At 42.0% G+C, this 144,179-nt stretch overlaps 4 protein-coding genes across 4 annotated transcripts in view; all 4 read right to left on the reverse strand.

Moving 5' to 3' along the window:
* The window catches only part of LOC145404502 (tubulin beta-4B chain-like), a 21,582-nt gene extending 6,482 nt beyond the window's left edge, over positions 1-15,100 (reverse strand). The window contains exons 1-5 of the mRNA XM_080276073.1: positions 14,915-15,100; positions 5,992-6,115; positions 3,671-3,796; positions 1,914-2,143; positions 1,330-1,497 (exon numbers count right to left, since the gene is read on the reverse strand). Of these exons, the coding sequence (XP_080132199.1) occupies positions 1,330-1,497; positions 1,914-2,143; positions 3,671-3,796; positions 5,992-6,115; positions 14,915-14,971 (705 nt within the window). The 5' untranslated portion in view covers positions 14,972-15,100. The remainder of the gene's footprint in view (positions 1-1,329; positions 1,498-1,913; positions 2,144-3,670; positions 3,797-5,991; positions 6,116-14,914) is intronic.
* Positions 15,101-26,036: 10,936 nt separating this feature from the next.
* LOC145404450 (uncharacterized) lies at positions 26,037-44,616 on the reverse strand. The gene is made up of 4 exons (XM_080275968.1): positions 44,507-44,616; positions 37,071-37,122; positions 27,943-28,095; positions 26,037-26,497 (listed from the first exon to the last, which is right to left on the reverse strand). Exons 1-4 carry the CDS (start codon positions 44,579-44,581, stop codon positions 26,037-26,039), a joined length of 741 nt encoding a protein of 246 aa, XP_080132094.1. The 5' UTR covers positions 44,582-44,616.
* Positions 44,617-59,613: 14,997 nt separating this feature from the next.
* On the reverse strand, positions 59,614-91,735 carry LOC145404358 (ataxin-10). Its single transcript, XM_080275881.1, has 10 exons — positions 91,656-91,735; positions 80,981-81,127; positions 75,050-75,224; positions 72,383-72,687; positions 69,950-70,048; positions 66,247-66,505; positions 65,492-65,551; positions 64,285-64,384; positions 62,001-62,191; positions 59,614-59,915 (listed from the first exon to the last, which is right to left on the reverse strand). Exons 1-10 carry the CDS (start codon positions 91,685-91,687, stop codon positions 59,646-59,648), a joined length of 1,638 nt encoding a protein of 545 aa, XP_080132007.1. The 5' UTR covers positions 91,688-91,735; the 3' UTR covers positions 59,614-59,645.
* Positions 91,736-104,799: 13,064 nt separating this feature from the next.
* Positions 104,800-141,441, reverse strand: LOC145404357 (uncharacterized). Its single transcript, XM_080275878.1, has 13 exons — positions 141,048-141,441; positions 126,715-126,828; positions 125,504-125,698; positions 123,101-124,451; positions 121,241-121,510; positions 120,306-120,583; positions 116,927-117,137; positions 115,860-115,976; positions 114,522-114,770; positions 113,162-113,224; positions 112,441-112,718; positions 106,247-106,380; positions 104,800-105,076 (listed from the first exon to the last, which is right to left on the reverse strand). The coding sequence occupies exons 1-13, from the start codon at positions 141,439-141,441 to the stop codon at positions 104,807-104,809; spliced, it is 3,924 nt and encodes a 1,307-aa protein (XP_080132004.1). The 3' UTR covers positions 104,800-104,806.
* Positions 141,442-144,179: the final 2,738 nt, after the last annotated feature.

Raw genomic sequence — 144,179 nt, forward strand, 5'->3', positions numbered from 1 at the left:
GTGGAGTCTCATGGAGGACAGACTGACAAATGAGGAAGTGAAGGAGCGATGTGGTGTGGATGTGGATGTGATACGAAGCGTTAGGAGAAACACACTGAGGTGGTTTGGGCATGTGGAGAGGATGAAGTGAGAGACTGACGAGGAGAGTGTATGTGAGTGAGAAGGAGGGGGAGGCCAAGGATGAGATGGAGGGATGGAATGGAGAGGTATATGAGAGAGGGGTGTGTGAGCTGGGAGCAGGGCAGGGAAATGGCGGGGGCCGGGGCAACATGAAGGCAATTTGTTTGTGGCCACCCCTTGTGGGATTAAGAAGCCTGGCGATTGATAGATATGACAAGGTGGACAGACAAGGAATATGGAAAATATTAAGAATATATGGTGTAAATGGGAAGTTGTTGTGTTCAGTGAGGAATATGTGTGAGGGTGCTCAGGCTGCAATGCATGTTGATAGTGAACTAGGCTAAGTGAATTTTTCTGCCTGAATGTTCGATTGAAACAGGGATGTGTCATGTCTCCATGGTTGTTCAGTCTGTATATGGATGGGGTTATAAAAGAGATACAAGGTAGGGCAGTGAATGTTGGAGCAGGCCTAATAAGAGAGGGCAGTTTGTGGAAACTTCCTGTAATGTTGTTTGCAGATGATACTGTATTGTTAAATTACGAAGAAGGGGAACTGCAAGGCTTGGTGAATGAGTCTGGGAGTGTATGTAAGAAACAGAATGTAAAGGTGAATGTAGGGAAAAGCAAAGTTATGGTCTTAAAGAGAAATGAAGTCACTGAATGTACAGTGAGGTTTGATAATGAGGAAATGGAAAATGTGAGTGCCTTTAAGTACTTGATGATTGAGGATGGAAGTTTGGAGGATGAAGTGCTTGAAAGGATACAATACGGAAGAAAGGTTGCTGGTTCTTTGAAAGCAGTGATAACGGAAGTGAGCATGGAAGTAAAAAAGTCACAACATGATAGTACTGTGATACCAACTCTAACGCATGGATGTGAAACTTAGACGTTGTTAGAAGGACACACGTAAGGAGCGAGAGAAATGGAAATGAATTACAGTACATGAGATGAGAGTGTGGAGTTACATGGAGAGAGGGATGCAGTGGAGAGGTAAATGAGAGGGTGTGTGTGAACTGGGAGCAGGAAAGTGAAATGGCGGGAGACAGGGTGACGTGGAGGCAATTTGTTTGTGGCCATCCCTTATGGCATTAAGGCATCTGGCAAAAGAGAGATAGTATTTAAAATTTCAGGTCTAAATCTGGCCTGGTACACTAAGAGGGTAACTGATAACTGTGGCCTATGGTAATGTAAACATCATTAATCACTTACTGAAACAAGATGGTTGAGGTCACCATATGAGGGTGAAGTGAGCTTTAGGGTTCTGAAGCAGATGTCATAAAGTGCCTCATTGTCGATGCAGAAGGTTTCATCTGTGTTCTCCACCAACTGATGCACTGACAGTGTTGCATTATATGGCTCCACTACTGTATCTGACACCTATTAAAAAATAAAATAAAAATATTAATAAGGGGCGGGGGTTATACTTGATTATTATCATCTTGAAATATTTTTAAAATGTAGCTAGTATAGCAAACATAAAAAAACATACAACTTAATTGTACACAAAGTTATTAATACTGATATGTTCCTTACCCTTGCATAATTAGACTTTGAAGATACAAAGACTGGTACCTGGTATACATGCAAGGAAAATCAGGCTTTGTTGTACTGTACACAGGGATTACACCTGTTTGGTAATAATACTTACAATATAAATGGTCACCTATCATCACATACCAGGCAGATTTTAGTTATTTGGTAATTGCTTGACTTTCTCATGGTAACTGTATGACTTCCAAACAAATTCTGGAACACCAACATACTGGCAAGAGTTGAGCAAGCAATGTACTTACTTTTGGGCTTGGAATGACAGAAAATGTGTTCATAATTCGGTCGGGGTATTCCTCACGTATCTTGGAGATGAGCAATGTGCCCATGCCAGAGCCAGTGCCACCCCCAAGAGAATGTGTCAGCTGAAAACCTTGCAGGCAGTCACAGTTCTCCGCTTCCTTCCTCATTACATCCATTACAGAGTCCACCAGCTCGGCACCCTCAGTGTAGTGCCCTTTGGCCCAGTTGTTGCCTGCAGAACATCGCAATCAGTACATTAACTAAACTGAATTTCAATACCAAATGGCAACACATATTCAGCAGTTACATGGACTCAGTACACTGTAGACATGATACTCTCTGATTTAAGTTCCAGCATCAAAGCACAGCATAGCACATTATTACTGACATCTACTGCCAATAGTATAAAAGGACACTCGGTTTTTGCTATCACGGGTTTATACAAATTATTACCTTCATTAAAGTGTTCTCTCCATCTGCTCACTTTTTCTCCCTTCTCCACTAGTAATCTACCATTTTTATCTTTCACTCCCCTACTAACTTCACTGCCACCCTGTCTTACTCTCTTCGCCTCTTTCCAGAACATTTTCTTACAGTCCCTCCGCTTTACACTCAAATTCCTTCCAAATTCCTCATCCACTCTCTTCTTACTCTCTCTTACTAATCTTTTCACCTCTCTCTTCCTTTCTGAGGGAAAAGTTACAAAATAGTACTGGTACACTCGGAATACAGTACTCATTATTGTCCTGCCTATTTTCTCACCTGAAGGTGGAGTGAGGTACGTTAAAGAACGGCAAGAAAAGGAAAGTACAGTATAAGACAGAGGCATAACTACCATAATCAACATCAAGCCCAGTGAAATAGACCACACGCCTTTCATTCACCATTCAGTTTCCCAGAATCCTTGCTTCATCTGATAAATAGATTTGTCCACATGCAGCTTCAGAATTACCTACTAGACAATATGAAGAACAACTACCTACGAGATAATAGGAATAACTTACTATTAAGACGAAATCCGGTATATGAAAGGTAAGGCATGCAAAAAGAAATACAGTGCAGTATGAAAAACTAGATTTTCAATTTATGTTTTTACAAACAAACAAGTGTGCACGGCATCCTCAAAGATGGCTTCAAAATGAAACTATGCCAAAACTTAGTTAGTTAGCTGTATTATACTATCATGACCAATAACAAATCCATTCATCCATCGTCCAATCTTACTTGGCCCCACGAGGAACGTAGAAGCCCGGGGATAGGCAAGTTGGTCCTGACATTTAAGATGAGTGACCAGCCTCATTCATCCCTGAGTGGCATTACGTGAGCAGTGACCCCAATCACCCCTTGGATATAAACCTTCACCGGTTCAATCCGACTGGAGCGCCACAATTACCCACTAAACCACCAGGCGCCATAATTTGGTTATATGGTTACCATCCAGCATAGTATATGGTTTCCTGGTGTACAGGAAACCATTCCGCTTGTCACTCAGTGCAGAGTCACTCACAGGCAGAAGGAACGGGAAAGAATGAGAAGAAAGAAAGACAAAAGAGGGAGCGTGAAGTCACCCGTGGGCAGAAGGATGAGGAAAGAATGAAGTAAAGAAAGACAGAAGAGGAAGGAAGGAAAGGAGGGTGGGGAGGAAAAGGCAGACACCCGAGAGCAGCACTACACTGAGTGAGTGGATGGTGAGCGCCCCCACCTGCCAAAAAATAACATAAAAATACGAGTAAATAAAATTAAAATACAGCTAACTTACCAGCACCACTCTGGCCAAAGACAAAGTTGTCCGGCCTGAAGATCTTGCCAATTGGTCCAGATCTGACTGCCTCCATTGTGCCTGGTTCCAGGTCAACCAGTACAGCACGGGGCACATATCTCCCACCTGCAACACAAGTAGGTCGTCAAAATGCTCTTTGTTGGCAGCTTTAAGCACAAGATAACTCAAATTAGTGGCCATTTCTGAGACAGTTTAAGCCTTAGATATGGCATCTGCCAGATCATGGACAATAATTTGTACCGTACAGAGTCTAATTAACAGTTTTCTCCTTCCCCAGAAAATCTATATTGCATGTGTCTTCCCTAAAAACCTTTACTGCATAAGATATTACTATGCATACACCTCAACACCTGGTAACTTCCCATTCTTCAATCCCTCTCAAAATAATCTTCGCTTTTGTCAATGTCATATTCTCAGGCACACCACATTCCTACTCTGTGTACCATCAGTATCAATCATATTTACAAGTGCTCCCATCATTCCTATTCAAAAGCCCTTCAAAATATTCTTCTCTTTTGCTGCTTTCTTTGTTTCCATGTTTCAGTATTCCATTACTCTCATTCCTCACATTTTTACACTTTTTTTCCTGAACTAATTTCTATTTTTTGCACCTCTTTCCAAAACAATTTCCTATTTTCAGAGCAACCAACATTCATTCTTCTTCCTTAATCATCAATTCGCTATCTCGTTCTTTCTCCATAATGACCCCTTTACGTGTTTCTTATGCCCTTTCTTTTTTCTCTTTAATAATCTCTTCATGTGTTTTGAAAGTCACAGCATTATTCCTTTTTTTTTTTTCCCCTCCGTTCAATCCCCTTTCTTACATCCACCCTTGCCACTTACTGTTTCTCTCTTCTTTCACCACTCTTTCAACCTATGTTTATCTCACCAAACTATATTTTTCTTACCGGGTACTAGTAGCTACCGCAGCAACACCACACCTAGCTTTAGTATGCCTATCCATGCACCCAGTATGCAAACGACAAGCTTTCCAAATCCATTTGCCCCCTATTTACTGACCTTTACTACTCCACTCCTCAAAACTCATTATCGTCTGCATCTGCGTTTTTATCAGCTACTGCACTTTCATTCTGATGATGACTCAGAAAAAACTGAGGGAAGAATAGAGGTACATGGGATTCCTAATCCCTAGCACCCTCTCCCTTTTCAATAACAAGCACACAGGGATAAGAGCGGCAATATTCTTTCCATCCTACCTCAAAGACTGGTTAAGGTTACCAGCAATGTCATGAATGATTTCCCAAAGACCATTTGGTTTGCCACTCAGTGCAGCATTACCTGCAGGTAGACTACATATAATCGGAGCTGGGCACCTCTGCAATCACCTCCGCAATCCACAATTTCTGCAATAGCGGACAGTACGTTTTCAGTTGCGGAACTGCGATTGCAGCAAACTCGTCCGAAACTTGCGGTATTGCGTTGCGGAAGTAGTTCCGCAATCACAATCCTGTCCGCAATTTCCCACGTGGCGGTCGGTGTCGGTTAGAACAGGCTACAGCATGACTCACGCATATCAAGCTTGAACAGGATTCCCGGCCAGCAGCGGCGGCGGATGAGGCGTCGCCGCGTCAGTTAGCAGTAAGCTGGGCAATACCGGGAGAAATGATTTGATACGATACGATACGATATACTATAAGCCAGCATGACAGTAAATTTTGTGGCACGCATAGCTAGTCATGCACAGTTGTGACGTGTCGGTGTGAAGAACTGTCAAGTGTCACAAATGTGAACTTCTGAACTTGAACTTCTGAGTCAGACAGGACTCTGAGAAGTGGTCTAAGTTATGAATGGAGTTACTAGTGAGTAGTGAGGGTCACAGTGACTGTCACTGTGGGAAATTCGTCATAATTATAAATACAGTAATTCACTACATTACCAATCGATTTACCCCCCTGTTTGTGCACTTTGTACTGAAAACTGTGAAGCTCAACTGAGGCTGCGGTATTGAGGTAGCGGAACTGCACATTCCGATTTTTTGCGGAACTGCGACTGTGGAGTTGAATTTTAGATTGTGGTGTCCAGCTCTCCATATAATAATATAATAGAGTTCGTGTATATCAGAAGCAGCATTACATTTATAGGCTATACTGCACCACAAAAATAACTTTTCAAAATTGAAATTTATGCCAAATACTTCTGTACCATAATAACCTATACAATTCTAGTGGTAATTATATCTTAAAGTTCCCCGTATAATAAAGGTAATGGAAAATACACCTGAGTGAGTGGAACTTATTATAAACATATAAATAGACAAAATGTCTTATACACCAACATACCAGTAGCTTCATTATAGTAGACATTAATCCTTTCCAGTTGGAGTGAAGTAACGAACTCATCCTCTTCCTTGTTAAACTGTCCCACAGGGTCAATACCATGTTCGTCACTGATTACTTCCCAGAACTGGAATGAAAGCACATTATAAATACCTACTGCATTCAAATCAAACAATGCAGTACCTGTCACAATAAAAGCACTGGAACAAAATCAGCGACATTCAAAGGACACTAAATATGAATACCAGTGACACTCTAAGCACACTATATATGGATAGAATGACACTCAACACACATTATGAATACTGTACCATAATGCTCAAGGCTAACTACTGGTATGTAAACTACTAGTGACACTCAAACTACATTATGTATAATATGAACACCAATGGTAGTCAAAGTACACTGTGCTGCTATGAACATCTGTGACATTAGATTAAAGGATAAATTTCATGAGTAACTAAGGAGACTCATTCTAACCTCATTGCAAAGGCTCATCAAATTGCAGGCAACCACGAATAGTACTCAAGTTTTTGGAGTGGCCAACTTTCGTCAGAAAAAAAAAAAAAAAGTATGAACACCAATGGCACTCCATGCATAACACTGTACCAAAACCAACAACACCCAATGCTGACTATGAATACCAATAACACTTTGATAGCTGGAAGGCACTGAACCATACTGTAATTAACATAAACGTTTTAATATAAACCAGTTCAGGCTAATTCGGCTAAACAGAGTAGGCAGAAAAATACTTTGGCTAACATAACCAAGCCTTTCAATGGATGAAGCATCCAGACAGTTTAACCTGGCCCACGTCACACAGAACACATCCCAATGTCAAAGTTAATTTAATAATACGGCGGCAGTAGGTATCTTACCATTACAATACGGTCCTATCCACTCTGAATGACCATTTGTGAACTGTGCACTAAACGGATTTTGTTCGAGCATACCTTTACATTCTCTTAATCAGATTTACAGCCTTCACGTGCTCACTGTAGTGCTAAAATAAGAGGATGATAAGGATAATGTGGATTAAAATAGCATGTGAGCATGTGTATAGTGGTGGGGGAGTGAGTGAACCTGCCTCTGCACGTCAGACGGCCCACCAGGAATAGACATCCTCCTCCCAGCGGTGTGCCAGCCAGTCATCCCCCTAACTCTTCTGCCGTCCTCACAGCTGCTTCCTCCCATCACATCACTGTATTTAACCCCTTCACCACGATAAGGGCGTTTGCATTTTATTCTGCTAACTCCTTTAGCACAATAACTTGTATTTTTTACTCTTACTGTCACTAAAAAGATATACTGTACTGTATCCTGTTTGACCGATTTCCCTCGTAACAAAGGTGTGAAAGCTCAGCCAATGAATGTTAATGAAAATATCTAGTGGGTGTTGCAGAACGGTTCTGGTGTAAGCTGACACACATATATACAATAATGTCTGTCCTTCCAAGCCTATCAGTTATCACCATTATACAAGCTAGCAGTACATATTTGCAAATGGCCAACATTATCGAGAGGCATAACCGTTCAAAAGACTGATCTTCCAAGCTCTCTGAGTACCATTACAGGACGTCCTTTCTATGCTGAAGAAAATCGTCTGGAGGTACGGTGGAAATAAATGGATATCGTTATCATGGTGATGAGTTACGCGAATCCATTTTGAGGGACCTTCTTATCTAGTAAAGAAACGCTAAAGGCAGTCAAAATATATAAAAATTTTCACCAGTGAAGGCCTAATACATGTAAATGGATGTGTTTTACATAATTACTCATTCCTAATGTGAATAAGCTGCTAAAACAACACTTCTAAGAATATGTTGAAGGCAAAAGAGCAGCCACCACAAGTCAAGGCCATGAAGCCATTTGAAAATACTATCATTCTCCACTTTGTACTCAAAAGTAACGATTCATATTGCTTGATCTTTTACTACAAATTATACATCGTGGAATGATACCCAAACAATGCACGCATGGTGTCACGTTAATGTAAAAATGAACCCAAACTTCCGTGTACTTCAACCAAAATAAATACCCAACTGCTCCAACCAAAGAAATTCCCGTGTTCAAGCCTCTAATCCCCCTTGGGACGCTAAGCTTGGCAGACTTAAAGCACTCCACATTCCCAGCTCTCAAAAAAGAAGGAATGAAGTGATGCGTGGAGTGTTCTGTGGCTACGGCTTGCTGCTGCTATTTCTGGCTTGTCGTCAGCAAATAAGAAGTTACGCCTTGTTAACCCCACTGGCTTGAATACATATTACAAATTTTATTCCTATTACCTTAACTACCAAGGGAGGTTACCTTAAGCTGAATATACACATATCGTCCAGCAGCACCAACAATAAAGTACAAATAACGTCTTTGGTCGGACACGGAGAGCACACACTTCCGGGTCAGACATCATTTTGAACTACTGGGGTTAGATCATTATCGACAACATATCCCTGTACAAGTGTTACGGGACTCACTAGTACAAAAAAGCATAAAAATTTAGTAAAAAAAACAAATTGTACGTTATAATGTGTGGCAATCTTCATTTTTTTTATTTTTTATTAATCGCATCCACTTAGCGTTAACAGATACGGCACGGTACCAATCGACTGCCGATAACTATTTCCCCTGTCCATATAATCAGATGCCATTGTTATCATCTTGATCTCCCTTCCTCCTAACGAGTTCATTTCCCTTGAGTAACCGATTATGGTCTTCATTAAACCTTTCAGTACCATACGGCTCTCGTATACTGAATAAACTCGTTTGGTTGCAGCAGGAAAAGACTACAGAAATGCCTTCGTCGAGATGTGAACATCCAAATTTAACACGCCTGATTTAACGGCTTTACACACACACACACACACACACACACACACACACACGGCACTGTAAGTATGGGTACAAATTAAGCTAGCGTACTGACAATAGCACTTGGGAGTTGGTAGAGTACAGTATTGTTGCCTGGGAAATGTCTGTCTAGCTTGTGTGTCACATTCTCACGCACACACACAAACACACACTAATTTCCAGTTTTCCACAAAAGTAATACGCTATAAGGAAACGGTATAAGTAGCGTAGCGGCAGCGTGTCTCTGAAAGCACCCCCCCCCCTTTCACTCTCACAGAGGGCAGTGTCTCTGAAAGCACTCCCCCCCTCTCTCTCTCACACACACACACACACACAAAGGGTACACAGCCGCTATCTAACTTATCATTGCTACGATACTATGAGGAAGTGGCATAAACCCAGCCTAGGGTAGAAGCGGCAGTGTCTGGTGAACGTAAGCTATGACCTCACACCCGTCTGGCGGCCACCCATGACTCCCCCCCCCCCTCACTCTTCTCTCCTCACGCCACCAAATCTCCATCTCCCCTCACTCCCTTCCCCTCTCACACCACCAACCACCATCTCTTCTTACTCCCCCACCATGACATTACATCCCTTTACTCTTTCCCTTAGCCTACACCACCACCTCCCTTTACCCTTTCCCTCCACGCCCCCCCACACCACCTCCCCTTACTCTCTCCCCTCTCAGATGCCACTTCCCCTTCGTTTCCCCCTTACACTACTACCTTCCCTTACACTCCCCTCCCACACCACCATCTTCCCTTACTCCCCCCCCCCTTCACATCACCATCTCCCCTATTTCCTCTCCAGCGCCACCACCTCCCCCCTGCTTCCCCCATACTTTAGCTTTCACTCCATCTCCTTCACTCGCACTCTCCCTTACTCTCCCTCCCCAATACCAACATATGCCCTTACTCTCCACATACCATCTCTCACTTTTCACACTTTACTCTCTTCCAGTCTCCTTAAGTCCACATCCACGCCTTCCCTACCCTCCACCAAACCCTTCCCCTTTCTTCAACACCCACCACAATATTTTCCATCCACTCACATTCACCCATTCCCCCCATCTCCCTTCCCTTACCTCACCCTCATCCATTTTCCGTCCATCCCTCACTTACATCCACCCTTGTTCCGTTAATAATCCTCATCCACCCTCGTTCTACTTACGGTACTTCCGTATCTTCCACTCACATCCACGTCCTCACCCCCATGACAAAAAAAAAAAAAAATCGTAAATACCCAAGCAATTATATTTCCATTTACATCCACATCCGCATTCCACTCACATCCACGTATTTTCCACCCTCAACAAGGTCATACCCTTCTCAATTTTCCTTCATACCCGCCATGCCTTTCTAATTCCACTTGCATCCACTTCTTCCCCCAACCCCCTTCCACCTCCTAATCCTTGTTCAATCCCCCATCCACATCCACACCCCATTAATCTCTCTCCCTGGCAGTAATCCCAAGCGACCCTGACCCGCGTGAGTCATACCACTGCCATGCTTGATCTGAGGGACGTCTAGGGAGCAGCAAGGCCGGCACCACTTCTAACACTACAAAATTCTCAGCCTTAATGACCTCCTGCAGTAAATAGGCATAGTTCATTCCAAGCCTTCCCCTACCTGATAATACTACGTTACCTTATTCTTATGGCACGAAGTCTTGTGACTACTTAACAATTTCGAACAAAACTGTCACTTTGCTCTAACCTCAATATCAACATTCCAGTTTTCAAGATCTTCCCATCATTATATTTTTATTCTTGTGACAAGACATAACTTATCGGCATAATGGGGTGAAAATATGGTGTAACTAATTTGCTAGTATAATAAATTTTATCTCCTCATACATTTCAGGAGGCCCTTGATAAACTAATTAAAATCGTCGGAGAGTTGCAAGAAAAAATAAGTTTACTGAAGGGGTTAAGCTGACTGAATGCACAGGGTACAGATGTTTTAGAGTTTACATAAGAAAAAAAAATAAAATAAAATAAAGAAGGTTGAATAAGCATCAACTTTAGAACTCACTCTCACTCGCCAATATCCCTCATGCTCCTCTCTCACTCGCATTAAGGAATACTGTACACCACTTATCACCTTCTATCATTAAAAAAAAAACAAAAAAAAAAAACAAAAAGCCAGCTCACCATCTCCCTCCCTCCGGACTCATCGCTGTTTATATCTCCCCCTCTCCCCATCCCTTACCCAAGGCCCACACGCCGGCCTCCTAAAGGGTATGATAACAAACCCAGCCCGTTCCTTCACTAACTGGTCGGCTACACACCAAACGTAGTCGGAGCTGCATAAAAGGTTGATGAATAAACACCATAATGTATTCGCCTGAAAAATTAATCCATTGTCATTCATAATCATTCTCTCTCTCTCTCTCTCTCTCTCTCTCTCTCACACACACACAACATTATTAATAAACATACCACGTCAAGGAAAGTTACCGGTATTATTTTTTTCTTTGAGAGAGAGAGAGAGAGAGAGAGAGAGAGAGAGAGAGAGAGAGAGAGATTCCCTACCCACCCACCAAACAGCCCGTATACACAGGCGTTTATACTGTTGGCCTTCCATTCACCGGCACTATGAAAAATGACACCAGAATATACCGGGGGAGAAGGGGGCTTTTAAAGGGTCAAATTATATCAACACTTTAGAAGACCACAAATATAAAACAGGCTACTTAATGTCAGCTAAATTTAACCTCTTCCGTACAATGAAGTATTTTCTTATTGTTCCTGCTTGTAGACAATGCTAGCCAGCTTATAGGAGACATCTCATGGTGTTTTTTTTTTTTCTGCTTAATAATCAATTCATCTTCCTACAGATACTGGTACTCTGAAATAAGTTTACCATCAGCCAGTTTTCCGAAATGCATGCTGCTCGATAAACATTTACTTCAGCATATTTTTTTATTTTTTTTATTATCCCCCTATTAGGCTACTTGCATGGGCATACTTGCCAGACGATATTTTACTCTAACGACGATTTTCTCAAAGCCGAAGGAAACAGCATCTGGGCTAATCAACGGGTTATTACTATTGTAAAACTCTCCCACCACACACACACACAACTGCCGTTCAGTTTGTGCCCTCTTGCAAATTTTCCAACGCCATTTCCAGCAGGGCTATTAATAAGCCTTAACATTCCTTTCCTACACACACACACACACACACCGGTAAATATGTAGCAGCGTGTGTGTGTGTGTGTGTGTGTGTGTGTGTGTGTGTGCGTATCATGTTCCCGGTGCGGCCTCATCCTTCCTGTTTCTAACCCTCCTGACGTCATGCCTCGCAGACCTGAGTACTACCACAACCAGTTCCCCTCACACGTTCTCGCCACATTTTCCCTCACTCGCGCTTGCCTGACCCTCATTTCGCTTCCCCTCCTCACATTCCTTCTCTCGCACCACACTTACTCTCCTCGTCTTGTAACTCTCATTCCCTTTCCTATGTTCACTCTCTTTGCATCCTCGTACTCTTAATCCCTCGTCTTGCACTCACTTCAGCTCTTCAGTAGCTCTCCCCTCGCCCTTTCACTCTTCTCGCTTCCCCCTCCACATCTCTACCCTCGCACCACTCTTTTGGTTCGTATTTTTTATGGCACTGGCTTCGTAACACCTCCTCCTTAGCAATTTATTTTACACATTATACCTTAAAATTCTTTTGTGTTAACTACATAGTTTAAACATCGACACAGTTTGCATTAATAACATACAAGAGGATAAGGAGTCGTAATATACACAAAAAATCAACAAAGTGTTACTCCCACTCCCTTCACTTTCGCTAACAGTTATACTCCCCATAATTCCTTCGGCACGAAACCTTCCAAGTTGAATAAAACTCTAAGGCAGTAACAAGTCAGTCTCCTAAAGACGTTTATGGATAGTTCTAACCACCTTAGGCCTAGCTACAGCTATCCACAATATATATATATATATATACCGTTATATATTCCACACGGTGGATGCAAGAAACGGCACCACACTGAAGGGGCTACTTTCTTCTTTGCATCAGTACCATTTTTACTTCACTCTACACACTCCTTCTCTCCCCTAATTTTAATTACTAGCATACTAGCTTTCCTCCCTTATTAACATTTCCTCGCTTTTAAAACCATACCCATCACTGAAGATTCTTCCTTTCCCTCTTTTCCACGATCTCTTTAGTAATTCTCAATCTCTCTTCTGCCTCCCGACTCACTTCTCTTTTCCTACACTTTAACACTGTTTTCTTTCAAATTTTCAAATCAATCGTCTTCACACTCAAATCATTCGTCTTCACACTATACTGTAAATTCTTCTCCAATGACAACCTTTCCCCTAACTCACAATCACTTTATTTATTCATTTATCTTTACTTCCTCAGAATCCTCACTCACTCCCCTCCCCTTGCTAGTTGATCCTTTCTATCATGTTTCCCTCTGTCACTCGTTTCCCCTCACCGTCTGGATTCTTCATCTTTCTATTACTCCTAACTGTGCTCCCCCTCCCCTTTGCCTACACTTATTACTTCCCCTCACCAAGTGCTGCCTCCCCTCATCCTGTGCTCATTTTTTTTTTTTTTTTTTAACTCGGCCTTCACCATGTACTCATGGCCTTCCTTTCCCCTCGCCTTTCTTCACCCTATACTCCTCAGCTTGTCTTCCCTCAGCCAGTACTCAAGGTCTCCCCTCACTCTATTTTAAGCTCACTCTGCTCTCCTCACAGCTTCCCGGTACTCCATCTCCCCTCACAGTACCCCTCACCCTACACCCTCTCTTCCCGTGGTAGTTTATTTTTCTCGGTTTTTCTCCTTTTCCTTCCACTTTTTCTATTAATCATTTTCTCTCATTCTCTACCCTATAAAGTTTTATTTCGCCATTCTCTTCACTTTCATTTAGTCTCCTAATTTCTCAATGGTTTATTCACCTCCATAAGCATGTTCTTCCAGCCATTCTACCTCTCATAACTCCTGTTAAATTTGTTTAATCTTTCTCTTCACTCCAGTTCTTTTGCTACCTCCAGTACTATATTCGTCTTTTCAAATTTCATTTCTCCACTTCCTTCCATTCTAAGCACTTCAACGTAACTGCCTTCTCTCATTCTTTTCTGTCCATTCGTCTACCCTTTCCATTACTATATTAGCCTTCTCACTTGTTACCTTCACTTTTCCTCATCCATTCTCCAAATTAACTCTCCCAGTCTGATACACGTGCCTCCCATTCTCTCACTTATTTTCCATTCTAAATCCTCCCGTGTCGTATTGTTAGCATCCTTTCTTGATTCTTCACTCTTTCATTTTCCTCATAATTCTATTTAATTCTCCTTCTTCAAATATACCATACAGCAAGGTGTTTCATGTTTGCATTAATTAGGTAAATAAACAAATGACACTTGCCGGATTCGAAGGCTTTTGACCACTGACAGCCAATTTATAACCATGTTGATAGCCTGACAAGAATAATTATATGTTTTGTGAGAAAAAATATTACGCTACAGAGGTTACAACTTGCTCCAAGTAATTTATGACTACTCCATGACTCCCTCAGCCTCCATCAGAATTAGAATGTCACGCACTAACTATTCAGGAAAATGGACTCCCTGTGCTAAGCACACAGCCGAAAAAAAAAAAAAAAAAAAAAAAAAAAAAATGGATGCTCGCCAAACCCCACAGAACGTTGCTCCCTCGTCGTTACCGTCCAAATTCTAATTATGGATTCACTTGTGAAAACTAAGTCTGATACCAAAGTTTTGATTGGTACTTACTGTATATGCGAGCTTTCATCAGTGCCTATCAATTAATTCATCTAAGCTATAAGCTTAACAAATGTGGCAAGTTTTTTTTTTTTTTTTTTTAATGACCCCGAACACGTGCTAGCCTGTTTCAAGGAATGACAATGTGCATATCAATTTGTTAGGTAAGTCACCTATCGGAAACACTTCTGAATAACATATCTTGGGAAGGCAAATTTTGCAAAATACTAATAAAAGAAAAATTACATGGGTAGGTTATACGGATACAAATTTCGTCTTCACATACCGGAATGTTCACCGGACAACTTAAAAAATTATAACATTACAAGCTAACCTTGGAGCCGATCTGGTTGCCGCACTGGCCCGCCTGGAGGTGGACTATCTCCCTCATGGCTGACGGTAAAAGCAAAAGTAATTGAAGTTAAGAGAAACTGTGGTAGCGAAGGGACAAACTGACACAAGACTTCCACTCCCAACGGAGGCTCCTGGCGGACTGACGTGAAGTCTGGCAGTGGCACAGTGTGTGGCACCTCTGCGCCGTCTTTTCTAAACCCGGCGTCTCGCAGGTGGCAGCACTCTACTCTATATCGTCCCAAAGGTCCAATAACGTCATAATATAAACACCTCCTTGTATACGGCTTGTAATTTTGTGTGCTCAGTTCCGAAAGCTTTAGTTTTCGGTCCTTAAAGATATGAACGACACGTTTTCCATGGTTGCCTGCCAACCAAACGAAGTGCTGCCCTCACCACGTGAACATGATTAGTACTTCCGAGGGAATTTCCATGATTTATATAAGATATGCGTCACTTCCTGGGTAAAATATATACCAGTATGCAGTGGGGCAGTATATTTACGGCAAAATTAGTGTTTATACAGTATATGAATAATCTCGTGAACCTATCGTGAAAAGCTGCTCTGCTATAGCACACAACGTAGGGGACACACTGTGTCAACACTTCTTGTGATCTACGACAATACTTGGGTATGATATTTGACAAGTTAGCACTTCAGTTTGATCTATGACATGTCAACATTAGTATGGTCTGTAACAAGACAAATTTCCACGATATTTTTTTTTTTTCCCCTTCCGCATGTTACCCTTTTTAAAGTTTCCTGTGATGACCTTCCCTCCTTGCACCTGACTGACCGATATTATCGTAGGGAAGGTAACGTTACAGCTTGTTACATCACACAACATATATAATTTCAAAAAACACGCAAAATAAGCTTTTGAATATACCAGTATTTAAACAAACAAGTGCTCAGTATTCGTGGTGGGGCCCAGTTTCCCCCAAGTTAAAACAAACTGATTAAAGTGAGAGTAATCCATTCCACTGGTGGCACTTCCAGGAAGATATGTTTTCCCATTACTGAACTCCTGCACTTTAGTCTTCATAACGATGACGTATTTAGTATATACTTGTTACCTCCAAATTATCTATCTATTGCCAGACGCCGTAATCCCGTAAGAGGTGGCCTCAAACAAATCGCCTCCATGTCGGTCCCCCGCCATTTCACAGCCCAGCTCCTAGCTCACATCCCTCTCATACACCTCTCCACTCCATCCCTCCATTTCTTCCTTGGCGTCCCCCTTCCTCGCCCCTCCCCTCACTCACACTCTCCTCGTCAGTCTCTCATTCTCCATCCTCTCCACATGGCCAAACCACCTCAATGTGTTTCTCCTAACGCCTCCTATCACATCCACACCACAACTCTCCTTCACTTCCTCATTTGTCAGTCTGTCTCTCTATGTGACTCCACATGCTCCTACCAAAAATACGAACAAGAAGCCTCCAAATTATATTCAAGAAAATTATGTCTACTTGTAGCTGTGAAAGGCTATATCCAATCCTTCCAGCTCTAACTTACCTTTAACAAAATTGTCTTGTATACAGTAATAATAAAATACAAAATACATCACTGGACTGCAGGGTTATTGTTGAAACCGTACCGTTCCTCTGAGACAGCCGAAAGAATGAGAAAGTGGGAGAGACAGAAACGGAGACCGACGTGACAAAGATAGGATACGGAGGATAATGACTGGGGAGGAGGGAGGGACAAGGAGAGAGAGAGAGAGAGAGAGAGAGAGAGAGAGAGAGAGAGAGAGAGAGAGAGAGAGAGAGAGAGAGAGAGAGAGAGAGAGAGAGAGGGAAGGAACAGGGTTAAAAGTTGGAAGAAAAAAAAAATAAAGGAAAGGCAAGGACGGAGAAGGAAAGGAGAGCGATTGGGGAAAGGGAGATGGAGTTAGGAGGCCGGGGAGGGATTAGGGAAGTGGAGGAGGGAGTGGGGAAGGGGAAGAGGAATGGGTGGAGGGAGTGGGGAACGGGAGGAGAGACTGTAGACTGGGAGGAGAGTGTAGGAAGGGGGAGTGAGTGGAGAAGGAAAGAGGGAAATGTGGAAAGGAAGGAGGGAGTGGGAAAGAGAAAGAGGGAGTGCAAAATGGAAGGAGTGAAGAGGAGAAGGGGTGGAAATGAGGAGAGGGCGTGGGAAAGGGGAAGGGGAAGGAATAGAAAAGGGGAGAGAGGGATTGGGAAAGGGAAGGGAGGGTGGGAAAGTGGAGTGAAAAATGGGAAGAGCGAGCGGGTGAGAAGTGACGAAAAGAAAAGCTGTAGAGAATGGGGAAACGGAAGGGGAAGTGATGAATGGAGAGGAGGGGGAGGAAAAGTTATGGAGAGAATTGAGAAAGAGAAGGGGATACAAGGAATGAGGAAGAGAGAGTGGGAAGCGGATATGGTGGGAGGTAGGGATTGAGAGAGGGGAAAGAAAACAGACAAGGAGATAAAGGGCACAGGAAAGGGATGAGGCACCAGGCAGGGGTGTAGTAACCGAAACAAAACTTAACCGATTATATAATTACTGGTCTGATTGAGATTCGATCTCAGGCCCTCGCACTCCATATGCGCGCTTGTTATCACTGAGCCAAGGAGAAATTCACCATTTTATCTCAAGGAAACGCGGACTTTTATAGACCCCATCACATCACCCTTTTCTCCCCTGGGTGATTAATTTGGTAAGTTTTGACCACATGATAGCACAGCATTGGAGACCACCACTGGGGACGCTGCAGACCACACCGAACAGCTCATCGCAGAGATATAACGACAAGGATGCTGTCAGCTAACCAACATCATTGCACCCCATGTCTCGCCTCACAACCCACACCACTGCCAACCAATGTCATAACCGAACTGAAATTGAACAAATTAATCACTCGTTTGACTGAGATTTGATCTCAGTCCCTCGCGCTCCACATGCGCGCACGTTACCACTGATCCAAAGAGAAGATCCCTGCTTTGCCTCTAGGCAACGTGGGTTTTTACAGACCCCATTACATCACTCTTTTCTACCCCTGATGATTAATTTGATGAGTTTCGAACACACAGTGGCGTAGCATCGGAGGCCACCATTGGGGACGCAGCGGACCATACTGAACAGCTCATCCCCAAGACGGAAGGACATGGATACTGCCAGATACCCAACACCAAACTGTCAACCAAGCCTCGCCTCACATCCCACTGGTGCCACCAATGTAATAATCGAAATGAAATTTAACAAATTAATCACTGGTCTGGCCAAGATTCACCACGCTCTACACGTGTGCGTTACCACTTGCCTCTAGGCAACACAGGCTTTTATAGGCCCCATTACAAGAAGAGGGGGGGGGGGGCGAGGAAGGAGTATGGAATGGAAAGAGGGAGGAAAATACAGTACAGTAGAAGAAATAACAGAATATGAGAAAGATGAAGGGGGAGGGGAGGGTAAAGAAGAGCTAGTGGGAAGAACAAGAGGTCATGGATATGTTTGGTGGCAGAGGAAGAAAAGAATAAAGACGAGAAAATAATGGGGAAGGAAAGAAGAGAAGAAAAACAATAAAGGGGAAAAGATAATGAAGGGGAAACAGACAAGGAACGGGAGTAGTAACAGCAGAAAATGGAAGACAGGAAAAGAGGAAGAGTTTGAAGATGAGAACTACAGAGATATGGGCTGGGGAAAAAAAAAATATGGGAAAACAGAAAAATGGAAGGAATGAGAAACGGTGGAAGGGTAGGAAGAGGGCAAGAGAACATGTATAAAGGGAGTATTACAAGGAGAGGAAAAATGAGGAAAACTGTAAAGAAGAGTCATGAGGAATGCGAAGAAAAATGAAGGTTAGGAAAAGGGTTAAGCTTACAGAACATGGGAAAGGAAAAGAATGTACGAAAAATAATGTGAAAAAATGAGGAGGGAAGAAGGAAGCATTGGAGGCAAGTGGAAAAGTAGAAAGGTAAGGGGGAAAGGAATAAAAAGTGAAATAAAGACGAATATGAGAGGAGAAAGAAGTGTCAGGCGAGGATAAAACAAGAAAAGCGGGAAACATGAGAAAGAAAAAGGGGGGATGGTAAAAGGAAAGGCGTTACGAATATGGGAAGAGACATGGGTAGAAGGGCTGAGGCAAATTTAGAAAATGTGAATAGGAGGAGTTTGTTAAAATATACATGGGGAAAAAAAAAATGTATGAAAAGAAAACAAAGGAAATTATGGGGGGAGAATGGATTATAAGGGTTCAGGAGACAAAAAATAATGGGAAAGAAGGGAAAGGATGAAAGGAAGGAAGCAGGTAAAAATGGAAAAGAAATGGGGAATGCAGTATGATTAGAACTAAAACGAAAACTACAAGTGAGAAAAGGGGTGGGAGCGAAGGTACAAACGGCGATAAGGATAGGAAAAAAAAAAAAAAAAGCAAGATAAGTGGAAAATGAAAGAGAGGCACAGTGGAAGCGTAGGAAGAAAGCATGGAAGAAAACTGGAGAATGGAGTGTAAGAAGAGGAAGATGGAGAGGGAAATGAGAGGAAAGGAAGTGAGGATACAGGTGAAAATGGAAGAGGAGAAAAGGTAAAGGCTTAGAGAGAAAGCAACTAGGAAGAAAGAAACAGAGAAAAACATGGAAGGCCACGAGAAAAACGAGGAAACTGAGGAAAGGCAAAGAATTGGAAAATGAAAGAGGAGAGAAGGATGAATGTATTAAGAGAAAAAGTAATGTGAGAGGGCAGTAAAGGCAAGGTGACAGGAAAAAGGGGAAAAAATGGGATGAGAGAAGTGTAAAACTAACGAGGAAGAAAAAAGGGGAGTATGGTATGAGAAAAGAGTGTAGTGAAAGTGCAAAATATGAGGGGGGAAAGGGAATGAGATGCAATGGAGGGAAGCATACGAGTAAACAAAATAAATAAATAATTAATAAAAAAAAAAGGGACATGAAACGAGTAATTTTGGGGGAAAAAATGGGGTGGAAGACGTGTAAAACTGATGAGGAAGAAAAAAGGATAGTATTATATGAAAAATGGAGTGTAAAGAGAATGAAAAATATAAGAGGGAAGGAAGTGTATGAGTAAAAAAAAAAAATTCATAATAATAATAATAAAATGGAAAAATTTTGGGTCCATGAAAGAAATGAAATGGAAGAAAGGGAACAGGCGGAAGTGACGCTAATAAGTTTAGGAAGGGGAAGACTAGCTAAAGTAAATCAATGAAAAGAAGTAGAATGGTAAGAACAAAATAGAAATGAAGTGGAGACATAAGTGAAGACAGTGAAAGGAAGAGAAAGGCAGAAGGTGACTTGGTGAATGAACGGGGATAAAAAAAAATTAAGGGGGAGGCAAGAGAAAAAAGGTTAAATAAAATGGAAGAACACAAGGGAAGATGATGACAAAGGATTGAATATAAGATAAGGAGGTGAATACTGATGAATGATGAATAATGCAATGGTTGAGAAAATGGAAAAGCGATGTGGAAAAGTGAGGAAGAGAACAAAAGGAAGGGATATGAACGAAAATCTAAGAAGGGGGAAAGGAGGAAATTGGGAAAGAAGCTTATTAATGATAAGAACTATGAATAACAGGAAGGAAAGAAGCAGAAATTGTTGAAAGGAAGAAAAGCAAACAAATGGGAACAATGACATGGGGAAGTACGTAATATGGGAAAAGACTGGTAGTCAAAGGAGCTAAAGGAAAACTGAAAGGTGCGACTGATGGCAGGAAACCCAAGTATAACAAAACAAAGAGGCCCAGGAGAGAAATGTGAAGGAAAATGAGAGAGAGGGTTGGGGTAGGAATGACAGGGTAAGGAATGGGAAGAGAAGGAAGTGACTGTAAGAATGGGGGAAAAAGAAAGTGAAATAAAAGAAAGACACGTGAGAAGCTGGGGAAAAATGGAACATGAACATGAGACAATAGGAAATAAACTGGTACAAATGGGAAATAACACTGATGAAACAGGGAAATGAAGTTCAGGAATATATGAGATTAGCCTAACTTTTGGAAAGAAGGAAATAGAGAAAAATGTAAATAGGATGGGAAACTAAGAAACATGGAAATGAACTTCAAAAAAATTGTAAAATGACTTTTCAAAAAAATATGATTGAAGCTGGAGAAAACTGTGGTTGTAAAAATGATAGGAAATGAAGAGGGGAAAAGAAAATACTCTGTATATAAGGCTACGTAAAATGGAAAAAGGGTGGGAAAAAACAAGAAATGAATTTATGTAAGAAGGAGAAATAACACTGGGAAAAATAAGCGAAGTTAAGGAAGAGTGGGGGAATAGGTATAGGACCATACTACAGTAATAACATGGAGGGCAAAGAACGGCAAAGATATGTGCAAGCTACTTGAGATGGTCACTGCTGAAATGCTTGTGACATGTAGTTACCCATAATTCCCCAATAAAGAGCACATTCAGCCACTGACAGGGAGCCTAAATGTGATGGCATCGAGTGGAGCAGCTACAGCGTCCACCAGAGAGCCAAGCATGTTGCTGTGGGAAGGACCCTGACCTGACCCTGAAAAGGAGCCTTCTACAAGTGGATGTTGGTTCCCTACATGGTGTAAATACAGAATCTGTACTCTAGCTATAGGATGGCCCCACAGAATTAACTGCTTACCATAGGTCAACAGGTATGTTCAACCAGACAGACTGGTGTTAAGCAACAACAACAACAACATTCAGCTGCAACACAGGATGAACAAAGGAAATTTTCCCTCACCACGGTTTTCACAAACTCTTTGTTAATTTCAGCTTCCTGGATGACTGAAGTAATTCTGTGCAGTAATGAATGCCTTCTATGATTCCCAGACAAAAATCAGAAACTTCAATAAAAGCAGAGTAAACTGTTACAATAATTGTCCTCTTTCTCCTTAATGTTCAATGAACCTTTCTCTTATACTTGTCCTCTTTTCTAATTTTCCTTAACCCTTCACAACTGTCAACACACAAGTAATGTATTCCAACTACTATCCAACAATTTTCTGTAGCTGTTGGGAAATATATAACAAACAAAGCATAAATACCGCATTTGTCTTTCTTCACTCAATTTCCCATTTCTTTCTCCTTTTTGGTTTTCCTTCACTTTCATACACTTCTGATACTTCTCATTCATTTTCTCACAGCTAAAGTTCCCAGTCTTTCTTCACATCCTTTCAATGTCTTTACTATTCCTCTCTTCCCTTCTTTCCTCTCCTGATTTTTCATCTCTCCTCTGTGTGCATTTCCTCATCTTTCCCTTCAAACTATCCTCCCTATTACATTTTACTTCATTCACCAATCACAATCATCCTCCTTCTTCACCTACTATTTTCTACATCAATGTTGCAGTTGATAGCAGTTTAAGTAACCCTGCAGTCCCAAAACTACCTGCATTCTGAACACAAAAAAATTAGATACTATTTCCAAGAAAAAGTCTCTGATTACATGGTGGAGGATAACATTGGAAAGGAAGACTGAATGTGGTGAGAAAGATGACGAGGAGTGACTTGTAGAGTACGAGCCATCTCCTGCTGACAAGTTCCCATGAAGGAGCAATGCATCAGAGATAATGATGACAGTGATAACAAAACAGTTGCATTCTTTCTTGTCAGTTATTTGAGCAACTCGGCTCATCCATTTGCTTGTGTTATTTGTTGAAAACTGCCAATGTGATGTCATCATGGAACCATTATGGACAGTGAAATGAATACAGTACTGTATATGAAGCTTTCAAACACCTGAACTTTGACTGGAAAATTCTGCATCTCCCTGTACTCAACACAAAGTAAGATCTAAACATGAAAGTAATTTTAATGGGCACTCATGGCTTCAAAAATTATGTCAATTTCTGTACACCAGTATGTGGGGCATACCCTCTTGATTACCATATTTTAACTGGTATTATCAATAGTCAGTATGTGTACAAAGTCAAATACATGATAAACATTTGGCAAATCAACTGTCTTCCTCTAACATGCATATTCTATTATGGTCAGAAAGGAGTAAAAATAAGACATCTGTCTTACAGAAATGCAATTACTGAAAAGAGAATGCATACTCTACACAACAGTTAGTGAAATAATTATCATGATCTGTAATGAATTTCCAAAATCCTACAATAAGCTCAACTTTTCCTATAATCTAAAGCTACTTCTGGATCACTAAATAACTAGTACAAAGACTTTCAATGTACTGTACTTTTATCAACAAACTTTATCATACTACAGTCAACCAATGAAATTACTATACAAAATGGAGTGTTAGAAATCACAGGACGGCACTGCACGGGCAGTTGCTTGCCTGTGGTTGACAGGTGTGCTTGGCCATGCAGACGGGTTTATTAACAATGGATGATGGATGTGCTTGGCCATGCAGACTTTGGGTTTATTAACAACAACAACAACAACAACAACAAGAAAGCATCCCTGAAACACTATCTGTCACTAATGGTTTGTTGATAAAATAGGACAGATAAATCAAACAGCTGTCTCAGAAGGACAGAAAGTCACTATGATTATTATCAATACAGTACATATATTTTCCAGTTTCATGCTATGGAGATAAGCACCATGGCTTTGCGCCTCATGGCATCTGCCCCCACCTTACTTTTATTTTACTTGTGAGAATATATTGGAAAAAAGGAATTAAAGTGAATGACACAAATGTACTAACCACTGCCATTACTGGAAAGAACTGCTAAAAACAGCAAACACCAGAACTCTATCACTTGTGGGAAGAAACTGTTAAAAAAATCAAACACCAGAAGTCTGCCACTAGTGGGAAGAAACTATTAAAATGGAAAACGGCACAACTGTCACCAGTGGGAAGGTATTGATGAAATAACAAACATGGGAGCTCTGTCACCGGTTGCTAGAAACTGTCAAATTACGAAACACAAGAACTGTCACTAGAGCTAAGAAACTGTTAAGTTAGTAAGCACTTCAAAATCAAGTTATTAAAGCAAGAGTTATGCCATGACTGGTTGTGTGCAGCCCAGTCAATAGTTGCCACTGGTTAATGCCAGCATTTTAACCTCTACAATCTGATGATTATTTTGTTTTTAGTCCATATACTGTATACTACTTTGACACATTTTTGTTTCACTTAGGAAAGCCCTCTAGTTTTGAAGAGGTTAACAGAAGCAATATGTTGCCCTTGCAGTCAGAGAATTCTCTCAATAACTAAATCATATTATCTGACGGTAACAATAAAAAAATTAAAAACTTTTCCTCAGACTGAAGTGGTTTAGTAGTTTTCATTGTTATTAAAAATCTTTACCATTCAGTGTAAGCCTCAATACTGTGGTGAATTAAGTTACTGATGGTCAAATACAGTAGGTGATACAGCAAAACCATCCATCCAATTATGTTATCACAGCCCAAACAATGAAGGTATGAGCAAGGAGTAGTTCCTCTATGCCTATGGGGTACATCCACTGAGACAGCTTTAATTCACCAGACCACCAGGAGTCTAATAAAATGTATGAGGACAAAAGGCAAGTGCACTATATTAGCACAAAGCACAAAGGCCCAACCTTGATCCTCCTGTGTACATCACAAAACTTTCCCATAAAGGGGAAAAACTCAAGTGTGACAAGGATACAATGGCAAAATGATAGTTTCCGTCATATCACTCTGCTACTTGGATTACTTCTGACACTGACATACATAACATTGCAGTCCTATTACTTTGTCAACTTGGTGGCATGGTGACACTGGTAAACCATGTGAGTGAGATTTTAGTTTACTTGCAACTACATTACAGCTGAAGAAATATCAGCTCGGTGGTAGTGTACAAACTTACCATTCTGCATCATCATCTGCTTTTCTTAAAATAGCTACAGGCAAGAGCAGGATGGATTAAATAAGTGCTGAGGAATCTCTGTATATGGCATGTGTGAGACGTGTAATGCTGTATGGTTGTGAGACTTGGTCAGTAAAGGAAGAGGATATTCGAAGGTTCAAATGTACAGAAACGACAATGATCAAACAGATGTGTAGCGCACCCTTGAATGAAAGGCCTGAGGGGGCTAGGATTACAACTGAAGAGTTGAGATGAAGGATGGGACTGGAGTGTATTGTATTAATGTTGTGATGAGAAGGTGTAGATAAAGATGGTTTGGGCATGTTGAGAGGATGGAGGGTGACAACAGGGTGCGGAAGGTGAGAAGCGTGAACACCAGGGGTAGGATTGTGAGAGCTAAACCAAAAAAGACCTAGGATGAGGTCACAGAATGCGATCTCAGGGATACAGGATTGAAAAGGGTGGCTGCCTGAGATCAAGCAGTGTGGAGAGCTGCCATTGGGTAACCAAGGTTGATGCACGCAAGCAGGTTGGAGTCTATAAACAATACAAAAAAAGGGAGGAGTATATGAGTTGGATGTGACAGTCCTGACTAGAAATATAGCTTGCAATGACAAAGGCATATTCAAAGAATGCAAAAAGGTTGTGTACCAAAGAAAGTTTTGGAAAGTAAAAGTGAGGGTACTGCTGGAAGAGGGAGACTGTGAGAGGTGGGGTGTTGTCAAGTGGTCAAAGAAGTGATCTGTGGTCTGAATGAGTGAGTTTGATCCAATGCTGGGGCCCCGAGACAGTTTGACAAACTGACTTTCAATCAAATGAACTTTAATGATCTTCCACATGACCCACCATCATGACATAAAAACAGCCTCATTAACAGGTTCACACCAGTTCCACGTGAGACAGTTCTAGCATGTACTTAAAAAAAACAGTGAGCAATTGCACTGAGGAGGCGACACATGAAGATGTGTGGCATGGAAGAGGACTGATGGGCTACAGGGTACAAACTGAGAGTATGGGCTGTCAAGTCTATGCCAAGACCTATAAACACTAAAGTGCAGAAGAATGGTGAGGAACAGTAGAGTGGTGAGATGGGGGGAACAAGAATCACAGAGGATGAGAGGAATATGCAGGGACAAAGTTGCATCCCACTAGGGGGTTCCTGGACAAAAGCACGATGTTGAAAATGATGGTGAAGAATCTCTGTTATGCTATGTATTCCTTCAGGCACTAAATTAATGCAAAGACTTAAGTAACAATGGAATCTGCTGATATGCTGCCATGATTAGATGATTTCAATCAATCAGTCACCATGAATATTGCACAAAGTGCACATGAAACAGAAACTCAAATTACAAATTCACAATTCATCCATCTCCATTACCCTTTATTGCTGTTTTTAGGTTTCTTATGCTTCTCAGGTTCTTCTGTAGACTTCAGCTGACGGGTGAATCTAAGGAAGGCACTTTTGAAAATTGTCCACTTGATCAAAATAAGTACTAAAGCTACACACTGGGCCACTACTGGGACAATCCATATAATCCACTGAAAAGTTGACTCATGATGGTTATATATCTGGGGCACAGAGTAACATATCCAGGACAAAGTGGTGACGACAGTTACGACCTTGCTCTGTGATACTGTCACAGCATACAACAAGGCAATGGGTAAAGGGAATAAGCAATGAGAAAAAAAATATCTGCACTTGGATTTTGCCTCATCTTTTGAGTATGTGGAAAAACACACACAGTAATTAATAAGAAAGGGAGTGGCCAATGCTGCAGCCAGAAGCCACCACTCGTTTGCAGCAGCAACCACAGCCATTAACACAATACGCCCACCTGTAAGTAACATCATCAACATTATCATTCTATCCCTATTTCATCATCATCCCAACCTCTTTTCCGATCCAAGATTGAGGTAAGGTTGGGTCTAGAGAGCATGAAAAAACCTGACAGTGGGAGAACTATCAACAGCATGCTCAATATTCAAGCCCTTGAAATCCTGACTCCAACTCTAAGCATAACCATCTACAAACCCTACTTCTATGTAAATACAAAGAAAGTACAAACACAGATCTATCAACAACAAACTTCTAATGAAGAGGGGCACACAGTTTTTCACAGGGCATTCAACCCATTAAAATCCTAGTTCCATCTCAGGGGGGAAAAAAAAAGTCTGCACATATGTTATGGTTCTTCATTTTGTATGTGCTTCACAAATCTATATGGGGCAGAATCATTCCACTGGCTAAAAAAAGGGAGGGGAGGGGGGGAGAGTGCAACTCATTTTTTTATGTTCATCTCCATACACACAAAACCTAACTCATCCATTCTGATTCTCTATCAATTATTTGCTTCCTCTATTTCCACACCTCACTTAAAAAACATTACTTCACCAAATCCAGCTATCTTCTTGGTCTTCCAAGCTTCCTCACACCTTTAAACTCACTAACACAGAAGCTTTTCATACTCCTACTCACATTCATTCTCTCTACTTGATGACATCATCTAAGCACAAATTCCACACATAGACCAACCAATTTACTTACTCCACATCTTTCATAAAATCACTGTTTCTTATCCTATCCAGTCTATACTACCCATATACACATTCCTTATCATTCCAATTTCAATTGCTTCCACTCTTGATTCTTTTAAATCATACCATACCAAAACCTCATACCCATGCATACATTAAAGTGGACAATTTCACACCTTCATGGAGTCTTCCTGCAGTATCCATACTCAGTTCTTTGTTTGGTATCAATGTCTTCATAGTACCAGCTATTCTTCTTTGAGCCACTCAACTCTTCACTTAGCATTTTTTTTTTTTTTTTTTCCTAAGAGAAAAGCAAAAGCTGGATGCCTGCAAAAATCTGTTCTTTACAGATAAAATTGAAAAGAAAACTAAATAGAGATCTGTTCAAGATACCTAGACACAATATATTTAAAAAGCATGGAGGTCATAGGCAGAGAGGAAAATACTGACTCAGGAAGACAGTTCAAGCATTAATTGCAAAAGGAAAGAGAGTAACGATTACCTCTTGCAATACAGTGTTGGACAAAAAAAAAGGGGTGAATGAACTGCTAAGACATAAGTATGTTTAGGATTAAACCCTGAATGACCTAGTTGTCAAAAACAATATCATTTCTAATTAAGGTAGTCAAGGAGAAACGGTGAACAGTGCATACGGAATGACTGCCTGAATGAAGGCGCTACTATTATATCAACCTCTATGCATAACATGATTAAAAAAAAAACTGAAACGCTCAGTTTAACTCACACATATTGAAGGCGATGGACAAAAAGATGAGGAAGAGGTCAAAAACAGGCAGAGTCTCATGCTCTTCCTCAAAGTGCTCCTTCCAGATGGACCCCACCACACCAACCACAGCATCCAGGGCCAACACAGCTGCTGCCACTCCCAGTACCCAGACTAACAAAAAGGAGAAATATTTCTGCTACAAACAGCATTCATTGTATGGGGTGAGTTCTAAAATATCACAATTTTTTATATACAACTGCTGCTGTAAATATGGGGAACTGGTAAATCAACTTTATAGGCAGCAATTGACCTTTAATGAGTAATTTTTCTTTACTTTACTGGGGACATAACAACATGATAAAAAAGCTATTTATAATGAGCAAAGCCAACATTAAACTTCAATTGAGAAAAGAATCCATAATAACCTGTCCTCTTCATCACAAACAGCATACAAAAGACTTTCATTCTAGACAGTAATGATAGACCCTGTGCTGTATTCTATAATATATATCAAATTTAATACTTTTCAGAGAGTAACCAGACTAATGAACAGCTAAAAATCCTGTGCCGTACAAATACATCATGCAACGAAATGCTATAATGTACACGCACTGTTACATCCTCATCCCAAACTGCCACAGGCTCTAACAGCAATTGTACAGTATAGAATGGATGATGCCCAGTGAGTTGTTCTTCCTATGGACAGCCTTTCGGTGTGCAACAATAGAATCAGCTCAGGTGTGGTAAATAAACACTAGATTCTCAAGTTCGCAGTCATTATTCACCAAATAATTTCACTTAATGCTGGCCAACTACACTTCACTGTTTTCACATGTACCGAAGCTATACAATCCACACTGACACTGAACTGCACTGAAACTAAAGCTGAAACAAAACTGACTCCCCTAAGCTCTTCCACCTCCTATATAGCCTTCCCTACTTCTCCAAGTTCTAGTACATTCTCGAAGGAGCAATAGTTACCACTTGTAGACATTCAAAATACCCGAGTTTTCTTACACTACGCAACACTCTAAATTATTCAGCATACAAACTGAAATGAATTTACATAATTTAACAAACAATCACATAAATAAAACATTATAGGGAAAAAAGCATAAAATTTAATGTACAAACTACCTCTGTTCACAAACAGCAGGCTAACTGGCAACTCTGACTCATTACTGAAAAATACGAGAAGTACTGAGAGCCTTCCAGTACTTTCTACCTAGCAAATTCTGCCTCTCAACACTACCCCCTCCCTAATCCTTTAGTCATCCGATAAAATTACATAGTACTTACAAACATAATCATTAATCATGATGAAACACCTAATTATACACAAAATAATCCCTCAACATATTAGGTCTTCTCCTATGCCGCTTCCTGCTCCTATGACATCCCTGCTCCTCCACACAGTCCACTCCTCCTGGAATGACTTGGTCCTCTTCCTGATTCACTTCTTCCCTCGGGAATCTGTCACCATCCTCTTGTACTTCAGCTCCTTGGTCTTCCTCAACATCCTCGGCTGGGGGTGAGCATGATTTCGCAGAGACATCCAAGCTGTACTGTCCTGGCCCATGGTTCTGCCACAGACAATTCATGTGCACCACCTTTGGCCGAGATTTCCTGCCTCCCCGAATCTGGTATGTTACATCTGAGAGGCAGTCTATCACAGTGTAGGGCCCATCCCATGGGCTCTGCAGCTTCAGTGACTGTCCCTTCCTCCACTGAGGATTGTATAGCCAAACTTCATCACCATCCTTGAAGCTCACCTCACCTGCCTTGGCATCATACTCGTGCTTCATCACTTCTCCAGAAAACTTAAGGGCTCCACGCACTTGATAACATACCTCAGCCAGCCTTTCCTGAAGATGCTTCATATAGCTGGAGGTGTCTGTAGGCAGCTCCTCATCAGGTGGTCTTCCCATTTACAGGTCAACTGGTAAGCATAACTCGTGGCCCAACATCGCAGCTGGAAGACTCATGGGATGCAGACCGATATGACATCAGCAACGCAGGTAATTTCTGGTCCCATTACCTCTGTCCCTCTACAGAGTACTTGGCCAGTTATTGCCCCAGCATCAAGCTGAATTTCTCCATCATCCCATCTGACTGTGGCCTTAGTGGGGTTGTCCTGGTTTTCTTGATCTCCAGGAATCTGCAGCACTCAGGGAACACAGCAGACTCGAAGTTTCTACTCTGGTCTGAATGTAGCTTTTGTGGCATCCCAAACTGACAGAAAAACTGGTCAACCAACAACTGAGCAACAGTCGCAGCCTCTTGATCAGGGATGGCATAGGCTTCTGGTCACTTTGTGAAGTGGTCCATGGTGGAACATATATACCACTTTCCACTTTCAGTGAGTGGCAGAGGTCCAGCAATGTCCACCACGACTCTTTCCATCAATGCCCCCACTAGGTACAGCTGAAAAGGGGTGCAACCATGTTTCTTGGGTCCCTTCTTGGCACAGCATACATCACAGGCCCGACACCACTCTTCAACATCCTGCCACATGCCAGTCCAGCAAAACCTCTGTTGCAACCGACTTCAGAGTTTTCTTCACTCCCAGATGCCCACTAGCGATCTTGTTAAGGGACTCATCCAAGATCTCGGACTTCATTTTCTTCGGAACCACCAGCTGCCAATACTTGCTGAGGCCATTGGGTGTCTCCCACTGACGCTCCAGTAGTCTGCCGTTCAAATGAAGAAGGTCCCACTGACTCCAGTAGCTCTTAGTCGCAGGGTTGAACCTGGAGACCTCTTCCCGAGAAGGATGCACTGTACTCCAATGCAGCCACTCTATCTCTGGTTGTAAACCTGCATCCTCTTCAGGTCTTCTTTAGCTGACACTGGCCCTGTCACTACAGTATGATGGCATTTCTTTCTAAGATTCCCATTTCTATTACACCGCTTGCCATCTGTTCTTCCGTCTTCTCGCACACTATCAATCAAGGTTTTCTTGCATTTCCCCACTGGTGAGGCTTCTTGGAAAAAATTGGCTGATTGTTGCTTCTTGTGACCTGCCTTTACTAATTTACCCTCATCCTTCTTGTCTTCTGCAGCCTTCTTCTTACCGTCCTTCTCATTTGGACAATCACAGCTGAAGTGTCCGACTTCACCACATATCCAACACCTGTTTGTTGCATTCGTGGGTCTTCTTGCACTGTTCCATTCTTTCTCCTTCTTCCATTTGTAACTACAGGTATCTACCTTCTTATGTCTGGGCTTCTCACAGAACCAGCAACTTCCTCTGATCTTCTCCAGTTCCCTCTTCCAACTGTGGCAGTCCTTTTTCCTATGTCCTGGCTTTTCACAGTACCAGCAACTTCCTTCAAATTTTTCCGCTTCAGGTACCTGCCCCTTTCTTGCCTTGAATCCTGCACTATGACCAGTCTGAAAAATGCTCGTACTGGACCTGACGTAGGACTCAAATTCCAGAGCCATGGCTAGTGCTTCTTGCATGCTTCATGGTTGTGCCTGCTTCTCTTGCACTTTCAACTCTGCACTATCAACAGCATCATTGAACTGGTCCCTCAGAAGAATAGCCAACATGTTAGGTGCTGCTCCAGGGTATGCCTTGTGTGCCACAGTCACCAGGGCATGAGCAAGCTGCTGTAGGGATTCCCCTCGAGTCCGCACACAGCTAAATCTTGCTCTATAAACTTCAGTCTGGTACATGGTCCCGCATCTGTGTTATAGTACTTCTACTAAGGACTGATAACCGTTCCTCTCCTCCACTGACATCTGGCCCAGAATCTCCACTGCAGCACCCTTCAGGCTAGTAGCAAGCTGCACTGCCTTCTGCCTATCATCCCAACCATTCTGATCAGTGATTAACTCAAACTGCACACAGTAAGCTTCCTAAGATACTTTGCCATCATATTCCTGAGGTTTCTTTTTAATTGGACCCCCAATATAGCCATGCACTTCACTGGTTTGTGGCCTAAAAACTGGAGCATCATAATAAGTTGTGGACTCAGAACTCCAGCATTCTGACTACTCAACCCTGCAGTGTTATCTTGAGATGCTTGGGTTTCGTCAAGATTCAACATACACTGTACATTCTTTTTTTATATGCTCCTTGTACATTAACCTGAGGCTCAACAGGGCAAAGTTTCTCTACAGCCTCAATTTTCTCACTAATTATCTTCACATGGTCTACTACATGCTTCAACTGGCCATCTACATGCTGTCTGCACTCCATCATTTTTCCCTCACCAATCTTCAACTGGTTTTCTACATGCTGTCTGCACTCCATCACATTATTGTTTACCTCACACTTCTGCTGCTGTAGCTCAGCATGTACTTCCTCCTTCAACTGTTGCTGTTCTTCCTTCATTTCCCTCATGAAAGCATCTAGCTGTCCTTGCATTCTCAGTTGCAGCTCCTTCTATTGCTCCTGTAATGCCTCTTGAAGTCGTTCATATCGTTCTTTCTCTTCTTCTCATTGTGCCACTAGATGTTCACGGTGTGCTAGTAGTTGTTCTCCGAGTTCTTTTGTCCTTCATTCTATGCCTCTAGCTGTTCACTTTGTGTCTCTAGCTGTTGTTTGATTTCATTCTTGAGCTCTTTCTGTCCTTCATTTTGTGCTTGTATTTGTACACTTTGTGCCTGTAATAGCTTCATGACTGCAGCCAGGAACACCTCCTCTTCCTGCCCAGCTCAGCTCCTGTCTGCACATCCCCTTGCTCCATGTTGAAGATCAGACTCACTGTGGCACTTTTCCAATGATCCCACTCCTGACACCACTGTTAAGTCCTCGTCCCATACTGCCACAAGCTCCAACAGCAGTAGTACTGTAAAGGAAGCACGTTGCCCAGTGAGTTGTTCTTCCTACGGTCAGCCTTTTCGTGTGCAACCAGAAGATCAGCTCAAGCATGGTAAATAAACACTGGATTCTCAAGTTTGAGGTCTTTATTCACCAAATAATTATACTTAATGCTTGCCAACTGCACTTCACTGTTTTCACAAGTACCAGAGCTATAGAATCCACACTGACACTGAACTGCACTGAACTGAAAGAAAACTGACTTCCCTAGGCTCTTCCACCTCCTATATAGCCTTCCCTGCTTCTCCAAAGTTCTAGTACATTCTCAAAGGAGCAACAGTTACCACTGGGAGACATTCAAAATACCCCAGAGTTTTCTTTCACTATGTAACACTCTAAATTATTTAGCATACAAAGTGAAATAAAATTACCATAATTTAACAAAAAATCACATAAATAAAACATTATTGAGAAAAACTGCATTAAATTTAATGCATAACTTTACAAACTACCTCCACTCACAAATAGCAGGGTAACTGGTAACTCTGACTTGTAACTGAAATATTCGAGAAGCATTGCGAACCTTCCAGTACTTCCTATCTAGTAAATCCTGCTTCTCAACAGTATGTATATCTCATTCATTTTATCCATAACAGTACTGAGTCAAGGAATAACAATCTGTATTATTTCAACACTACAGTAGGTACACATTACGCGAATCTCATTGTACACGAGGACCTCCCCCCCCCCCCCAAATTTTAGTATATTTTTTAACAGTGACGCGATTTGAACTCATAACAGGCGAGACAGCAGCGAAGAGTGGCCCAAATCCGGGGTTACCCTGTGCTTGTGACATTGCCACCCCAAGAAGCGCCGACGGTTGCCTATGCTGCGTCCACCCTGTGACGTTGATGATGTGCACTCATGATGTGATGTCCAATGCGCCGCTTGGAGGATGGAGAGAGAGATCCAGCAGAGGAAACAGGCGCGCACAGTGGGTACACTTGCTGTTCCAGCTACATTCTCGTCTACTCTGAGGCTATTGTTTTGTGAGCTACAACAGTTCCTGTGATTGCCGTACTACGCCAGGATGTCTGCGCCATCATCCAGAAAGAAGACGTGCATCAGCCATGCCCTGAAGATGGAAGTCATCAAGAGAAAGGAAAAGGGCAAGGGTAACACCACCATTGGGAAGGAACACGACTTGGCGGAATCAACAGTATGGACAATATGGACGAACAGGGAGGCCATAAGGAAGACTGTTAAGACATATGGGACAGCGCACTTGACAGGAGAAGCAGGCTGACCAACCGGGCAATAACTCTCGTGGAGCAGTACCTGGCAACATACATCGTGAGGAAAGAGAAGGAGGGAGTGCCACTGAATGGGCACTACATCAGGGACCAGGCAAAGCTTTTCTACAAAGCTGCAGCTCAGAAGCTTGGTGTCGAGAAACCATTCAGCCTGCGTGGGATGGCTATGCTGGTTCCTGAAAAGGAAGGAGCTATGCCACATTTGCCTCACCGGTGAGCGTGCATCAATGGATGAAATGGCAGCCAAGGACTATCCAGCTATCTTAAAGGGGATAATCGAAGAGGGTGGCTACAGCAGGGACCAAATTTACGATACCGATGAAACTGCCCTATATTACAAGGCTATGCCGAAGTCCACTTATATCAGTAAACATCAATAGCAGGCCTGGGGAAGAAAAATGGACAAGAGCAGGATAACGGTCATGTTCGCCGTGAACTTATCAGGCTCACACAAGATGCAGCCTGTTGTGGTTCATACCGCAGCACACCCCAGATGTTACAAGAATCTTCGCTGCATGGATGATGGTGGGGTGTACTGGTACAGCAACTCCAATGGCTGGATGTTGAGTAGCATCATGTCGGAGTGGCTGCTGCGGCACTTTATCCCTGACGCCAAGGCGAAGTCCTGGGAACTTGGCATCCCCTTCAAGGTGCTCCTTGTCCTCAACAATGCCCCAAGTTATCCAACCTGGCTAGCAGACCTCAGTAGGGACTGCAAGATCGTTTTTTTGCCACCCAGAACAACCTCTCTCATCCAGCCTAATCATACACAAAATAATCCCTCAACTTATCAGGTCTTCTCCTATGCCGCTCCCTGCTCCTATGACATCCTTGCTCCTCCACCTCTGCAGCAAGACCAACAACCCAGAGGAACTGCAGGCAATCCTTGACTTGGACACCGTTGGGAGCGGTGTCATGGACGTCGAGGACGGTTGGGACTCGTCACCCGCTCCCCCTGCTCCACGCGCTCCATGCACAGCACCCGCACCACTGACCGCTTCAACTCCTGATAAGAGTGTAATGGCTTTTGGCAGTCATTCAACCTTAAGGATGCCATCACTTCCTGTTGTCTTCTTGGGCAGATACCACCGATGCAACAACTAACCATGCCTGGCACCTTCTCATCCTGCACCTGTGTGACATCACACTGGCAAGCAGCTTTCATTCCCTGGCCACTGCCGAGGCAGCCACTCTCACAACTGCACAAGCTGTGCCCGGGTTTCAGGGCGTCACGCTGGAGGAAATCAGGAGCTTACATTCAGCAGCAGTGGAGCAGGATCCCCAGGTAGTCATGCAACGAGTGGACGAGGCCAACGCAGAGCTTAATGCAGCAGAACAGCCAGCATCACCAGTGATGGAGAGTGGAGACTTGTCGATGATGGAGATCAGCAGGGTACTGTGTGCCCTAGATAAATTCAAGGAAGAATTCATGGACATCGAACGCTGTCAGTTGTGAGTGGAGGAAGTGATGACTTCACTGGACAGAACCTTCCGCTACTACACAGACAGGCACAACCAGGACCTTAACAGAAGGAAGCAAACCCTCATCACCTGCTACCTGCGGCCTCAAGAAAGTGAGGAATCACTCCCTTCAACATCAGAAGAGCCATATCCTGGGGAGGATCAACAGAATAATGCAATATCTGAGGTGTCAGAAACAGACATTGAAAGGTTTATGAATGAAGTGAGTGCATTAGTTAGCGAAAGCGTCGAAAGTGCTGGTGACGAGAGTGGTGAGGAAGATGGTGTGTCAGGTGGTGTGGCGCGTGGTGCAGGAGGTGCAAACTAGGTGCCTCACTCTGCCTCGGATCCCCTTCTTACCTCCATCAAGCCTGTTGTCCTCTTGGGTTAAGGTGAGCAGCCATATTCTTGTTGGTTTAGTTAAGTCATATCCTTGTTGATTTAGTAAAGACAAAATCTTGTTGGTTTATATCTTAGGTAATAAAGTCTTGGATAGTTTCCCTGTACAGTACAATACATGGGTCTGAAAGGAGTCTCAAAGGTTGCCGATGAAGAGGGGTGGCACCCATATGCAATTTTTCCCATAAGTTTATGTATTCACAGTATGCGAATTCCTAATAAGCGACCTCCTCTGCCGCCCATCAACTCACGTGCTGTGGGTACCTACTGTAATTCAAAAACATAAAGATTACACAGCCAGTTTTATAGGGTGTACTCATTTCGCATATGTGATATCATTCAGCACCAACTTATGATAATCTGTAGCTATACAGTATTATGCTTCACCAAACTTAAAATCATAGTCACCTATGGATACACCATCAACAGAACAGCTGAAATCACTATACAATACTGTATTTGTCAGCTGAAGAGAAGGTTATGCTATCATTTCATTACTATAGTCGTTGCTGTATTATATTAAGACAAATGTGGATATAAAGGAGCATTGTGATGTGGATGTGGATGTGATACGAAGCATTAGGAGGAACGCAATGAGGTGGTTTGGCCATGTGGAGAGGATGGAGGATGAGAGACTGACAAGGAGTGTGTATGTGAGTGAGGTGGAGGGGGGGAGAGGGAAGGGGAGGCCGAGGGTAAGATGGAGGGATGGAGTGGAGAGGTATATGAGAGAGAGAGGTGTGAGTTGGGAGAAGGGCGGTGAAATGGCGGGGGACAGGGCGACGTGGAGGCGATTTGTTTGTGGCCACCTCGTATGAGATTGAGGCGTCTGGCAATAGATAGATACAGACAATAAGCTAATACAACTTTCATGTCAGTACTCTTGCCCTCCAAAGTTGTGTTCCTCCTCCTGTCCTTTTGCAACTCATTAAGTATATTACCTGTAGTTAAGGTAATAAAACTACAGTAATAATTGATTAATACTTTTTTAATAAGCCAAAAATACTGTAGTGACTTTATGCAACTTCACCCAAACCATTATTGTATAATGAGTTCCTGCACAGTATGAGGAGAAATGGAGCTTTGAGAGACAATGGTACATAGTCTGAAATCAACAAATTACAAGACTGTTGCTACTCTAATTTTCTGGAAGAATAATCAAAAGTTCATGGTATTATTCTAATACAAATTTTTTCTATACTTACATAAATCAGCATCAACATCAATATCCCACCATAAATGGATGATCAAGTATGTCTGAAAAAAATAATAATAATAATTTAATAATAATAATTTAAAAATAATAATTTAATCTTTCCACTTATCATCTATTACAGTACAGGGTTAGCCTTAAATTAAGGTAAGGTTTGGTCCACATTACTTTACCATAAATAAAAAAATAAATAAGTGCTTTGATGGTATGGTCGTGTGGAAAGAACGAGTATGAGTGTTGAATACAGTACAGGTCTCCCTTGTTTTACGACTGGTATGCATTTTTAGACAAGGCAATAGTAAACTGAAATATCGTAAAGCGAAATTAAGGTTTAATGGGAAAAATAGCGATGCATTCCTGGACTCGTGTATAAGGAACTGAAGACCCATACAAGTGATCTAATATGCAATAATAATGATGATGGTTTATGTATTTTAGTGCATCTGAGTTACATATGTATGTACATTTGCTAACATAAAGACATGAAATAGCAAAAACATGAAATACAGCTGTACTGTACTGTACTGTTATGTACCCTCCTACTGTACTGTAGCTCCGTCCATCCTTAGTCGGTCCCCCCCTGAGGCTGGAGGACGTAATGCCTTAATGTCTCCTCCAAGGCTAGGAGACATCCTGGGCCAAAGCCCATCACTCATCAACACAAGAGGTGGAGAGGGAGGAAGCAGGGGTGGTGGAGATTTGGATGGCAGGGATGGATGACTCAGGAGAATGAGAGGTGGTGGAGGTTTGGGTGGCAGGGCTGGATGACTCAGTGATAGCAGAGGCAGATGGACTAGCAGTGGGTTTGAAGAAGCTGGAAATTGTTGTTTGCTTTGCCAGCCTCCTCACAGCTCTTAGCTGATCTGCCTGTGAGCGCGGGATTTCCACATGCCCAATCGTAACTGCAAGGTAGCTTAATCGTAAAATGAACACTTGGTACTAAAAAAGAACGATCGTAAATGGGAAATATCGTAAAACGATACAGAGTAAAACGAGGGAGACCTGTATATCAGAGTGAGAATGAAGAACAAAAGAGGCATGATTGGCTATGAAGGTGGACAGATATGGTAAATGAGTGTGTGAGAAAGTGAAGTATAGAAGGTGACAAGGCTAGGGAGCTGACAGTGAATCAAGCCAGCTGAAAGAGATTTGTACATGGATGACCGTATGACATGGGTTTGGCACTTTCGTTCTCTCCTGGTATGTGAATGCTGTTGAACTAACCCTAGCTGATATGTGGAAAGATGCAGGAAAATGTGGATGTCTTATGTGGTGTGGAGTCTGGATCCGCGACTTCAATGGTGAATGAAAGAGAGTAACCCATTTAATTGGGCAGACTTTTGGTCGGTTTCTCCTTCTATTAGTTCCCCCCTCCTCATTCTGGGCCTACCTCATCCCTAGGAGAAGAATACATGCGCAAGCTTTGCCGAGTTAGCCTATTTGCCGAGTTGTAGGGATGAACTTTAAGTTCCCCCCAGCACACACACATACAAAAAAAGGAAAAATGGAAAAAAAGGGACAAAAATTAAATTTTTTTACAATAAACAGTAAAAGCTGCCTTACCATGATTCCATGCACTTGTAGGGTGTATTCCAGGCATGGAGGAGGACTTTTGGTAGTTTTTGGAGGTGTTAGGGGGGCTCAAGATCAGTTTTGGGCACACCTTTACTGTACTGTACTTGTCACTGTACACTATGTAAAGCACAATTAACACTATAAAGGCCATTACTGTAATGTATTTATCATTTGTACTATACTAGAGAACTAATCACTAAACACTTAAACATTACCGTACAACTCGACATCTTACTGAGTTGGGGGGATTTTTGCTGACTCTCTTCCTCACATGTGTGCATTTTTTGGAATTTCTGAATTTTGATTTTTTTAATAAATATTTTGGAGCCTTCCCGAGTTGTAGAGGTTTCCGACATGAGGGATGCCGAATTGTAGAGGTTTTACTGTAGTTATGATCATAATACTCCTTCTTCTACCAACGATGACAATGATGATGATGACGACGACAGTGACAATGATGATGACAATGATGATGATTAAAAGTATAGCAATGCACTGTATTAGCAACAGTAACAAAACTCATACAGATACTGCATTATTATACAGTCATGGCTTAGTATGCAGTGGCTGAGTATGTGACCAATCGACTGAAAGATCAATGAAAATTTTAGTTTCAGGTTAATGACAGTGAAAACTGCTTATACAACTTTTTCGATGGCTAAGAATGATGATCCCATGTGGACATGTGCCACCAACACAACCCAACAGTCATATGTCTTAGCCAAGATGGCTGCCTAGTGTTTACATGCACATCAAAACACTACTGCTATTGCAAAATAACAAAGTAAGTGCATGACAAACAGAGCAGTGTGTGATATTAAGTGGAAAGATAGTTTTTGTGTCTGTAATACTGAAACTTACGAATTGGTAAACAGCATCACCACCCCAGCTTCTGGGGGAACCTTAGTGATGATTCAAACTGTCCTAGGACGTACTTCAAGAGGGTGCCAGATTTTTATTTATTTATTTATTTATTTATTTTTTTTGCATGGTATCTGATCCCCTCCCTATCCCCACTGAACCCATGCTAGTTCAACCTCAGTACTGTATGTGATTTCTCAGTATGTGATATATTCTCACTTACCCCATCCCATACCAATGCATGACTGGATCATAATACAAACTTAATAAGATAGCCTACTAAGGTAGAACTATTTGGTCTCTGCATGTGCTAGGCAGGCACGGACAGAATTTGCAATAATACAGGTGGGTAGTAGGTGGATAATTACTACTGACGTTTCGTACATTTTAATTATTAAAGGCTCCAACGTGCTTGAATGCATTGGCCTTGGTCACCTAATGGCAGCTCTCCATGCTGCTCGATCTCTAGCAGCTTCCATATTCAGTCCCTTATCTCTGAAGTCATGCTCAATGACCTCATCCTAGGTCTTTTTTGGTCTATCTCTCACAACCCTACCCGTAATGTAAACATTTCTCACTTTCTGCACCCAACAGTCATCCCCCATCCTCTCCACCTGCCCAAACGATCTCATCTACCCCTCCTCATCACAACACCAATACACTCCAGTCCCATCCTACCTCTTTAACTCTTCCATTGTAAACCTGACCCCCCTGGGCCTTGCACTCAAGGACGCAATGCACATCCACCTAGTCATTGTCACTGCTGTATGTTTGAGCCTGCAAATACCCTCTTCCTTCACTGACCAGGCCTCACTCCCAACACATGCTGCATACAAAGATTCTTTGGCATGGAGAGAGAACCCTCTCAGTGTCCGGAGAGGCAAAAGGTCCCTGAACTTTTTCCAACCACTTCTCACTCTAGGCACAGAGCTACCTCCAGCCCCACCTCCAGCACATACCATGTCTCCCAGATAAAAAAAACTCTTCCACACACTCAAGAGACTCACCAGCAAGATCAATCTTTTCACGCCTGACAATCCCCACATGTTCTCCCCAACACACTGCACACATGAAATTAGCATTGTCTCGCAGTCTACCCTAATACCACAACATCTCTTAGGCACCCACTTATCACAAACACTGCACAAAATGGAATTACTTCCAATGCCCCTGTGGCAAATCACACATGGCCACTCCCCCTCTTCTGACAGTACTGCCACCAGTCCTAGATATGATCACCTTTGTTTTCTCTGCATTTACACTCAAGCCCTGGTGTCCCATACCATCTCTCCACTTTCTAAACCTTTCCTCCGCCTCCCTTTCATTCTCTGTAAACAACACCAAAACATTGGCATACAACATCTTCCAAGGGAGTTCACTGCTGAAGTCACACGAGAGGGCTTCAAGAACCATGATAAACAACAAGGGGCTCAAGATTGACCCCCGACACACACCAACATTCACTGAAACCTCATCACTCAAATCTCATTCATTCATTCATTGCCAGATGCCATGTATCCCAAACAGGGTGGCCAAGGGCTTAAGAGTTAATTGTTTTACAGGGAGGGGGCACTAATCCTCCACCAACCCCACTTGACATGTAGGGAGAACGTCCATTCACTCTTATCTGGGTGTGAGCACCCACATACATAGCCATAACCACCCTAACCAGCCACTCCCCGATCTCAAGCTTTCTCACTGCCCACTTGACCACCTCCCTGGCGACTCTGTCAAAGGCTTTCTCCAGGTCAACATAAACAAAGTACAGATCCCTTTTCATTTCTATATAGTTTTCCTGAAGCTGTCAAACAATGAATATAGCATCAGTGGTCCATTTGTCTGGCACAAACCCAAACTGCATCTCATCAATGTTCACTCTTTCTCTGATCATACTTTCTAGGACTCTCTCCATTACATTCATTATCTGGTCCAAAAACTTTCATGTCTCTATAATTTCCTCTTTCCACGGCTTCAACCTTCCCCTTATGCACATTTACATTCGCATTTTTCAGCCAACCATCTGGGACAACACATTCACATATAATCGTATATATCGTCAGTAACTAACTCCACTCCTATATTTCCTGCGACCTTCAGCATTTCAGCAATCAACCCAGACACATCTGCTGCCTTCCCCACCAGCAACCCCTGTCCTGGGAGGTATAACCATGGAAGTGATGTGGGACCAAAGCCCGAGGCTGGCCTTGCACAATATTACCAGGTAGGGAACTCTAGTAATAATAATAATAATAATAATAATAATAATAATAATAATAATAATAACAATAATAATAATAAATTATTATTTTTATTATTATCTATCTATTTATCTACTGCCAGATGCCATAATCCCGTAAGGGGTGGCCATTAGACTTTGAGTGATTTGTTTTATGGGGAGGGGCACTAACCCTCCACCAACCCATTTGCTGACACGTAGGGAGCACGTATGGTTCGGTTATATGGTTACCACCCAGCATTGTAAATGGTTTCTTGGCTTACAGGGAACCATTTGGCTTGTCAGTCAATGTAAGACCACCTGTAAAGGAATGAAAAGCAGTAAGATGTGACGGGAAAGATGGGTGAAATAAGAAGAGAGGAGGGCAAGCACAAAAAAAGAATGATAAAAGATAAGGAAGAAGTATCCACTCACTTGATGTAGTGCTGCCTACTACTCATAGATACTCCTACACTGTACACAAATGATCCTCCTGGGGGCTTTGCCTCCTCCATTTTTCCTGCATTTTGCCTTGTGGAAGGTGTCTGTTCCGACCCATGCAGGGCACTGTCTGCTATAGAAAGGCAGCTACTTACTTGTGGGGAATGGGTCTGCTTGGCCAGACAGACCAGGGTAGAGCAACAACAGCAACAACTGTTTATCTTGCTTACTGGAAGGTACTTAATGGTGTAAGGTATCATATATTCAAATCAGGTGGGGAAGCCCTATCTGGCCAACACATAAGGTATTACTGGAGCATATTGAACCCCAGTGGTCCACACCAACTACCCATACATCAATGCATATTTTTGTGAAATCAGCATGCAGTATGTGTCCATAGAAGGATGGTGATGCCCGGGGCTTCTTAATAAATACAAGTACAGAATGTGCATATTCTCATGTAAAAAGGAAGTCAAGACAGAGAGAGGGGAGAAAACAACGTCTGGAGTCTTTATTTCAGATCTCTAAATGAAGGGATTAAACTCCATCAACTCTTTGGATAATGATTTTTCTATTGTACTCTTCATAAGCCAGATGATTTAACTTAGTTCAAGATGGACCTTGTGAAGTGGAGGGGTTAAGAAGAGTGTGTGCTGTTAGACACAATACCAAAAGAGGCATTATATACACATGCAGTATAACCTCGCTAAAATGGACTAATTGGGGCCCAAGCCATTCCGAAAAAAGCGAAATTCTGATAAAAGCGACATCTGGACTTCCTCCTGCTAACCTGGACTTTTTCCGATATATCAGACGTTAGTCCAGATCGAACCAACAGTTTTTTAACTGCTTTCACTATCACTGCAGTACTGTAATGTATTATACATCCACTACAATAACTGAATGGTTTAATATATATAATAATACTGTACTGTACACTGATAAACATGTCTTTTATTTACACTATGGTGGTGAACATAGCTGAAGTGGTCAGGCAGTCCAGACTGCTTCTGGCTTTATCGGACTTCTTCCACTATACGAGATAAGAATTTAGTCTGGCAGCTTCATGGTTGTTCAATCTATATATGGATGGGGTTGTAAAAGAAATACAAGGTAGGGCAGTGGATGCTGAAGTGGCCCTAGTGAGAGAGGCAGTGTTTGGAAACTCCCAGTACTGTTGTTTGCAGATGATACTGTGTTGTTAAGTGAAGACGAAGGGGAGCTGCAAGGCTTGATGGATGAGTCTGGAAGAGTGTGTAAGAAATGGAATCTAAAGGTGAATGTTGGGAAGAGTAAAGTATGGTCTTCGAGAAAAGTGAAGTCAATGAATGTACTGTGAGGTTGGATGAGAAGGAAATGGAAAATGTGAGTGCATTAAGTACCTGGATAGTGTGATGAGTAAGGCTGGAAGTTTAGAGGGTGAACTGTTTGAAAGAGTTCAACAAAGAAGAAAGGTTGCTGGTTCCTTGAAAGCAGTGATAAGAAACAAGGAAGTTAGCATGGAAATGAAAAAGTTACATGACAATATTGTGACTCCAACTCTAACGTATGGAAGTGAAGCTTAGACTTTGTTGGAGAAACAAAAATCAAGAGTGAGAGCAGTGGAAATGAGTTACTTGAGAGAAGCATGTGAAATCACATGGAGAGACTGACAAATGAGGAAGTGAAGGAGCATTGTGGTGTGGGTGTGGATGTGATAGGAAGCATTAGGAGAAACACACTGAGGAGGTTTGGCCATGTGGAGAGGATGGAGAGTGAGAGACTGACGAAGAGGGTGTACATGAGTGAGGTGGAGGCAAGGAGAGGGAGGGGGAGGCCAAGGATGAGATGGAGGGATGAGGTGGAGAGGTATATGAGAGAGAGGGGTGTAAGCTGGGAGCAGGGCAATGAAATGGCCAGGGAGAGGGCAACATGGAGGTGATTTGTTTGTGGCCACCTCTTATGGGATTAAGGCATCTGGCAACAGATAGATAGATAGCTCCTTGATTCCACTAAAAGCGAATTCTGGTCTACTGAAAATCGTTATATTGAGGTTTTACTGTATGTAAATGCTGCTTAATGGGAAGACAACAGTTTCAGCCTGACTTGAACCACTGTGGGCCCTAGAATGTCCAGGCTGGACTGAAACTGTTGGAACTTCCCAATAAAATTTATTTACTACATGGGTATAAAATAAACATTACATCCTTATGTAGGTATAATACTTCCATCTGAACATTTCACAGTACTGTGGGATTAAAACACACTTTTAGTATGTACAGTAATACTTATAAAACACATTAACATCTGTAGATTTACATAATCATCATCATCATCATCATCAGTACACAACTAACCTGGAGGAAGGCCTGTGTGAGTGATCCAGTAGTGGTGTAGAAGAGCCTTAGTGTCCATACCCAATAGTTGTCCATCCAGCTCTTAGGGTTACACAACCATTTCCACAGCCTGGCAAAAGTTACTTCTGTGTTCTGTTACTTCTAAGACATGGGGTCAACCTTACACAAATTAGCATGCTGTAGATAAATGGAACACCCATAATAAACCAGTATACTGTAGATCTCGATATATTTACCTTTGTACTTGCTGGTACACTGCAGTTTATAAGAAGAAATTCTGTCAGATACCCTTTCCTAATGGATTATCAAATACTGAAGAGGACAAACTCCTAAACTGAAGCATCCAATTTCCATCAACCACCACAATCCAAAATATTTTTTCTGGTTATAGGGTTGTGTTAATACCACGTGTTCTCACAATCAACGCATATTGGAAGACAAAGTTCTTTTGTAGACATGTCTGTGGGCGATGATGAATTGCTAGGTCATGATACTAGAGACTGTTCATTAAATGGTTTTCCCATAGTTACAATACTCTAGACTATTTACTGTACGATTTTCCCATAGTTATCATTATGATTCCATGTTCCAAAATATTCCATTTGGCATTAAAAGTTTGAAACCAAGCATTTCCCATCTCAGAGTTAGTACTGTACTAGTGATTCATCAAAAATATAGCTGCTTTTATAAACAGCTTCAAATAATCTAGGTATCATCTACAGTATGCATAAATTCTAGTCTCAAACTACAACTTGTATGTTTTTATGAAACAGCCAAGTGGCTTAAGTGGCTTACAGCAATATGACATAAAGGCACCTACCAGGAAATAAGGGACAGGCCAGGAATTATGATTAGAGCAAATGTCAGCAACTTCTTCCCTGTTGATCGCTGTTTCATTCGATGTCGCTCATATCTGTTGTTGGATAAAGTAATCAAATGCAAGAGTGAGAGTTAATGCATGAATGTTATGCTATAAGGAAGTGAGACCTGGGCAGTAAAGGAAGAGGATATTCACAGGATCAAACATATAGAAATGACAATGACGTGGATGTGCAATGTGTCCTTGAATGTGAGGCCTAGTGGGGCTTGGTTTACAATGGAAGAGTTGCGAGGAAGGATGGGACTGGAGTGTATTGGAGCTGTGATGAGAGGTAGATTGAGATGGTCTGGGCATGTGGAGAGCATGGGGGATGACAAATGGATGAAGAAAGTGATTTTTTTTTTTTTCTTTAAGCAAGAAAGAAGGAACTAAAGACCAGGAGCCCACAAACCATTCCATCTAAGAAAAAAACAAAAAACAAAAACAAAAGAGAGCCAAATTCAAGATCCATTCATATTGACATGCCTGGAGACACTGCATTTGAAAGACTGGAGATCAGAGGAAGTAGGAAATACAGACAGAGGGAGACAGTTCCAGAGTTGACCTGCTGCATAAATGAAAAACTGGGAGTAACGGTTAACTCTTGCATGAGACAGTTGGACAGAAAAGGGATGTGAGTTTGTTGCTAGGCGGGTGCTACGCGCCCGTCATAGAGGTGGAGGGATGCAAGCAGACAGTTCAGAGGAGCAGTGACCACTGAAGTTGCTACAGGAAAGAGATAATGATGCAACAGTGCAGCGAAGAGCCAGAGGTTGAAGGAAGCCAGTAAGAGGAGGAGAGTTAATGAGATGCAAAGCCTTTGACTCCACCCTATTGAGAAGAGCTGTATGAGGGGAGCCTCCCCACACATATGAGTTGTACTCTACACAGGAGCGAGTAAAACCCGAGTATAAAGTCAACAACTGTGCAGGGGCATAGAAGATACGGAGTTGGCTTAGCACACCTAATCGCTTGGAAGCAGATTTTACAAGAGATGTAATATGACCTTTGCAAGATAAGTCCCGAGAGAATGAAACCCCAAGATGTTCAAGGATGATGCAGGATTAAGCTGGATATTATTAAACATTGGTGAGTACTCCTGTGGAAGATTTTGTTGGGTTGATTGGTGTAAGAATTGAGCCTTTGATGCATTAAAAACAACAAGTTTATTTTTAACCCCAGTGAGAGATACAAGCCAAGTCAGACACCAGGTGTGACATAGTCTCATCCCTTATTTGTTGAAGTAACTGCTGAGATGGACATTGCACGAACCGAATGGAAAGGTGAAGGGTGGAACAATCAGCAAATGAGTGGATATGGTTAGATGTACAGCTTAGAAGGTCACTGATGAATAAAAAGGAAGAGCACTGGTAATAGGACAGAGCAATGAGGAACACCACTGTTGATAGATATAGAAAAACAATGGTGGCCGTCTACAACAGCAGCTATAGAACGACCAGAGGGGAAGCTATAGATGAAGGCACTGACAGAAGGACAGAAACACTAAGAGGGAAGTTTGGATATTAAAAGATTTATGCCAGACTCAATCAAAGGCCTTTGAGATGTCAAGTGGAATGGCAAAGCTTTCGCCAAAGTCCCGAAAGGAGGATGACCAGGAGTCCGAATGGTAGGTGAGAAGATCGCCAGTGGAGCGTCCCTGACAGAACCCATACTGACGATCAGAAAGAAGTTGTGACAGAAAAGATGCTTTAAAATTTTTCTGTTAAGAATGGACTCGAAAACTTTTGAGACATAGGATGTTAAAGCAATTGGACGATAGTTAGAGGGTTGAGAATGGTCACCCTTCTTTGGGACTGGCTGAATGATAGCAAACTTCCAGCAAGAAGGAAAGGTACAAGTTGATAGACAAAGGCGAAAGAGTTTACCTAGGCAGGGTGTAAACACAGAAGCACAGTTCTTGAGGACAACAGAAGGAACCCCATCAGGCACATAAGCCTTGTTAGTATTGAGGCCAGTGATGGCAGAAAACACATCAGCTGAAGAAATTTTAATGTCAGCCATGAGGAAATCAGAGGGGGGAAGTAATGGAGGAACAGCACCAGAATCGTCTAAGGTGGAATTGGAGGAGAAAGTCTGAGCAAAGAGATCTGCTTTATCAGTTGAAGAAATAGCTACAGAACCATCAGAGTAGAAAAGAGGCAGGACAGATGATGAGGTAAAGTTGTTAGAAAAGTTTTTGGCAAGGTGCCAAAAGGAGCCAGATGAATTTGAGTTGGAGAGTTGAGAGCACTTAGTACAGATGAAATTATCTTTAGAAGAGTGAAGAACAGACTTAGCACGATTCTGGTCAGAAACATAAAAAAGATGTGATTCAGGGGTGGTTGGCTCCGGTACCTTTTACAGGCCCTCTCCTTGTTGTGGACAGCACTAGAACATGCATGATTAAACTACGGCTTTCTTGCATTAGTCAAAGAATATGAAAGAGGAATGTATGCTTTCATGCCTGAGAGAATAACCTAAGTAATGCGCAAGGCACACTCACATGGCTCACAGCCATGAAAGCAATAATCATTCCAGGGAAAATCAAAGAAGTACTGCCTAAGGGCCTCCCAATTGGCAGCTCCACAGTGCCACAACCGACATTTCTTTGGAGGGTCCACAGGCTGTACTGGAGCGATAGGACAGGTTGGGGTAATAAGGTTGTGATCGGAGGAGCCCAACGGAAAGGAAAGATTAACAGTGTAAGCAGAAGGATTAATTGTAAGGAAGAGGGCAAGTATGTTGGAACACTCTCCAAGGCAGTCAAGGATATAGGTAGGGTGCTGTAAAAGCGGCTCTAGGTCATTAAGGATAGAAAAGATGTAGGCTTGTTCGCCACGTGGATCTGTGAAAGGAGAGGAGAGGCAAAGGTGATGGTGAACACTGAAATCTCCTAGAATGGAGATTTCAGAGAAAGGAGAAATGAATAGGATGTGTTCTTTAGAAGTAAGATAGAAGAATTTTTCATAGTCCGTAGAATTAGGGGATAAGTAAACAGCACAGATATAGTTAGTCACAGAATGACAAGAAAGCCGAAGCCAGAGAGTAGAGAATTCCGAAGAATTAAGTTCAGGAACATGAGAGCAAAGTAAGTCGTTGCGAACATATACACAACAACCACCTTTGGCTTTGAAATGAGTATAGAGAAAGTAGGAGGAACAGAATAGGGTCTGCTATCAGTTGCCTCAGAGAAGGTGAGGTTTAGAGGAGGAGAGGTAGTGTTCAACAGAGAAAAAGTTAGAGGAAAGGCCGCAAATGTTGCAGAAATGAAGAAGTGTCAGACAGTGGTTCCAGGAAGCTAGCTGAATAATGACCAAGAGAGGGGCGGATGGTGGGGGCATTTATGGTCCCCCCTCCCCCCCCGGGACTCTGAGGCTATATTACCGTATTAGATGCCATTTTTTCTAAAATTTTGAAAAGGAAGTGTAATGTGCACATAGTCTGGTGCTGAAAGTTAGAGAAACTTGTACTGGAGAGCATGCTGGCCTGCTCTCTGTGTTACTGAAACAGTGAAAAAGTTCAGCAAAGGGGAATGGTCAAGAACTAGGCCCAAGGGCTGATAAAACGGGAGCTCCAGCTCTCCTGTCATCAGCTTTCCATCCACCTTGGGAGTATTGCCCAGCTTGACTGGTGCTACAGTCTACAGGTGCAAGAGAAAGACCTAAAAAGACCCAGGACGAGGTCACAGAGTGTTACCTCAGGATTAAGGGGCTGAATAGGGATGCTACCAGAGCTCGAGCAGCATGGAGAGTCGCCATTAGGTGACCAAGGCCAATGTATGCAAACATGTGTGAGCCCTTGTAATGAATATGAAACTACAGACACTAGTTTTTCCCTAAGCTTCACACTACGGGTTAAAAAGGTAAATTTACGTCATGCTACTTCATAGTTTGTCATTTTTTCTTTTTTTTTGGAGGGGGAGGGAGTATAAAATCTGTACAACAACTTTGATAATAATAATAATACAAAAAGTACTGCATAAAGCTTTTAATCCCTGCCATGTTAATTTTTCTGTAAGGCAGTTTACCTCCTGGGTAACTGTTTTATAACCAATGTAAATTGTACCTCATATGTAGCTTACAGCTTGGCTCACATACCTTCTTTGTGCCTCATATGAGGCCTGCAGCTTGGCAGGGGTTAACAACCCTCCATCTTCTCTAATAATATACATAACCTGGATCGTTAAACGTCTGTTACTCATACTTCATACAGTATATATTGCACATTCTTCATATGGCTTTGCTTAAAATATCACACGTCATGTTTACTAAACCCCACTACAGTAAACACAATGATAAAAAATTTTAAAAATCAGAAGAGGACTTACTGCATAAATGAATGAAGTACAGTAATAAAACTGAGGTAAGTCAACCTGATATACTTATTAGGGAAATCAGGGGCACAATGAAGGGCCAGCACAAGATCAGAGATGGCACTTACTGTATATTCATTAATACACATTCTTTCAAGATACTGTATTGACAAAATCCAAACCTACAAACCTGTAGTAGTTGTACCAGTTTGTAATCAACCCTCCTAAAAGAAAGATGACTAGGCTGAGTCCGCCAAACAGGATAAAATCACTTCTAAAGTGGACCACCACACATGCCACCACAACACAAGCATCCGCAAGGAAGAGAAGTGACAGTAGCAATGGCTGAATGATGTCCCACATGGTGTTGCAGCACAATGAGATATTTTGCTAATATAAATATTTTGTATGCTCTCTTGTCTTTTCCAGTCACTGTAGGTATAGTTCCTGTATTTGAAGCAGCAGACAGCGATTATCCAACTATTAAAAATAAAGCTGTTATTAGATCACTGGTGCTACAAAAACACTGTCAGGACCTTGGCTAGATCTTGTAAAGCACTGAAAATATTCTGTATGTCATTAATTATCCTCTGGTCCTTGAGTCTTATTTCTCTTGCCTCTGTTCTGAGGTTTCTTTTTTGCTATCTGTACAGTTCATTATACTGTACCTGAATCTGTATTTCCTCCTTTTGAATATCAGTGTGCATTTCCTTCATTATTTTTGTCCTGCTTAAACTTCTAATTTAAATAGAAGCTAATCTTGTACTTCCTGGGTAGTTCTTTCCTGTCTCATTCAAGTAAATGGGATTACGTATGTAAGCTGCTCCACCATCATCATCTTGATAATTCTGAGATCTGCAAAACAACAGAATCAATATGAACTCATAAAGTATTGATGCATATCTATATCTATCTATCTAAATATCAATTTATAATCTATATACTGTACTATGTATGTATGTCTCTATCTACATAGTATATGTATATGTACAGTAACCTCTCAAATAACGCGAGGGTTAGGTTCCTGGAGAGGTCGTGTTAGTTAAAAACGTGTTATTTAAACTTAATTTTCTCATAAGAAACAATGGTAATATTGGGGGTTATGTTCCTGGACTCTGGGAAAGTCTACCCATCTGTGGAGTTATGCTACTCTAAAGTTAAAGGCAACAATATTAATTTGAAAGAAAACCCACATAAAAAACAAAAACAGTATAATTGGGGAGAAACAAACAACATTTGAGCCCTAGTTGGGCCGAAGCGTTGTTTACTGCTCCCCAAATACATACTGTTTTTGCTTTTTACGAGGATTTTCTTTCAATTCTGCTTCATTCGTGGCATTGTGAAAGTTCCTCAACGTTATTAATGCATTAGTAGGTCATAAAAACATCACAGTAGAAGCAACATTTTCATTACAGTGAGTAGGTAACAAACAATAACAACACACATCCTCACTTCATCTATGCATCACTCGTCGTCTACTGCTGTCCCTCCTCACCCCGCTCCCCCACCTCCTGCCATTCCCCATCCTAAATTTGTTGTCCCTCCTCGCTCTGCTGTCCTTCCTCCTCCTCTTCCTCTGACTCCCATGCTACTGGTGATGAAGATAACTCCCTTACGTTTTCTGTCTTCTTCATAAAGAACTGCTCTATCTTGGTCTGAGTGGTTTTCTTCTTTCTGTTCTGCAGCATCAAGTTGTAACAATTTAGATCTGCCATCATTTTCCTGGCCAAATTTTGTCCAAAAATGAGCCAAATTGCTCAGAACGGGGCCAAACTTCATTTTCGAATCTTATAGTTTGAATAAAACCAGTTTAAGCAACAGGCAAATAAAAAATTGTATTTATGCATAACCTGCCACACACGGTCTATCAGCTCGGGACTGTCCAAGGCACGGGCAGCTAATTTGAAACCATCACGTACGTGTAAAGTCGCGTTAAATCGAGAAACCTTTCTTAGTTAAACATATCTCCTTAAATATTTGCTATTGTTAAAATGAAAACGCGTTTTTTAAACTCGTGTTAGTTGAGAGGTTACAGTATATATGTATATATATCCATCCATCCATCATCCAATCCTATGTTGCCCCATGAGGAGTGTGGGAGCCCGGGGCTAGGCATGTTAGTCCTGACATTTAAGATGACAGTGACCAACCTCACTCATCCCTGAGTGGCATTACATGAGCAATCATCCCCAACCACCCCTTGGACATAAACCTTTACCAGCTCAATCCGATTGGAGCGCAATAATTACCCACTAAACCACCAGGCACCAAAATTTGGTTATATGGTTGCCACCCAGCGTAGTAAATGGTTTCCTGGTGTACAGGAAACCATTTGGGTTGTCACTCAGTGTAGAGTCACCCACAGGCAGAAAGAAAAGGAAAGAATGAAGGAAAGAAAGACAGAAGAGGAAGTGTAAAGTTACCCGTAGGCAGAAGGACAAGGAAAGAATGAAGGAAAGCAAGGCAGAAGAGGATGGAAGGAGAGAAGGATGGAGGAGAGAAGAGGGCAGACACCCGACAGCAGCACTACATTGAGTGAGTGGACGGTGAGTGCCCCCACCTACATCACACACACACATGTATATATATATATAGTTGTGTGTATATATATATATATATATATATATATGTATCTCTTGATTTACACGAGTTTAAATTGTACATTTTGAAATAACAATGTGTAAAAATTCTGTCTTTTTGTTTACAATTTAAGTTTTTCTTAAAATAACATGATTTAAGTAAAAGCAAAACTCGCACCATGGGGCATTTCATTTTGTGGCCACCAGAGGTCTCACACTGTCAGTCAGAGCAGGAGACTGATTCACACGAGTTATTGTAACGTCAGCTGCCTTTGTCTCTCCTCTCTATCTGTACAGTGTGTGCACATACCAAATTCAGGTGTAATTAAAGGTATGGAATTATTGTATAATTATTTTATTTACCACATAGTACTCTAGAAAGTTCACAGAACCTAACTCCTTCACTTAACATGTATTCTTGTGGGAAAATTATGTTCAAATTATACGAAATTCAAATTACTGTACATGACTTCTTCTGGAACACAATACTCATGTAAATCGAGAGGTACCTGTGTGTGTGTGTGTATATATATATATATATATATAGATAGATAGACAGACAGACATACAGTAAGCCCTTAGGTTTCGAGTCTAAGTGGTAACACATGGTTGGCGCGAAACCAGAATTTCGTGAACCGAAAAGTATTACTTCAATGGTAAAAACTCTAATTGGATCTACAGCCCCTCCCAAAGTCATTCTCTTCCTCACTTTTGAGATATAACTCTCATAAAACAGGATACTAGAATAACTGACAACCATATGAATTTGATAAAAATGTTAAGAAACATTAAATAAATGGATCGCCATCCAGAAAAATCTTTGTCTTATCCTCAACTAAATACTCTTTCTTCTTCACACCAATGCCATACTCATGACGTTCTTTTCTCTTCTTGCCTCCACCCATTGAACTTCCCAATATTTCACTGTCACCACTATTACACAGTCCTCCAATGAATGAAGCAGAAGCCATAATACAGTACAGGCAGACCAAATGAGAACAATAGCTGAACGAAGGGAAAGACAAAAAAAAAAAAGTGACTGCAGTTGCCATCACTACCAGAGCATCATACACACAGTCTCACAGCTGATGAGAACTGTGGAAACATGGCGGACAACAGCTGACGATCGCCTTGCCCACCGGCACTCCATATACTGACGCAAAAGGTGAATTCTTGATAGTGAGAGATAAGTTCTTGGAAATTTTGGTCTTTCCTGCGAAAGGTAAATTTGCGAACCCACATCGCGCAAAACATTAAGGGCTCACTGTATATAGATATATACATAGATAGATAGATACATAAATACATACATACATAGATATCATTCATCATCATCCAATCCTACATTGCCCCATGAGGAGCGTAGGAGCCTGGGGCTGGGCAGTTGGTCCCAACATTCAAGATAAGAGTGACCAGCCTCACTCATCCCTAAGTGGCATTACATGAGCAATCAACCCCAACCACCCCTTGGATATAAACCTTCACCGGCTCAATCTGATGGAGAGCAATAATTACCCACTAAACCACCAGGTGCCAAAATTTGGTTATATGGTTACCACCCAGCATAGTAAATGGTTTCCTGGTGCACAGGAAACCATTTGGCTTTTCACTCAGTGTAGAGTCACCCACAGCCTGAAGGAAGTGGAAAGACTGAAGGTAAGACAGAAGAGGGAGTGTAAAGTCACCCGTAGGCAGAAGGACAAGGAATGAATGAAGGAATGAAAGACAGAAGAGAATGGAAGGAAAGAAGGATGGAGAGGAAAGGGCAGACACCCGAGAGCAGCACTACATCGAGTGAGTGGATGGTGAGCCCCCCCACCTACCACAAACATACATAGATAGATATAGATATATATATTAAAATCATCACAAGCCAATTGGTTTCCTGTACACCAGGAAACCATTTACTACGCTGGGTGGTAACCATATAATCAAATCATGGCACCTGGTGGTTTAGTGGCTAATTAAGGCACTCCAATTGGATTGAGCCAGTCTATCTATCTATCTATCTATAGCCCGACGCCCTAATCCCGCAAAGGGTGGCCGCAGACAAAACGCCTCCAAGTCACTCTGAGCCAGTGCATGCATATATTCAAGGGGTGGTTGGGGTTTACTGCTCATGTAATGCCACTCAGGGATGAGTGAGGCTGGTCACCCTTATCTTAAATGTCAGGATCAACTTGCCTAGCCCTGGGTTACTACTCTCCTCATGAGGCAACACAGGATTAGATAATGATGATGATGACAATCACCATCATCATCTAGTAAGGGGGGGGAAAAAAAAAAAATCAATGGTGTCAAGTGAAATGGGTCATACATCCATTCACTTGTCATTCATATCTCTAAATTTCTTGGCTCCATCTCATTAAGCATAAACCATGCACCCACACACAGGCAGGCAAGCACATGCACATGCATGTATGAGCACACACACACACACACACACACCCATCAGTAAGCTGGAGAAAGTACAAAACACAGCCATAAAGATGATTCCTGAAATGAAATAGCTTTCCTATGAAGAAAGACTAGGCAAGCTAAAATTACCCACATTATGGTAATGGCGGCACAGGGGATACTTGACTATGGTGTACAAAGGTGTAAGAGGTCTAAAATGATTGAACAGAGACGATCTTTTTTAAATAGATGATGGAAGAGCAAGAGGGTTGAACAGAAATTGAGGAAAAGCAGGTGTCTCAATGATGCAGAAAAATTAAGTTCCCAAATGGAAATAGTCAGCTCTCACTTAATGCACAATCTGAGTGTGCGAACCTCACATAACATGGAAGGCAATTTTTGAGGCCAGGAAATGGTCAAAATGCAAAAATGACAGATATAATGAAGGTGAAAAAACCTGCCCATTTTTTTGAAAACCGTACTATGCTGCGACGATAGGGATTACGTGGCCTGAGGCCACAAATTACGGTTTAAATGGTCATCGTGCGAAAAAATTGGTCATAAGGTGGTGGGAATAGACATAATGCGGGTTGTATCAGCCAATGACGTATGACTGTCACGTGTCTGCACAGGTTGTTGTCACAGTCTAGTGAGCATTCTTGCCCCACTTGAGAATACCCTCTCCCCATGCTCTGGCTCCACACGTGCTGTGTGTTATCTTTGCTTTTTTGGGGGGCCACTTGGGGACCAGTAGAAGTCCTGCCCTGCCTCAGAATCTCACTCCCCCTCCCCCAAGGAAGCCCACACCCTCTTCAATTCAAGTTGAGGAATCATCCAGTGTTTGTATGTAATGAAGTCATTATTAGGTAGGTAAGTGTCCTGAGAAAAATCCCTGAAAACTGCCCCAAAATGCGAACTTGGGGCTGGCTTGAGTACCATGAAACCCTTTAACGTGTAAACATGTGGCCCTACAATGCGAAAATCTCACAAAGTTGGACCTTGTACGTCAATATTCGCGTGATATGTGAGAGCTTGCTGTATAGATATCGGAAATGGAAGCAAGGCGGTGGTAATGCAAGCTAAGGGCATCCATGTTTAAAACGAGACTGGATAAAGTAGGTATGGAGACAGGAAATACAATCTTAGCTCAAATCCTTTATACTACAACTAGATAAATACACACACACACACACACACACACACACACACACACACACACACACACACATCACATTAACAAGACTGTTGGGGAGACATATATGCTCCTGACAAACAAAAGAGTGGCACTTCAATACATTGACGAGGAAATGATGAAAAAATTTATAGTGGCTATGATCCACCCTAGATTGGAATATGCACCAGTGGTCTGGTCCCCACATCAAAAGAAAGATATAAACAAGATCGAGAGAATACAAAGAACAGCAACCAAGATGGTTGTACAAGGAAAGACTAGTAAAGCTGGGTCTGCCTTCCTAAGAAGAAGAGATAGGGGTGACATGATTGTAGTGTTCAGGACTGTGATGGAAGTACACAAAATTGACAGGAAGATCTGTTTGTATGGAATGAGAGAGTAACAAGAGGACATGGAGAGAAATTGAAAAAGCCAAGTTGCCTGAAGGATATCAAGAACTACAGCTTTCCATATAGATGCACTGACCTGCACAACAGCCTGGACAGAGATCATCCAATCCAAAAACTAAACAAATTCAAAGCAGTTTGACTTGTTGAGACACTGAGACGGGACCCCACAAGCGTAGCTCGTTTCCCATATATCACAACTTGAAAAAGCCAAGTTGCCTGAAGGATATCAAGAAATACAGCTTTCCATATAGATGCACTGACCTGCACAACAGCCTGGACAGAGATCATCCAATCCAAAAACTTAAGAGTTCAAAGCAGTTTGACTTGAAACACGGAGATGGGACCCCACAAGCATAGCTCATTTCCTGTATATTACAACTAGGTAAAAACACACACACACACACAATTTCTCTCTTTTAATGTCATTCAACCTTCACGTGCCTCTACACAGTGACAAGCCAAATGGTTTTATGTAACCTAGAAAACCATTTGCTACTCTGGATGGTAACCATATTACCAATGGTCAACTGGTGACCTTAATGACCAACTGTTCTACATATCAACCAGACTATCATTTAACTATAGTGCCAGTAATGAAAAAATGGTAGAGGCATCTCATATCCACTAACTTAATGCAATGCAACTTTCGGGTGAATCTACACTGATGACATAATTTTTTGTTTATTTTACTTAAGGAAACATTGACTAACATGAATAGTAACTACTGTATATAAACAAATGAACACCTGGTGGTTTAGTGAGTTAAGATAATCCACCAGGAAATGGCCTTTACGTGATTAAATCTGAGGGGTGATTTGGGTTTCCACTCACACAACACCACTCGAGCAAGCACAACTGGTTTCTCTCACCTTAAAAGTCTGGATTAAGCAGCTTAGTCCTAGATCCCTACACTCCAGATGGTGCAATAAAGGATGGGTAACATGAAAAATTAATCAATTCTCTGTGGACTGTGTGTGTGTGTGTGTGTGTGTGTGTGTGTGTGTGTGTGTGTGTGTGTGTGGTTCAACCCAATCTGTCTGAGCAGACTGATCAACCACAGGCAAGCAATGGACAAGCAATCACCAGTGTACTGAACCAACGATTCCTTGTGGCACACAGTGCCTTGTCACAGTAAGGAGCAGGGACTAATGTAGAGGTTTGATTCCTGGATGGAAGGCACATTTGTTTGTCTAACTAGTTAACCCATACCACGCTGGGGGGGAGGGGGGAACTAGGCCGGACAAATTTGGATTTTTTATTTTTTTTCTGACCAAATGGACTTAATATATCAATATAAGATCCCTGGCACTAATAAAATTAGTCACCAAAGCCAGAAGGTTGGTTGAATTGAGTCAGGTTGGTGCCACTCAACCTCTGAAATCTTTGAGGTTACTGCGACAGCAAAGCAGCCGTGAACCTGTGAAGACTGTTGGCCGCCTCCTGCACTCCTAAATCAGTGTTGTAAGCGTAGTGGAGAAATGTCTGAAGGTAGCGACATACGTTATTACCTTTCATTTTGCTTCGGTTGCATGCAATGATGTCTCAATGCTGCACGACATAGAGCTACTTCACTGGCATTTTAGAAGAGAACATATGTCGACGTCCTTAGCACACTACAGGTTAACTGAGGCACCACAGTTGGCTCCATATTATCCCATTACTTGGTTATATGGTTACCACCCTGCACTGTAAATGCTTTCCTGAGTAACAGGAAACCATTTGGCTTGACACTCAGTGCAAAGCCACCTAAAGTGGAAGGAAGAGTATTACAGTTACAGGAAGAATGGGAAAAAATAGGAAGAGACGAGCGTAAACACAGCAAAAGAATGACAGATATGAGGAAAGAAACAGGCTGCACTTCATCAAGTAAGTAGATGATGGGCACCTCCACCTACCACCATCTAGTGTGTGAATTTTGTTTACAACCACATCCTTATTGTGACTTTTCACTTCAAAAGCATTACACAGACTAAGGGAATGTTATCCTTAATCACTGGTGATAGACAGTTAAAGCCTGATAACTTATCAGCTTATCTCTTTTACAGGAGAGAGGGGGAAGAAAACATTGGTGAACACAGGTGAGTTTATTCGTGTCTAGTTTTGGTTATCATTTCTTATGAAGTTCCCCTGAAAAAGCAATATAAAAAATTTTTCTGGAAAAACTCAACTGTATTCACCAATTTTTTTTCCACCTCCTTCTCACATCTAGCAAAATGTCTACACTTATCTCTCTTGTCAATGAAAAAGAAGGATAATCATCAACAATTACTTAGGGATAGTAAGTGAAAATAAAAATATTATCACCTTCACCATAATCCAGTTTTCCAAGTCTACATGGAGTGAACAGAACTACACCAAGGCTCTCTGATTTCTCAGGGACCATGAATCAAAACAATAAAGAAGTCCCACGTAAAACCTCTACCTTCGTATCCCAGGGAAGGCCCACAAAGCTGTGCCCTCAACAAACTTGTCTTATACTACAATTGCCACATCTCTATGCAAATCGCAAGATGGAGGTTTCCAGCTCCTCATTTCCTTCCTCCTTGTAATGGTACCATAGCAAGCCTTCTTTAATTCTGAACCTCAATATATCAAGTTTTGGTTTTAATGAATTCTCTGTGCCAACCAAACACTCTCCTCAAAAATAATAAATCCATCCATCATCCAATCCTACATTGCCCCATGAGGGGCGTAGGAGCCTGGGACTAAGCAGTTGGTCCCGACATTTAAGATGAGAGTGACCAGCCTCACTCATCCCTGAGTGGCATTACATGAGCAATCAACCCCAACCACCCCTTGGATATAAACCTTCACCGGGTCAATCCGACTGGAGCGCCGTACTTACCCACTAAACAACCAGGCACCAAAATTTGGTTATATGGGTATCACCCAGCATAGTAAATGGCTTCCTGGTGTACAGGAAACCATTTGGCTTGTCACTCAGTGCAGAGTCACCCACAGGCAGAAGGATGAGGAAACAACAAAGGAAAGAAAGACAGAAGAGGGAATGTTAAGTCACCCATAGGAAGAAGGACGAGGAAAGAATGAAGGAAAGAAAGACAGAAGAGGATGGAAGGAAAGAAGGATGGAGGAAAGGAGAGGGAAGACACCTGAAAGCAGCATTACATCAAGTGGGTGGATGGTGAAAGCCCCCACCTACAACATCCTTGTTTCCCTAAGGCTAGGCTACTCAATCCTGTTCTTTATGGCAAGTATGACCACCAGCTCACTCCACAGTCACATGACATGAGCAGCAAACGCCAATCGCTCTTTAGAGATAAGTCATGTACAAGTCACAATCAGCTGAAGCACCCAAACTCACTACACCACTGGGGTACTTGGTATCTGGGTAAATCCATAAAACATACCTACTATTAACAGCAACTGGGAATGTTATAGACATGATGAATATTACAAATCCTCTTGTCTTTCTGTTATGACTGGAGTCCTTTGTATTAGCTTGACCTTCCCCTCCTCCATCACTGCCTCCATGCCCAGCTCCCTGAGGCTTGGGTTATCTCCTACACCCTGCAGTGTGAGGCTCTTGATCAATTCTTGGTTCTCTGTATTGCCTTCTAAGAGGTTACGTAGAGCAAATATGGAGGCCTCTTTTATGAGAATGTTGCGGGCATCAAACTGAGAGCTTTCCAGTAACAGTAAGACTCCATCAATGTCCCGGACCTAGGAAACAGAATGGAGTTAAATTAGACACTCAGTGAAACAAGGCAAAATACAGCAAAATGAAGAAGTTAACACCTTTGTGCACGATGACCCAAAACGAGTCAAAACGGTGTTACTCTGAAGAGGAACCTATGATGCACTTGTCAGTGCTGGTCTGAAGGGATGCCAATTAGACGATTCTGGACAAAAGTATTCACCAAAAATTATGTTTTATCATGAAATGCATCAATATTTGGTGAGTCATAGGGGAAGGTGTCTATTTCCAGGCCAACACTCTCAAATAGTCGGCATTCTCTCGGTTTTCGGTTCAGGAGGGGGAGGGGGCACGAGCGCGATTTTTGGCAATTTACTCAAAAACTATTGGTCATATCAAAATCCCGACAGCACCAAGTGAAAGCTCATGAAATTCTGCATTTAGACATATGTTTAGCTCTTGCATTATACGGGCAAAATTTTTTGCTAGAGTGTAGGGGAGTAATTTTCACTGTTGAACAACAATATTCTCACCTCATTTTGGTACTTTCATAGTACTTTTACTCAATAATTTTGTGTGTTTTTATTAGCTTATCATACAGTATAAACATCAGAGAAGATGACGGTATACAAATTATATCATTATAACCAATTTCCGGGACAAATAAAATACATGGGAATGTTTTCCTTTGCGCCGGAGTCCAGCCTGCCCTCGTGGCATTTTCTCTGATCATGTCACACACACTTACAGAAAATTTACGGTGCGTGAGTGGGTTAACATTTGGTACAATGAAGAAAAATCAGCAATACAGTATAACACATGACAAAATATATTCTCTCTCTCTCTCCCCCTCAACTATCTATCTATCCATTCACAGGTACAACACCAATTTTCTGACACCCTTGGTTCCAGAGCCTTGCCGAATGAACTGTTTTGCTGGATGAACCAAGACCATGTATGTCACATGTAATAACTCATGAGGCTTTGATTCATGTTGGGTGGAACCACCGATGGCATGTGCCCCACTTGTAGAACAAGCTCACACCACAAACATAATAGGGCAATGCACAACACAAGCCACTCTAAGATGTAGACACAACATGAATGATATACAGGATCTGTTCTGTGGGAAACTCCACAGGGACAGCTGCTTACCTACAACTGGGGGGTCTGCTCAGCCAGACAGACTGGGTTTAAGAAACTACAACAACAAAAACAACAACGCAGTTAAGTAATCACTTGGTGACGACAGTACTGTATGTAAAGTGGCATGTATTTACTGTACTTCCCACCATATTATGCACATTATCCCCCCGAAAATTTTGCTTCTAAACTCACCTTGTGCATTAATACCACAAAGGTCATGATTTGGGGTTAGCTTACAGGTTGAGGTGGTTGGTACCCACAAATCCCAGTTCGCCAGAATGGTGCAAATAAAGATGAAACATGAGAGCAAAGGTCACAACAGACTGAATCAAATCATCAAATCACCCGCTGGCCTTACTAAATATTACTATTTTAATAATGCAGGCAGATGAGTGTGCATTAGCATAACTGCATCACAAATAAACAGTAATCTATGCATTCTGTTGGTTAGATATGCAAACATATGGAGGATGGGATGACTGCACCACACTAGGCACATCAGCAGACTGCAAACAAAGGTCAGCTGATCGCTCGCTGGTGAATGCAAGGCAGTGCTGAAAGATTTGAATATTTGTGTATTTCCACATAAAATAAACAATTTAATGCAAAATTATTTTCCCTCACAACTTACTGGCGGATGCTGAATAGGAGTAATTAGTAAATTAAACTGGCAATTTTTTTCCCTAAATATCCCCTGCCAAATCATGGGTGAGCAGTATATGCCGGTGCACATTATAAAGGCAGGGAAAAAAAAAAAAAAAATACATGAGACTTGAGACAAACACACCATAATTGTGCTAAAACACTTGGAACACTTCTATCCCACCCTAAAAATGTACAGTGGATAAAGATATGCAGTAATGAAAGCTTCTATACCACTGAATGGACAGTGGAAATAATGAAAGTAAAATTGCAATCCATCTTAAACAGACCTTATGTAATGCTGGAATTAACAAAAACCATACCTTGTCTTGATTGGGTCTGTGCCTGTAGACTAGACTTGCAATGAGCCGGATGAGGTCACATTTGAAACCAAAAGTGGGGTGGCTGGCTGCACTGACCATCTGCTCCTCATCATGCAGATCCGAAAGTCGACTGAGAGGGGTGAATGCATTGTCACCCTCTTTCCCTATGTCAGCCATACAACGCAAGAGGTCTGTAAACAGACACAGAGTAAATTTATATACTGAACATGATAACAAACCTGCGAGTTACAATACCATGACTAAAGATGATACTGTATGGCTTGCAGCTTCTATTAAAGTATGGCATATCCATCACAGTTAACATTTCTCTCATTTGTGGAAAGTCTGATATTGTACTAAATCTTCTCCTTAGAAAAACCAGTAAGAAAGATTTGATCAAACAGTTAGAAATAAAAATAATATATATATATATATATATATATATATCCATCCATCATCCAATCCTACATTGCCCCATGAGGAGCGTAGGAGCCCGGGGCTAGGCAGTTGGTCCCGTCATTTAAGATGACTGACCAGCCTCACTCATCCCTGAGTGGCATTACATGTGCAATCAACCCCAACCACCCCTTGGATATAAACCTTCACCGGCTCAATCCGATTGGAGCACAATAATTACCCACTAAACCACCAGGGGCCAAAATTTGGTTATATGGTTACCACCCAGTGTAGTAAAAGGTTTCCTGATGTACAGGAAACCATCTGGCTTGTCACTCAGTGAAGAGTCACCCACAGGCAGAAGGAAGGGGAAAGAATGAAGGAAAGAAAGACAGAAAAGGGAGTGTACAGTTACCCATAGGCAGAAAGACAAGGAAAGAATAAAGGAAAGGTAAACAGAAGATGATGGACTGAAAGAAGGATGGAGAGAAAAGGGCAGACACCCAACAGCAGCACTACATCGAGTGAGTGGATAGCGAGCACCCCCACCTATATATATATATATATATATATATATATATATATGTAGATGGAAATTTAATTATGTGATGAGACAACTTGAATAGGTGAAGATTGAAAGACTGACAGAGATGGCAGAGAAGTGATGTGGGGGAAAAAAAAAAAAAAAAGATCAAAAGTAGTGAGGAAAAAAATGGAGTGAAAAGTCATCTGCTGGGGACATCATAAAAGTGGGAGTGATGAGTGATCACAGAAAGACTTGGGGACACTTGTGTTGTGGCAAACTTGTATAAAATCCAGGACTGGTCATCAATAAGGGCCACACTGCTGTGGCAATGAACTCTGGGACTGGAGATCTAGTAGTAACAAATAATGGGTATTTCTGTTACAGACAATTTGTAAACTCTGGGACTGGGCATCAAGCAATAACAACTAATGTGCATTTTTGATGCAGCAAACATTTGTATGATCTCTAGGACTGGGCATCAAATACTGTAATCTTCCTCTGAGCTATGGTTATACTGCAAATCTTTACTAATACCTTCCTTCTGCCTAGCACATTTACCTTCTATGAGCACTAAGAGTACATCCCATATACTCCCCTGTCTACTGAACTGAACAATCTATTGAGAAAATTTACATCATCTTAATAAAGAACCTTCAGAATGCCAAATAATGAAAACCAGGTAAGGAAATCGTATCAGCACTACACCAGCCGTTTCAGTTCAAGGAATCTTCCACGTGCTGAAGGGAAAAAGTGTTACCATACAGACAGGGTTAATGGCGATTATTTCTAGCTTTTTCATTATAGGGCTGTTTCAACTAAGCTGTATAAAAATATCAAGGAGTAGCAAGAATATAATACAAAGGTTAGCAATATTTGATATTCTTGGTATGTAGGGGCACCCACCATCCACTCACCTAATGTAATGCTGTTTTCAAGTGACTCGAGTGACAAGTCAACTGGTTCCCTTAACCCAGGAAATCATTTTCTATCCTGGATGGTAACCATTTAACTAACTGGTCTAGTGGATCAAAGCACTCCTTCTGAATGTGGCCAACTAGGGATGCTTACATACTGTTGCTCAGGATAAAAGCAGCTGGTCACTCTTGTCTCAAATGTCTGGACTAAGTACCCTAGCCCTGGGAACCTGCAGTCCAAATAAGTAAATAAAAAATGGATGCTGAATGGATGGTTGGATGAGTGTCAGCATACTGAATGAGTCAAATCTAAAGCAAAGCCAAACTCCAGATCTATATATATTGTAATACGAGGACACACTGTATTTAAAAGACTAAGGGTTAAAGGCAGAGGGAAATGCAGACTGAAAATGGCATTTCCAACTATTTTAAAATTTATATTACTGACACACAGAGGTGACAAGAAGGCTGGTGTCATCCTGAAGCTGTGGACGCCAAGTGTCGGCAGCAGCAGCACTGCACACGAAGCTCAACACTCGGGCTAGAACCTTGATCAAAAGAAATCAGTCTTGTTTACAACAAAGTACAGATTATGAGTCTAAGAATAGAAATGCTTGAAGGGAATGGGAAAGGTAAAAACAATGATAAAGATATCAGGTTTCTTTTACAGTATTACCAAAACATAATAACAAAGTACCCTGTACACCTACATCACTCCAAACATGTAAAAGCCTGTGGGTGGAACCAAAACAGTGATACTGAAATCTGTCTTGCATTTACTGTATAGTCTACCCTCATAATTTGTAGGGGTTCCCCAGGACATACAAAAATACCAATACCCAAGCATACTCTCCAAATGTAAATTTACTCTGGAATTTACTAATAATTATATATAAGCCATCTACAACACACAAAACAACAACTTAATGATCTTTTCCTTCCCTGAAACACCATAAACAGATCCTAGAACATGTATAAATGTATGCCGTACAGTAATGTGCATAATGAATGGTACAGTTATAAGAAGTACAGTCAGTCTTCCATATTTGTGAGTTCACCATCTCAACATATGCTTGTTTAAAGAGTATTCTGTGAGGGCTAAGCAGTAGGTCCACCCTGGATCTTCCTGCATGCATCTCATAACATTCTAAGAAGGGGGAAGGTACAAGAGCGCGACGGGGTGATACTATATAATAAAATCATATCAAGTAAAATGAGCTCCACAAGCCAACTGAGGATCTATCTCGATAACTGGAGAGGTCATCCCCAATACAACACATGATTTCTTCACTGTAACATGTTCACTAAATCAGAATTCTTGCAGCTGAATTGGGAATCTGCATATTGACATTTTCTGCATGATGAATGTGGCTTTGTTAATGCAATATGTTACTGTATGTTGAGGATCTACTGTGTTATCACTGATACTGTAGTAGCATGACATGATATTGATGCCAAAATTGACCTAACAACATATTAGGGCTTGAAAGATGAAGGATCTTTGCACTTTTGGTAGGAATAAGTTTGCATGCAAATACAGTACCATATTAGTATTATACTGCTTAACTTATCCAGAACTAGCATAATATAATCTATTTCTGCTAATATACTAAAACTCTGCAACGCTATTGTACAGATAAATTTGGTTTACCTACCTGAGAACTTTCTTGATTAAGCTGACCAGCATGAGTGCACAGGATCTTGTCTGCTTCACTCTGGAAAAAAAAAAAAAAAAAAAAAAAATACAGTATTCCATTATCATACAGAAACAGCTTACAGCCATTAAAACTTTTTACACTAGATTAAAGCTGTCACTTATGAGTACTGTATACAAATATCACACACATTGGGAAATGGGAAGCCAAGTCTGAAAGATGTCCATTATTTGTGACCTTCAGACAATCAGTTCAACATTCCAAACTTAACACTCTGTATTTGAAAAATATAAAAGCACAAACATACCATGAAACATGTAAGTTTATACAATGCAAAAGCCTGACTGTATATATCAAGGTAATTTATACTGTAGTAAAAAAGCTGGAGTGGTTGAACATTAGTTATGTCCAAAATGCAGTATTTCCCCACTAGTAACTCTCATGCATGTATGCACACACACATCTCCTAAATGCATCTGAGCACACGGGAATGCACATACATAAACACACAGACGTATACCCAAAGCTACATACCACAATTAATCTCTTAACAACAAGAAACGTACAAGTTGCAATACAAAAAAATTCCTGAAGGAGTTAATATATTTTGTTTCTACCCTCACCACTATGAGATGTCTCCACTACAATGAATAAAGTTGCTTGGTAGACGCAATAACAACAGAAAGAAATTAAACTGTACTGATGCTATTAAAACAGGAACACAGTACAGTAAATAGAAATAAATGTTACTGTACCTTGAACATGTGTGTCAGGAAGGTGACAGTACTGGGAGAAAGGGACTGAAGGTGAGATTCATTCAACTTGGTCAGCATGGTACTCAGTATGTCCAAGGTTAAACAGCGCTGTGCTCCACTCAGTTCTGGCCAGCACACCAATACAGTACCCTCAGCACTCAGCAGAGACTCCAGACACAGGAGCACAAAGAAGGAGTATTGACTTTCATTGAAATAGAGGGAAAGGAGCTGAGCCACAATACTGCTCAAGTCCTTTCTCCTGTGGAAAACAGAATATATAAAATAAATCAACAGATGGCAACTGTGCAGCTTTTCCAATCCTAATATTGCAAGTGCAGTCCTCACTATAAGATATGTTCTGAAATATCACAATTTTTTCACAACTGGTACTTTAAACTGGGTGATACAGGCAAATCAATTTTATAGGTATCAATGGTACTTTAAGATATTTTTAAAAACTGTTTGTAGATCATCATCACCATCATCATCCAGACCTCCTTTCCCACTCTAGGGCATGGTGCAGAGTAGCAACATCCAGACAGCCTAAGTTTGCCCGGTTCAATGGGACACACTTTCATTCACTTCTCATTCAAGCCCCCAGAATCCTGGCTCTATATGGTACGCCAAAAACTTTCACCACATTCTGTAGCTTCACCTAAACGTATCCAATAAAGCCTGTAGAAATGACATTAAAAAAAAAGTCTACTGTAGATTTAATAGCAAACAGGAATGTTCAAAAAAGGCACCTTCTAATAAGGGCTTATCAATGCAGCTAATTAATTCTCTTGATCCTAATGCATATCATTTAATTTCATTTATAAAGGCTCCAACATGCTTGCATGCATGAAACCTTTATAAATGAAATGAAACGAAACAATTTGCATTGGGATAGAGAGACCTCACTGCACTGATAAATTCCCATTAGAAGGTGGATGAGAATACCCTAACACTATCGGACTTCTACTGACTGCAAAGATAAAAAAGGTGTGCAACCTTTGTCACTCACATCTCCATCCTCACTTACATCACTTGCATCCTCAGTTTCATGCCTCGCTTTCTTTTACATTCACTTAATGTATCAAACCATCTTCACCTTGGCCTTTTATGCCTCTTCCGACCCTCAAACTCACTCTGTTCATATCAAAATAACCATCTAAGCAAACACTCTTTTACTCTGTAATAAACAGACTTCCCAAATCATCCCATACCAGTCTAGTACTCATACATTAATAAATGTGCTAATATACCATAAAGTCCTCTTGTAGCTTGATCAAGGCCTCAGTAACATTTAATAAATAATATTCTTCCCGATAAGTATCTCTCGCCTACTGTCCAATATCATTTTCCCATGGCACAACATACCAATTGCAGAAGCTGTAATAAACTTTTTTTAATTTTTTCCATTCAATTCAACATTTATTGTTGTGACCTAACTTCATCTCGACTTGAACCTAGTGGATTGCACGCAACCAGGCACTTCAGCTGAACACTCCCAGAGATGTTTTGGTGAAGTTTTGTTGAAGGACTATCTGGTGAAAGTGAAGTGCATGAGGGGAATGTGTTATGGTGTGATGGGCTACAGTAGTCAAGGCACTGTGGGTCATTTGTAAATTTCTTTTGTATTGGCAATGATGCATGGAATAGTGATGGCTACAAAGTAGCCTGGCGAGGTGCACTCATATCTCTCTTGTAGCAGCAATATCTCTGGAATGATCACTTGGCAAGTGTACTATTGCTCTGCCTAGCTAATTCCAAAACCTATCTTCCTCTTCAATACTTCTGCAATTACAAAGCGCACAATCATAAGAGCCACTTTACTATCTCAAACATGAACTTTACTAATAACACATGAGTATGGAGTCAATACTACATGGTAAAGAAAACATCACTAATTCTCCTCCTCCATTCATCATTGACAGGAAGTACCAGAATTCGATTCTTGGGCTACTTAGCTTTGTTACAAACACTTTGTTTCCCCCTTATCCCTTTTCACCAGCAATGGGACCTGGATGGTACCACTTCCTGTACAATATACTGTATATGAGTAAAACTGCAAAGTTTTTAATATTTTACCCTATCACTCACATACTACCTCAACTACCTCAGCACACTGCACACCTGGCTCAGGAAGAACAGACTGACAATTGCTCCAACCAAGTCCACCACCACATTAATCACCAGCAGTAAACATGAACACAGATACTACCCTCACATCACATTAAACAATAGATGTGTGCCACAAAACCCCTCCCCTAAGATCCTTGGAGTGATGTGTGACACTGGACTCACACTCAGGGACCACGTACGAGACATCTGAAGACAATGCCCCCCCAGACTCAATACACTCAGGGCAACTACAAAGCAACACTCTGGACAACAAAATGAAACACTCCTTACTATACAAACAATACATTAGATCAGTGATGTCTTATGCCTCACCTGACATGGTGACCAATCCTGTCTAATATTCACTATACAAACTTGCAACCTACACAGAACAATGCCATACACATCACTACTGGCAGCACCAAATCCACTCCCACAACTCACTTTCCCTCTAAAACTAAAATCCTCCCTGTCAGAGACTACTTAATATGAGAGGTACACAATTCTATGCAGCAGCCTGTGCCAATACACAACACACAGTGTCATTATGTGACAAACACCCACACAACACACCTAGGCACAGAAAGCGAGTCACTACACAAACATTACCAAGCACTTTACAACAATACCCCACCTCTCGATGTTATAACACTCGTAATGAAGAAACATCTAACATGCTGCAGCCACTTCAGACTCAGGCCAATACAACACCTCAACCAGAACCCAATGATAAAAACAACATCCTAACATCCATCCATCAGGGGTGTCTTTAAATAGATATGACTGAGTTCACCAAACTAAACTTAGGGCAGGATATCACCCAGCCCTCCTCAGCTACCTGCTTAGATCTAGGTTAGGTGGAATACCAGATGACATGCCCAGCTTGTAGAATAGGCCCACACAACAAAACACACAAAATGGTGCACTGCACAGCACATGCCAAACTAAGATGCAGAGATAACAAAAATTGTGTAGGTAGCCTATGTTACAACCCCACAGAGGCAGTTGCTTACCTGCAGTTGACAGGTCTGCTTGATCAGGCAGACCGAGGTTGAGCAACAACAACTCTACTATAGCCTTATCAATAATTTTCTGATGATGGCCATGAAGTTATACTCCTCCTCAACAATGATTCTGTTTTAGAACTTTAATACCAATAAACAATGCTATGCTTCACAACTCAAAAGTACAGTACCAGCATTATACACACATGACATGTAAATACAGATTACATGATAATAAAACCAGATAAATATCTACCACTATCTTTCATCTACGCAGCAGATGATATACCATATATGAGTAACTTATTGCAACAATTTTACTGAGGTTACAACTGTTTGAACAGAAACAATGTCTATAAAATACACTAAGCTCTTGTGTGTGAAATATTATAAACTGCAATAGTACTACAAGGAATGAAGTTCTGAACATTACCTAGTACATCAGTGCCTCAAAGCTGACATGTAAAAGCCACAATATATCATAATCAATTACTGACACTGATACTAACCTATGATAATTTTATTACTACGGTGTTCCATTAGGCTATATGATTTTGCATAAAGTGACACTGAATAAGTACTCTTTGTCTAACCTGAGCAGCTCCACTCTGAGTGGCTCTTCCAAGAGACAGTTGTGTAGCACCATGCAAGCTGCCTGGGAAATCCGCCACTCTTTGTAATCTAGAATTTGCCTGCAGAGAAAAATGTGAAGTATGTAAGATACTGCAAAATATTGCTTCCACTGTCCTGATTACCTGTACTTGAAAGCTAGGTTGATTACACAACTGTATTGAAATAGGATTCCATAACAAAAATACTTAATGGTAGCCCCTTCTGCAAAGACAAAATATGTTATTCTTTCCTAGATTCTGACTATTTTAGTCAGCTTTTGAGAGATTTCTCAAACTGGAGCAGATAAATATAACCTCCATTAACCCATTTACCATAAGGAGGCTCTCATTAGGTGAGAAAGTATGCCTGGCTGAAGCAAGACTAAACTAAAAGACGTCTTCACTTTGAAAGTGTTATCAATGGCCAAATGAATGTACAAGAACATTAATAAACCTTAACAGCATATGAAGGGCCATAAGAGGAGCCAGCTAATGAATTTTAAGCAAAGCCATCTGTTACAAATGGATAAACGGTAGGGTTACAGAATGGTAACTTTATCATCATCATCTGGACCTTCTTTCCCACCCTACGGCACAATGAGGAGTGGCAACGTCCAGACAGCCCAAGTTTCCCCAGATCAATAGGTCATGCTTCCAGTCATTCATTGCTCAAGCCCTCGGAATCCTGGCTCTACCTGATATGCCAAAAGCTTTCATCACATTCTGTAGCTTCACATAAACATATCTGATAGAGTCAATCCGAACGCTGTCACGTTAAAAAGAGGTGCCAAATCTCTAATCATGCACTTCTTCTCACAACATTCATCCAGCCAGCTCGATCTCTTGTCAGTTCCCTAGCCTTCCCAACTTTCATACCTCTCTTCCTCACACACTCATTCATCATATCCCTCCACCTTCTCCTTGGTCTACCTCACCTCCTCCCTCCTTCAAATTCACTCTGATATACCTTTTTCACCACTCTATTGTTATCCATTCTTTCCACATGACCGTACCATCTTAGTACACTCTCTTTAATTCTGGTGTCCACAGGCTTCCTCCCTCCACATCTTCACGAATCACATAATTTCATATCCTATCCACTCTCTGTACTCCACATACATTCCTCAGCAGTCCCATCTCCACTGCTCTCACCCTTGATTTTTCATATTCATGCCACACCATAGTCTCACATGCATATGCTAAAGTTGACGCTAACACTCCTTCATGCAAGCCTTGTGCAACTGCAACACTCAAGCCCCTGTCTCTTATCAAGTAATTCATAGCACCAGCTACTTTCCTTCCTTGTGTCACTCTACTTTCCACTTCTGTTACACATTTTCCTCTTTTCTATAATTGTACACAAGTATCTGAACTCTCTCACCAATTCCAGTCTCTCTTCATTGTAACATCACAGTGGGAGTCACCTTCTCTCTCAATAACCATCACTTTACTCTTTTCTACATTTACTCTCAAGGCATGACAGTCACAGACATCTACAAAACTCTTCACTAGTCTACCAAGCTCTTGTCCAGTATTTGCAAGTAGCACTGCATCATCAGCATGCAATAAATTTATCCATCCATCCATCCATCATCCAATCCTACGTTGCCCCATGAGGAGCGTAGGAGCCCGGGGCTAGGCAGTTGGTCCTGACATTTAAGATGAGAGTGACCAACCTCACTCATCCCTGAGTGGCATTACATGAGTAATAAACCCCAACCATCCCTTGGATATAATCCTTCACCGGCTCAATCCGATTGGAGCACAATAATTACCCACTAAACCACCAGGCCCAAAATTTGGTTTTATGGTTACCACCCAACATAGTAAATAGCTTCCTGGTGTACAAGAAACCATTTGGCTTGTCATTCAGAGTAGAGTCACCCACAAGCAGAAGAAATAGGAAAGAATGGAGGAATGAAAGAAGAAGAGGGTGTGTAAAGTCACCCGTAGGCAGAAGGACGAGGAAAGAATGAAGGAAAGAAAGATAGAAGAAGATGGAAGTAAAGAAGGATGGAGGAGAGGACAGGGCAGACACCCGAGTGCAGCACTACATTGAGTGAAGTAAACACCATATCTGAAAACTTATTTTTATACAAAGGCTTGATCACAGGTTCTTCCACTTCACAAGTACAGATCCATCCTTCAAGCTTTTTTACAAATTTCACTGCACTCTCCCCACTGCATAGTTCTCAACATCACCTGCTGGTTTCCCATTCCATAACTTTTTAACCCTGCAGTTTAAAAAGGGTTGCCAGTCTTCTCCTGCACTTTTTCATACATATTTCATCTGATCATTTTTATTTCTTGCAATAATTTTTTCTCCCAAGAGATCCATCATTAACATAATGAAGAAAGCAATACTGTAATTTATACATAAACATAAGTAAACAATAAACATGCACTCTTACTTACTGACGTAATGGTAGTAAGTAAGGCCAAACAATTTTTCTAGCTGTGGTGTTGGCAGCAACCATATTCCCAAGACACATGACACATTCAAGTGCCAAGAGAGAATGTGCCTCCTTCCACTCAGGATCTCCTATATTTGTAGGATCTTGCATATTATTAACAACTTCAGGCTTACTGGGACTTGTATTGTCTTCACTTATGCTTTCCAGCTTCTTCACCACTGTTTTCTTTTCCTCAATGACTTCCAGTGAAAATGTCCATTGTGTGCATGACATTATTGGGTTCAGTAGATCCTTAGATTCTGTCACCTGAAAAAATGGATCAAAAAATCATATAAAGATAAGGAAAAATCAACCAGATGTTACTTCATATGGAAAAACAATCATAATCTCCAACATTTTGCTTTCTCTTGGGAACCAGACATAATGAGATGACAGTTATTTCCAATCACTTGACCACTAATTTTAATCATCACCATCAAGATATTCAGTTCCCACCTGAAGATGGGATGCAGAGGGGTACAGAAGGCAACGAAAAAGTAGGCAAAACAGAGGACAAAACTATGAACCGCACACCCAGTGATACGGGCCAAACAATCATTCACTCACCTTTCAAACCCCTAAATCCTCACTGTACAACACAGGCCTAACTATTTCAATTACAGTATTTATTAATTTACAATTATTATAATTATTTCATTTTATTGTATTTTACTTTTTTTTTTGGGGGGGGGGGGATTTTTTCCCATGTGCTTCATATTACCTGCCAGACAGTCAATTCATCAACTAAAAAAAGGGGGGGGGGGATGCCAAACACTTGTCTTGTGCTCCTTTGTACGTAATTCAATCAAGCAACTCAATCTCCTGTCATTTCCCTATCCTTATCAACTTTCATTCCTCATTTTTTAAAACACATTTACCACATCCCTCTAACTTCTGGGCTACCACACCTCTTCCCACCTTCAAACATAAATAAACCCTTTTCACCATCTTAATATATCCATTCTTTCCGTATGACTATACCATCTTACCACACTCTCCTCAACTCTATTCAAAAAGTCACTCAAATCTCTCTCTACCTCCCAGAAGAGGCATGGGGGACAGCATAAAAGCAGCTTCACCCTGCAGTCCATCAGTTTCATGTCCAGTCAAGCCTAGGGTCACAACAACCACCACCCCCACACTGTTTACATCCATTCCCTGCATACCACCTAAGATCTCGTCAATCCTGTTCGACAACAGAATTCCATGCTCTACATTTTTCACATCCACTCTATGCAATCCACACACATATTCCTCAATAATCCAATTTCTACTGCTCTTACTCTTGATTTTTTGTTCTCATGCTACACTGAGGTCTTACATTTATACATTAATGTGCACGCTGACGCAGCTTCATGCATCCTCTTCTAGTCTCCACACTCAAACCTCTGTTTAATATCAAGGCTTTCCTAGCATCAGTAACCTTCCTTCCCCATTCCACCTTACTTTCCACTTCCTCTGCACATTTATTTCTGTCACTTAACACTGTACCAAGGAACTTAAATGCCCCCACCAATTCAGGTCTCCGCATTTACCAGCACATCATACTGAGAGTCACCATCTCTCTCAACGACTATTACGTTGCTCTTAACTACTGGTACATTTACTTTAAAAACATGAGAGCCATAGACATCTACAAAACTCTGCACCATTGTGCAAAGTGTCTGTTAACTACTAGCAGGCAATACAGCATCATCCACATATATCATAGCTATACGAGATACTCCACTCCTCACCATTTACTGTATACCCAATTCCTTGCTCCAAAAATCAAGTTGTAACCTCTCATAATCCCATCCATATATATATTGAGAAGCCAATGGAACATCACACACCTCTGTCTCACTATACGCTGATAATGAGCCACTCATTCCAACAACTAGCTGCTCATACAAATTTCACTGCCTTCAGGAAAAACTCTTTACAGCATTTAAAAGCTTTAAATCCACACTGTATGCATATAAAACTTCCACAATCCTTCCAGGAGGTACTATGAAAAAAATTTACTGAAAAGATTAATTACTGTACTGAATATGGTAATAAGGTATATCTACAGGCCAATGCTAAGAACAGCATAACTAATAATTATGAAGCAAAAGAGCTTAGTTCCCAACAGTTCATTAAAAAAATAAAAATAAAAATCCTTCCCAGAGGTACTATAGGAAAAATATACTTAAAAGATTAACTACTGTACTGAATAAAGCAATAAGGTATAACAACAAACCAATGCAAAAAACATGGCTAATAATTATGAACGAAGCAAAAGAACTTAATCCCCAACAGTTCAATAACTTTAATAACATTCTTGCTTTAGTCATGTTAAAATAATCCCTTCATTCATGACCCTGCTCTGTACTGTACTATGTACTAAAGAACTGCCACTGACCCAGTGGCAGTGAGTAAAGCAGCACCCTCTACTGAGAAAGAAAAAAGTATACAGTACCTTACTAATGTAAAATATTAAAACTGCCTAACCCTAATCCTCACTAAAAGTAATATGGTGATTAGGATCCACAGCTAAGAAAGAGACAAATTAATTTAAGAAAGTTATGAAAAGTCCCCAATGAAATGGACCACACAATCATTCAAGCCTTCAAAATTTGGGCTCCACCAATATAAGAAACCTTACCAGCAGCTGATTTTTGGAGCAATGAGGGAAGGTATTCTTGAGACACCTGAGTGAAGCCAACACCACATTAAGACTGTCTAGTGAAGTTGTATTCCCAACACCATGCTTCCATTTGGTAACTTCTCCTTGAATCACTCCACAGATGTGATACAGGACAGAAGGGTTAAGTTCCCATCTGAGAAGTTAAGGGATATAAATGACATAATATACTTGCAACACATCAGATTATGCACACTTTTTAAAATTCCAATAAATATTCTTCTTCATGATCTCTTTCATGAAACAGTAATGCAGCATAAATTTATTTCATCTTAACCCCATTAGCCATCTTTGGACATCTCTTTTATAACTCATCCCCTGGAAAATATCCCATTAATATAGAGCATGAAGGAGCTGCAATGTGAAACAGTTAAGTGCTTAGGTAGATCTATCAACACAGCACCCAATTTAACAGGCCATATATCCACTAACTCTGGATTCAGGCTATAACAGTTCTCAGCTCAACCTCTAACAGGTTTAAATATCTATACATGAACTGTGCTCCACAATGGCCTGTGGGAAAAAAAAAAAAAAAAAAAGGGGGGGGGGTCACACTGTCATGTGCATCTACATCCATACTTCATCCAGCCACTTCTGTAATATGTCAGTTCTTCAGCTTCCACAGTTTCCATACCTCATCACACTCATATACCTTCCTGACCTTTCATCTCTCCTCGTATCCTCATAATGTACGAATGTATACTGTACATATCCCACGTTCTCACCACCCTGCTCATACCCATTCACACAGTGTGACCGTTTCATTACAGTACAGTAATCACTCTAATATCCGGACGCCCAATAACCGAACATCCCCACTACCCGGACCTAATTGTCCTGAGATCCAACATTCCCAAAATGGTCCGAAAACCCAAAAAAATAAAAAATAAAAAAACGATTTTTTCCCGTCCGTAATTTGAACTTGTCGCACGCTGTGGGAGAGCATTGTTTTGGTGCGTCATTCCTCCGACGTCCGATAGAGTGCTGCTGCAGCCTCCCCACTTCCCGCCTGTCTCTCACCGCGATTGGACGTACGCTCTTCGCAATGGCTGCCCACGTGTTCGCTTTTGTGGTGGTGCCCTACCTGCTGCAGGGCCTCCTGCTGCTCTCGGGCCTCCTCTTAGTGTGTGTGATGATGGCCCCACCACCTGAGAAAAGGAAGAGAGTGGTGTTGACTCTGGAAAAGAAAAGGGAGATATTGGAGAAAGTTGATGTGGGTTGGCCTTCTTCCCGCATTCTCCGCGAGTACAACCTGGCCCGGTCGACTTTGTTCGATATCAAACGTTCCCGAGACAAACTCATGCAGTACACGACTGACTTCTCGTCGAGAAGCAAACGCAACGTGGAAAGGAAGGTTATGTTTACCCTCAAGTTTGCAGAAATCGACCGATCCACGTTGATTTGGTATCGACAGCAACGTGCAGCTGGTGTGATGGTAAGTGGAACGGAGCTGAAGGCTGCTGCTGAGAAGTTCGCAAGGCTTCACGACGCCCTAGACTTCAAGGCATCCGAGGGTTGGCTCTTCGCGTTCAAGTTGCGACATGGCCTTACTAACCGTAAAGCACATGGCGAAGCATTGGACGCTAACGAGGATGGAGTTGACGAGTTTCGGCACAAGGTGAAAGGCTTGATCGACAGGGAGGGCCTAACTCTCGGTCAAGTCTACAATGCTGACGAAACTGGCCTATTCTATCGCTCGCTGCCAACGAACACTCTAGCCGAGGAGACGGAGAAGCGTGTACCTGACCGCAAGCTTTCCGAGGAACGGATATCTGCTTTGTGTTGTGCCAGTGCTAACGGCATGCACCGGCTTAAGCCCGTTGTTGTTGGCCGTGCAAAGCAGCCTCGGTGCCTTCGTGGGATGATGGATGTCCTTCCTGTCGTCTGGTACCATTCTTTGAAAGCATGGTTCACAGCTGTGAATTCAAAGACTGGTTTCACCGTCACTTCGTCAAGGAGGTCATCCATTACCAGACGAAGACACTGGGAATCCCTCGCGACCAGGTAAAGGCTCTCCTTCTGCTCGACAATGCACCTGCCCACCCGTGCGACAAGGACTTGGTTGCTGAGAATGGCCGTATTAGGTGCATGTTTCTGCCACCTATACGACTGCTCTCATTCAACCCATGGACCAAGGAGTGATCGTGGCAACAAAGCGCCTATACTGTCGGAAGTTCTTGGACGAGGTGATGGTTGTTCTCGAGGACCAGGATGAGCGCAGGGAAGGACGGGACACACGGGGCAAGCGGACTTTGGAAAACCTTCGCCGCCACAACATCAAGTCTGCGCTGTACAACTGGGCTAGTGCATGGAAGGAAGTCCCTGTGAAAACTCTTGAAAATGGTTGGTCTCGTCTGCTTCTCGGAACGGATGTGGAGTACGATTTTCTGGGGTTTGACGTGGATGACTTCCATGCACGGCTACGTACGCACGGCGACAATGTTGATGTGGACGATGTTCGTGAGTGGATGGACGACGAGGAGGGCGATCCTGGGTATCAGACGTTGTCTGATATCGAGATCGCATCTTCGGTTGCTGGTGTCAGTACCGAACTTGAAGATTCCGACGATGAAGGCGACGATGATGCGGACTCCTCTCAGCAGGACACCACTCCAGCCATCCCCAAGCTGAGCGCACTCTGGGAACATTTAGAGTTCGTCCTAGACTACCTGGAACACCCGGACTGCGACAGGGAGATGGGGCCCTTGGGACTCATGGAGGAAGTGCGTGCTTTCAGGCAGCGCATCATCAATCATCAGAATTGTCGTTCCTTGCGTCAGTCAACGATTGACAGTTTTTTCAGGCCCGTGACCCCTGCTGTGCCCAGCCCTGGTTCCACTCCGTTGCCTCCCCAAGACAGGCCCTCATGCTCCGAGCCACAGCCCAGCACACCAGTCACGGTGGAGTCACCACTCGACGTGAGTTTGCGGCTTTCTTCAGAGTCCTCCGCAGTGGGTACGCCATCACCACGACCCAGCGATGCACCCCTAGGTCGCCTGCCAGTGATACTCTCGGACTCTGACTTTGAATAAACAGCAAGAACTTCTCCACTAGACCACACGGGAATTTTGAGTGTTGTGCAGTGAAAAAAACGGTGTGTTGTGTTAAGGTTTTCAAGCTGAGAGAAAAGACTCAGTAGAAAAGAAATTTAACATAAACAGACTTCTTTGTTTTGGCTTTGGAAAATGGAAAAAAATTGGGAAAAGTTAATGTGCAACACTAAGTTACAATGGAGCATTATTTGGACAAAAGTGAACACTGTGAAGAGAACGGACATCTGTGTGTTATTGACTAAGTTCAGTGCAAGACTTCAGGAAGAGTGTACTGCAAGTGCTTCAGGAAATCGTTCTTACTGTCAGAGTCCGAGAGGAGGCGGTTATTCATCGAGGTGGCCCGGGACTTGCTGTAAGTAGCCAGAATGTTTCATACTGTACTTTTTTCCATACTATGCTTACCAGAATGTTTCATACCGTACTTTTTTCCATACTATACTTACCTCATTTCACTCTTTAATGTCCTTTATTGGTGTGAATAGGGTGTTTGTAGCTATGCATGTGCAGTAGGAATGTGTTTTTCTGAGTTAGGCTAGGTTAGGGTCCATAAGTACCAGAATGTTTATTAATGTACGAACATACTTCTAAACCCTCATTTTATGTTTCTTCTGCATTTATTTCAGTCATTTATGTGCCTTATTGGTGTGATTTGGGTCTTAAATAGGTGCTATGCATGTCCAGAGGGAGTTGTATAGGTGTTTCTCTGAGTTAGGGTCCATAAGTACAAGTCCATAAGCTGGGGCCCAATATCCGGACAAAACCAATAACTGGACCTACCAATGGCTCTATTGCATCGGATATTGGAGTGATTACTGCTACTAGTAACTGGACAATGAGTGTAAGTTGCTGCTGTTGATCAACCCATCTGTCTCGTTGGGCAGACCCAATAACTACAGGCAACCAACCACACACTGAGGTGGTTTGGCCATGTGGAGAGGATGGAGGGTGAAAGACTGATGAAGAGAGTGTATGTGAGTGAGGTGGAGGGGGGAAGAGGGAGGGGGAGGCCGAGGATGAGATGGAGGGATGGGGTGGAGAGGTATATGAGAGAGGGGGGTGTGAGCTGGGAACAGGGCAGTGAAATGGCGAGGGACAGGGTGACGTGGAGGCATTTTGTTTGTGGCCACCCCAAACGGGATTGAGGGATCTGGCAATAGATAGGTAGATAGACAGAACCAACCACCCCTGCATGGCTGTCCCATACAGTGAACTTGGGTTCACTTACAGTTGACAGTACCTCACCACATCAAGGCATAAGGAAAAGTATGGAAGTTAAGTTCCTGTGTGGAAATCATATTTGTGCCTCTCCACCCAATTAACAGAGGAACCACAGTAGGTTCCATTTCACCCATGATCTGGCTGCGAATGGTTTCCTGGGTTACATCACATCATTAGACTTGTCACTCGGTGCAGGGCCACCAGAAGTGGAAAGAAGATTAACACAAAATGACAGCAGGGAAAGAGGAAAATGCAAAGAAAGGAGAGCAAACAGAATGATAAGGGTAAAGAAGAAGTGGGCAGCACTACATCAAATGAGCAGATGATGGTTGCCATCATCTACCACTAATCTGTTTAAGTACTGTTCTTCAGTGTCATAACATAACAGAGAGGTAAATGTGCAAATTACGTGATAGGCTGAGTGGCTCAGGGAAGAAAGCTAGTTGGTGCTATGATGGTCTTTAAAAAAAATATTAAAACTACAAAAGGATTGCATAAAGGTGAGTTAGTTTTTATATTAACATACTGTGTGAGTGATTTCAGTGTGGAATGAGTAAAAAGTAAATCAGAGCAGTGTTAATGGGATACTGAAAAATGTGTGTTGAATAGAGAAAGTAAGATAAGAAACTGTAATTTAACAAAGACGCGTATTAAGGTCTGCTGATGATATGGAAGAAAAGTTTATGCTTAGATGGTATGGTCATAGAGAAAACGGATGTGGGTAAGGTGGTGATTTGGGTTTATATGACAGAGTCTGAAGGTAGAAGGGGTGGTAGACCAAAAAGAATGTTGACTAATATGATAAGTGTATGAGAAAGTTAAGTACTGGTACAAAGGTTGGAGAGGATTGGGAACTGATGAGAGACTGAGTAGTGTGGATAATGTACATATGAAGAAACACATGACAAAGGTCAGGCACTCCTTATTTACTTGACAGTCATTGGACTGACTGGCAGGTGTACACCAAATGCACCATCTGTATAGATAAATCAATTAATTAATTAGAAAAAAATAATGTTCACATGGTTAGGTTAGTGAAGTGAAGTCTGTATTACAAGGGCATGGATGATGTGTGAATGAATGTGTGGCACATTTCACTATGCATGCTGTTGGAAGTTCTCCTACTTCTGTACTCTTCCCTCACTTTCTAAATCCTACCTCAACCCAACTTTCCACGGAGAAAAAAAGGTCAGGATAATCATGATGGTATTCCCTGCACTGTAATATCATAGTTAATATCATGGTACTAATTTCCATCAAATGATATTCACACACACTGGGAAATGACAGTTACAGTCAACCTGGGAACACACTTGGAACAATCGGTGTCTCGATAAACTGATCTACAATGGATACTTGTGTTCAATATCTTTAACAGTGTAAGAATCTTAGCATGGTCTCTGATTCCGTGTATCTATGGGCAAGTGCCTTGCCTAAGAACTAAATGATCATATAGTTGAACACCATGCTTACAGCTACACACATCACTTTCATGGTAATACCTCCCAGGGGGATGACAGCTACCATAACTAAAATACCAGGTATATTTATAACATAACTGTACTACAAATATTATCTGTAAACAACAAAAAGAATAATGTTACAAATATCATACCATTACCTGTCAGTATTCACTAGATGCTTCTGGAGAGTCCTCAGCTTAGACACACACTGGGTATATTCTCCATTGCCGTATAAAAGAACTACCTCCTCTGATAGGCCAAGCAGGTCTCCACTCGCTCTCTCCATTGATTTTTTTTTTTCCTGTCTAATGAAAAAGGATATTATTAAAAGACAATACCGTGCTATATCAAAATGAAAAAAGAGTATCTTCATGGACCTATAAATTGCTTCACACACACACACACAAACATACAAAAGTAGCGACATTGTACTCAACTAATGGACACAGAAATTGATATCATTCGTTTCATTTATAAAGGCTCCAACACGGTTGCATGTGTTGGCCTTGGACACCTAATGGCAGCCCTCCAAGCTGCTTGATCTCTGGCAGTCTCCCTACTCAGCCCCTCATCCCTGAGGTCATGGTATGACTTCGCCCCCAGGTCTTTTTCAGTCTACCTCTAGCAACCCTACCCCCAAAGTTAACATTTCTTACTTTATAAACCCAATTGTCATCCCCCATCCTCTCCACATACCCAAACCATCTCAGTCTATCTCTCCTCATTATAACTCCAATACACTCCAGTCCCATCCTTCCTCTTAACTTTTCCATCATAAACCTAGCTCCGCCAGGCACTGAATTCAAGGACGCACTGCACATTCACCTAATCACTGTCATTTCTGTACGTTTGAGCCTGTCAGTATCCTCTTCCTTTACTGGCCAGGGCTCACAACCATACAGCATTACACTCCAAACATGCCGCATACAAAGATCCCTTAGTAAGGAGGGAAAGCCCTCTCAATGTCAAGAGAAGCAACCAGTTAAATTATAAAATTCTAAACAAATTTTCTTCTACTACCATCCACAAGAAAGACTTTTTTAATGTACAGCTATGTACCTAGTAAATAAGAAGGGGGGGGGGGATAATTCTCCAGGTCCTATCTCCATCCATTACTATCTATCTATTGCCAAATGCCGTAAACCTGTAAGGGGTGGCCATAAACTAATCGCCTCCATGTCACCCTGTCCCCTGCCATTTCACTGCCCTGCTCCCAGCTCACATCCCCCTCTCTCATATACCTCTCCACTCCATCCCTCCATCTCATCCTTGGCCTCCCCCTCCCTCTTCCCCCCTCCACCTCACTCACATACTCTCTCCTCAGTCTCTCACTCTCCATTCTCTCCACATGACCAAACCACCTCAGTGTGTTTCTCTTAATACTTCCTATCATATCCACATCCACACCAAAATGCTCCTTCACTTCCTCATTTGTCAGTCTGTCTCTCCATGTGACTCCACATGCTTTTCTCAAATAACTTATTTCCATTGCTCTCACTCTTGACTTCTGTCCCTCCAACAAGGTCCAAGCTTCACTTCCATAACTTAGAGTTGGACTGCAATACTGCAGTCAATTAGTAACCTTTTCACTTCCATGCTCACTTTCCTGTTTCTTATCACTGCTTTCAAGGAACCAGCAACCTTTCTTCCTTGTTGTACCATTTCAAGCACTTCAGCCTCTAAACTTCCATTCTTACTCATCACACTACCCAAATACTTAAACGCACTCACCTTTTCCATTTCCTCCTCATGCAACCTCCCTGTACACTTACTAACTTCATTTCTCTCAAAGACCATAACTTTACTCTTCCCTACATTCACCTTTAGATTCTGTTTCTTAAACACTCTCCCAAACTCATCCACCAAGCCTTGCAGCTCCCCTTCGTCTTCACTTAACTACCTAATGCACCATTAGCCTATTACTGAATGCTCTTACTGCATGATGCGGTTTTGGTGCAATTTTTACCTAATGCACATTATCCAGGTAGGTCCCATTGTACGACCATTAGATATACGAGAAACTGATGATACAATCTGAGTAAATTAGGGCCTATGTTCAATATACGATCTCGAAAATCCAATGATTAGACATTCAGTCTGGGGCGAGGTGGGAGGATTCTAATTCAGTCATCCTAGCAAATGCAGTCACCAGTTTTCTCTCAAACCTCGGAGAAATAGCGGGACTGCTCAGCTGGCGACTGCCAGCTTCCCACCTCCAGCACAACATTACCACCTATAGGTGAGTGTTATGCATGATTTATATGCTTAGTGAATGTGCAGTATTACTACAGTATTTGCTCTTTCAGGTTGCTTTCTCTTCAGTTCAGTAATATAGAAATGTTTGTTACATTTGGTATTGTATATTTTAGCCTGAAACTTAGGGGTCCTTGAACCCAACCAAATCTTTTACCATTAGTTTCGTGTTTCTTTATTCAAGAATTCATTATATGACACTGCCAAATGGAACCTAACTGCTCGTATCTTCAGGGCCTCCCTGTAGTCTGTGCACTGTGAGGTTGATTATAATTAATGCGGTTCAGCAGGCTTCGATCTTTCAGTTGGGTCTCAGTGCCCCTCTAGTTGGGTTTCCACTGCTATTTAATGTCTTAAATTGTGTACATTAGAGTTTGTTTGGTGCACTGATGTGTCTGGTCAGCAGGATTGGCAGTAAAATCGCTCTCGCGGGTGTTCAAGGGGCTTTCTTTAATACCACAAAGCTGGCATATTTTGCTTGTTCTCTTAAATTTCTAAAGTTGGGAATCAAAAATTAATTATCTATGATGTACATACAGTAATACTGAAATTATTTTCCTTTAGAATGTGGGTTTGTATTAAAAAAAAAAAAAAAAAAAAAAAAAAAAAAAAAAAAACGAATCAGTAAATTCAATGGCTGAAACAATATTACAAACACCATACTGGCTTCATTTCATTGTCACATTTTAAATATCCAAAACTGGGCACTTCTTTACCAAACGGGCACAGCAATTCCACCTACATTTTATAACAAACATATGATCTTAAAAAGTAATTTTGGTACATATGCAATTCAGATACAGTAGTTAACTGTTGAGCTGTGACTGCTACACGCTACTGTAAAAAACTAAATACATGGTGTATCTATCTACTGCCAGACACCTCAATCCCGTAAGGGGTGTCCACAAACAAATCGCCTCCATGTTGCCCTGTCCAATGCCATTTCACTGCCCTGCTCCCAGCTCACACCCCCCTCTCTCATATACCTCTCCGCTCACCCCTGGCCTCTGCCTCCCTCTTCCCTCCTCCACCTCATTCGGATACACTCTCCTCGTTAGTCTCTCGCCCTCCATCCTCTCCACATGGCCAAATATATAGTCAATTGGGGTAAATAAAAACAAACTGCATTAACTTTGCTTCACTGATCTTGTTTCAAGGCAAGTGGGCAGACTGGACATCACATGGCAATAGGTACATAACAACCTAAAATATGACATATGAATGAAAATTCTGCAACCAGTCATTGTTGATATTCTATTTTTTTTTTTTTTTACCCAGTTAATAGGGAAAATGATGACCACTTTAAGGGTATTAAAACAAAATAATAATAATGAAAATAAAGCTTCCAAAAACTCATGAATTTTTCTTGTGTGTGGCTAGGTCACATTTAGATATAACCTATTATTAGCTAAATAATTATAGCATACATTCTGAAAATCATGAAAATAATGCTTTCTAAAACTCATGAATGTTCCTTCTTTGTGTGCAGAACACATACGGAGGTTACATATAATTAGACAGAAAATAAAAATTTGAATCAATTGAAATTACCGGTATGCTTCTCAAAATATAATGAACCATTTTGGTGTTCATATCACATTTTATATATTCATAGGAATTAAAAATTAGAATCATAACTGACATTATGCTATCTAAAAAATACAGTAGCGTTTTGGTACCATGTTCAAATCACATTACTGATATGTAGATACTGTACATGATTTCAGTTATAAAGCAAGGCATTTTACCTCAGTCAACAAAGCTGTAGGAGGATATGTATTTACCTATTTGTAGTATACAGGAATTGAGCAATGCTCGTGTTGTCCTGTCTCCATATCCACATTTATCAAGTCTACCTTTACACACATGAATGTTTTTCTCATGCACCACCTCTTTGTCTAAGTCGTTCCAAATATTTAAGAATATACCTAATTGAGATATACACGGAATGTACTATGCTCGTGGGTTTCCGTCGCTGTTTCTCAATAAGTCGAATTTAACTTTAAACTCGTTTAAGTTTTTTGACTGAACGATCTCTTTGTCCAGGCTATTCCATAAGTCTATACTTCTGTAAGGAAAGCTATATTTCTTGATATCCTTCAAGCAGCTTGACTTTTTCAATTTCATTCTATGTCCTCTTGTTGCTCTCTTATCCCATACAAACAGATCTTCTTTGTCAATTTTATCTACTCCCACCATGGTCCTGAACACCGCAATCATGTCTCCCCTCTTTCTCCTTTCCTCTAACGAAGGCAAATCCAGTTTTTCCAGCCTCTCTCTGTATGACAGGTCTGTCAGACTGGGGACCATCTTGGTTGCTGTTCTTTGTATTCTCTCAATCTTGTTTATATCTTTCTTTTTGTGTGGGCACCACATTACCGCTGCATATTCTAACCTGGGGCGGATCATGGCCACTATCAATTTTTTCATCATTTCCTCATCCATATAATGAAATGCTACTCTTATGTTAGTCAAGAGCTTATAAGTCTCTCCAACTATCTTGTTAATGTGCTTTTCTGGTGACAAACTATCTTGGACCAGCACTCCCAAATCTTTCTCTTCTCTCCTTTTTGTGATAATTCATTACCCAAAAAATAATTCAGTGATGGTCTCCTGGTACTGTTACCCATTTCCAATATTTTACATTTCTTTACATTAAATTTCATTTCCCAAGTCCGGCTCCAATTGTGTATCCTATCCAAATCCTCCTGCAGTATTTTACAATCCTCCTCAACCTCTATCTTCCTCAAGATCTTTACATCATCAGCAAACAGACTCGCATAACTGTTCACTCCATCTACCATATCATTTACGTAAATCAGGAACATTACTGGCGCCAACACTGAGCCTTGAGGGACTCCACTTGTTACTTCCCTCCATCCAGACATCTTTTCCTTTATTACTGTCCTCATTTGTCTGTCTCTCAAAAAGTCTCTCATCCATTCCAGAAGTTTCCCCTTTAGTCCTCCTATATATTCTAGTTTCCACATTAGTCTCTTATGAGGTACCTTGTCAAAGGCCTTCTCTAAGTCTAAGTACACACAATCCACCCAACCATCTCTCTCCTGTACCACATCAATCGCTCTTGAGTAAAAGCTCAACAAGTTTGAAACACATGACCTTCCACTTCTGAATCCAAACTGACATTCAGCCAAAATATTCATCTCTTCCAGATATTTTATACATCTGTCTTTCAGGATTCTCTCACACAATTTTGCGACCATGCTGGTTAGAGACACTGGTCTATAATTCAGAGGTTCTTCCCTGTTTCCTCCCTTGTAAATTGGTACCACATTTGCCCTCTTCCATTCTTTTGGCACTTTCCCCTCTTCCAGTGAGCATACAATTAAGCTGTGAATTTTATCCGCCAGTTGCTCTCTGCATTCCTTCAGTACCCAATTAGAAATTCCATCAGGTCCTGGGGTTTTCCTTACATCTTGAGTTTCCAGTAATTTATACACTTCCTGCACCTCCACTTTTATATCTTTCATCACCGGAACATTTCTAATCACTCCCTCCCCTTCCACAAGCTCCTTTTCTTTAGTGAAAACTGACTGGAAACGTTTGTTCATTATTTCTGCTTGCATTGCCGCATCCTTGAAGACCTCTCCATCTACTTTCAGCTTGGTGATTCCTTCCTTTTGTTTCAGTTTGCCATTAACAAATCTATAAAACAGTTTGGGTTCATCCTTGCATTTGTCAATTATACCTTTTTCAAAATTCCTTTCTTCTTCCCTACGTATTCTTGTGTATTCGTTTCTTGTTCTTTTATATTCTTCCTTTGTTCTGTCGTTACCTCTCTTTCTCCAATTGTTCCACGCCTTATCTCTCTCTTTTTTGGCTATCATACACCTTCTATTAAACCACTTCTTTTTCCTGTTTTCTTTCCCTCTTACTCTTGGTACAAATTTTTCCACTCCCAAATTATAGAGGTCTAGAAAGATATCCCACTTCCTCTGTATCTCTCTTGTTTCTCTGAATTTTCTCCAATCCGCATTTTCAAAAAAGTTTCTCAATCCTGTAAAATTTGCTTTGCCAAAGTTGTATCTTCCCTGTCTATGAAGCTCGTCTCTTGGCTCGACGTTTCCTATTAACATCTGGAACTCAATGACCACGTGATCACTTTTTCCCAAAGGACAGAGATATTCCAATGATTCTATTACATCGGGTTCTTTGGTGAACAGTAAATCTAACCTTGCTGGTGTGTCCTCACCTAGAAACCGTGTCTCTTCTTTGACCCACTGCGTCATCACATTATTCATTATTATATTTAATAACATAGTGCCCCACGAATCCTCGCCGCCTCCCGAGTACCATTCCTCCCAGTTCACCTCTTTACAATTAAAGTCACCCACCAAAATTATATTATTGCTTTTCTCAATTATTTTTTGCAAATAGCTAGCCATATCTGACAACATCTCATGGTATTCGTCATCCTTCCATGCTCTCGTCTTTGGGGGAACATACACTACCGCCATATCTCTCTTAACATTCTCTCCAGTTTCTAATTTCATATATATCACTTCAGCCCTGCCTTCTCCCATTTCCACAGTATCTACATTTATGTTGTTCTTCACTGCTATCATCACTCCTCCTCCCTTTTTTCTTTTCTGTCTTTTCTCCACAGTTTGTATTTACCATCTCCCAAATGAACATCAATATCTTCTCTTAATTTGGTCTCTACAAAGCACATGACATCAGGTTCATGTTCTCTCAAGAAATCATTAATTTCGATCCTTGTCGATATGAAACCATCAACATTAGTATATATCACCTTCAAATTATTTTTGACATTATTAATACCCTCTTCTCTCCTACTCTCTGTCCATACCACTTCCTCAACTTCTGATCTTTCACAACCATCCCCCCTAGTTTCCTTCACTTCTATTTCCTTAAATACCATTTCCTTACTTTCATATCCAATACTCTCCAAAAAAAAGTATTACGTTCTTCCTCTGTCCTCTTATCATTTTTTCCTTTACTTCTTCCTTTAATGATTTTAAAACTTCTCTTTCTTCTTCATTCAGATCTTTTCTTATTATAATATTTTCCATCCCCGCCTCTTTGCTTAATTTCTAGGTCACTTTAAGTATCTCATTTATTACACTTTCTGATGTAAACTTGTCTCTCATTGGTCTTGTTTCCCCTTTCTTATAAGGCCCTATCCTCCTTACTTCCTCAGTTTCTTTTACCCACTTGTCTCCTTCGGGGTCAATCTTGCCTAATATTCCTCTCACCATGTTCGTGTCTCTCTCGAGTCTTGCGAACCAAACCTTTTCTTCCTCTTCCCTGTTTCCAAATACTACCACACATCTGTTCCTTTCTACAGTTTCTCTCACTATTTTCTCTTTTTTCTTCAGTATTTTCACTACATTTTCTTCCATTTCTTTCTTGTTCATTTCCCTTTCTTCCTGGATGATCTCTCTTAAGCTGACCACTTCTTTCTGTTCTTCTTCTACGTGTGCCCACTTTGCCTTATGTTCTTCTAATACATTACTCACCTTCTCCGTTTTATTAGTACTCTCTTCAAGTTTCCTCCTCAGTTCAACATTTTCCCTCTTCAAATTCCTAATCTCTTCATTGGCTGTTTCGTTGGACTGGATTAGACTCTGTATGGTGGTTTCCGTATTTCCTGACACATCCTTTATCACTAGATTCTCTACTTTTTTTTCGAGTTCACTAAACCTCATAATTAATGTTTTCACCAGGTCCATGACATTAGTATTAGCATCAAATCCTTGAAATTCCATTCCCTCATTGTTTACATTTTCGGCCATGTTTAATGTAAAGTACCTAAACAGCTGTTACCGAATAAGCCACAAACATTCATGTATACTATTGCCAACAAATCTTTACATTTTTGGTAGTCTACTAACTTTCATTATTTTAAATTTAAAGAAAGACCCTAGGAGACAGGACAGACAAAATTCCTGAAACTACTCAAGGTTAGGAGCGATGCCTGGGACGTCCGCTCTCTCCAGCTGTTCGTGTGTGTGTGTGTATTCACCAAGCTATGCTTTTTTGTTTGTTCTGCAAGATATCTCCAAAAGTTCTCAATGAATTTCAATGAAATTTTGTGGAAGGGGCAAGAAAGAACTGATTAAATTTGGGGGCAGATCTGGATCCTGCTATGGCACTGGCAGAGGCATGTGCTCTCTGAGTGCTTTCTAGTCTTTTATACAGTAAAAATCCTCCAAGCCAACCACCAATAATCCAAATATCCCAATACTCTGAATTCTTCAGGGAGAAATTTTTCGATTTTTTTCTGGGCTGTATCTGGCCTGGATTTGCTCTTGGATGTACCTGCCTGCAACTATTCTTCTACAGTTCTATGCATTTCCTGTGGGCAAAACAATAATCCATTTCATTTTAAGCGTTCATTTAATGATCATGTACATACAGTATTTCCAATGTTTTCAGAGATCCCTCCCAATAGTCCGAAAAACCCACAGTCCCCTGCCATTCGGATTACAGGACTTTTGCTGTATATATCGTTATCTTACTTGTTTGGACTGATCCATGCAAACCTCAAACTCTTCTAATGCTTTGCCTTTTCAGTAGGAAATCCAAACTTATCACATCTGAAGCATTGATGAACTTCTGCTTCTTCAGAAAAATAATAGTACTGTACTGCTTTCCACAAAGTTTATCTTCAATGTAAAGTTTTATTGGACTTCACAATGTAGTTTTGTTGTTTTTTGGTTGTAATAATTTTTTTTTTTTTTTTATGACCCCTTTGGGGTGTCTGTACTTGGGGTAAAAAATCACATATCTATACCTGTGTTATACACCAAAGCAGACAGGTCCTGTCTCTTGGTTTGGCTCTTAAGGGTCACTGTCACTGATCACCTGAAAGCAGAATGAACACAATGCATTCAAAGCACCTGAAATGGCATCACTTAAACCAAAAATGCCAAAAAACTTATACCCGTATGAGAGAGAGAGAGAGAGAGAGAGAGAGAAACTTTGATCATAACCCGGCACCAAATCATTCTTAGGTAAATCTGCATACACCTAATATGAAGTATAGGTAGGCTTATCACCACGTCAAAAGCTAGAAAAATTAGGCAACAGATAAAGGTTGGCAGGGCTGTTACTTTTTACCCCAAACTGCCTTTTTTTTCTTTTTTTAAAACCTCATTTGACTATACAAGGACTATCTGACTATTTAAGGAAGCGACCAGGTCAACCAGAACGGTGTTTACTGATGATCTCTTCAACTGCCCATGCTGTTTACAAACCAATGCTGTGACTGGTTGCATCAGTGTATCCTGCGTCAAAGCTATGGGAAACAATGACTTAACCAAACCTAACCTAACCTAAGAAGACCTAATCTAATGTAACCTAACTTGCATTTGATAGCCAGCTTTCAAATTTAATTATGTGCATTACCAATGTTAAATACACCCAATGAGTGTTAGATGTCAGTGGAGTATAAATGCATTCTAAATTCCCATTTATACTTTTCAGAGATAAGTTTATAAAAATGCCCAGAAGCCATGGTAATCTAGGAGAAAACAAGTAACCTATGAAAGACTTATTTTGCTGGAAAACATGAAATGGCCACGCCTATTTGCTAAAGAAATAAGCAGAATTGAATAAGAATGTCATTATTAATGTTTCAGATGTGTACTAAAGAAAAGTTACTCAGCAATATTAAAATTGGGCCAACCTACAGAAATGACAATGATTACGTGGATGTGCACTGCATCCTTGAGTGCAAGGCCTGGGGGGATTAGGTTTACAATGGAAGAGTTGAGAGGTAGGATGGGACTGGAGTGTATTGGTGTTGTGATGAGGAGAGAGAGATTGAGGTGGTTTGGGCATGTGGAGAGGATGGGGGATGATAATTGGGTGCAGAAAAAGAGAAGCGCTTATATTAGGGGTGGGGCTGCGAGGGGTAGACCAAAAAAGACCTGGGACGAGGCCATTATGACCACAGGGTTAAGAGACTGAACAAGGAGGCTGCCACAGATCCAGCAGATTGGAGGGCCGCCATTAGGTGACCAAGGCCTACGCATGCAAGCATGTTGAAGCCTTTAAAAACGAAAAACGAAACGAATCTGTGCTTGCATGCAACCACTGAATCCGGTAATTTCCTTTAGCTAGTCAATATATTTACTTCTGCCAATGAAGCTGGAGGAGGTTGACTTTTTATTTTTTTGTATGATTTCAAAAAGTTATCAACGGATATCAATGACATTTTTCTGGTTATGTGGGTCATGGGCCAAGGAAGACAGTCACATTTTGGCAGTGATCTGAGTTTGATTCCTGGTTCAGGACTTTCTTTTGTCTACATAACTTTTTACATTATTAATGGATTTCAATAAAAATTTTGTGGATACGTGGGATACGGGCCAAGGAAGAGTTTACTAAATTTTGATGGTGAACTGAACTGTCTGGTATAGGCATTGGCAAAGGTATGTGCTCTCTGAGTGAGCTTACCTTGTTCATACTGTACTCTCTATGAAATACGCTCGCAATAAATACCTAAATACGGTCAACAGTACCACATCTCTCCTGCATATCTAAAACCCCTAAGATTCCTTCGCTGTATTAAAGTTAAATAGTGTACCGTACTGTAATATCCAGGGCTGTTTGGTTGACTGCATACATTGTTTTAGAAGTATATCTGGTTATGCTTACACCAAACACTCTCGTCCAAGACAGCACAATTTCCTGTGCCTGTCTGGCTTTCTAACAGCGTTAAAACACTACCAGATTTCAATCCGCCAGCTGTAAACTACACCTACCTGTTCGGCTTCCCACCAGGGATGTTCTGCCCAGAGACCCAATATATCGTACCGTAGCATGAAAATTATCGTATCTTACCCTAAAATTATCGTACAGGTAAATTTTCAATTAAAACAAGTTACCAGACGAGATGGTGTGTAAAAAAAGGTATGATGAAATGGTAAATGTAGACGGGGCATCATGAGCTTGACTGAGTCAATCCAGGAGAATCACAATTAGGTGAATACAAACTAGTAATTAAGACGGTACATTACTTTTGCCTTCCTTACACTCACGTTTCCCGGTAAGAAATTAAGAATATCCTACAAAGCTTTATGTATACCAGCATATCAACTGTACTTACGACTTTACTGAAGTCCTATACAAAGTTGCAGAGTGGATAGTGGGTACAGCAGCACTACAGCTTGGCCAGGGCATTGAACCAGACCACTACCAAGCACCAAGTAAAGTTTGAACTTCTAAGTCCTTGACATTTATGGGGTCGGCCGGGCTTGGCCCTGACCTCCCATGGGACTGGGAGGGGAAAGGAATTTCGTGAGTGACTCAGGGGAAGCGTGGGTTACTGGGGTGTGGGCACAATGAACCGTGTGGCGGGAATAGTGAGTGTTGTTAACGTGCAGTATATATAAAAAAAAAAAAAACCTAGGGAAGCTGAAAGACAAAAATTATCGTATATTTTGAATGTGATATCGTACATCGTACAAGCATCCCAAATTATAGTACAAATACGATAATTATCGTACGTAGAACATCCCTGCTTCCCACCTACCAAAACAAACACCGACTACGTGCTTAAAAACGCCTAAAAATAATAAAAATGCGTTAAATGTATCAAAATACTAAAACCCTGGCAATAATTATGGGCACAGGTCAGGCTGGGTGACCAAAAATTTATTTATTTCGGAAAATCTAACGTTACAGCCCATCAAACCAGCACTTAAATCGACGGATAAATTTTTATATAACTGGCACAATATGAGTAATTAAAAGATTTATGGTTCAATAAAAATACATCACACTTGCTGGTGGTCAGAAATAAACTCCAAATAAAATGGAGAAATAGAAGGGAAGGACAGGAGGACGTAACACGAAGGGTGGAGAAGTTACAAGAGGATGGAAAAAAAGGCAGAATATACGAGGGAAGTGGAGGAGCGATTGGGTAACTATAGACTGGAGCACATTGGGGATGTGGAAGGTGTGTGCAAGTAATTCACAAAAGAAGCTGTGCAGCATGTGAGGTGGTGTGTGGGGTGAAGAGAAGACGAAAGGGGTGCAGGAACAGCAGGGTGGCCTGAAGAGATGAGAGAGGCTGTGGCACAAAAGAAGAAAGCATATAGTGAGTGGATGAGAAACAGGGGCGTGGAAGAAGATGAGAGACGAAAAAGAGAGTTACATGTAGAGAGGAAGAGAGAGGTGAAAAGATTAATGAGAGAAAGAAAAGAGTGGATGAAGAATTAGGAAGGAACTTGAGTGTAATGTGGAGGGAATCTGGAGAGAGGTAAAGAAAGTTAAACAGGGTGCCAAAGAAGTCAGCTGGGGAGTTAAAGATAAAAATGGTAGATTATTAGTGGAGAAGGAAGAAAAAGTGAGCAGATGGAGAGAACACTTTAAGGAATTGTTGAACATAGAGAATGAAAGTAATGCAAGTATAAGTGGCTGGGGAATGGATGGGAGAAGGAGGGATGTGAGAAGAGAGGAAGAAATCAGTAAGATGGAAGTTGTGGAAGCAATGAAGAAAATTAAAATGGGGAAAGCCCCAGGAACTGATGGAGTGTGTGGTGAAGTGCTGAAGCATGGGGGAGAGATAGTAGTAGAATGGATGTGGAGGATGTGCTGATTGGCATGGGAGGATGGTAGAGTTCCGGAGGATTGGAAGTCAGGTATAATTATTCCCCTGTACAAAGGAAAAGGAGAAAAAGAAGTGTGTGAGAATCATAGGGGTATTTGTCTTCTTAATATAATAGGAAAAGTATATGGTAGGATACTTATTAACGAGTTAGGGAAATAACATAGGAATTAGTTGGAGAAGAACAGGGAGGCTTTAGGAAGGGAAGAGGTTGTGTATATCAGATATTCATTCTTAGATCTTTAACGGAAAAGTTTCTTGAGAAGGGAAAGAAGTTGTATGTGGCCTTCCTGGATATGGAGAAAGCATATGAGAGGGTGGATAGACAAGGATTGTGGAAAGTATTAAGAATATATGAAGTAGATGGGAAGTTGTTGAAGGCCGTGAAGGGTATGCAGCCTATGAGGGTGCTAAGGCTGCAGTGCGTGTGGATTGTGAACTGAGTGAATTTTTCTATTTGAAGGTTGGATTGAAACAAGGATGTGTCATGTCTCCATGGTTGTTCAATCTGTATATGGATGGGGTTATAAAAGAGATACAAGGTAGGACAGTGGATGTTGGAGCGGCCCTAATGAGAGAGGGCAGTGTTTGGAAACTTCCTGTACTGTTGTTTGCAGATGATACTGTGTTGTTAAGTGAAGACAGAGGGGAGCTGCAGGGCTTGGTGGATGAGTTTGGGAGAGCGTGTATGAAATGGAATCTATAAGTGAATGTAGAGAAAAGTAAAGTTATGGTCTTCGAGAGAAGTGAAGTCAGTGAATGTAGAGTGAGGCTGGGTAAGGAGGAAATGGAAAATGTGAGTGCGTTTACGTACTTGGGTGGTGGGTGAAGTGCTTGAAAGGGTGCAAGAGGGAAGAAAGGTTGCTGGTTCCTTTAAACCAGTAATAAAAAACAGGGAAGTGAGCATGGAAGTGATAAAGCTACTACATGACAGTATCGTGATACCAACTTTAACGTATGGAAGTGAAGCTTGGACCTTGTTGGAGGGACACAAGTCAAGAGTGAGAGCAGTGGAAATGAGTTATTTGAGAGGAGCATGTGCAGTCACATGAAGAGACAGACTGACAAATGAGGAAGTGAAGGAACGTTGTGGTGTGGATGTGGATGTGGTAGGAAGCGTTAGGAGAAACACACTGAGGTGGTTTGGACATGTGGAAAGGATGGAGAGTGAGAGACTGGCGAGGAGAGTGTATGTCAGCGCGGTGGAGAGGAAGAGAGAGAGGGGGAGGCCAAGGATGAGATGGAGGGATGGAGTGGAGAGGTACAGTATATGAGAGAGGGGTGTGTGAGCTGGGAGCAGGGCAATAATATGGCGGGGGACAGGGCAACATGGAGGCGATTTGTTTGTGGCCACACCTTACGGGATTAAGGCATCTGGCAATAGATAGATTGATTGACAATATTTGGACAAATGAAAACATATAACTTGGAGTAACTGAATAAAGAATAAAAATAAACTCTAAAACTGAACATGAAACCTGAGCAAATAAGATCGAATGTTCTGGCCATACTGAACATTAGTTTACACTGTGAATAGGCAAAACCACCATCATCTCATGAAAATCCTTCAGAGACTGTAAACTTCCAAGAAAAGTATAAAATCAGATAAACATAAAAGCTGGAATTTTATAATAGGTGCACAGTCTATGGACATGTGATGTACAATGTATAAGCAGGCAGCCTACACTTCGACATGCACTGATCATGAGTATATTGAACTGAAAATGGCAGTGATCGCTGTGAACTTATTGGCGTCTCTTATGTGTTGTGTCTGTGGGCAGTGTTGTGCAGAATCGCAGCATCGAAGACTCATCTTAATGATACATATTATGTCACTATTTCTGCTAAAAGAAGAGACATACTGATTGAAGTGTGCCATCTTTATCTGTACGTGGAGGGCCCTATACACGGTTCATCACGACTAAGCAAACATGGTGATCGCGCAGGCATAACCATCGTGTATAGGTGTGACTGAAGGCCTGCGCCAATGATTAGTATCCAACATGGTTTGATGCTAATTTTCTAGTCAGTCACGACCCTCGTACAATCATGCCTGACGGTGCATAGGAATGACCAAACTCATGGTTCAGTAAAAGGGTCTCGCGTGGATTTTGGTCATTACTTTTGCCGATCCTTCATCCAAACTCCTTTCTTTCTTTTCTTCTTGGGCTCTATGGTGTCTAGAGCATAGGCGTGGCTGGGAATAAAAAAATAAAAAAAAATAGGGTGGCCGAGGGGTAGCTAAGTCTTGGAATTGGGCAGCAAAAGGAAAATTCTCCTAGGTAGACCGAGGATACTCCCTCGGAAATTTGGGGTGGCGAGTGCCCTGGTCACCCCTTGATACGCCACTGTTCAAGCGCAAGAATTATTACTATACATGTGGCGTCAGTACTCATCTTTACGATGTACACTGTACACGATAAATGAAGTTTGCTCGATCTCGTTAGCAGTGCATAGCCAAAACCAATGACTGCAAAATCACAGTTGACTGTATATGGGACTCTTGAGTCGTGACTGTAGAAGACAGAATGGTCCGCCGTAAAATGTGTACCCAAATATATACTGTACATTGTGGGAACGGCTCCACTACCAGATCGTCTACAACTTACCTGGTAGGTCCATAAATCAACACAACAACATAACAAATGGGCCAATATGGGAGTGGCCCAGCATAAGATATGGCAACGAGATGCGCAGAATTCAGAAAAAGATAAATTAGGGTAGCTTTACAGTACATCAACGTCATGTACGAAGGAAATATAATTACTTGTACCAATCTCCCCAATAAAAAAAAAAAAAAAAAGTCACCGATGAATGCCCTTCGCCGCAGCCACCTTGTCTCTGTATGCACTAAAAGCTTGTGTTGTAAAAATTTAGTATTAAACTGAGTTTTCACCAGACATAACCAAGTATTAACAATGAAGTGAATAGTAAACATTGGTGGGGTCTATGGTTGACCCTCAACCCCCGTTTAGGTGTGCCTCCCTATTATAATCAGATTTCTGTATGGGCCTTGGTCATGACGGCCGTTGTTAAGATCCGTCACACGGGGTGGCGTCTTCTGCAGTCATACTGTGAATGTACTGTACTAGGCGGATCGCACACGCTTGACAAGGTCGGGAAACTTTACTATAGCTACGCGGTCAATTCTCTGGGACGGGGCACATCTCTGTCACTGGAGCAGTGCCCCCCCCCCCACCCACGCTGTGCTTCATGCACGGGTATAGGTGTTGAAAGACTAAGGAGTAAGGTGAGATCACTGTCACTGGAGAAGTCCCCCCCCCCCCTCCACGCTGTGCTTCATGCACGGGTATAGGTGTTGAAAGACTAAGGAGTAAGGTGAGATCACTGTCACTGGAGAAGTGGCTCCCCCCCACCCACGCTGTGCTTCATGCACGGATATAGGTGTTGAAAGACTAAGGAGTAAGGTGAGAAATGCGTGTGGAAACTGATGTAGCGGGTGTGATTTTAAATGAAAAAGTCTGTGCGTCATTTAAATAACTGATAGAGTGCGAACATACGAAAGCAAATGAAGGGACATACAACTGCACCTTCTCAAATGTCCACCCCTGGGTGGAACTGGAGCTTAGTGCAGGAGGACTGGTGGGCACACACTATCAACAGACAGCCGCATACACTCTGTCTCGGTGTAAAATGAAAGAATCTCCTTTGGGGAATTCCATTTTCAAATCTGATCTAATGCAGTTTTGTCTAGCAAGTGTTTTGCCAAAGAGGCCCTTTAGAATACAGTGCAGGCTAATTAAGGCTGCCTTCTTTCCTTCTATCTTTTGTACTCTGTAACCTAGCAACAATGAGGAAAGTGACATTCTGCCAACAAGAATGCATAATTCCAAACAACCACAGTGACAAACGATGCTCCAAAATATCTGAGCTGATTTTTCAGACTAAAACATTGATTCAGTATGAATTTCAGGCGGTGGCTCAATCGGTAGAGAGGTGGCCTGCAGTCCTACCGGACCCAGGTTCAAATCCCCGCTGGGGCAGGGAACAGTTTAAGGATCTGAAAATCACTAAAGACTTTACTGTTTTACCAGAAGACCGGCAGACATGTCGTAAAATTACCCCCGCTAATACCACTACACCAGTCCTGTATGAAACAGCCCTAGCATGTATTCAATATGGACGGTGGGTGTTAGCGCCGAAGTGGTGACATGTAGAGGTGAATGGCATGTAGGAGGACTACTGGGCCTCGGTAGCAGGCTGTGAAGCATATGTCCAGAGTCGAACACATACTGTAAAAAAAAAAAAAAAAAAAAAAAAAAAAAAGTACTGACAATATCAGGAGGAGAACAGGTACCAGGAGTAGCCTATATGATCTTCAAACAGCCGTCGCACAAAAAATTTACATCATTATGTAGAAAAAAAAGCTTGGAGTAAATTTCAAAATCAAATCAACAATAGATTTAGGAAACTGAGGACAATGCTTTCTACTAAAGCTAGTATCATGCTTGAAATATTTGTGACTGTTACCACAGCATAAATTAAGAAAAAATTACAGCATACTTTGAAGTATGCTTTAATTATGTGGTTTGGTCTGACATTCCCAAGTCTTTGGTTATTGCTCTTGAGGGTTTGCGGGGAGGGTACTTGGAGCACCACTCTTCACCTACCGGCTCATAGTCGCAAAACTCAGTGTACAAACATTTGGAGCTGGGCCCTAAGAGGTTTCATTACCCTACATTTTCTACATCATCCCGTTTCAACTATGAATCGTTTAAGTTTGTTTCTGTACAATGAATTACATCAAAGCTGACTATATATATATATATATATATGGAAGAGTTGAGAGGTAGGATGGGACTGGAGTGTATTGGTGTTGTGATGAGGAGAGGTAGATTGAGGTGGTTTGGACATGTGGAGAGGATGGGGGATGATAATTGGGTGAGGAAGGTGAGAAGTGTTAATATTGGGGGTGGGGTTAAGAGGGGTAGACCGAGAAAGACATGGGACGAGGTCATTAAGTGTGACCTTAGGGTTAAGGGACTGAACAGGGAGGCTGCAATGGATCGTGCAGCGTGGAGAGCCGCCATTAGGTGACCAAGGCCGACACATGCAAGCATGTTGGAGCCTTTAAAAACGAAACGAAAATATATATATATATATATATATATCTATATCTATATCTATATCTATATATATATATATGTTTCACTTGAAACTGAACACCAGGAAGTGGGCCTACATAACTGGGTAAAATCGCACTGAAATATCTATCTATCTATCTATACTGTACATGTCAGCTTTACCTGAATGTGAACACCAGGAAGTGGGCCTACATAACTGGGTAAAATCGCACTGAAATTATCTATATCCATATATATCCCCATAACTCTGAATCTACTGTATATGGCTAACTGAAGAAGGGGGGAGGTAGATGGATACAGTATATACGTCCGTGTGGCCGCACTTTACAAAAACCATCAAAGTTGTATCATTACGACTCGAGCATACTATTCAATGCTCCAAGTCCCAAGATTTACTTCCATCCAAAATAAGTTTGTAATATCACTAAGGACGATGTGCTGTAATGTTTTGAATGGCCATTTAAGCCTGCGTGGAGTGGTGGTAATTTCGGAGCTAAATTACGTCAGCCAGCATTGAGGAAAGATCTTCATCTCACCTCTAAACTACTGCTTCCCGTATCAAAACCTGTCTATATGCTCCATTCTCTTCTCTGTATTCTGCATTGTCAGTCCTGCCACACTACGAGCTCCATATTTCTGGCAGAACAATTTTCCAAGACATTTCAAGCTAAGGAAAGGCGTCAATGTACTCTGGCTATGGGTAATTGTGATGGTACTGCATTGACTGCTGATTGTAATTTATTACTGGCATTACAATTTCCGTAACCCAAGAAACCATTTATAACGCTGGGTGGTAACCATATAACCAAACCATACGTGCTCCCTACGTGTGTCAACAAGTGGCAGAATGGAGGGTTTGTGCCCCTCCACATAAAACAAATAACTCATTCAAATAGCCACCCCTTACGGGATTATGGTGTCTGGCAATAGATAGATAGACAGTTTCCGTGTCAAATATTAAGTGCCACAGTTATCCACTGGCTGCAATGACGGAATTTAGAGAGCACATCTCAATAAACATGTCATCGTGTTAATTCAAAGATGGTTTATTGTCAGTATTGTTCCAACACATGGGAATCAGTTACTGGTCTAACTGCACATCAGACTGATAATTTTCTGATCTACAGCATTTTTTTAAAGAATATGAATGGAGTAAAAGGGAGTTCCAAATCTAGCCTGACTCTTCTTGTTGGAACTTTGAGACAAAATCACAAGTGGTGGGTCACAGCTTTGCGTTACTGTCGCAAGAGGGTGATCAACTTTGGTGGACAAAGTAATGCAAGAAAAGATCCTCTGATAATCCAAGTGTGAAACCTAATATCCTAAGCCAATCCACCATAACCGAGACGCTGGCAAGTCGAGGGTTTGATAAATTAAGGGCAAATTGATACAGTACTGCAACAGCTAGGAGGGGTTACAATGTACTGAACAACTCTTCTTTTTGGGTAAAGTAACTGCAATTACTGTTACCCGTGGCTCACATTAATGTCAACTCAACTAACTACAGACAGTCGGCCACTTCCGCCAGGTACTGCAGGAAATATTTAGTGGAGGTTATATTAATGGTTTTTATTGCTAACTTCCGTGGGTGAATGAGGTGTGTTGTGGTGATACTAAGAGAAGATCGATTATGATGTACAGTTAACTACAAAAGTCCGTTGACCTGTCCTGTCTACTGAATTCACGGATGCCTGAATTACGTCGTGGTTGATGCTGCATAAGACAAATGATTACTTTACCTCGGTCCACTGCGTCACACTCAAGCGTAAATGGATGCAGCGGTAACAGAGGCAAGAAAGAAGAACGAATTTATGATGGTACAGAAGAAGAATGGGGTGGTGGGCCGAGTGAACTACACGTACTGTTTTCTATGAGGGTCAGTTCGGTATATCTTATTTCTGAAGGATGCTCGGGGATACAGTTTTTGTGAACATATATAGTGTAATGTTTAATGATGGAGGATATCTTGAAAACACTCTGTAGCCTATGATGTTGAGTATTTGTGTGTGTGTGTGTGTGTGTGTGTGTGTGTAAGGAATGAACACTAAAAATACAAATTAATAAACAAAATGCAAGAAAATAGAGATATGGTTGAAGAATTAAATACCAACAAATACATATATGTAAAGATATAAACATGAAATGGAAAGGTATTAATAAGAAAAGCAAAGGTATACATACGGAACGAAAAAGTACACGTAAATTACAAAAAAAAAAAAAAAAATGAAAAACGGTAATGAGCGCACAACTCTTGAGCATGCCGTGAATAAGTGTCCTACGCTAACCTGACGAGAGAGAGAGAGAGAGAGAGAGAGAGAGAGAGACGTCTTTACACAACAGACATGAGTTGACTGATTTCACTGATCATTTATATAAAATGATGTGATATAATTCAAAGAACAGGCAATAAAACAACAAGGTAATTTCAAAATGACACTTTAATACATTCAGTGATAAGGTACATTTATAAAAAAAATATGTGCCACGGGCGGGGGTGGGCATTGAGGCCTGGGGCGCCGTCCCCCACCTGGGCAGTGTCGTGGCTGGCAATGGTGTCACGTGACGAAACAACAAGGGCGGGACCGAGACCTTAACAACCACAGACAATATTGCTGTACGCTTATCAGGCTCACTAACATCTCTACCATTACAGTTTATTTATGCATCTGACAGGTTAGTATTCTCCTGTATGTTATCTAGACGAACTGTGTCGGTATTTCCGGCACATTCTCTTGTATGTTATACAAACTTGTTCATATTTTGGGCTATGTATGTTATACAAACTTGTTCATATTTTGGGCTATGATGGTTTTCAGTATTAGGATCACCTCTTGTTCTGCGATGCCCTGGACCACGGCTCAAAATCTAGGCTTGGTGGGACTATGTCCTTTCATACTGTAGCACTGCTACTTGTTTTTATCTTGTCTTCATACTGATGATGTATAATGCCTCAGGCACACAAAAACACAGCCATAATACTGACTTTCATATGCACTGGTCTCACCGAAGACAGTCCTTCCCGATTTGTACATGCAAATGGCCAACATGATCAACGGTTGATTCTGGGTGTCACTTTCCCAAAGTAGAGAAGTTTCAGTCCTGTGGTGGAACAGAACTGGATTGACAGAGGAAGTTTGTCATTATGTAAAATGGGGAAAGAAAAGTACGAATAACAGTTGCACAGTACGTTCTGATCTATGATATATATATATGATCTTCATCTTCACAAAAGTAACACACAAGAGAATATTAAGGTGTAATATGCACAATAGATCATCAAGGAAGAGATGGCAGGCAGACTCCTAAGCCCACGAGAACACTGCTCCAGGTTCTCAAAGTCTCCTCAACACAAATGGCTGTTGACGTAATTAACGGATTGAAAAATAAATCTGCTGGGTACAACACGTCCAGAACTATAACAGGGATTTTTTTTTTTTTATAGCCACTGCCATGCAAAACTTCTGTGAAGCCTTGAAGATTTCTCATATCTTAACATCAAGTAACTCTTTCATAACAATTCAGGTTATTGTACACCAACAAGTATATTCGCATATCACATGTAACTCCATCATGAAACTGGAAGATTATTATTATTATTTTTTTTTTGTCGTGTGAGTATTCTTCTTTTTAATTTGGCAGAAATCTCCAAGCATTGAATCACATCTAGTAAGTGAAATCATATTCCATGATAGAAAGCTGAACCGCACCTCGCCCAGTCACAGCAATATATAATGACAACACTTATTATAAAATCTGGTCACTTTTCGTCGCCACATACAAAATTTCAGAAGGGCTTGACACACTGAGAGGTTGCGACGGAGGCCAAGGGCAAGCTGAGCCGAACCAGTCTAATGTCTTCTCTCCCTGATTGATTTCTTTTTCGTAATATTCTGCAGGGGATGCCATGCCACTTGGTCTCACTCCAGTCTATATAAGAATATTTTTTTTTTTTTGCACTTCTTTGAGTTTCTGTGGCGTCACTTCAAGCTTTCTGAGTATCGCACTAAGATCTCTTGTTGGTGAGTAACTTTCCGCTATCCTGCAGATACTGAAACCTATCTATGGGATTTTTTAAATATTTTCTAGCTTCACTCACTGACAGAAGGTTCGTAACAGAGGTACTAACAGGATCTGGGATGGAGGTAATGGGGAAGGAGGCAGAGAGGTGTGGGGGTCGGCATGAGGTTGGAAGAGAGAAATGAGGTTAGGAAAATTGAGTCGCGGTTGTGGGGATATAATGAGTATATATACACGACACCGGGACACTACTGAGGGTCTATCACACGAGACAAGAACGTTTCATCGTCCACACTGAGATCTTATGAGATCTCACGTTCTGATCTCATACACTCTGGATACAGAAAAGTCAGCTGGATAAAAACAATCACTGCTAGGCAAAGATGAGGCTTTTTCCCCCTCGTTCTTTATGGTCAAAATGTTCATAAATTTTTTCGGGACAAAATTACTTTTAATAAAAGTGATGATACAAGACACCTTTGAGGCATCTCTCAAGTTTCCACCTGACCCGAGTAACTTACCAGTTGCCCAACAACACAGTCTGTCTCCAGGTTAGTACTGTACAGTACTAAATTATGGCACACTTCTATGAACTTCTGTCCATTTGTGCGATATGCAGGTACAGTCATTACAAAAGAACCAATATTCTGTCATGTAGATCAATGATTTTACACCTATCACGGACATTATCAGCAGAATTTTGCACGTATGTTATTCGCTTCAGCATAACTGTATATCAATTAGTTTAAAATGAATTTATGAATTTTATGCATACTGATCTCAAGTGTAAGTAGTAGAACACTTGTTTGGAGGCGTGTCGGAGGAGACAGTTGTTTCACTTCTGTGTTGAAAGGAACAGAGGTATTGGGAGGGTCTAGGCCAGAACCGTACCTTACAGGCAATGTTCAACTCACAACATGATATCAAGTCTTATAAACAAAAATAAGAATTTTACACCAAGGTTGATGGATACTTATCAAGGGCTTTTTTGATTGTCCAACAACACTGACCATATAAACTGAGAGGCCGAGTGCTATTCCAGTTCGGAACACACACAAAGACTTTGGGTCTGTACAAAGATCCAAAATAACAGTAAAATGCTAAATACTTTGGTGAACTGCACTCGAGTATAATCAAGGTACTGTAATGTACAGTTATATTAAAAATATCCTGGTGACTGCTTGCACCTTGTAGGTCAATGCACGTCCAAGGGTATTATAAATGACCAAGGATGGTTCAATGACTAGCTCAGTTTTGTAAACCTAGGAATGTGTAATAAATGTACATAAAACAGTAACACAACTAGTTATTTTTAAGTAATTTTTCTATGACTAGATATTATAGTGAGGGGCAGATCACAATCGTTCTGCAGCCTCGGCATGCCAGAGAGCTGGAAAACAAGTGACCTTTCATAAATCAGGCCCAACTGAGGCAAAATTTATTTCTCACTTTTCTGAAAAGCAAGAATGTAAGCAAAACACTGGTCGAAGCTCGCTACTGAGACAGCTACAGCCTGACACACAGTAGACACGCAGCTTGCCGGAGGGTCGATTTTATGCACACGAAACTACAACCTCGACACTGAAGCAAGCTAGTTGTCTAGACACTGTAGGTACACCAACAAATGACTCAACTAGAGGGAAACATTTCTTTACAGACAGTGTTCTTCGCACTATGTACAATAACATCGCAGACGTTAAAGCTCGTGGTTGGCATGACAACACTGGCTGCCACCTCACTACCAGGCTGTGTCATGCCTGGCCTATACTTTAGTGTCCAGGCTTGGGTGGGGCCGCCTCCCGTCACCTGCTGCCGCCCAGCACTCCACTGTTGCTGCTATTGACACATCCACTGTTGCTGCCACTGTAGTTGGGTGTACCACTGGTACTGACAGGTGGTACGCCGAAGAAGGGTGTGGTAAAAGAGGTGGGGAAGTACGAGTGTGAGGGCGGGACACTGGCACCAGCCATGGGGGGCGCTGTCCCCGCCCCCGCGTACCCCTAATCATGTCAGATGGGCGTTGGTGGCACTGTGAAATCGTGGAGAGCAGAGCGAACACTGTCATAGAGTGGTCGGTTGTCATCGCAGTAGTTGTCTGTGCAGAGGGAGTGGATCTTGGAGAGATATGAGTCGAAGTTGTCATGGCTGATGCGATCATTAGTGGTGGTGGTCCCGCCACCAGGAAGCTTCACATGTTCAAGTAGTGACATCACGTTATTCCTCAGGGACTCGTAGTATTCTGTAAGCTGTGTCCCACGCTCACCAGCACCAGCTGCCTCCTGTTAAGTGAGCAAGGTTAGTGCTGTACTTACCTCTAATATTCATATCTTCCCTGCCAGCCTCGAAGTATAGCTACTTTTTAAGTGTTCTAATTCACACTCTCTAATGACTCCACACAAGTTTCTAAAGGAGAAGTTAGTTTTTAATTAAATTACTATGCTATCCATGCTCACTCAAAGAGGAAATATTAGTTTAAAACAATTATACCATTGTTCACTCAGAAAGGAGATGTTAGTTTTTATCTTGTTGCTAAGTTATTAGTGCCTACTCATAAAGGAGGTGTTAGTTTTTAATATGATTACTATGTTACCGCTGTTCACCCACAGACACTTTCTTCACCTTATATTAGATCTTCATATAGATTGGCTATCTTATCGCCCGTTATATTCCACAAAAACAATCTCAGACTCTTTAACGCTTGATACCCCATTGACTCCTCACCTCAAGTCTTTTAATTATAATTATCTTCCTCTGTCTCTCCTCCTATATTTCTTAACGCTCAACCCACTACCTCATTTCACAGAATTAACACCAAGCCAACTCTCAGCATCCACGTTCCATTTACAGAAACTCAACTTTCCTTCGGTGTTGTTGCTCTCATCATTAAACGACGCGCAAATATTATCCTAATTCCCCCTTTTAAAAACTACAATACCACAAGCACCAAGTCTACCGGTTCTACTTTTTCATTTTTCAACCTCTTACAGACCTCTAATAACTTTATGTTTTTAATGTAGGTTTTCAGAAATACCACATACTACAGTATGTCCGAACCATCTTTGCTTCTTTCACAGCTCTTCCGCCGTTCTCCTCCTCCTCCTCTGACTTAGCCTTTCTTTACCTCCTCTGCCCTGAACCCTGATCTCTAACCCCTCTAACTCCACCCCAAGCTCTACCTCTACTCCCTCTGTTCTACCTCAAGCCCTGACCTCTGTCCCTCCACCCCCTCTCATTTACCTCAAGCTCTTACCTTTGTTCCCTCTAATTTACCTCAAGCGCTTACCTCTATTCCTTCTACTTTACCTCAAACCCTTACCTCTATCCCTCTACTCCCCTCGACCTCTTCCCCAAGCCCTTATTTCATTCCCTCTACCTCAAACCCTTACCTCTATTCTTCCACCCCCTCTATCTCCACCTTTCCCTCCACTACGTTTATCTTCCCGTCATACCTTCTGCTCGACTTTGAGTGACGCTTCCATAGAGGAGATGTCATGGCGTAATTTGGTCACGTGCGACTCCATAGAAGCGTTCTCTTTCTGCAGCTCCGAGATCTCCGAGGCCAAGCCAGTGTGGTCCTCGCCTTCTGTGGGCAAAGGCGGCGATGTTAGTAGGGGTGTGAGGAGGGGGTCGGTGTGGCAGTGAGAGAGAGGGAGCGATGTGGTGTGTGTGTGTGTGTGTGTGTGTGTGTGTGTGTGTGTGTGTGTGTGTGTGTGTGTGTGTGTGTGTGTGTGTGTGTGTGTGTGAACGAAATAGAGGTTGTTCACTGTCACATAAATCTACTGTACGGTCTGACAAACTTTAGTAACAACAAAAACTGGACATTATTAATAAATAAATCCTATACTTATATGAAGTATACTCATTCATTAATATCACACGTACATACCAAAATAATATTTTCCTGCAAACACCTGCATTACGTTTACCTGTATATACCTGTAATCTTTCGAAATAAACACCAGCATAATAACCTGTATTAACTCCTTGAACAATAGCACGTCATTTTTCTCTTACTACTCCTGGACGAAATTTGACTCTTACTACTCTTGGATGATTTTTTTTTTTTTAATTAGCTTAGGATCGACTTTTCGAACTGGACGGGTTAGACACAGCAGTCACTTACCCCTCCAGTTCCCAGGGGCTTACCCAAGCTAACTACGATTTTCTGGAGATCAAATAGAATATGTGAAACGTCATCAAAATGAAGAAGGTAATTTCCGCAATCCCCGGATGTTATTACTTCTGTAAGCAAAGTTAAGTTTTCAGCCATGACAGTCCCCCCCCCCCCTCTCTCTCTCCGTATTTCAATAAAATCTGGCGGATCGGTGGGCATTGGGTCAAGGCAGTGTAGATTAGATTTTGAGGTGGATTCGGATTCGGATGGAAGAATACATTATATATTTTAATGTCGTCGGTGGAGGTATGCCTTCTTTGAGATTATGTAACAAGGGTAGACTACAGGCGCTGAATAATTTACCTACGCTATTGACGCTGGGGGTAGGTTTGTTTATAAATAATAAGTTATATTGGCGTTGGCAGAGGTATGCGCTCTATGGTGTCTTCTTAGTTAAGAGTTTGTTTATCTGATTTATAGACGGGGTTAGTTAATGGGGTTTAATTCTAACTCCCTCACCACCAGACATTTCTAAGCTATATATTATTTTCCATGTCTGTATAGTACATCCACCTATTCACTCCCAGGATAGATTGTTGAAAGCTTGCTAGTATCAAACTTTATTCAGTCTGAGGAGACGTTCTGCACAGATGTTTTGGAGGGGATACTGTTGTCTTTATTGAACTCCTTTATCACGAGGGGGATGTCTTAAGGTGAATACTCAGACGTCAGCAAGAGCAAAATGAAGTTACAAAAGTACGAGATGCGCAACCTTCAGGGCTCTTGGTGGGATATATAGTGGTGTGAGAGGGTGGTATGAAGTGTGGTGTGGTGCGGTGTGGTGAGAGCAGCACGATTTAAAACGATAGCACTTTAATGTAGGGATGAAACTGATAACAGCCGGAGAGAGAGAGAGAGAGAGAGAGAGAGAGAGAGAGAGAGAGCAGAATCGGGTAGGGGGGGTGATGGACTAGCGCAACATCGGAAACTGTTCAAATTAAGTCCGTACTCTCACTGGCTTACGTTTCGAGTTCGTAGCACGTATTCTTCTGTGATTTACTCTGACTACTACACCTTAATATACTCATATATGTTACTAATAAAAACCATCCACATGTATGTTACTAATAATAACTATCCTCTTGTGTTACTGATGAAAATTAAGTCGATTAAAACACACACACACACACACACACACACACACACATACATACACACATACACACACACACACACACACACACACACACGCACACACGCGCGCGCAAAATTGGTGGTAATGAGTTGTGCATGGGGGTAGGTGAAACATCAGTTAAGACCCGCAACTCACTATGCTCTTTTCACTTTAAACTGGCCCAGGTTCGTCTTTCTGTAGCTTATTTCACGCAGTTCAGTGGTAGAAAAGACGATACAACGGCTCTACCTACTTTTTACTGCACCCCTTCGTGACTAGCACCAAATACTGGTGTTATTCTAACTCTGCAACTCAGCACTGATGATGGAGAGATGGCAATTTTAGGCCAAGTTAGTGTAAAAAGAGTATAACACATGCCGAACACACACACACACACACACACACACACACACACACACACACACACACACACACACACACACACACAATGTGGCTCATACTGCCGTGGGATTAGGAGGCTTCCAATCAAAAATTCCTTATCAGTTTTCCTGCATGTGGCGTTGTTAATTTCCTCTTGAATGTTACTTATCCAATCTATTTTAATAGTAAGTAGTTACAAGTGTCATACAACAAAATATCAAGGTGTAATACGCCAAACAAATCTCCATGGATGAGGTACACAGAAATCATGGTGAAATACGCAAAACAAATCCCCAAGGGAGGGTTACACAGAAGAGAAAATCAAGGTGAAATACGCAAAACAAATCCCCAAGAGGTGCACACATGAGAAAATCAAGGTGTAATATGCAAAACAAATCTCCAAGCAAGAGGTGCATAGCAGAGAAATTCATGGTGAAATCCATAAAACAAATCCCCAAGGAGGAGGTGCATAGATGAGAAAATCAAGGTGTAATGCTCAAAGCAATTCCCCAAAGAAGAGTGACCATATATATATATATATATATATATATATATATATATATATATATATATATATATATATATAAAGAATACACCAGAACATAAAGTGTACTATGGAAAACAAATCGCCCAGGAAGAAGTGTTATGGAGACTAATCCCACGAGGACACAATTCACGGACTTACAGTACACTTGTTTTCCGATCGGCGGTGATGCTGTCATGGTGAGGGGGAATTGAGCACATGGTCTTTTAACGGCAGAAAATAATTTAACCTCTTCAAGTTCGTCACGTATTTTTCTTCTTGCATGAAGAAAATGAAAGATACGTCCACGGATGAAAGGGGTTAAGGACGTAGATTCACGGACAATATTACAACTAATTCCTCATTGTAACTATTCCTCGTCGTAATTAATGATCTTATCTCTGCAGGAAGCACAAGAAATATCTTAAGATTCAGCACTCTCCATCCCTGGTCCTTCCTGCCTAAGTATATTAGGACTAATTATAAAAATAATCATGACTTTGTCTGTGAATCTACCACCGCGGTTTTTAAACTGTCAATCCTCTACAATTTATGTTAAATTTATTCGTAGCTGTCCCAAGCCATTTTTCTCCTTTCAGTCTTATACTTCCCTTTTATCATTATCATTATTTTTGTTATTATTATTATAATTATTATTACTGAAGGTTCATAATAACAGCACGATGACGTGCGTCTTGGTATACAATACGTAACACGAAAACTGGGTTGGTCTAGCAGGGGAAAAATGGACAGTGAGGAAGAAACATACCTACTGTTCTTTACAATGTCTACCAGGGAGAATAAAGAAAAAATATCTACGGTTCTTTACTATAATATAATGTAAAGGGTTTTTGTAATCTCTCTCTTGGTTGTGGTGGAACAGGGGACACGAAGAGTGTGGAAGGGAAATGAAAATAAGTGTGAGAGGGATATGAAAACTGGATGTGGGAGGGAAGGGAAAAGAGGCTATGTGAAAAAAGGAAGTGCATGACAGGGAGGAAAGCGTAGGGGAAGGAAAGGATAAAATGGCGTAGGGTGGAGGAAAAAGTATGGAAGGGAAGACTGAGGGAGGGAGAAAATGCTGTGGGAAGGAGGAAAAAGTGTAGGAAGGAGAGCAAAAAAAAAAAAAGAGGAGGACAGGAGGGTATGATAGGGAAGAAAGGGCATGGGAGGTAGAGGTAAAGAGGGTGCAGGAGGGAGGGAAGATTTTGAGAGGGAGGGAAGATTTTGAGAGGAAGGATACGGCAGGGATGGAGGGGAAAAAAAAAAGTTTGAAGGGAGTGAAAGGTATCGAGGTGAGAGAGAGAGAGAGAGAGAGAGAGAGAGAGAGAGAGAGAGAGAGAGAGAGAGAGAGAGAGAGAGAGAGAGGCGAATACGAAATAACTGATGAAATGAACTGGTAACAGGCAGAATGGAGAGAATTCTGCTTGAGGAAGGCGGCAAAGAGAGTGAGATAAATGTGTGTGTGTGTGTGTGTGTGTGTGTGTGTGTGGCGGAGGAGAGACGAACATGAAAAAATAGTTGATGAACTGAACCGGTAGATGATATAGAAGAATTTAAGTACGGTAAGATAAATACGGGAACAATAAGGAATGAAAAAACAGAAAATAAGTTTGAGTAGAAGAGGTAGCAGTAAGAGAGAATGTCAGGAAGAAAGAGAGGAATAAGAAGAAAGAGCCGACGAACAGGAAGAAAAATAGAGTTGACGTGGTATATGAATTAGAACAGGAGTTTTTAGGGGTAAGCAAAGGTATAAAAGACAAATATGACGATAAAAAAGGGAGCATGGAGAAGAACAAGGAAATGCAAGGAGAGGAGAGAAGTGACCCATATATGAGCAAAAATAAGGAGATAAGAGCGAGAGAGATAAGGAGAAGCACCAAAGAACTGTGGAATTACCTGACGTAGAGCATAGAGAGTGATTAGCTAAGAGCATAAAATGAGAGCAAAGACAAAGGCAATAATATGGAAGGATTGGATATGAGAGGAGAAAAGGAGGGGCGAAAGACAAAGTTAGAGAAATGGAAAAAGACTGGAAGCAGGAGTGATGAAAAAAGCATAAAATACGTGCAAATATAAGTGCACATGATATGGGGGGATTAGATATGAAATAAAGAGATACGGGATAATGACAGTTATGGAAATTGATCAAAACTTGCCCAAAAAGCGATGAGAAAAAAACAGATAAGACCAAAGATACGTGTGCAATATATGATAAGATATGATGGGAGATAAGGAGGCGTCTAATGAGGAAATTATTAGAGGTAAAGCAACGGGGGTGGTAAGATGAGAAATGAACATAAAGATAAGGCAGAAGTAGACTGATTGGTGAGAGATAAGGAAAAGCGTAAGACGAGGTTAGCTCTGGGAATAAAAGAGAGGAGACAAAGCAGAGAGAATGAGACAAGGTTAGCTCTGAGAATAATGAAAGGAGACATTAAGCAAAAAGAGTAAGACATAAGTTAGCTCTGAGAATAACGAGAGGCGACAAAGCAGCGAGAGTAAGACAAGGTTAGTTCTGAGAATAGAGAGAGGAGACATAAAGCAGAAAGAATAAACAAGGTTAACTCTGATAATAAAGAGAGGAGACATTAAGCAGGAAGTGTAAGACAAGGTAAGCTCTGAAAATAAAGAGAAAGGAGACATTACGTAGAAAGATTAAGACAAGGTTAGCTCTGAGAATAAAGAAAGGAGACATTACGCAGAAAGACGAGAAGCATAAGACCTTAGCTCTGAGAATTATAAGGAGACACTAAACAGAGGGAGAGAAACCAGGATGAAATGAAATAAGAAAAAGAAAAGAAGATGGAAGAGAAGAAACAATGCTAGATAAGAGGCACCGGTAAAAGGAAGCAAAAATAGAAGAAAGTAACAGGAAGAAAGCGTAATGAGAAGACGACGACGAAGGAAATGGAAGAGGATGAGGCAGGGGGCAGTCATACATAATAGGGGATAAAAATAATAGGAGATAAAAAGTATAAAAGAACAGAAAGTGGAGGCAGCAGGAGGCGGTGAACAGCTTCTTGCAATTAACAGGGAACACCAGAAGGGGAAAGAGGAGGATAGCAGTGAGGAAGGAAGGGGTGCAGCAGGTAACAGCTACTTGCAATTAACAAGGAACAGCAGTAGGGGAAGGAGGGGGATAGCAAAGAGAAGGGAGGGGGTCAGCAGGTAGGGAAGCAGCAAGGAACGAAGGATGGAGGGAAGCCTAAATCAAAACAAACCTTTCTTGATGGCTAAGGCTAAATAGGTCGAATCATAGTCAGAAGAGAGGATGGGAGCAGCAGAGTGAGAATACAACAAATGAGTACAATGGAAACCAAATAGCAACAGACCTAATGATCCTTTTGAGGCTGTTTGCTACAAAGCCCATAACTATGATATCTAATTCTATGAGATGAAGATAAGGATAATTAAGCTAGAAGGGAGGGAGGGAACTAACACAACGCACCTGTCTTGAAGGTTAAGGAGGTCGAATCATCCATCCTGAGTTTCTTTGCGGGCGGGGGCTGGAGTGGGTGTAGGAGTGGGCGGGCGAAGAGGGAGTGGGCGGCCGTGGGTGGACCTGTGGGGCCGCCCGTGGAGTAGGACGCGGCCAGCAGCGGCGGACGAGGCTCACCCATGGCGGCCAAACCCGTGGAGACGCCCATCCCCATGCCCAGCCCCGCCCCCCCGCCCCCCTCCAGGGAGCGCATCTTGTTGCGGTTGGCGATGGGACAGCCCGAGGCACTGAGGAACACACCAGGGGCAAGTTAGTCCGCCACTACCACACACGCTCTGTATCACCACAATTTTGGCTACTTATTTCTCAGCTCAGCATGCAAAGTTTATGTCCGATACAGGGGACTTGACTAGCATGGTTACTAGTAAGAGTGGGATCCAGTGGGTCAACTCCACTTGAGGTTATAGGGCGCACCACCACCGTCTCGCTCCATGACTACGTGCGCCACCATTACTCTCAGTGGAGTGGCTCAGGGCTCTCTCCTCCACGGTTACATTACTGTTAGGTCAAGGTCACAACGAGTGATGCTGGCGCAATAATTCACATTGGAAAGAACGGTTGGTGAGGCGGTGTTGCCGGTGACGTTACGTTCATGTTAGTGGCAGACGAGTGTGAGTGAAGGCCTCAAGTGGTGTTTGGTTCTGGCTCCCGTAAGCTCAGGCCTTCTTACCTCCTGTGACTGAGAAACTTGCCCGTGGAGTGCCCCGACCCATCACATCCAGGGACTGGACAGCTAAGGGCAGCACAATGGCGGTGAGTGAGGTCATGTGAGGTGAGTGGGGCAAGAGCAGCGCTGCGACAGGGAGGCCGGACACCCCGGCGCTCCCAGGCAGTCTGGTCACTAAATTGCTAGTGCTCTACAATCTGGTGTTACACCATTTTGATTTTTATTATGGTCGTTAATATTAAGTTAAAATTGATATTAATACTTTAATTTGTGATATTACTGGTCTATCCATGGATGACTGGGCTTCAGTTACATTGGGCCTCCCATACACCAACTTTTGAGACAGAGTGAAGGGCACAGGAAGAGCCGTACCGGCAGCTGTCGGCGAGGCTTGGACGAGGCTCGGCTCCCTCACCACCACTGTCGCAGCGTAACACAACACTCAGTAGCTCAGGAAGCTTTGGGGCTAGACTTTGTGCAATCATGCTCAATCTTGTCAACAACAAAGGTTTGTTTTAAGCGTGCATCTGGTCTCAAGAGTGGCAGTTATAATAAAGGTTGTATTTTACAGCAGCCTCTAAATATTACTATTGCAGGCTGATATTGTGCCACGACCACGACATCAATCAACAAAGTTACTTACTTTAGAGAGATGATGGGTCACAGAGCTATTAACCCATTAGGGACAAGATGAGAACACAGTAACAAACAGGCTCAGGCCAGGGGGACAGAACCACTTGAAAGTAGCTTAAAATTTTAACTGATTTCATTCTCCTGAGGTGGAAGAAAACACGGCTGCGTATCGGATAAGGGACGTATGGGCTCATGACAAGAGTACATCATCACATTTAAGGGATAAATCGGGGAATGACTTCTGTTCGGATCCAAGCTTGATGGGGGTTTCAGAGACGAGGGAGCAAGCTATGAGGGCAAATTTTCATGAGAACCAACACACGTGGTCTTTTCCAAGCTCTGGGGGACGACTATAAACAGTGACCAAGACAAGGGGTCCAGGAAAGGGTCACCGGTACTTCACGGGTCCAAGCCTCTACAGTCAGCCGGAGGTACAGGTCGGTCCTTAGAAGGCAACCAACAAAAGCAGATACAGTAACACAGCAACACACACACACACAACTACGAACCAGAAATTGAAATTGTGAAACTTTGGTACCACAAATGCTATTATTTTCCTCACAGGTGATACAAAAAGTACTCCTCTCGTATTTATGTGAATTAAGTAACTGAGAAAATTAAAGAGTTGATCCACCTGAGTTCCACAATACCATTTAGAGGTCGTATGGGTGAACGTGAAAAACAGAGGTCTGTCAAGGGTAAGAACGGTGGGCGTCAAAGACAAACTCACCGAAGTGGCTCTGAGTCCTGCGTGTCCTTGGGCTTGTGCTTGGGTTTGTTGGCTCTGGGGCAGCCGGAGAGCGAGCGGTGGGACGAGTAGTTTCCCGTGACGTGGCCGGACCCGTCGCACCCTGGCGTCGGACACTTCAACTCTTGCGTCTGGTGCTGGATACTCGAACGGTCGGCTCGGGGACAACCGGACAGGCTGGATGGTGGAGCGAGGATAGACTTGGCCAGGTGATGATTTTTTGGACCAAGACTGTGTGCAATAGGTTGAACACGATGGATGGGTGGGTAGGGACAGGGGCAGCCATGCTAAAGACTGCACGGGGATGGTATGAGGCTCACGAGATAACAGTGATAGGTATGAGGCTCACTAGATCATTAGTGACTGGTATGAGGCTCAAGACAGTGCAAGGTATGAGGCTCACGAATTCAACAGTGAAAGGTATGAGGCTCATGAATTTAACAGTGAAATATGAGGCTTATGTGATAATTCATGAAACGTGTGAGGCTCATGAGACCATTAGTGAAAGGTGCGGCATGGTAGCTCTGAAGTCGTGTTCATGAAAGTATTGTAATTATTATCAAGTGTGTGACATGAGGAAAGTATGTCTCGTCCCTCCTAACGGGCAGTGAGAAGGCACACAGTTAACCACTTACTAACAGTGTTCAATATGACAATGCTATTCAAGACCAACCAAGGTGATGCAACTGGCCCGAATTCTCATCAGCTTGGGGGTCTCACAAGTACTTCCTACATTCTAGTTTATGTCTACATATGGCACATTAATATTCTCTTACATTTTATTTACATAAACCATGTTCATATTAAAGGGGTAACATACACGAAAATATTATAGCGCAACATGCTGAATACACTGTTTGGAAAAAGGTGTCATGTAATCGTATAAGACCAAGAGAACATGTTCCAACGTCTGCTTATGAATCAAGAGGAATGTACCCAATATACATGTGTAACTTAAGACTTAGGGGTTAATTCTAAGTGGGTCTGGAGACTTCGTTGCACTTCTTCCTCAACGGTTTATTTTGCCTGGTGCATTGTCGTACAGTCTTGTACGTCACTGATGCATACTATGTCGATAGCAAAACTATGTAAATAATGAAGAAAATTTAGATGCAACAGACAAAATACAGTAAATCGATAAGGAAGAGATGCTGCCAGGTCTCGAATACCACTCAGAATACGATCCCGGTCTAGGAGGAGGGGAAGGTGACGGCTAGTGCCTTCACACTCCGGCGTGAGGAGGGAAGAGGGGGCGTTAGGGGTAAGAGAGAGAGAGGGGGGGGGGAAAGGGAAGAGAGGGTCTGTGGGGACGGGACTAACCTGCGATGCGTTGCGTAATTGCCGGTGACGTGGCCCATCCCGTCACATCCGGGCGTGGGACACTGGATGAGCTCCTTGCCGTCACGCCTACTACTGCTACGGGAGTAAGGACGCACGCTGCTGCTGAAAGGACCATCAGACCATCACAAAACCCTCACACACAACACCTTACATACTCTGTTGGACTCTTGAGAGCTAAATTATGTAAATCCTCTTATCTCATCTGCTCTTACACACAACATCTGCTCTTACACACAACATTATATATGCATCACATTTGCCCATCGTTCTTATAACTTACAAAACCATAACCAAAATATAACACACATCGTACTTATTCTTTTATACTCTCGATGCTAGAATGAACCACGTTTGCCTGCTTGTTCTTATGTCTTGAATATTACCATCAAACCTTCACACATTTCATTACTGTTCTACTCGATTCTCACTGCCAAAATGCCTAATAAAATCAACCTGTCAGTTCCCATAATTACAATATAATCACTAAACCTTACACAACACTAAGCTACAATATTATTCACATTTTCTATCTCTCTCATTTATAATTCCTTCACATCTTTACATACCTCGCGTCAGTAATTCTTTAACATCTGATTGGACAGACAGTGAATTTAAACGTGCGTCTTATTTATTACTTATTTATTTAAGTCCTGACATTATTACCTGTGAGGCTCAGGTGTACACTAGGAACTAGCTACATAGTTACAGTAACTGTGGTCTTTTGGAATGCATCTCTGACTTGTAATGGCTCCTAGTTATGAAGTCTTCTGTAATTTATCTTTATTTGTATAGAGTCATGGGTAAAGTTATGGGTGGTAGCTTTATAACCTGTGTAATTCTGTAACATCCCTGATTTATACTGACTGCCTGAAGATGTGACATTCTTTTTTAACTTATCCTTGCCGCAGAATGAATATCATGTATTTTACTAACTCATAATATGGATTCCTAATATTTACCGATTAAGAATGACCTAATAATAGGCTGTGATATCTTAAATGCACCCTTGCCTAACAGTGAAGACCCCATGTATATTTAATCCTTACCTGTCTGGCATGGGTGTGGGTGGTGGCTGCGATCGCGACGGTGAGAGCTGGTACGGTGTGGTGCAAGCGCTGGTGGTCATGTAGTCGCCTCCCATCGTAGCACCGTAGCCCCCCGCCCCCATGTAGCCCCCCTGATAGCTCTGGTAGCCCATGTAGCCGGCGTTGTAGGCAGTGGTCACGTCGTACGGTCGAGTGGTCATGGTGTTGTAGCCTGAGTTAGTGGTTAGTGGGGTTAGTGGTTAGTGGGTTAGTGGTTAGTCAGGTTAATGAAATGAAGGTTAGTAGTCAGAGAAGTCAGAGGCACCAGAGTATGTGAAAATATTAGTTGGGGTTGTAATTAGTTGAGATGAGTGTGTTGGATCCATTTGTGAGTAAATTATTAGCTGGTTCAACACGATAAAAATATTACTTGGTGTAGACAATGGCTACGAGTTAATGCATAAGATGCACTGAAACGATGTAGGAAATATTACTTGGCTGAATATACAGTATACGAAGAAGATATTACTAGGCTGAATATGTTGGAGATATTAGGTTAGTTAGGTGGTAAGTGTTGATGCCCTGGGTTTTTATGAAAAGGACGAAATAGTCATTTTCAAAAGTTACTATAGGGAGCAGCCACAGTGTACGGACCTACGAGCTTCGCGATTATGAGCCGGTAGGCGGAGGGCGGTACGCTAAGTACCCTTTCAGCAAAAGCACACACGAACTCTGGGCACTAAAGAGTTAATGTGCAGAAGATATTAACAGGTTGAATATGCAGGAGATATTAGTTAAGAGGTTAGTGTTTCAGACGCACTTAAATATGCAGAAGATATTAGTAACATAAGTTAGTGTTTGATGTACAGACGCACTTAAACAGACGGAAAATATTTGCAGTTTGAATATGCAGGAGATATTAGTAACTGGAGATATTAGTAACTGATATATGAATTGGGAGTGCACTAAAAATACAGGGAAAGCCATAGTTTCTCTTATGCTACTCAGTGATTACGATGAGAAGCTGAATAGATATGTCGAGTCAGAATGATTAAGGCTGGCAAAGAGTGGAGATATTAGAGATAATCTGAACGGCAAAGTCACCATAAATACAGAATAACTAACAGCATTTCTCAAATTAAATTACGTAATAGGTTGAGTCACTAGTGGTTAAATTTGTGAGCCAAGTTAGACGTGATATGGCCAGTAAGGAGTGGAGATATTAGTAGACAAAAGTGTGGATACACGTAAATTGCTAGAACCAGTAACGTGCGCTTTGTGAGGGCGTGACGAGCGAGCGAGCGTTTCTACATACGTCTATCATCATACTTTCATCTCGGTGTAAACTTTCAACATTTTTGGTGAGGTAGTTGAACAATAAGAGACGAATAATTGCGATAAAATATTTACTTCCTCGTGTTTTCACACACACACACACACACACACACACACACACACACACACACACACACACACACACACACACACGCACGCACGCACGCACGCACGGAAAGTGAAAAACAACTCATACATCGCATGTGTCACTTTCAGTGCTTTAATTCGATTTCATTGTGGAGCATGTCAACTGAAGCCCTTGGCACATCCCCCTGGAAAGCTGGGATTCCAAGGGATTTCTTTGGTCACCTATGTAAAGTAATAGCTACAAACAAAATTTATTGAATGTATCTACTACCTGCTGAAAGAATCTCTTCTCTATCTCACATAATAAAAAAAAAAAATGTTAGCCTCTTAAAACCATCGCAGTCGGGCCGTGTTGTGTCAGGCCGCCCATATCTCAGCTAAATGTAAACATCGCTTCGCTAGCTGCGCTCGCTCGCTCGTATTGAGATGAAAGTGGGAGATACTAGAGTTGTTAAAACACGAAATATACAGAACAATAAACAAATTTTGATCAGGTGGGAGATAATAGTAATGAAAACCTATCTGTGGATACATTATACAGTAAAATTAATAGATTTCTTTCAGGTGGGAGATGTTATAGACAAGAACTGAACTGTAGATATACGAGATGTACAGTATGGATAAAAGCGAGGAGATATTAACAGATGATATCTGAAGGGTGGACACAGTTGAATTATTCAAAACTAATAGTTGTTACGTTATTTTAGATTATGGTTGTGGTTAAAGGTTAAATAAAAGTAAAATGCTATAAATATTTTAGGAAAGATTCGTGGATGATAAGCTCTCAGTAACGCCTGGAGATGTTAGTACTGACAGACAAAAATAGTTTTAGGACACTATAAACCAGTTGTTAATAAGTGCAATACAAGACTTAGAAGATAGGACTACATACACCTTTCATGCTATGCTTATCTTTGTAGTTTACGCTGCAACATTTTCAAAACAATGCTGTATAGCATTAAGTGTCGTCATTCATTTATACTTACGCAATTGCATCTTTAAGTAAATGTAAAGCTTTACTATTTTCGTGTGAAGCAAACTCAGCAGCGCACATGAGACTTGAAAGTTCCGGTGGGAAGGACCGGAATGTCCCCATTCTAATTAAAACATCATACAAAAGTTTAAGGGATAAAACCTGAGTTCATTTGGTTCCTGGAAGGCGCTATCAGGGTCGGGGTTTAGTGGACTGTTACCGAGGAAAATCTAAGATCGTCACTCAGAGTTTTCAATACTGCACTTACAATTAACCAGAGATATTTTACTTTTTCATGGAGAAGGATAATGAACATATCATAATTTTACTGCACCACATTTACCAAAGAAATATTTTAGTTATATACACTAAATAATGAATAAAGCTGCACTGCTACTCCACATGCTCCTTTTTCTTTTGTACTCCCTCGTTATCACAACTTTACGACGCATGTTCCTCAGCCAAGAATGCAATCAGAAGTGGTGAAAATGGAGGGACAAAATAAGAATGAACGAGGGGGGCCTTTGCAAATCACCACAAAACTATGAATTTTGGAGTTCATCATTATTCGTATTCCTTAACTCCCGGGTCAGCACAACCTCACAATTCCTGTCCCGAAAGTCATGGGGGTAGTCTGCTGGGGGGAACCTGGTACAATCCTTTTAAAATGAGAGTGCATTAAAGGCGCTACTCATAGTCCAGAACTTCATGGTCAACACAACCTTACTATTCATGTTTCTGGTCATGTAAGCGGTCTAGTATGGCAAGGAATAAAAATATAACACGGATGATACAAAGAGTTTCGTGTAAATCGTCAAAGATTTTTCAGTTTATAAGTATTTTTAGATTTACTTCGTATCCTCTACCTCCCTGGTCAACAAAGCCTCACCATTCATGTTCCTGAATTCATGGAGAAAAAAAATAAAGACTGTGCAAGCTGTCACAGGCCATTAAAATTTGCATGTTCTTCTATATACTCAATTTGCTTGGTCAACACAGCCTCACCATTCATGTTCCTAAAATCATGTGATCGGTCAGGTGTGGTGGTGTATCCGTTGTCGTGTGGGGGACAGGCCGAGGCGGTGGGGGTGCGGGAGTAGTCCGGGGTGACGCCATACTCCAGGGGCCGCGCCAGGCTGAAGTTGACGGGCTCAGTGGGCGAGGAGAAGTCTACCGGCTCCGTCTGCTCGTCTATGGTGGTTGGCTGCTGGAAGGGAGCGCCGCCCCCTGGATAGCCCGTGCCCAGGCGTGACGGGGGGCTGTACTCTGGGCTGGTGGGGCCGCTGCACGGATGGGAAGGGGGGGTTAGTATATCAGTAAAAAGTCTACAAGATGAATAACACGATAATCAACAAACAGCAACAACAACAACAGTAATCTAATAATAATAATAATAATAATAATAATAAATAATGACAGGTAAAGCTGCTGCATGGAGATGGATGGGTGTAGGAAGAGAGGAAAGAGCCCTGTCAACGATACAAAGACCATGACTTTCAAATTAATAGGAAGAGTTCTATATAATACTTTGTGTGCAAGAAGGGTCAATGACAATATCTGCCTTTTTAACGCAAGATACTTCAAGCGGTAAGAGAAAAACTAACCTAAAGAATGCTGCTAAAAAAAAAAAAGTTCTATCTTATCTAAAATTAAAATCAGTGGTACGGAAAATTCAACTGATGGTACAAAAACTACATATCGCATAGCCCTGATCTCTACTGGATTGTCGTAAAGGCAAAATATATGACATACTTTAGAACAAAACTATTCGATACAAGTGCTTGATTTAAAACAATGGTCCAAAAAAAACGAACCAAAAGAATTATGGTTATTTAGAATATGCAATTCAAAAAAAAAAAAAAAAAAAAAAAAAAAAACGTTAAACACTGGCCTTCATCGCTCTCAATCTCGAAAATATAACAGCTAGTTCAGTTTCATACCTGAGCGAGCCCGGTGGCCGAGCGAGGGAGAGGTCGAGCGTCTGGTTAGTGTGCTGGGAATCGTGAGAGCTGCCGGGGGACACCAGCTGGGGGCCGCTGTAGCAGGGGGACACGCCTGGTCCGGGGTAGTGCGGGGACGTCACCATGGGGCCCCCGGTACCCATGGGTCCAGAGAGGTCCATCACGTTGGCCGGGGACATCGGGTTGGGCCCCATCGCCGAGGTCTTGACACTGAGGTTGATGGCGGAGCTGTCATAGCGGTACCCGGGACTGGGGGCGGGGACACGGGGAAAGTGGACTCTCACATGATCCCAGCAAGGCCTCTCTACTAAGCGTCCGTGTTGCGCTACTACTGTACGTGCACGGCAATCAGCTACGTGATACCATTTTTGTACACCCTCCCTTTCTCTCCCCCTACAGGAAGGTACGCAGAACCATAAACAGTTCTGCGTTCTCGTAACATTACTTTTGTCCCCCTCCCTTACCCTCCCCTTTAACAAGAAGTGGAAAAACAAAACAAAAATCTGCGTTTCCGCGAGCTAGTACCAATCATCACTGAAGCATCTATAGTGGGTATATTAACAGCTTTCCCTCCTGCATTCTTGAAAAACTGGCCAAAACGTATTCCACTTAAAATTATACTACAGTAGATAAAGATGTGCCCACGATATCATAAAATTTTCATGTAAGACATAAAGCTGCCACATCCCCTCAAAAAGCTGTAGTTGCTATATTAACGAATGTTCCCCACACAGAACTAGATCCCCCAATAATAATGTAACGACAGGCTACCTCGAAAGAGAATTCTTCTGACAGCTACAGTGTACAGTATATGTTAGCAGATTTTTCGCAGATAATCTTGGTTTTAACTAACCCGTTCCCTCTAATAACTACTGTATAGAAGAGGTATGAGCTTAAAGTTAACTAAGGCATAATTAGTTCTTCCATTAATAAGGTCGTCACCATGATATACGATTCCTCATAAGTCCACCGCAACGACCAGAAATAATGAGTATACAAAAACCTTTCTAAGAAAAAAATCCCGCTCACTACAGACAAGTGATCCAGTCATACGGTTTAAGGTTTTTAAAACTCACAGTTTTTCTTTGCTATGTTAAGGGGTCAAGCTGATTGGGGCAAACTGAGGTAGGGTAAGTTGAGTAAACTAAGGTAAGGTATGGATAGGTAAGCACGATAAGGTCAGATAAGGTAAACACGATTAGGTAAGGTAAGGCAATGTAAGGTAAGCTAGGCAAGACAGGGTAAGGTACGGTTTGGTAAGGTAAGGTGCGGTAACGTAAGGTAAAGTAAGGTTGGGTTAAGTAAGTAAGGTTAGGATAAGAAAATACGCCTCTAGTTTACAGCAGGATTGGCCAGCACGGGTTAGACTAGGTTACGTAAGGATAAAATGGTTCACGTAGAAATAGTTTAGGTTCGTTTTGTCTGAATAATTTATGTTCAACTGCGGAAGTATTAGGACTGCGTGCTTTACCTACCGACGATTCTTTAGGTCTATTGCTAAAGCATAGATGCAGGAAGGGGAGGCAAGACCATAACCTCTGACAAACTTTAAAACATCTGTTGGAATTAGACCTGGCTTCCCTATAATTCGTTAAATAATGCATTCAGTGCGAGATAATGACCAGACTCCTCCTTTACCCTGACATGTGTTTCATCAATGACGTCATAAACTGGTGGCTTACCCACACCTTCACCCTCTCAGTTTTAATTATAATGCAGTAATGAAGTAAACCTGAGCTTAAGATGAATGTTGCTCATCAACACCATCATCAACACCATCATCATCATCATCATCATTCAGCTAATTCCACGGCCTATTAAAAATATGCTGCAGCTCACCTCTGATATATGGAGTTGGGTGGGGCAGGGGGCATACACGTGGTGGAGCAGGGCGTGGTGTCGTTGAGCTTCACCTCTGCCCCACACGCAGCCTTGTTCATGAAGAAGCTGTTGTGCGATGACGTCACGGGGTAGTCACTGGTGACGGGGGGCGGTTTCAGGGAGTCGAAGGGCCCATGTGGGATCATGGAGGTATTAGTGGGCCCGGGCCCCACCAGCGGACCGGGTGTGGGGGTCATGGCTGTGATGGGGCCTCCTGGGAGTGACGTTCCTGTGGCAGCTGCTGATGTGGTGTCGAAGGTGGTGGGTGTGGGCGGCATGTGGGGCTGGGAGACTGGTATGGCTGCTTGGCGGTCCAGGTCTAGTGTGGTGTAAGAGTGAGGCAGGTCAAACCGCGCCTCGCTAGCTCGCACTTCAGTAATAGGTGACGGTCTGATCAGTCCGGCCTCGTCTTCACCCCGGTAGCCAAAACACCCCAAGCCCGAACCCTCCGACGACTTCACGTTGACGGGGTCTAGCGAGCCACCCAAGCCTTTCTGAGGGCTGTGGGTCCTGTTGGTGATGTTACTAGTTAATGTGTTGTTGGTAGTGGTAGTGGTGCTTGTGCCACTCACACTGTTGCTGGTGCTGCTGTTGCTATTACTGCTGCTGCTGTTGTTATTATTGGTTGTGCTTGTGTTGTTGTTGTTGGTAGGAGTGAGGGCCAGCCTGCCTCCACCTGCCACCTCCTCCATGCAGGCCTTGGGGGGGTCCTGGGGCCGGAGGGCAGGAGGGTCGCGGGCTGTCGGCTGCGTCACGGCTGAAGCCTCCATCAAGCGGTCGCTGGCAGACGACCGCACCTCCTGGGTGCTGCCTGGTGAAGCCCCCGCGTGGCTGCTGGCGGGCTGGGCAGTGGCGTCAGGCGGAGTGGAGGAACGATCAGAGGGTTGGGCGTCGTCTTCAGGGGCGGGAGAGCACAGTGAGGCGAAATCCTGCGGCGAGGACACCCCTGAGGAGGCCGTCACTGAGGTGGAGGGCTTGCACGAGGTGGAGTAGGTCAAGCCTGACTCCGTTTTGACCACAACTGGTACCGGCTTGGTATCTGGAGTGCTGGATGACGACTGTGGTAACGACGATGAAGAAGACGAAGACGAAGGATATGGGGTCAATTTCGAAGGAGAAGGAGCCACCTGTTGTTTACTACTGCTGGTGGTGGTTCCCGAGTAGGCTGGTGGAGTGGAGGTGGTGGAGATTGAGGGCGTGATGGAGGACGATGGAACCGATGCGCCGGGCAGGAGAGGCAGTGAGGGTTGGGGAAAGTCAAGCTGCTTCACAAAACACACAGGTCTCAGCAGGCGGTCTGACGTCGCGGCTGGGGGGTTACAGTGCAGAGTATAAAGTACATGTATTACAGTGATTAAAAAAAATTTCATCATATCTAGTTAAAGAAGCTGCGTATCTATGGCTACTATGTTTGGTACTATTCATGAACAGTTCTTTACATTAAGTTTTTCTAAAATATATCAACTAGAAAAAAAAAAAAAAAAAAAAAAAAGTGAAGAGAATAGGAACAGACCTAATGGCCCTTTTGAGGATGCTTGCAACATACAGTACAAAACTGAATTCTACGACTCATAAATAAATAACTCAAGTTTCAGTAAATCGAGGGAGAAACAGAAGGGCCCGTACTAACAAACATCAGCCTAATGACTATAGTCGCGGCGCACGACTCTGAGGTTGTCATTATCGTACCCTGGCAACTTACCATTAAAAAGTGCGACCGATTTCGTATCATATTATGCACGAATCAAAATATGAAGCACGAATATATTATTCACGAATATTATTATACATGAACATATTATACACGAATCACATGCGTCTCATATAATACACGAAATCAGACGTACTTCTGAATGGTAGTTGCCAGGGCACGATAATAATAACCTCAGAGTCGCGCGCCGCGACTATAATTCTCCAATCATTTTCTGCCTGTATAATAAGAGGGGAACAATGCACAGTTTTCCCGTGTCCCTAAATTGTTTTTTTTTGTTTTTGCCTGACGAAAATCTCTTACCTCTTTCAGCTCAGCTGACCGCTAAATGTATTCAGGATGGATGGTCGATTTCGATACTAACGAGAACTATCACAGTTCATGCAACCACAGCATAACATTCAAGATGTGAGAATGACCTGCTTCAGTCAGGTAAGAGGAAAAATACGGTTCTTCATACAAAACCAAATCCAAAATACTGTAAATATGTATATGAATTCAACCCCTAACTTCTGCTGTGGATCCACCGACTTGAAGGCTGCAGCCGGAGGTGCAGCTAATGCAGTGGCGGAAGCCATTGTCAATATGTATATGAATGTCTGTATATGTGCTTGTCAATGCCACCCCTGACTTCTGCCGTGTGAACCTACCTGTCTGCTGTAGCGGGAGGTGCGGCTGCTGCAGAAGGGCCATGCGTTGGCGGGCGTGCCTGGCGGCCTGCTTGGAGGCGGCGGCCACGGGGCAGCCTGAGAGGGAGCGGTGGCAGTGGCGGGACTGGTTCACGTGGCCCCGGCCGGAGCACCCGGGCGTCGGGCACTTTACTATAGTCTCGTGCGCCGCGAGGACTGGAATGTACCATTGTCAGTAGGGTATATAGAAATCGTCAGCGGAGTGAAATATAGAATAGTAAGTAGGCATCTGGTTACAGACTGATAAGTAACGGGAAGAATGTAATATCGTCAGTAGGATGAACAGATCACTGTCAGCATGATGAATATAAAAGCGTCCAATTCTGCCTGCAAACTGCTTGATCTTTTGTCAGCGTCCTTTTTTTACTTGCCATACTCTTCTCTTTACTACTGCTATCCCAATGCTTTATCAGTTCTATCAGTAACCATATTCTGCTTATCTATGTCACATCCTAATTCATCCAACATAGCTCTAGTCTTTCCTACTCAATTTCAGTGACCCCTTCAGTTACAGGACGTGTTTTCCTGCTACTGTTCTTGCTACCGCCGTCATCATCATCGTGGAGTCGACGCTACTGACTAAGAGGCAAAGAACCTGATCTCATCCATGGACCAGTGAACTGACGCCACAAAGGGCATTCAGTTGTAGAGTGATACACGGTTCAACTCAAGTCCTCCACAAAAGACCAACGCCTTAACCCCTTTACCAGTCAATCAATTGAAGGATTTTATTGCTTTACTTTTCTTTACCACAATTTTATTTAAATTCAGATATGGGGAATACTTTTTGAGTGAAGAGAATAATGAAGGTTATATGCAGTCTCGTCACTCAGTTAAGTTGAGCTGCTAAGTTGAATATAATCGTCTGGAAATAGCAAGATCAAACTAATTAATACACCATAACACTGAATATGTTAAGAGTGCATGACGTAAAACTGAATTATTTACTGCCAGCCTAAATGCGATCCCTCAGTCTGAAGGAGTTAAGCTAACACTACCGGTATGTACTTAAAAAGGTTGTACAAAAGAAAATGTGCTTCATGTAGCCTACTGTATACGCACATTGCTAAAACTATGTACTTAAAAGGGTTGTGCAACGAGGAAAAAGTGCTGTATGTAGCCTAATTTTTACCCACTTTTCTAAAACTATGTGCTTTATGTACTGTACTTACTTTCGGGTGTAACCTTGTCCTTCCTGGGGCAGCCTGAGAGGGAGCGGTGGTGGGAGTAGAGGCCCGTGGCGTGACCCGTCCCGTTACATCCCGGCGTTGGACACTTACTGCTCTCTGAGGGATACACAGCAGGGTAGTAGCATCAGTAAGAGGGTCGTAACATAGATAGATAGATAGATAGATAGATAGACAGAAAGATATACAGACAGATATGATGAGAAGAGAATGACTGGATATTGTATGCTCTCTCCGGGTTCATTACTCGGTAGTAACATTAGTAACGAGATAGTAACAGACAGACAGGTAGATGGCATGAGACTGAACACACGCTGCTCTCTGGTAAAATAAATAATAATAATAATAATAATAATAATAACAGAACACACCAGATCGTTCTCATGTCATTACAAAACCACACGTCAACCCCCCCCCTCCCCCAATTACACCACCGAAGGCACACCATCGTCACACCACCACAATCCCCACGTCAACGCCAGCGCCTCGTCAGGAACACGTCGGGTACGGTGCGCTGGGGACAATTAAAAGTTGAAGAGTACACGTCTTTCAGGGACAGCGTGGAAAAATAACAATTAGGAGTTGCAATATACGTACCTCTCTCTCTCTCAAGGAAAGACGAAAATAAATCACCTAAAGAGATAAATATACACAGATATTGTACAGACAACTACTTGTATTGTCCCCCCCCCCAAACACACACACATAAGCGAGTAAAAAGTCAAATTCGTGAAATCTCCCCAAGTACTCAATATACCTTTTACACACACACACACACACACACACACACACACACACACACACACACACACACACACACATTCACCAGCCAATAATCCATGACAAGAATCAACAGTGGTAAAAATATAAAGAAAAAAAAAAATGCCAGTCGAAGAATAGGCAACCGAGTAAGTTCCAGGAAAAGGGTTTGGGGTATAGATGGGGAGGGGATGGGGTATAGATGGGGAGGGGATGGGGTATAGATGGGGAGGGGATGGGGTATAGATGGGGAGGGGATGGGGTCAGAAAGGGAAGAATATTGGTGGGGAAAGATGGAGGTCCTGTTAGTGTGGCAGAGTAAGGAGTGTAGGGTGTTGGGGGATGGGGAGATGGGGTAGGGTGGGGTGGGTTGGGGTTGGGCGGGGTAGGATTGGGTGGGGTGGGGAGGGAATGGTAGATAAGCTGGGGTGGTTGAATGGATGTTGATGGGGTGTGATTGGCCAAGGTAGGGTAGGGGAAGGGTAAGGTAAGTGGGAAGGAAAGAGGTAAGGAATGAAGGGGACTGAACAGACTGGAGTAAGTGGAATTAAGAGAACTTGGTGGGAGACAAAGGGAAGTGGTACGACAGCGGTGGAAAAGGGAAATGAAGGGTAATTTGAGATAGTTACGGCTGAGAAAGAGGTGTAACAGGGGTGGGAAGGGCAGGGGATGGAAAGGGGGGTGAGAAAGGAAACGGGAGGGAAGGAAAAGGGGAAGAAGGGGAAGGGGTGGGGCAGGTGCAAGTGACAAGGACGGGGTTCATATCATCAAAGAGATTCTGTGATGAGCTCTCTCTCTCTCTCTCTCTGGCATACAAAATGATGAGGTATATGGGAGGGTAGGGATGGAAAGACATTAAAAAGCATGAGGACAAAGAACACAATAAAGGTAGATATTAATGAGGAAAAAAAGATAACAGTAGACAAAAAACAATAAAGACTAGAAGTGAGGAATAATAAATAAGGTATAAGAGAAGAAATAATAAAGGCTAACAGTAGAAATATTATTCTGTCCACTAACAACGCATACGGGATGGTCGTGGGGTGGGGGGGGGATGGGGCTAGATGAGAGCGGGGAAAAGGGTTGAAAAGATGGAGTGGACATAAGAAGGGGTGGGAAGGTAAGCGGGAGGAAGAGGTGGAGGGGCGAGCAGAAGGGTGGAGAGGGGAGATTGAGGGAGAGGAGAGGACAGACGGATGAACAGAAGGTGAACAGAAAGCCTGGAAGAAAGGAATAAAGAAGCAATGAAGAAAGGAGGTGGACGGAACAGACAGGAATAGCAAAATGATGACAGGAGACGGAGAGGGACAGAGAGAAGGACTGGAAGGGGAGATTATGAAGAAAGAAGCGAGGACTTTTTGCGAATTTCGTAAAAGACAGATGAGGGTGAGGATTAAACAAGGAAGAGGGGAAGGAGAGGAAAAAGTGGAGGAGGAGGAGGAGGAGGAGGAGGAGGAGGAGGAGGAGGAGGAGAGAGAGAGAGAGAGAGAGAGAGAGAGAGAGAGAGAGAGGAGAGGAGAGGAGAGGAGAGGAGAGGAGAGGAGAGGGAAAAGGCAGAAGGAGAGGAAAATGAGAGAAGATGAAATAAAAAGATGAGAGCTAGGGAACGAGGTCTCCCTTCTCCCAAACCCCACCCCTATTCCACACTCCGCCTGCAGCTCCTGGTAAATCAGCCCTACTAAAGAAAAAATATATACAAAAAAGATCATTATAAAACCTCTGCATCCCTTCTTTTATCTCCCAGCCTCGCAAAAACCCACCAGTGATCAGATTTTCCAGCCTCCAATTTCAACCTTACACAGGGAGGCAATTAGGGCGAAAGTGGAATAATCGGCAGTGAAGGAATGACTATGAAAATATATGAAAAGCAGCAGGGAGGACTGACACGGTTTGGCGAAGAAGAAAACGGGGTGTGCGGGGGTGAAGGGGTCGGGGGGGTACTGAGCGATAATTAAAAGAGGGAATGGATAAAAAAGGGAGGGCGGTTTAAATGGAAAAGTTAGAAGAGGGGAAGAATTGGGGGAAGGAGAAGGAGGGGGGGTAGGGGTGGAGGGGAGATGGGAGGCAGAGACACGACAGGAATGGGTGGATAGCAGGAAGATATAAGAGGAAGATGAACGGGTAGGACGGAGAAGACAGGGAGACGATGGATGGATGGGTGGGGGCGAGAGAGAGTGGGATGGGGATATAAAAGAGCGAGGATGAGGAGAAAAAATATGGCGTATGGAAAGGAGACAGCACGGGTATGGGTAGGAGACACAAGGGGCGAAGATGGATGAATGAGAGGGAAAGGGGAGGGGGGAAGAGGAGTAGATGGGGAATGTGAAGGTCGATGGGACGGGAAGCGGAGTGGAGGGTGGGAGGAGATCGATCGATGGAGTGGAGGATAGGAAGGACACATGAGAAGAGTGGATGGAAAAAAGTATGGAAGGGAGAGAAGAGATAGAGTGATGGAAGGAAGTAAAAAAAAAGATGGATGGAGGGGAGGATCGCAGAAAGAAAGAGGGACGGATGAACGAAGACTAGAGGGAGAAAAGACGAGAAAGGACACAAGACGAAGAGGTACAAGGAAGTATAACGGAAGGAAAAACGGCAATAGTCTCCCATTTCAAACCTGTGTGTAAAAGATTACGTTATGATTATCGCATTTGTTTCATGTTTTATTATCGTGTGTGTGGCAGGCTTCCTAGATAATCGTACTTAACGGTGTAATATATTCACTGCATTTTAATATTTTCTTGCTTGGTATTTATGTCCTTCATCCTGAAAGACAGCATAAAAAACATTCAGGATTTAAGAAAATGTTAACGTGGCATAAACAGATAAGATTAACAAGGAAGACATGCAAGAAAACCTCCCCATTAGACGAAAATACAACCCTACTGAGTGAGAGATAATGACAGCAATGAACGAAGGTAAATCAAGGTGAAACGGAAAGGATGGGGAGAAAACAGGAGGACGAGAAGGAGAAGGATAGAAGGAAAAGGACTGAGGAGAAGAGGATAGGGAAGAGGGAGGGAACTAGGTGGGAGAAGAGGAAGACAGCAGGAAAAGGTTAGGGGAAAGGGGTGATGGGGAAGGGGTGAAGGGGAAAGAGGGTGAGGGGAAGGGGTAGAGGTGAAGGGGCAAGAGTGGAGGAGATGAGAAGGAAGAGGGCGAGGAGGTGGTGGTGGTGGGGGGGGGTGAGGGGAGTCATTTTTTCACACAAGCCACGAGTGAGGGTTCTTTATGAAGCAACATGGCCGGGGTGATAAGCCAAACCCGCCCTAAACCCAGCCTTCCCTTGAGCCCAAAGTCGCCTGCACGCCCTACCCTGCCTCTGATGCAACAAGGCCGAGGATGACGAGCTAAACCCAACCTTAAACCCGCCATCCCTAGAGTCTAAAGTCGCATGCACGATTTTCCTTTCCTCTGAAGCAAACGCCTTGGAAGAAGACCTACATCACACCAACTTTTTAACAATTAGCCCTTTTTTTTTCTTTTTTCTTTTCTTTTTTCGGGAGAGGGAGAGAGGAGGCTCTTAATGAACAAAATCATAATTAATGGAGTAATTAATTCTGATAGCGGGGCGCGCCATTGATGTCGACAGACCGCGATGCTGCTGCTGCTGTGTATGGAAGTTTTTTTTTTTCTTTTTTTTTTTCCCTAGCGGTGGCGGCGTCATTATTAGGGTTGCCCCGAGGAAATACATTAACATCATCAGTGGGGGGAAGAAAGAAAGGGAAGGGGCATTCTTTAGTCAAGTGTGTGTGTCTGTGTCAAGTGCATGAGTGCCCATCTATATATGGGTACGCAGCCTACACATACACACACACACGTACTTATACAAACATATATACATTACATACATACATACACAGATACACACATGATATACAGCACATACATACATATATACATCATTGTGTTTTATTGTGTGTGGGTATGTTTTTCTTTTTTCTGTGTTGAACTTCAGGCCGAGGATAACTTTCACGTTACTCCTGCTGCCTCCAACATTATAAATTATTCTCCCCTGGGCAAGACTCCTGGCAGTGAAGGCATTAGTAATAGTATATCTAACTCCCCCAGTGCCAAAAGTCTTAGCTAAATAAAAATGCACGAATAAAATATGAAAAGGCGTGCTCGGGTCAAAGGGGTGAAGACAAAATTATAAGGCCAAGTAGACAAATGACCCTTTCAGTCCGAGAAAGCACTGGAATAAACAAAAATACGTCCTCGAGTTGAAGGGGTAAATTGAGGTTGTGCCTAAGGTGAATGTGTGAATGTTTGGACGAAGGTGACTGGCCCGTATTCTCGTCGGTTAAGAAAGCTCCTTAACACCTTTTCCTAAGCGATTTATTTTGCTTATGACACCTCACTGTCCTCTTCTGTGCTATACATATCCTTCAAATACCGAAGTACTTTGTATAAATAACGCACAATATGATATAATCCAGCATATGCAATACTAATTCGCTAAGGAAAAGATGTTTGGGAGGCTCTTTTCCCCACGTGAATATGGGCTAATCTGTGTGATTGTCTGTCAGGCCCATTTCAAAATCTTTTCATGATAGTTCAAATTTTCCTTTTTCCCTAGTCTAGATCCTACGTCATCCCATTTTTTACGTGGGGCTTCAGGCTGTGACTACTGTTCTGGAGAAATTATTTAAACACAAAAAAGTACTTGATGGTCAGAAAAAATTAGTTATCTCAGTTTAGGAGTTAACAGAGATCCTTCTTAACTTCCTCACCCCCTTCCCGGAAAAGAAAAGAAAAAAAAAAAAACATCGTACTGGACTGGTCATTGGAGTTGAGGAAATTAATGTAATGGTCTTACATAACAAAAAAGTCGCTGGTAAATTCATAATTCTAGAAGACGGCTGAAAAGGTCCTAAGAAAAAAAAAAAAGACTACAAGGTGCAATGGTGACTTTCTGACCCCTATCGAAAATGACCAAGATCATGTTTTCATTCCCGTCTTTCTTCATGAATAATTAAAAAAAAAGGATTAATACGCAGGTACTGATAAAACAAACAAATATAAATAACAAGTAAAAGATAAAAGTTCGTCATTATACTGAAGGGGGTTATCGTCTCGTCAGTGATATCTAAGCGAACTATGTCGATATATAGTCAAAATTCTGGTGTATGGGTTCTTTTTTATAATTTGTTTTCCCTTCCTCTGTTCATCTTCTGTAGAAAAAAAAAATATGAGAATTTTAACGTGCTATAAACAAAATAAACCGGTATGGAGGAGGTGATAAGATGTACCCAAACACCCCCGGAAAATGTGGTTCTTAATGTCCTCTTACTTCCCCAAACGAAATGTAAAACAGTCTCTCTCTCTCTCTCTCTCTCTCTCTCTCAAGCTCTTCACCTCCCACGCCAATCTTTCTATTTTTCTTTGTTTCCCAAACCTGTCATCTCCTTCCCTTATTACCAAGACTTAAACATCGTCCTCATTTTCTTTACCATCTCTCCACCATTACTCAATTCCTTCTCCACTACTCAATTCCTTATCTCACTTTTCATCTCCCACGTTAAACAGTATCTGTTTTATTTCCCACCTCCTCCTTTATCTCCATAACTGAGAGCTTCACATCAGTGCAAAGCTCTGTGCGAGTATTTCCTCTGCTTCTTTCTTGTAAACGCTTTTTCCAACTTGATGCCATTCCTTTATTTCTTCATCGATTCGCTTCAGTAGCACAAAACAACCTTTTCACTTTTTAGAGTTATATATTTTAAAATGCTTTAAGGGATCAAACGTCAAACCACATAAACATGCATTTTATGAGAACCTATGTTTTGTGTTATTTAATATGTCACTGCAAATTGCAATGAAACATATAAACACGCATCTTATGAGATCCCAATGTTTTGTATGTTAATAAATTAATGTAATTTTCAAAAACAAACAAACACGCACATTACGAGATCCTATGTTTCTTTAAGTTAATTAACAAAATCACCTCAATTTGCGAAGAAGCATGTCATTATACTGTGGCTATGTATAGACCATTTGGCATTCCTTTCGGAGTGTTGTCAAATCTTGTTTCACTTATACTCGTAGCTATGCCGCCTCACTGCTTACATCAGATTTACGAAGGGATGGGGTGAGAAGGTATAAGAGTTGGGTGTCATCCACAGGCAGGGCAGCTTTATGTCAGACGACAGGATGACATGGAGGCGCTTTTCTTTGTGGCTACTCCTTTCGGGATTAGCGGGTCTCGCTATAGACAGATAGACAGAACCTCGCTTTTACATTCTTCCCCGTCTACTACTGTCCTCTTTCAATTATTGCCTATTTTCTGGTACTTCTTAATCCAGCATAATAACACAATCACTCAGGTGCACATACTATATACACATTTCAAGATTATCTGAATGTGCACAATGTTTTTCCTTACACACTTCAAGATTAAATGAATGTGCACAATGTTTTTCCTCACCCAATAACTGTCACGTTCTTTTTTCCCTTCACCGCCAAATTCCGCTCTATTCCTTTATTCGGTCAGTCTATATAAAAAGGAAATCATATCAGACCTACAAATGTTACAGTTGCGGTAAAGGATATCAGTTCCCTTTTTAGTCGAATTATTATGGAACTGTAACAATACTCTGAAAAGCCTGCATGGTTCCTAAAAGGGTATCACTGGGTGTCAAAAGTTATCGTTCACGGTCTCTACATTTATCGTAAGGAATCACACCTAAAATAATATCCACCACTGTACACCAACTCTATGAACTCAATGTGCATAATTATTCACCCTGTTCCATTCCCCGTCTCTCTCTCTCTCAACTCTACTGAACTTGGCACAAAATTATTACCATATTACAACTACAGAACATTTACCGGTATATAAAAGATTTAGATGGAAGGGAATGTGCTGATTCTTTACCTCTTTCATTCCCCTTTCTTCTTTTCCTTCCCAACATTCTCCCTTTTTTTTTGGCTTTCATCTCAGTAAAATCTACATGTGACCTAAAAATTTATACGACAAATGCTGATTGATTGTTTTAAGGTCCATAATTCATCATCCATTCTCCACTATCCGATTTTTTTTTTCTCTCTCTCTCTCTCCCTATTTTACAGGCCTCCAGTCCGCTGAACCTGACGCAAAATAAGTATTATCGGTCAACACATTATTTATAAACAAAATTCTGATGATTTCAAGGTTCATAATCCAATCCTTAATCCATTTTCCCTTCCCCAGTTTTCTTTTTACCTCCATTCTCTCTCTCTCTCTCTTTCTCTCTCTCTCATATGGCCACAATCCTCATCTTTTCTCTCCTGCCCACTTCTTCCTTTCGTTCCCTCATTTCCTCTTTATCTGGCACATTTCAATCCCTTATTCTTTCTCCCTTACATACGCCTTTTTCACCTCATGCCCACTTTCATCCTGCCCTCATCTTTCCCTTATTTCCTCTTTTATTCGGCCCTGTTCCTCATCCATTCGCCATATCCACTCACCTCTTCCCCTCATCCCGTGTGTGTCCAGCCCTCATCCAGACGCTCTTATCAAATTTTCTTTCCCCCCTCACTCTGCCTTTTATTCCACATCTTTTCCCCTCATCCCATCATCTGGTCCCCATCCACACTCTGTCAAATTCTTACTTTTTCCCCTCAATCTGTCATTTATTCCGTCCACTTCTATTCTCTTCTATCCAATTCTCTTCCTTTCCCCTCACTCTCTCTCTCTTTTATCCGGACCCAATCTTCTCCCCTTTCGGTGTGTCTCATTCTCGCCCCTCCCCTCTTCCCTCACCAGCTCCTCTATTTACATCACTCGCTACATTATTCTCTTAGCCTGCATTCCTCTCTCTCTCTCTCTCTCTGTATGTGTTTTCTGTCTCTGTCTATTTATCTACACGTCTTTGTCAACGTTTATGTGTCAATCTCTTTTGTCACTGTGTTTTTCTCTGTCTACATGTCCCTTCTTACGTTACTCTATTTGGTTGCCTCTCTCTGCCTATCTTGATTATTCCTACCTCGTGCTTAAGTATACCCATCTGTCTGTCTTTTTTCTGTTTTGTTAATCTTTCTCTCTCTCCCTTGCTTCGCCTCTAGTCTGTCCCTCTTCCAGCCCGTTTCCTATTCTTCCTCCTCTTCCTCTTAGAAATTCCCCTCCTCTCAAGACTTTTTAAGAGTTTCCCCTCCCCTTTCCTCTTTACCTAACCTCTACATCACCCTTTGTTCTCTCTCTCTCTCTCTCTCAAGTTTATTTGTTCCTCTTTCCATCCGTCCATCCTCACACTTTCTCCCTTCTATTACTGCCACCCTACTTCCCCCCTTCCTCTTCTCTCCCTCTCACTTCCCTCATACCTTCTTCCAACCTTTCCCTTCTTGTCTCTATTTCACCCTCCTCCTTTCTCTCATTCCCTCCTCTCTCCTCCTCTCCCCATTCCTTCCCTCCTTACATCTCTACCCCTTCTTTCAACCTTTTCCTTCTTGTCTCTATTTCACCCTCCTTCTTTCTCACATTCCCTCCTCTCCCCATTCCCTCCCTCCCTCCATCTTTATCCCTTCCCTCTTCTTCCAATCATTCCTTCTTGCCTCACTTCTCATTTTCGCACTTCTCCTCTCTCACTCCCTCCTCTTCCTACCTCTCCCCCTTCCCTCCATCCCTATCCTTTCCTCCTCCATTCAATCTTTCCCTTCTTGCCTCTACTCCTTCTTTTCACCCTCCTGTTTCTTCCTCTTTCCACCTCTCCATCTCTCCCCCTTCCCTCTCTCCCTCCCTCCATCTCTCCCCCTTCCCTCCCTCCCTCCATCTCCCCCTCCCTTCCTCCAACCCTAACATTCCATCAGCCTCAAAAATGCAGCATTGTCGTCAACCGTGAGAGAGGGGGAGAGTGATCATTTTTGGAGCGGGAAATTAGAAGTAAGAAGTGGGAATGATACTGCTCCCTGGCTTCCCCCTTTCATCCTACTGTTTCGTCCCTCGTTTCTCTTTGTTTCGCTCGCCTGGCTGGGAATTTACGGGTGTGGAGGATTGAGAGAGAGAGAGAGAGAGAGAGAGTGTGTGTGTGTGTGTGTGTGTGTGTGTGTGTGTGTGTGTGTGTGTGTGTAATTATGTGATGCTCTTAAATATCACGGTGTTTGGATTAGACGCATTTGGTGTTTTTATCATAATCTCAAGTACCAATGATATTCAGGAAACAAAAATCCTGCTTGGGGGCCTTTACAAATCAATCCAATTTTGTGAACCGTAAAACTGAACGTAATTTGACCACAGAAATACCAACAACAATACCGGTTACCAGATTATAGGCAGCTCCTCTCTGATATACCAACTCCAAAACCACTTGTCTCCATATTATACTCGTTTTCCTATAATCTGGCCTAAAATTGCCGACTCCCCAAATTGCCTCTATATTATACTCGTAACTTAGCTTAAAATTGCCATCTCCCGCCTTGTATGCTGAGTTTTATGAAGATATTACTGCTAAAAAATGATGCTAGTCATGAAGAAGTGCTATGGATAGAGTACAGAGCCTTATTAATAATCTGCCACCAAGCTAAATGAACTTGGATTTAAAAAAAAAAGAAAGAATAAACAAATATAATAAAAATTTGGGCCAAGTTTAGGTGAAACGAGTATAGTAAATGTAATTTCTAAACTGGTAAATACCGTCTGGTGTTAATAATTACCGCTGGTATTTATGAGAAAGTTTTCCGACTCAATGAGGTAATGTGGATTCTTTTCTGAAGCGTCAATAGCACGTGAAAGTGTCATCCTCTACTATCCAGCTCATCATCATCAGTAACATCCTAACCTTACCATAATCAATAACAACCTAACTCCACCATCATCAGTAACAACCTAACCCTATCATCGTACGAACTTCCAAACTCTATCTGCATCATCATCATCATCATCCTAACACCATCATCATCATCATCATCATCACCCTATTATCACAATCGTCATCCTATTTCTTATCACCATCATCATAACACTATTATCATCATCTATCCTAACCTTCTTTGTATCAACACCATCATCATCAAAACACTGTTGGTATCATCATCCTATCACCATTACCATCAGCCTACCACCATCACTATCATTCTATCACCATAACCATCATCATAACCATATCATCATCCCATCCCTACTGATGTATAAGGCACGCACGATAAATAAAAAACAACAGTAAACAATATCAAAGCAACCACTGAAAAGACCCACACATTCATTCACTCAAACTACTTTCACTTTCCTACCTTAATCTAATCTAGCTTATCATTTCTTACCATTAGTTCCTTGGAGAGCAGACGATACCTCAGTTCGTCAAAAAAAAATGCTTCAAATATTTCAAGGACGAAAGTCGAAAATGGATAAAAATATTCGTTCACCTTTCGAAATCCAAGAAACGCGTACTTACTGCATCCTCTCTGAAATGCAAATGGATTACTCAAAAAAGATAATATTTCCAAAGACTCTCACCCTTATCTTCCTCCCTCTTTCGTCTTCCACGCCTCTCTCTCTTTCCCCCTTTTCTTCTCATTTTTCTCTCCTTCTCTCTCTGCTCCCTTCTCTCCCTCCCTCCCGCCTGGCATCCGGAGGCTGAACACAAATCCCTGAGAGGCGACAGTTTTCGTCAAAGTCTCTGTCTCGTCCTCCTACTCTGTTAATTCCCCAATTGCAGAATCTGAACCCCTTATTAGAAATGGAAATGAGATGCAAATGCCCGAGAATATTCATAGGTCCCTCCAGCCGACCAGGACAGAGGTGCCGAATCTTTTTCCCCGCGCGTTTTGGATAGAGTGGCGGGAAGAAGAGGGCGACGCGCGGGAAACTGGGCCTGCCATCTGGTGACACGCGAGGGAAATTATGAGAAGGAGAATGCAATTACACTACTCTATAATTATGCTGCTTTGCTTTACGGGAAGTGTCTAACTTGATTCGGGTACCGCAAGCCAAACCAGTTATTTCCCCTAATAGTCGACTGATGTTCAAGTGACGCAATATGCTAACTGATACGGAACAATTTAAAAACAAATACAGTTTCAATATCATACAGTACTGTGAAACAACACGAATCTCCTTCCATGTTTCATCTGTATTTCTTATATGATACATTACACGTGTATTCAACATAATTTATACCTGAATGTAATAATGCCGTCCGTCTTTACAAGAGCATACGAAACAAACACTATATTTTCCTAGGAAACAAAGTGTTCGGTTAATAAAAAATATAATATTTTCGTGCACGACTTATCAGTATGGAATATCTGATGAGCTAAATAATATCTGTAGATAATTAGAACCGTTTCAGATTAAATTAAGGAAGGTATTAAAGCGACAAGTTATTTTGCTTGTGTACCGTAGTCTCCAACTGTGTCTTCCCCGCAAACTTCTCAGAGCTCATTATACAAATAGAGTTCTCTTGGCAAGGTAAGGGGAGGGCAACATAGTTAAATGCAGAAGAATACCGAGGGAATACAGGGGCACAGGAATACATAGGAAACACAGATACGAAAATAAGTGCACAAACAGCGAACATCAAACTACACACTAGCATCATCCCACAATGTACTAGGAATTTTGGGAAATGTATGGAGAAACGAAAAATATGAAGAGTATATCGAATTAAAATGTATGGAATTTTTGAGTGAATGTATGATAGATTTTCATAGCTGTGAGAGTACATTTCCTCTAAAATTCCTTACGCGATATGAAACTGTAGTATACACTGGGAGGTAATCTGAGACTGAGGAACGTAGCTGCGTTGGGACAAAGTTTATGTAGCCTATTGTGAATGTGTACTTTCTTTTCCTAGTCATGCATGTCACAGTACAAAATGAAAATGCATATCCTAGACGATGATTTGGTAAACCATGAGGAGTGCTTTCGAGTCAGGATGTGTGTGTGTGTGTGTGTGTGTGTGTGTGTGTGTGTGTGTGTGTGTGTGTGTGTGTGTGTGTGTGTGTGTGTGTGTGTGTGTGTGTGTGTGTGTTGCAAAATGGTCTGGAATGGAACAGAGTCTTCGGCTCAAAGTAAAGTGAAATGGATGTAAGTTTTCCTTTTCACAGCTAGCCATGATAAATTAGCAGGTTACAGCCAGATTAATACAGTATGACATGGGCCACTGCAGTTGCTACACATACAACTTTGAGACGGCACAACAAAGCAAGGTCCTTTTCTCACTGGATGGCTTTAGGAGACTAATGCCCCTTCCTCATCTCTATCTATCTATCTATCTATCTACCTATAGATAGATAGATAGATATGATTTCTCTGAAGTTGAATAAATACTCAAGTACAAGCAGGAATGAAATACGTCTTGGTAATAACACGGTTAATGAACCAGATGCAGATGTAATATGGTAAGGAAAGGGTGTTATAGGAAGCCTTTAAAGCCAAGAACACGGTCCATTTCAGCTGTTCGTACATAAGGTATATGGGCACAATAAGCTTCTGCACGTACTATACAGGAAGACAATCCAGTCTGCATGCACGCCTACGCCACGGACACAGGCTACGGACAAATCAGCCACGATAAATGAAGGAACAGAAAACAAAGGATCGTAGTTTTGTCGGCTAACCCCTTCAGTCCGGTGACGTACTTGAGTGTTTTTACGCTTGCTTTCTCCTGACCATTTCCATTTACTTCAGACTTCTGGCACTGGCGGGTTATATACAGCCCTCACTAACCCCCTCACTGCTTCAGGTTCTTAAACTTAAATAAAACCCCTGATAACACCAAGACTAAAATAACCTGTACGTCACTGGACTGAAGGGGTTACGAAAACTCCCTCATACCTCTTCCGTACCTGTTAATTTCTGTACCTAGCACGTTAAAATCTACTAAAGGTACAGTTATTTAAGCAAATTATGTAAATATGAAAATGTAAATAGCACTGAAGAGAATAATGTGTAATACGCAAAATATCTCAACAAGGAAGAGGTATTAGAAAGATTCCTAAGCCGACGGGAATAGGTTGATATTCACAGACTAACTTAGGATCAACTTCCCACCGTAACTAATATCTGTGTTTTTGGAGGAAGGAAAAGGAAAGGACTGCACAATCCTCCCATGTCTCGTTCCTGCAAAAACAAGTATGGTTAAGTGAGGGAAATTACTCGCAAGTTATTTTGTTCATCTCAGTCCAGGGGTACCGTATGCAAAAAAAATAAATTGGCGGGCAAAATTTAGCATTACCCTTTCACCATGATGACGTGTTTTTCATCATACTGAGGTTACCATTAGACGATTTTATTCAACTTTTTTTTTGTGTGTGTGTACTGCATCGGTAGATACAGCCTTCACAAACCCCTTCACTTCCAGGGTGCTCTCGCTAGCTGAATAAAATCGTCTGGTAGTAACACTGCAAAAATGGCATCACAGTGAAGGGGGTTGAGGCAGCTGTGAAATGGGCCAGCTAAAGGCATGCTTGCGGCCTGCCTGTACAGTCTCCATCAAGCAATGAGGTCAGCCTGGTATAGTTTATATAAGGGGCTTAAGGAGGGAGGGGGGACCTACCCTGCTCCGGGCCCGGCGGTACTAAGGGCCTCCTAACACGCCCCTCCACCACGCCCTTCGGATTATAAGTGATCAACCGGTTCTCGCCCACGCCAAGTGACGGTATGATTGGCTGGGCTGCCTCAAGGGGCGGGGCTCGGGTGGCCATCGGGGTTCTCATTGGCTGGCCGGGGAGCGAGGAGGAGCTGGATTGGTGGGCGGGTTCAGGCGGGAGGATTTTGACAACGTATGGAGACTGAGGCGTAGAGGAAGACTTGAGCTGGAGGAGACAGGCAGCCGCGTTCTGGTCATCCAAACTTGATGAAGCCTTTGAACCTCTTGAATCCTTGGCCTTTGGAGACTTAAAAGCAGAAAAATCGAGATTCTTAATTTCGTTCTTTCTGTTTTGCTCGGCGACTCTGCATCCGCCCTCTGGTTTGCTCTTCCTGGGCATGGAGAGATCAAGTTCCCTCAGCTCACTCTCGTCCTCTATGATGCGCATTTCGTTGCTCGTATCGTCGTCGTCACCATCGTCGTCGTCATCGGCAAAGCAGTCATTGGACCCCACTGTCTTGTTGGCATCGTCGGACAGATCAGAACCATCGTCACTGACATGACTGCTGGGAGGGTCACGGGGCTTGGAGAGGTCTTGTGGGCCTTCTTCTTCCTCCTCCTCTTCCTCTTCTTTACTCGTGGAGGGAGTCGGCTGCCCTCCAATGTCTCTCTCACTCTTATTCTTCTCGGACTTGGATGGCGTGCCGGACGAGTCGCTGGAATCGCTGGAAGTTTCGGTGGTGATTTTGTCAGCGCGCTCGGAGTCCTTCTGGTTCTTGAGGAGCTCTTGGGCCGCCATGAGGTTCTGGAAGGGCGAGGGCTTCAACTTGTGCACCATGAGGGGTCGAGGCTGCCTACTTGAGGTCGCCTGAGAGCTGCTTCCCAACTTTGCATTTCTCGATTCGATCCACCGTGACAGAATGGCGTCTCTTGGGTACTCGGCTGCATCGGTCGTGTCCTTCTGCTCCTTTGTCGTCGTCTCCTTCCGCGATTTGGCGTCCTTAAGATTAGGGGATTTTACAAGTGCAAGAGGTTCGGAGGGTCCTGGAAGCGCTTGAGTTTTGGCAGATGTGGTTTTGGATTCTTCACTCTTCTTATCAGTCTCCTGCTGGCGAGAGGGTGACGGTGATGGCGGTGTCTCTTTTTCCTTTTCCTTGGGTACGCTGCTCGCCACCTCAGGGTTTCCAGTCTCTTTTTTCTCTTTTTTCTCCGGGTCACTTTTGTCCGGGGGTTCCTTGGCCGGAGGGCGGGAGGGTTTACTGTTTACGTTTTCGCTACTAGCTTTGTGCTCCTTGCTACTAGGTGGGTTAGTTCGAGATTTCACTTTCGCTTTGTCTTTGGTCTTGTTCGACTTTTCCTTCCTGCCTTTTTCTCTTTTACTGCGTGTCTTTTCAGCCTTACTGGTATTATTATCGGATTGTTTACTTTCACCAGAAATATTATCGTTTGCATTTACAGAACTCAACTCATTCTCACGTGCATTTTGTGAAGTGTCACTATCAGGACTATCTTTGTGGTGGGAAGTTGTGCTAGTTGTTGATTCTCTGCGTGAGGGACTAGTTACTGTAGTGTCACCTGAGGAGCCTCTGGTGACCCTCTCTCTCCTCTGGTTACCCTCCCTCTCCCCTTGAGTCTCCCCCTCCCTTCCCTCCCCCTCCCGACCCTCACTCTCCTGCTTCCTCTCACTCCCCTCCCCCTTTCTGGGTCGCCCCCTACCGCTCCCTTTCCCAGACTTCCCCGCCTTTCCAGCATTCAGCTTTCTCTCCATTCCCGATGTCATGACGGCATTCGATCTGCAAAGAGATAAAATTATCTCATCAACTACTGAAGAGTCACTCGGCGTCTCTGTATTTTCAAAGTGGATCAACCGAACACAAAACCCAACCAACAATTTCCAGGTTTTAGTTTTTTTCCTCACAATATTTTACACTATTTATTCGTACAAGTTCATGGTATAGAGATTTACTTTTTCCTCACATAATATTTGACTGTTTACTCGTACAAGTTCATGGTATGTGTGGATGTTGACGAAATCACTCTCGTATCGGGAAGCTGAGAGAAGACTGAGTGACTGGGAAGACTGGACACCCTACCAGGACTGTCCCACTGGGGAGCTGTAGGAGGTACGATCTCACACTAAACAACACTTAACCCTTTCACTACCAAGACGTCTTTTATGTATGATACCACCAGACGATTTTACTCAGCTAATAAGAGGCCTTTCGAAATGAAGAGGTTATATTTAGCTTTCTTAAACTTCACTTACTTAAAGCCCTCTCTATACTGAATAAAAACGCCTAATGGTGGTTAAATATTAAGAAAAGACGTCATCGTAGTGAAGGGGTAAATTCTACCAAACAAGAGGTCACAGCACAAGAAATAGACTTATATATACTACGTTTATAAATCTACTGCCAGCTGTCCCAATGCTCAAAATTTCCATCATGCTATTAAAACTCAAAGCACTTCAAATGGACGGTTAAATATATAATGAACTACTACTGTTCCTCAAAAATTACAAATACTTTACTGATATTCAATGTCAATGTTGTAATTAACTTTCAATATCCGTCATGCAAGAAGTATATATTTTTTCAATCTGAAGATAAACTGGTTGAGGTGAAGTGTGTGTGTGTGTGTGTGTGTGTGTGTGTGTGTGTGTGTGTGTGTGTGTGTGTGTGTGTGTGTGTGTGTGTGTGTGTGTGCAAAATACATCAGCACAGATATAGGAGATGCTTGGATGAATATTACAGGTGAGAAAGGCAAGGTGTATGGGAGTTAACTGGAATGTAAGGCAACACACACCTGTAAGTAGAAAAGGTACGTATTTAACTAAACGCATAGCACAGGTAAAAATAATTCAGTATGCCCCATAATAAAGTAATATCACCATAACTATTTTTATCACCGTCATGACTATCATACACAATCATCACACATCATCATCATCATCATCATCATCATCATCATCACCACTGAATACTCCCATCACTCATCACCCTCACATTCATAATAATAACTCTCATCGTCATCTAATCCTGTGTTGCCCAATGAGGAATGTAAGAGCCCAGGACTAGGCAAGTTGGTCCTGAGATTTATGAGAATGACCAGCCTCACTCATCCCTGAGTGGCATTAAGTGGGCAGTAAACCCAAACCACCCCTTGGATATAAAACATGCACCGACT

This window comes from Coenobita brevimanus, chromosome 63 (genome assembly GCF_032717465.1).
Source record: "Coenobita brevimanus isolate Jiangsu-jjx chromosome 63, ASM3271746v2, whole genome shotgun sequence".
Taxonomy (NCBI): Eukaryota; Metazoa; Arthropoda; class Malacostraca; order Decapoda; family Coenobitidae; genus Coenobita; species Coenobita brevimanus.

What these genes read in the sequence shown, in the direction of transcription:
- LOC145404450 (XM_080275968.1), bottom strand. Translation starts at nt 44,581, where the DNA reads ATGGACAACTATTGGGTATGGACACTAAGGCTCTTCTACACCACTACT. An exon ending in TCACACAGGCCTTCCTCCAG is followed by an intron (nt 37,123 to 44,506) that starts GTTAGTTGTGTA and finishes TATTTTTTTCAG; the next exon opens with ACATACTTGATCATCCATTT. An exon ending in GTCCATCGCCTTCAATATGT is followed by an intron (nt 26,498 to 27,942) that starts GTGAGTTAAACT and finishes TGTTACTTACAG; the next exon opens with GTGGGCGTATTGTGTTAATG.
- LOC145404358 (XM_080275881.1), bottom strand. Translation starts at nt 91,687, where the DNA reads ATGCAGTCAACCAAACAGCCCTGGATATTACA. An exon ending in TTAATCAAGAAAGTTCTCAG is followed by an intron (nt 64,385 to 65,491) that starts GTAGGTAAACCA and finishes CTTTTGATCAAG; the next exon opens with GTTCTAGCCCGAGTGTTGAG. An exon ending in CCTTCTTGTCACCTCTGTGT is followed by an intron (nt 62,192 to 64,284) that starts GTCAGTAATATA and finishes GTCTGTTTACAG; the next exon opens with ACCTCTTGCGTTGTATGGCT.
- LOC145404357 (XM_080275878.1), bottom strand. Translation starts at nt 141,441, where the DNA reads ATGCGCATCATAGAGGACGAGAGTGAGCTGAGGGAACTTGATCTCTCC. An exon ending in CCCAACTCCATATATCAGAG is followed by an intron (nt 121,511 to 123,100) that starts GTGAGCTGCAGC and finishes CCCCGCCCCCAG; the next exon opens with TCCCGGGTACCGCTATGACA. An exon ending in TGATTTTAGGAACATGAATG is followed by an intron (nt 117,138 to 120,305) that starts GTGAGGCTGTGT and finishes CCACTAACTCAG; the next exon opens with GCTACAACACCATGACCACT.